This window comes from Curcuma longa, chromosome 1, assembly GCF_044706935.1.
Source record: "Curcuma longa cultivar G26 ecotype Majalengka, Jawa Barat chromosome 1, ITB_CL_G26_1.1, whole genome shotgun sequence".
In the NCBI taxonomy this organism is placed as follows: Eukaryota; Viridiplantae; Streptophyta; class Magnoliopsida; order Zingiberales; family Zingiberaceae; genus Curcuma; species Curcuma longa.
Window position 1 is genome coordinate 10,742,481 of NC_133861.1, and position 115,346 is coordinate 10,857,826.

At 38.6% G+C, this 115,346-nt stretch overlaps 13 protein-coding genes across 13 annotated transcripts; 9 read left to right on the top strand and 4 right to left on the bottom strand.

Annotated features, from left to right (window-relative positions):
- Positions 1 to 12,542: 12,542 nt before the first annotated feature.
- On the top strand, positions 12,543 to 15,910 carry LOC141847300 (uncharacterized). The gene is made up of 4 exons (XM_074735316.1): positions 12,543 to 12,756; positions 12,828 to 13,010; positions 13,092 to 13,151; positions 15,405 to 15,910. Exons 1-4 carry the CDS (start codon positions 12,544 to 12,546, stop codon positions 15,684 to 15,686), a joined length of 738 nt encoding a protein of 245 aa, XP_074591417.1. The 5' UTR covers position 12,543; the 3' UTR covers positions 15,687 to 15,910.
- Positions 15,911 to 17,320: 1,410 nt separating this feature from the next.
- LOC141842617 (2-hydroxyacyl-CoA lyase-like) lies at positions 17,321 to 21,037 on the top strand. Its single transcript, XM_074730668.1, has 2 exons — positions 17,321 to 18,765; positions 20,523 to 21,037. The coding sequence occupies exons 1-2, from the start codon at positions 17,374 to 17,376 to the stop codon at positions 20,835 to 20,837; spliced, it is 1,707 nt and encodes a 568-aa protein (XP_074586769.1). The 5' UTR covers positions 17,321 to 17,373; the 3' UTR covers positions 20,838 to 21,037.
- Positions 21,038 to 24,086: 3,049 nt separating this feature from the next.
- Positions 24,087 to 26,779, top strand: LOC141838098 (alpha-1,3-arabinosyltransferase XAT2-like). Its single transcript, XM_074725501.1, has 3 exons — positions 24,087 to 24,409; positions 24,515 to 24,571; positions 25,325 to 26,779. The coding sequence occupies exons 1-3, from the start codon at positions 24,262 to 24,264 to the stop codon at positions 26,515 to 26,517; spliced, it is 1,398 nt and encodes a 465-aa protein (XP_074581602.1). The 5' UTR covers positions 24,087 to 24,261; the 3' UTR covers positions 26,518 to 26,779.
- A 3,503-nt stretch (positions 26,780 to 30,282) lies between these two features.
- On the top strand, positions 30,283 to 32,540 carry LOC141836887 (beta-1,2-xylosyltransferase XYXT1-like). The gene is made up of 4 exons (XM_074724357.1): positions 30,283 to 30,641; positions 30,757 to 30,834; positions 30,968 to 31,054; positions 31,140 to 32,540. The coding sequence occupies exons 1-4, from the start codon at positions 30,515 to 30,517 to the stop codon at positions 32,345 to 32,347; spliced, it is 1,500 nt and encodes a 499-aa protein (XP_074580458.1). The 5' UTR covers positions 30,283 to 30,514; the 3' UTR covers positions 32,348 to 32,540.
- A 3,655-nt stretch (positions 32,541 to 36,195) lies between these two features.
- Positions 36,196 to 38,535, top strand: LOC141824023 (U-box domain-containing protein 45-like). Its single transcript, XM_074711284.1, has 2 exons — positions 36,196 to 36,461; positions 37,420 to 38,535. Exons 1-2 carry the CDS (start codon positions 36,205 to 36,207, stop codon positions 38,240 to 38,242), a joined length of 1,080 nt encoding a protein of 359 aa, XP_074567385.1. The 5' UTR covers positions 36,196 to 36,204; the 3' UTR covers positions 38,243 to 38,535.
- A 2,733-nt stretch (positions 38,536 to 41,268) lies between these two features.
- LOC141847284 (nicotinamide adenine dinucleotide transporter 1, chloroplastic-like) lies at positions 41,269 to 46,052 on the top strand. The gene is made up of 9 exons (XM_074735293.1): positions 41,269 to 41,565; positions 41,847 to 41,942; positions 43,220 to 43,326; positions 44,059 to 44,107; positions 44,239 to 44,357; positions 44,536 to 44,630; positions 44,738 to 44,826; positions 44,905 to 44,999; positions 45,388 to 46,052. Exons 1-9 carry the CDS (start codon positions 41,496 to 41,498, stop codon positions 45,664 to 45,666), a joined length of 999 nt encoding a protein of 332 aa, XP_074591394.1. The 5' UTR covers positions 41,269 to 41,495; the 3' UTR covers positions 45,667 to 46,052.
- A 781-nt stretch (positions 46,053 to 46,833) lies between these two features.
- On the top strand, positions 46,834 to 49,496 carry LOC141824048 (AP2/ERF and B3 domain-containing transcription repressor RAV2-like). Its single transcript, XM_074711285.1, has 2 exons — positions 46,834 to 46,863; positions 48,651 to 49,496. The coding sequence occupies exons 1-2, from the start codon at positions 46,858 to 46,860 to the stop codon at positions 49,494 to 49,496; spliced, it is 852 nt and encodes a 283-aa protein (XP_074567386.1). The 5' UTR covers positions 46,834 to 46,857.
- Positions 49,497 to 66,059: 16,563 nt separating this feature from the next.
- Positions 66,060 to 67,973, bottom strand: LOC141812272 (cytochrome P450 71A1-like). The gene is made up of 2 exons (XM_074700329.1): positions 67,006 to 67,973; positions 66,060 to 66,905 (listed from the first exon to the last, which is right to left on the bottom strand). The coding sequence occupies exons 1-2, from the start codon at positions 67,933 to 67,935 to the stop codon at positions 66,291 to 66,293; spliced, it is 1,545 nt and encodes a 514-aa protein (XP_074556430.1). The 5' UTR covers positions 67,936 to 67,973; the 3' UTR covers positions 66,060 to 66,290.
- A 7,967-nt stretch (positions 67,974 to 75,940) lies between these two features.
- LOC141845285 (transcription factor bHLH30-like) lies at positions 75,941 to 78,161 on the bottom strand. Its single transcript, XM_074733350.1, has 2 exons — positions 77,316 to 78,161; positions 75,941 to 76,652 (listed from the first exon to the last, which is right to left on the bottom strand). Exons 1-2 carry the CDS (start codon positions 77,898 to 77,900, stop codon positions 76,170 to 76,172), a joined length of 1,068 nt encoding a protein of 355 aa, XP_074589451.1. The 5' UTR covers positions 77,901 to 78,161; the 3' UTR covers positions 75,941 to 76,169.
- Positions 78,162 to 85,553: 7,392 nt separating this feature from the next.
- Positions 85,554 to 88,197, bottom strand: LOC141838904 (DELLA protein RHT-1-like). The gene has a single exon (XM_074726531.1). The coding sequence runs from the start codon at positions 87,716 to 87,718 to the stop codon at positions 85,874 to 85,876; it is 1,845 nt and encodes a 614-aa protein (XP_074582632.1). The 5' UTR covers positions 87,719 to 88,197; the 3' UTR covers positions 85,554 to 85,873.
- A 5,664-nt stretch (positions 88,198 to 93,861) lies between these two features.
- On the top strand, positions 93,862 to 95,406 carry LOC141833972 (protein NODULATION SIGNALING PATHWAY 2-like). The gene has a single exon (XM_074721470.1). The coding sequence runs from the start codon at positions 93,862 to 93,864 to the stop codon at positions 95,404 to 95,406; it is 1,545 nt and encodes a 514-aa protein (XP_074577571.1).
- A 14,434-nt stretch (positions 95,407 to 109,840) lies between these two features.
- Positions 109,841 to 111,255, bottom strand: LOC141812250 (uncharacterized). The gene has a single exon (XM_074700309.1). It carries the CDS (start codon positions 111,192 to 111,194, stop codon positions 110,115 to 110,117), a length of 1,080 nt encoding a protein of 359 aa, XP_074556410.1. The 5' UTR covers positions 111,195 to 111,255; the 3' UTR covers positions 109,841 to 110,114.
- Positions 111,256 to 112,519: 1,264 nt separating this feature from the next.
- On the top strand, positions 112,520 to 115,056 carry LOC141824059 (uncharacterized). Its single transcript, XM_074711294.1, has 5 exons — positions 112,520 to 112,845; positions 114,206 to 114,296; positions 114,449 to 114,624; positions 114,755 to 114,782; positions 114,887 to 115,056. The coding sequence occupies exons 1-5, from the start codon at positions 112,573 to 112,575 to the stop codon at positions 115,054 to 115,056; spliced, it is 738 nt and encodes a 245-aa protein (XP_074567395.1). The 5' UTR covers positions 112,520 to 112,572.
- The last annotated feature ends 290 nt before the right edge of the window (positions 115,057 to 115,346 follow it).

The window sequence follows — 115,346 nt, forward strand, 5'->3', positions numbered from 1 at the left end:
AGAAGTATCTGCCAATAAAAGATGGTTCCCTGATTTCTATTCAACTCGATAAAAGCCCCAGTAAAATGAAAGTTACACCCAAAAGAAACTAGAGTCAAATGTGCATTTCATGTCTAACCATGTATTTGAAACAGACATTGAGGATTTTTTATGCACCATGAAGAAAACCCTGTCTAACCATGTCTAACCATGTATTCAACTCGATAAAAGCCCCAGTAACCATGCATTTCATTACTCTTTTGGTAGCAACATTGATGGTGTTGGTCTCCTATAAATCTATTAATCAAAACCCTAAAGAAAACTCATACTCGTACAAAAACCAATAATACCTATTTAGTTATTTCTCTAACCTAATTTCTTTCCTATAAACATATGCTTTGATTTTTCCTTGACATTGGATTAACCAATTCCTCTCATCCACAAAAATTTTTCTCCATCCAAAGTTTTAATAGAATTATATAATTGTGAATTAGCTTTGTTATGACCTGATGCCTACTAAAAAGAAAAATAATTAATTGATGGATCCATTTTTTTCTGTTATAACCTCTATGATATATTGACTATGCAACAACAATTTTCACAAATAAAAATCTACAATCTATAGAAAATTTATATATTGGATAAATAAACATCTAAGAAAAGGGATTGCAGACCTTCATATGCTTGGAAAAAATATTAGAATGGAAGCAAATGTTTCAGGTAGAGGCATACATGCGCCCATGGTACAAAAATGACCTTTCCAGAGCACATGAATAACTATGAGAAAGAACCTGAAAGAAAATTAATGTCAAAATCATTATATAAGCTTATAAATTATGAGAAAAAAGTGATGTATTTGGAGGATTTCTCATAAAGTAGAAAGACTTGCCTCATCTAGAGGAAGGCTAAATATGGTTTGTAGAGGCCCAGATTTACAGCAAATTTCTGAAGATTTCCTTCTGCGGGCATCTGCTATGATGAAACTACTAAAAGTCCTAAAAAAGAAAAGAAATATCTCAGTAGACTTCAATTGGAGCTTCTACTAACAACAATTTCTGCTTGTTTGACCAGAATAAAAATTATAACAATCAAATGGCAAAGAAAGTAGATATAGAACATTGTCTTTGATGTTTAAGCAAGCAAATTTAGGAGCTTAAGAGATAATTACTTTCTAGAATGTATAAAACTCAAGTAAAATGGATACTGAATGAGATTGTCTACAAGTAAAATATTGCCTAATCTGTAAATATTACACTGAGAAAAAAGAGCAAGGATTAAAATCTCGAACCATGTTGGTCTAACCTAGGTGGTATTTTTCATTCCGTCCACCGATTAGCACACGAGAAGCTACGAAATCCTCAACATGGAAAGCGGAACCTAATGCCTGCCTTTTCAACTTCATTGTGAGATGATTCCTTTGGTAGTGCATTTCGTGAGAAGTTCCTACTTCTTTAAATAGTTTGTTGCATCGAGCTCCTAATTTAAGAACTCATATAAGAAGCTTTGAATTGTTCATTGCAGCAATGCTCTACGCTTGCTCCACCTCCTCTGCGCCAAATGTCACAACACAAGAAGCTTTGCATTGGCTCCCTTATGTCAAACTCTCCTCCTTCGCTGAAATTCTAACTTCCTCCTCTAGCACCAGCTCAAGTGTCATGATTCACCTTTCTCTAGTGCAAAATTGTGTTTTGCAACTTATGTTTATCTGTGTCAGCGACGTCTCTCCACTCCATATAAGCTTCTTTGTTTCCTACTCCTTTTATTCCTCTTTCTCCTCTTTTTCTTCTTTCTCCTCCTCTTCCTCTTCCTACTCTTATTCTTCCTCCTTTCTTCTTCCCCCTCCTCTCCTCACTAGAGTGATCAGTATTTGTTGGCACGAATCAAACCAACACAAACAAAGTGTCAAAGAATAAAATTATTATTTATAAAATATGTTATGGTTCACCCGTTATGTATTGGAGCTTTCAAGAAGAGTGATTTAATCAACACAAAGAATAAGAGACTACCAAATCAACACAAAGTGTCGTTCTAAGAGACTACCAAGAATAAAATTATTATTTATAAAATATGTTATGGTCATCAACCTAATCTCCCTACTAAATCTCAGGATCACCCGTTATGTATTGGAGCTTTCAAGAAGAGTGATTTAATCAATACAAAATTGATGGTTGACTCTATTATTTGATCAATTTGCTTCGCATTAGCGGAAATTAGTTTAGGATAAATCCTTAGGTTGGGGTTATATCGGGACAATTAAATTTGGAGATTTGGGGGCTCGGATTGGGTGGAATTAGAGAGAATTTGAGGCATTGGGATTTAGGTTTGTTTTGTTTAGGATCAAATTTGAGCATAAATAGGTCTAATTCAGGCTGAACAGAGTTGAATCAGAATGAACAATATATTATAATTTATAGTCTTCACCAAATCTGCACACTAAACTAGAGATGCATACATTATCTATTAGAGCTTTCAAGAAGAGCAACTTTGTTAATGCAAACTTATTGGTTGACTATTTTCTTTGATCAATTTTCCTTTTTTGCATTAGAGGATTTTTCAATTTTATTCCTTTGATTGATTCTAGATCCATGTTCTACAAATTTTGTTTTGCATTACTCGAGTTATTAAATTGTGTTGTAGGGTTAGTTCCACATTAGGTATTTCGGTTACAGGGTATTACGTAGAGGTCTTCTATATGTAGAGTTGTCAAACAGGTCAACCCATGACGGGCGGGTCAACCCATCAAAAACTCATCATATGGTGGGGCCGGCCGGACCGGGCCGATCCACCAACTTAACGGGTTGGAAAATCTCCAACCCAACCTAGCCCAAGACGAGTTGCGGATTTGGTAGGCCAACCCAAGAGTCTAACAAAAAATAAAAAAATATTAAAAATTATAAGTTTGGATTGCAGTTTAAACGGATCAAGTTGAAATTTTTAAGTTTGAATTGCGGTTTAGACGGATCAAACTCACTAGTTCATTGAGTTTTCTATTTTAATTTTAAATTTTGAAAAAAAAATTTCCTCAACTCGTGGACCAACCCTACCTTTAATGTTGACATAAAGCCTGATTTTTATTCCCCTTCCACCACTATAACAAATTAATAATTTTATTTCTCATCTCCAAACATCCGTTTCTGTATATATCTTCTAGTTTGTCTATATGGTTGCCATCCATGCCCACAATTTAGAGTATAACCAAGCTTGCCATCTTCAAGTATATATTTCAATATATATTATAATAGTTCCCTTTTAGCAATATTCATTGCTATCGTTGGTCATAGTTGTCCAAAATATTTGGGTCAACTATGTAAATTTTATCTTTTATTATGCTTTATTCATAACTATAAAACTAATAATATTCAAATAAATTATATTAAATTTTTTACATTGACTAATAGTTTCATTCATCTCCCACTACCTATGAAACATTATATTCTAATAGAATTACGTCATCCAGCTATAGGATCTATTAGTTATCTATGGATATTTCTATAATTTTTCAAACTATTTTTATCATGTTATACCCCTTAAGAAAATTACTACTATAATACGTCATTGCTCTCAACTATTATAAAATAACATCACTGTTATTGCAATGTGTTCCCACAATTAGGCTATCACTAAAGATAGAAGATGGATGATATTATTACAGATTGAGCTCTTTCATATTAACTTAAAGATGCAGAATCTTTCAATGTAATTTTCCTTGTTGATTCAAAAAAACCCATTGAAATAGCCTAGGATGTAGTCCACTGGAGTTTTTTTCCTAACATCTCCTAGTGTTTTTCTCCTTGAACATCATGTTTGTTCTTTAACAACCACATGAGATAACTGGAGCTCATGGCTTTTAACATCCTACAATAATATACAACAACTTCATACATGTTCATAAAGGTCTCAGCTAGAAGAAATTGCACGAGCATGAAAATAATGCCTACAATACAAGGAATTATGACATAAGGAAAATGAGGAGAATGCAAGACTGTAACAGTGACAAATATAAGCACATCTAAGGTCTCTAGATCCATTTGAGTTTTGATGAAAAGTCATTGATCTACTTGGAAGCCTCAGATTGAGAGATTATGACACGGTGAATGTTAGGAGGGTGCAAGGAATGCAAAGGTGATTGAAATGCGTCATTTTACAACCTAGAGGTCCATCAAACACTTTTCACCAAAAGTCATTGACAGACTTGAAGCCCACAGAATGTGGGACTTTGAGCATGTGGAGAGTGAGGAGAATGCAACAGTGGCAACTATAAGCAAATCTAAGGACTTTAGGTTCATCGATAAGTTTTGTCCAAAAGTCGTTGATGGATTGGAAGTCTCAAATTGAGGGAATTATGGCGTGGGGAGAGTGAGGAGGGTGCAAGGAATACAAAGGTGGTCTAACTGAGCCAATCTGAGGGTTTATGGTTGATCAATAATTTCTAACCAAAAATCACTGATGGGTCTAGAGGACTTAGAATGGCAGAATAGACATGGGAAGATACAAGGGTGTCTGTAGTCAAGTAATACATGGGAGGAATGAGCTAATTTAAGACCTAATCCATCAATGATTTTTGACCAAAAGTCATTCATAAGTGACTTTTGGCCAAAGGTCAATCATAAAAACCTAAAAGTCTCAGTTGGAGGAAGTTTAGTCATTGATACAGCAAGAGAACATAATGCAACAATGGCCAGTAGAAGTCAATCTCAGATTTATTAGTCTATCAATGAGTTTTGGCAACAAGCAATTGATAAACATGGATGCCAAAGATTGAGGGAATTAGAATAGGGGGAGAGTGTGAAGGGTGCAAGGATTATAATAGTGCACAATAGGATTCAAACCATTAATGACTTCTGAGCAGAAAATGAGTGATGGGTAAATAGAGGCCTAATAAGTTGGTATTTAGGGTTTCTAGAGATGACTGCAAAGCAATGGAGGAAAAGGAGTTGATAACTATGTTGCCATTACATCTCTAAACACTAAACAACTTACCTAGGAGACAATAGTGAGCTGAAAACAATATCTTGTGACATTGTGTAATAGGAATCGAGTTGAAAATCCTAGCTTTGCTTGAAGTTGGATGAAAGTCATCTATTAAAGGAGAGCAAGAAATGAAACAGTATAGAGCCACAATTAGGTCGTTGAACTTTGGGAGCTAGTGTTAGGATTTTCAAGTTTTGAAGGAGAGTAAAGTAGATGATAGATGCAATCAGAGCTAGTGTTTTTGAGGACTAGAACTTCGAGAACTGGCAATCAAGTGGAAGAGTAATAATCAAGTGGAAGAGATATAAAACATGACTTCGACGTGTGTGGTTGAACCCGTGAAGTATGGAAAAGTGAAAAGACAATTGACACTAAAAAATTATATTGCATGAGAGACAACAATCCTATTATCATGAGACTCAATGCAGCAAGTAAGGTGGACCAATTAGATAAAACTCTTTTGCATTTCTCACTTAAGGCTTTTTCTTTAGCATTTGTATCAATGATGTAATAATAATATCAAACTTAATTTCCTTATAATTGTTACTTGTTGAGAAGCTCTCATGTCATTGTATCTCAATGGTCATCCTCATTGCCCACTACATTTCAAGGCAAGTCAACAACCCATGGAAGAAGTAGATTTCCCCCATCCATCTTCCATCTCTAGATGTATTCAAGGACTACCAGATTTGGTTGAATTACACCCAGGTTAATCCATAATGGTTAAACTAGGAGGAACTAATCCCATAAGGATCAGCTCTAGCCATTTGTCTAAAAAAAATTTTAAATCCATAAAATTAAATCGAGGATCAGTTTCTTCCATTTAGGAGAGTAATTGATACCTTTCAAAAGTGAGAGTGAGAGACATCATGATTTCCTTGCCAAGTGAGAGAAAGAGAGAGATTAATTTCTTTCCAAATTAAGAGTGGGAGAGAGAATTTATCTTCTTTCCGAATTGAAAGAGAGGGAGAAAGAAATCACTTTCTTTTCAAATTGAGTAGAGAAAGTGAGAGAACCTAAATTTTAGTATAAAAAATCCATAGCTAAGCATTGGTATATTTCTTTTGTTTGACTTCCACCTCTACTATGAATCCTTTGTACCCTCTATGTATCTTGTCCACTCAATCTTGCATGGTAGTACTGACGTCAATTTTAAGCAACTCAAGTGAAACATGTAGATTTTTCCTATACCAACCTTATTGTAGTGTGTTATAGGGGTGGATAATAAGTATCCTCTTGATGACTGAAATGAAATGATATTTTACTCTTTAGTCTTGGTTTCAAGGGACTTGTCTACTTTGTATTCCTTTTTTTACATTATGTAGTGAATCTTAGATTATATGAGATATTTAGATCATTCATAAGAACAAAATCTCCATTGACATGCATTGCCAAGATAGTTATGGGTAAGCTATAAAAGAAGAGAAATGCCCAGCGAAATTTAGATTATATGAGATATTCAGATCATTCATAAGAACAAAATCTCTATTGACATGCATTGCCCAAATAGTTATGGGTAAGCTATAAAAGAAGAGAAATGCCTAGATTTGGTTAGCATATCAAAATTAACCAAAAAAAGGTAGAATATAAAAGAGAGTGGCCAAAAATTGTATTTCTTTGTACAAGCAATAGATAGTAGGCATTTTAGGAGGATAGGTACATCCCTAATTGTATACCTTCATGTGATACTAGTTGTTGTAAATCATAACAGATCATAAACATAGATTTGCCACAAATCTCAGGTAAGTTAACAAAAAATTGCAGAGAATAAGATTCAGACTATTTTATCATAAAATTTTCAAGAATAGCAAAATGTGCAGAGCTAAGATTAAAATGCTTAACAAAATTGACGACACTTGCCTATATTTTGTTTGACTACCACAAGTAATGATCACATACGCGTCTGATGTGCCATCAAGGTTTGATCCAGATAGGTTCTTGCCAGCAAATAATTCCAACTAAATTACAAGCATATATTAATTAGTATTTGAAGATAAAATGTTTGTCAATCCCTATCAGTATTAAAAGGTCAAAATGAGATTTTTGGCAATTTTTAAAAATGTTTTGAAGTAACAGTATGAAACTAGTATCACCTTAACCAAGTATGCAGAATACGGTGAATCCTCTTCTGACAGAACCTTCTACAAAACAAGTGAACTTACATCAGAAACAAAGGTAGTTTTTTTACTTTTACATTTAAACAAACTCATTAGGCGCATGAAAAAACAACAATAACCAAATAATTCAGTCATGAAACCCTCTAAAAGAGCATCTGTTCTATCTAGATAGACGCTAGAGGGGTGGTGAACAGGATAATCAAAAATATTTTTAATTTAAACTTTTTTATCAGAGATTTTAAACAGAGTGGAAAGATAGTTTAAAATATGCAGCGAAGACAAATGTTTTTATAAAGAACTATTGTGCAAGAGAATCGTGATGAAATAATCTAGTGTATGAAAGATATGGTTTTCTGAAAAGTAATTTGTGCAAGAATAAATAAATCTCAAAGCAGACCGTAAAATAAGCTAAACACAAATATTTTCTGGGTTCATAACTTTTAGTTCCTACTCCATATCTTATGTACTCATAAGGTGAGTTATCCCCTAAAACCACTATATTTCTCTTTTTAAAAATCTTTTACGAAACTGGTTTATAGTCGCAATAAGATGAGGGTAATGAAATTGAAAAGAGAAAGCAATAAAATTATAGAAAAACTAGGGAAAAGAAAGAATAGAACAACAAACTCAAAAGCCATTTAACAGAGTAATGTGATGACAAGAACATGACCTCCTTGTAGTCCTCGCATTCAAGAACAATCTCTGTGTTCTCAGCCATCGTTGTTGCATTTCCACGGCGAGGCCGAGGGTGATCGCTCCTTCGACTGAGGGCTGCGTGCGCGTAACTCTTAAAGATATGGTTTTCTGAAAAGTAACTTGTGCAAGAATAAATAAATCTTAAAGCAGAACGTAAAATAAGCTAAACACAAATATTTTCTGGGTTCAGAACTTTTAGTTCCTACTCCATATCTTATGTACTCATAAGGTGAGTTATCCCCTAAAACCAGTATATTTCTCTTTTTAAAAATCTTTTACGAAACTGGTTTATAGTTGCAATAAGATGAGGGTAATGAAATTGAAAAGAGAAAGCAATAAAATTATAGAAAAACTAGGGAAAAGAAAGAATAGAACAACAAACTCAAAAGCCATTTAACAGAGTAATGTGATGACAAGAACATGACCTCCTTGTAGTCCTCGCATTCAAGAACAATCTCTGTGTTCTCGGCCATCGTTGTTGCATTTCCACGGCGAGGCCGAGGGTGATCGCTCCTTCGACTAGGGCTGCGTGCGCGTAACTCTTCCCCCAGGTTAAGAAGGCAGCGATCACGAGGAGGGCAGAGAGCGCCACCTTGACCTCCCAACACGACGGGAAGAGGAAATCGAGCAGCATTCGCACCTCAAATCGCTAGAGAGAGCCGTTGAGAGGAAGAGCGCTGCACTGTCCGATGGGGGGATTGGGAATAAAATGACCGTTTTAGAAAGGAGAAAAAAGTTTTTTTTTTTTTTTTTACTGCCGCTCCTCCGAAAAAAGGAACGTTGCCCTTTACTTTGAAAAATGCCCAGAAAACACCTCCTATTTTAAAATTTTCAAACATCCTCTTTTTTCATATATTTCTGAAATTCTCAAATCGCACCCAATTTATAATTTTTTTTCCTTGTGAACCTAAATATTTTTATCTCAACTGGTTTCTTTCCAATTTGCTGAGACTTTGTGATGGTGAAATTTATACAAGTTTTTAACTTAAATAAATTATTTTAACCAAAAGTATTTGATGACCATATATATATATATATATAACATGACAAGATTTGGCTCTTGGGGTCTCTTAAAGGGCATTCACACCTAGAGATTAGGTATTGAAGTAACATTTACTCCTTAAATACTAGAGCAACCTTCCTTATTTACAGTGGTAAGTACATTTTAGAATTTCTCATGTATTCAAAGTTCAAAATCTAAGGATCATAAAAAAAATTCATCTCCCACGCTCGAATCATTAGGATTGTTGGATCATTATATGGATTGTCATTTGTCAACAGAAAATCTTTCTAGGACCAGATCGACCTTTTTAAAATTAATTGAAGGGTAAAATCTGAATATCTAAATTAATAATAATAATAATAATAAAAGTATTCTTGATCTGCATTTTAAAACTTAAGGATTATTTTCCCAATTTAAAATTCTCAAAGCATATTTTCAAAAGTATTGAAAATGCTAGCTACAGCGTGCAAGTGCAACGTTCTATCATATTGTTTTTCTTTGGCTGGCTATATGATACTGTTTCTGTTGCTCGAGCAATATTCAAAATCATTGCATCTTGAAATCGAGAATAAAATTTAGTTACTCTTTCTGAAAAATATTCAGATGTAATCCTCAAATATTAGATGCATCATCTTTCAAATGTTTTAATTTTCACAGAAAAAATAATTTCAAAAAAAAAGATGAATTGCACTAGAGTTGAATCAACATTTCCCTTTAAACAGAGCATTAAACATTTAACTGCGCGTGGTGCCCTGCCGTCATGTGCGTCATGCACCAATCCGTCAGCTAACTCCCCATGTCATCCTTCTCACATACTTGTATCTTCTATTCTAGGTGCATCTGCCTTTGATACTCTGCATTCTTTCAATCTCTTAGATGTTTCATATCATCCTTTTCCATACTACAATGAACTATGAGTCATCGAGTGTTCTTGTGTATTTTCGTAGTTGTTGCACACTTAGACACACGTATCATACAATAAGACAAGGCCTAACTTAAAATTGTTTTGCCTAAACATCAAAAAGCATAATCAAACCACTCGACCACTCAAGTATCAATGATCTCCCCTTAACGGTTCAGGATGTTAACACAATTAACTATAAATATTATTGTTTGAGCTAATGCTCATTTTTGTATGCTCATTTTTTAGACTAACTTAATTGATAAGGGCTTTTAGTGGAACAATTCTAATAATCTTTTTTCTAAGTGGGTATTTAAGTCATTAGCATAAAATCTTTTGGAGAATTTTTCGGCACTTGGAGTGCCCAATGTTATAACTTTTTGCTTCTGCTCATATTGATCAAGTGCCCAAAGTAATATGAGAGTTTGGACAAAGTTGAGGCCTTATCTTCGTTAAGTTTAGTAATTTTTTTCTCTCATTCCAATAAAAATATGGAAGATATTTTTATTGGAATGAGACATTTTGGATTAAGTCAAAAAATAAAACTACGAGAGTTTGGTTTAAAATTGACAATATCATGCTACTACGTAAGTGCTCATGTGTCAAAAAGTATTATAATAGAATAAGCTATACCACTGTGTAAGTGTAGTTTCTATATGAAACAAATGTTAGCTGAAAGAAATGCATTTAATTCTACAAGTAACTTGCTCGATCAAGAACTATGGAAGAAGGTACTCTAGAGCCAGCTAATAGGGGAAGAGATTGAATTATAGTGTATTTCATCTAACCAATTAATTAATCGTAAAACAGCTGGGCACCTAACTCACATTAGTTTTTGTTATTAGTATTGCTATATTTATTTACGTTTATTCTAATTCCCGGCCTAATCAATCGTTCTATCCTCTAAGAACAACGTAACTTAAATAGAGGAGCGGCCACATATAATTATTTATTTAATATAGTAAGTTTTATTTTATAGAGATTACAATATTAGATAAAAACATATGATATTTAAGGTGCAAATATATCATTATATTTAAGAAAAATACGAAGGTAGAACAGAATTAATTTGATAGTAATCAAAATAATATAATATAGATGTAAATTAATAAGAGATTATCATTTTTTTAGTTGTCTCCGTATTAAATGCTAAGTGTACATATACACTATTACACCTAAGTATTATTGGAATTAATTAATGCACAATACTAAAAAGATTAGTTTATTGTCAAGAATTAATGTAGCAGTACTTATACTTAAGAACGTTGGTACCATCCAAATTAATAAGTCTCAAGAACATGGATAACCTTCGGAACGATTAAAGTAGTCAAAGTTGTCTACTTTTAAAAACATTTAAAACTTATAATAAAATTAAAGTAGTTAAAATTAGCTTCCATGATATTCATTTTCAATATATATATATATATATATATATATATATATATATTTTATATATATATATATATATATATATATAAAATTGTAAGTCTTAAATCATCATCAATCACTCACCTCCTCGTTATTCTTCAATAACTCCAACAATTAACATCAGACATTGTCAAGTTAATTTGAGAATCTTCACCTTAACTTGAAATTGAGAGTCTTCACCTTAAAACTTGAAATTGAGAGTCTTCACCTTAAAACTTTTTTGACAATCATTAAGAGAACATTTGGCTCTTCTATTTCACATTCATCATTCGAACTACAAATATTACTAATCCAAGACAATTTACCAACATGTGATTGTTCTCCTACAAGACGGAGCTAGCGCTGGTGATTGTTTAACATATTCTGTCTTTTAAAACAGAGTCATTCCTCATGCTGAGAGACGATCATTTTCTTTAGCAATTGTTGAGCATACGAATTCACATTTTCATTAGCATGAGCAAAGAAATTTACATTTTCATTAGCATCAAACCCTTTCTGCTTAACCAACCTTCAATATAGGTTAAAAGTAACAATGACAAATCTTTGGTTTTTTTTCATAACTTTTTCAGCCTGGGCTCTTTCTCCCTGAAACAGCAGCTAGAAGAACATGCATTTTCTAGTATGTTTCAGTATTCCTCTAGATCACATTTCACGTTCTAATCATTCCTCTAGATCTCTTTCTTCTCCAATGGACATAACTACCCGTGCCCCCCGTTTAACCTCTCGTAGAGTTGCCGCATTCGGATGGAACTATAGTGGGAGGCTCGTCGATGAGAACATGATTGTTCTGCGCAAGAGGATCCACGAGATGAAGATGGTGGAGACAAACTACGAGGCGCCGGTCGATTGGGCGGACTGGGAGAAGCGCTACTACAACACGAGCTATACCACGCCGACGTCTGCGAGCTCCTCTGGCTGCTGCAGACCATTTTGTTGAGTATGAACTCAGTCATTCGTCAACGCGTCAATACGCATATTTTGGATGATCAATGGTGGACATTGTCGATGACGAGGGCACTTCGCTTTGATGGTGACTTGATATCCTTCTCGATTAAGAATATTGATAGGAAAAAAGCTACGTAAGAACAATAATAACTACAGGTTCAAATAAATATTTGAGATGGAAGAGGTAAATGAAATGAATGAAAGAAAGATAAATAAATAATTAAAGTAGAGGTAAATAACGTGCTTTTAAAGTAGTATTTTTCCCCTCTCTACGAATAAGATGACAGAAATGGTTGTGAAAAAATAATATAGTTTTTTTCCACTTATTTAAATATTTGCTTTCTAGGGGAAATTTTCACCTTAAAAAATACAAACAATTTGTACAAGCAGTAAGGTAGCGGCGTAGCGATTGGCGACTCGCCACGTAAGCAAAGGTCGTCTGTTATTTTCAAAACCACAAACTTTTTATCTCCCTCCACAAATTTCTGAACCCAGCAAAAAAGATGGCATTTTTCTCAAGCCCTCGCCCAATTTCTCCGTCTCCTCCTCTTCTTCTTACCAAGTGCCGTCCCTTCTTCAAATCCCAAATCACCCGTGTTCCCGCATCCCCAACTCTCCTCTGCCACAGGATACCTCCTCCGCCGGCGGCGGCGCAGGAGCTTGGAGCCGTCGAGGAGGATGAGAAGTTTCCGACGCCCTTACTGGAGGAGGAATCGGTCGGTGATATATATCTGCGATCCTTGGGTTTGTTGTTTCAGGGCTCTTCTTGACTTTGGGGTATTTGTAGGACGTGGCGGCGAGCGTGGAGGTGCTGAAGGCGGCGGCGAAGACCAGGAAGGTCCCGCCGGCCCAAGTCCTCGCTGCCCTCGCTTCGATCAAGAAGGGAAAGGCGGAACCATCCTCGTTTCTTGAGACCCTCGGTGGTACGGAGTCGCCGGGGAGGACTTGGATGCTTATATTCACGGCCCAGGTGAACTCAATTTGCTCGTGTAGACGTTGATTTGTCTATGTTTTCACCGACACATTCGTAAGTGGATTGTATTTTCTTCAGGGTAAGTTGGACGAGGGACGATACTTTCCCATCACTGCAGTTCAACGATTTGATGCTGCGGTGAGTTTCTCACAGGCACGCCGTGTTTCGGATTTCGATTTTTTTCTCTACTATTCATTTTTCTCTGATGCATTCATTTGCCTGATAATTATGGATCACAAGCATTCATCTTATGCAATAATTTTAGAATGGATGGGTTCGAATGGCTACCATTCTGTTCCAAGTCCAAGGGTTTGATGCACAGAGAGAAAGGCATTCCGTGTAAGGTTGATGCTTTTGAAGCAACCCCGAACTCCTCTTCTCCCTATGCCGGAACCACAGAGGAAGGGGCTTGATGCTCCTTCGTCAGAATCATTCTTGGCCCAATATGGCGAGGCACAAAGCACCAACGATCGAGGTAGGCTGGAGGAGTGCATTGGCACTGACGAGGTGATACAGGAGGGAGTTGATAGTGATGAGGAGATGCGGAAGAGAGGGAATCGACAAGGTTGACAAGTTGCAAGAGGGAGAAGTCACAATTCCTCAACTCAACCATGGTGAGGGGAGGGATGAAGCTGGAAAGGTTGACGAGATGTGAGAGGGGGAAGTCACAATTCCTCAACCTCAACCATGGTGAGGGGTGGGAGAAAGTTGGCAAGAATGACCAGATGTAAGAGGGAGAAGTTGAAATTCCTCAGTCTCAGTCGTGGTAAAGGACTTCAATTTTCAATATCAAGAATAAAATGTTCAAGGACCATTCTATGTTCAATTTTCATCTGAATTGTCTATAACTGAAAGGTAGAGGGTGGGAGATCAAGAAGGAAGGCGGAAACAACTGATTGTGGGAGAGGCAAAGGACGGTGCAATACTATGCAGGAGGGCAAGGGCTTAGTAGACAAGAAAAAGACAATGAGGGTATCCCGATTATATCATTTCTTCTCATCCCTTTTCCTTTTTTTTCCTTCTCCTTACCCAAATAAATAATTTATCACCTCTTCTCCCTTCCATTTTCCTTCCTCTACTTTCCATCCTGCTTTCTTCCTCCATGGTAAATATAACCTAAAGGTGAGAAGGTGCCAGCTAGTTCAGTTGGTAAGGGTTTTGAAAGTGATTGTGCGTGGTATTGAGTTTGAAATCCACCTTGCGCGCGCGCACACACACATATATAGATTGTTTCAATCAGCACCCAACCTTTTCAACTTACTATGAGCTATCCATGTTCCATCTTTTGCAATAATCAAGATCCATATAGTTCTACTTCTAGTATACTTATCTCATTTTAGGCATGAGATTGGAATGAGGCTGCATTTATGTTGTTGCCTTCCTCTTTGTTATTCAATCTTGAATACCAATCCTTGAAGCAAATGCATAACTGCATGCTCTACTAATTTATTTGACTCTTTTCAACCAACACTCAATTACCTATGTTGGAATAATACTTCGATACTATAGATACGAGAACAATTAGTGTTGTCAAAGTTTAAGAGTGACCTTAATCAAACCTAAAATGGAAAGCTCAATTCAACCTTAATTGTCAAGGCTTTCAGATTGCTACCTCAGTCTTCATTTGGGCAAATTCCTACTCACGCCTTTAATTAAGCAGCCCCCTGCTAGCGTTTCAGTTGAGTGACTACATGCTCACATCTCCAGTTGAGTAAGTTTTATTGTGCTCCCTACCGAACAATTGTCGAGGCCTTCTTTGCTATTTGTTGTTGGCATCAACTGGATCCTTGCCTTATCATCTCAGTTATCATTTTCAATATGGCCTCCTTTTTTGTGAGGATTTTCTATTTTATATAAAAACCTACATAGACAATGCTGTTAGTGTCAATAAGAGTTAATAGTTAGTGTTCATAGTTTAGTCCAAATGGATTATTTTAATATAATATATTATATATTGTTGTAGGACATGTTGTGTCATTAAGAGTTATTTTATATATTACACTATAATAGTCCTCTTAAGAAGGATCATATACAGGAGCAGTAGAATAAACCTTGAAAAGCTTTCTCATCGCCTTTCATTATTCTAGTTGCTAAAAGTTTTTCTGAGTAGTGGAAAAAATGACATGTATTCAAACCATTTCCAACCTTGCAATAAACATTTTGGTGGCATAAATAAGGAATTTGAAAATCTTTCCTAACATTGATTATCAAAGGATGTATACTAAGTGATATCTGTTAGTAAGCTAGTAAGTTAGCCAATATATGTGGTGTTAATCCTTTTGGTTAATGGAACATCTTCATATCATATTATTTTTGACTCACATTAGTGGAGTGGTCTAGATTAATTATCGTTGAAAGATGTATTATTCATTAACACATTGATTTCATCAGGCAAAAAGGATAGAGAATGGTGTATTTTTCGGTCCTGTTGGGTCTCTAACTTTTGAGGGCAAATTTTCATGGAAGAATAGAATATTGGCATTCATTTTTCAGACCATCCGTATAAAGCTTGGACCATTTGGTCCGTTGCAAATTGATCTTGGACAAACAGAGAGGGAGCCCACCAGCAAAGATCCCTTCTTCATTTGGTTCTACATTGACGAGGAAATTGCAGTTGCTCAAGGTAGAGGTGGTGGAATTGCATATTGGTGTAGATGTCGCCGTGTCACATAGTTAATTGTTCATAGATACTTGTTTTCCAAATCTCCAAAGATCATGTAACTTTTCAATTATACTTTATGATTCTTAACAATTGTGAAATTTAAGTTTCTATATAGTTGGAAACCTTCTCATTTGTTTTTTACTGCAAGGTTACAAAGTACTGTCTGTTTCTGTAGTGATGGAGCTTGCTCTCGTGTACTGCAGAGCTCTCATAAAGTGCTGCTGTGAATTGAACTCCACCTATAATTGCATATATTTTTTAAATATTATGCTGTTTATTTATGTATATTTATTTTTGTATCGATGCATGTAATCCTTGCGCTGATGTGCGTCGTTATGAATATGATTCAAGTATTTATTTTTTTTGTTTGCTAAAAAGTACTTGACTTTTGCGTTGTTTCTTATGTACAAAAGCAGTTGTTCTATGTTATATTGGCAGCTGCTACAAGAAGTAGATTTACAATTTCCTCTATTTCATATTTGCACTCCTCGTCTAGATGTTAAATGCACAATGGAAGGTGATTTCAAGTACCTAAAGTGCTGTTTCAGATTTGATGAGCTCTGCCGAGCAGATACAGATATGCGAAGTGGTTGCTGTCTGTTGATTCACCAAAAAAGGGCCTTCCTCTTTGATAATGCCGGTCATATTCTAGTAAGAAAATTTCCATTTGCTTTTTCATCGAGCAACGCAGCCACGAAATTAAAGGGAAGGGCATAATTGAAGTTAAAACGATATTGGGGCAAATAGTACTTGTTTTGCTTTCATCTGCCAGACACGTAGAAGCCACTTCAACCACCGGCACCACCTTCCTCCCTCTCAAATTCAAGTCTGTCTTGAACCAAAGAAGACAAAAAATAAAAGCTTATTTCGGCATAACAAAAGAATCAAATTTCTTTTCCTCATCTAGTATTTAAATTTATTTATTTATCTTCTTCAGTTTATTTTTAATTTATTGATTAAAATTTTTATCAAGCTAGTAGAACTCAAACTTATTATGAGTTCCACTAGAAATATCAATGTACTTAAATTTAAGTAAAATAATAATAATATAAAATGTATTGAGCTTGTCTGATATCATGCTACAGAAAACAAAATAATAATAATAATGATAAAGAACACCGCAGCACTCGATTAACTTCTCATCCCATCTAGAAAAAAAAAAGGAAATCACAAGATAATAATTAATAATTGCAGACTAAATTTATTTACAAACATTTTTCACATTTGTGAATTATTTTTATGTAGCAATATCATACGTCAATCATGCGATCTATTTATATTGTTATTTAAAATTTTATTTTTTTATTAATCATATTTAGTTATGAAACTCAATTAATAGTGCCGCAGGAGTCGCAAGAGCAAATCCCAAACTTGTTCTTACCTTTTCTCGATTGCCCACCCCGACCCTTTTGACTGTCGAAAAGCCGCGAAGCCCGCGCATCTATCGTGACAAGCAGTCACGAAACGGGTAGCTGAAAGGGTACTGATCACTAGTTCCAGACCAAATTGAACACGCGTCGTCTCAATAGCAAAGCAATCGCGCTTCGCTACGTCTTCCACGATTGAATTGGCGAAAGGCTGAATCCTGTCCGTCCACGGCCTATAAAGGCAAGCCTCACTCCTCGTCTTGTCAAGTCGCCCCAATCGTTTCTCTCCTGGCCCAATAGTTCAAACTTTCGGCATTCCGGCCAATTGAGCATGGCGAACGCTTCCCAGATCCAGATCGATGGGAGCACCCTGGTGGCCCTTTCCTTGGCCCGCGCCGGCGTTCAGGTCATGTTCGGGGTCGTGGGGATCCCCGTTACCTCCGTCGCCACTCGCGCCGTCGCTGCCGGCGTCCGCTTCATCGCCTTCCACAACGAACAGTCAGCCGGGTATGCTGCCTCCGCCTATGGCTACCTCACAGGTCGCCCAGGCGTGTTCCTCACTGTCTCTGGCCCCGGATGCGTCCACGGCCTCGCTGGGCTCTCCAACGCCGGCGCCAACACCTGGCCGGCTGTCATGATCTCCGGATCTTGCGACCAAGCCGACGCCGGCCGGGGAGACTTCCAGGAACTCGATCAGATGGAGGCCGTCAAGCCCTTCGTTAAGTTCTCTGCTAAGGCCACCGACATCTCGCTGATCCCTCGCTTGGTTCACCAGGTGCTGAGCCACGCGGTCGCCGGTAGACCGGGTGGGTGCTATTTGGACCTTCCATCTGACGTCCTCCATCAGACGATCTCTGACAGCGAAGCTGAGAAGATCTTATCCGAGGCCGAAAACCCTAGAATTGAGGAAATTAGGACCGAAGAATCCCTAGATATAGAGGAGGCAGTGTCTTTGTTGAGGAACGCCGAGAGACCGTTGATAGTGTTTGGGAAAGGCGCCGCCTTTGCACGAGCAGAGGAGCCACTGAGTAAGCTAATTGAGACTACTGGGATCCCCTTCCTCCCCACCCCGATGGGAAAGGGATTGGTGCCGGATACTCATGAACTCGCAGCCACTGCTGCACGATCTCTTGCTCTAGGGCGCTGTGATGTTGCCCTCATCGTGGGTGCGCGCCTCAACTGGTTGCTCCACTTCGGTGAGCCACCGAGATGGTCGCAAGATGTCAAATTCATTCTTGTGGACGTCTCCAAGGAAGAAATTGAGCTCCGAAACCCTCATCTTGGTTTAGTTGGTGATGCTAAGAAGGTTCTAGAATTGATCAATAAAGAGATTAAGGAACAACCTTTCAGTTTGGGTAAATCTCATCCCTGGGTCGAGGCAATTTCCAAGAAGGCAAAAGATAATGTGGCAAAGATGGAAACTCAGCTGGCGAAGGATGTTGTACCTTTCAACTTCTTTACACCAATGAGAATAATAAGGGATGTGATTCTCGAGCAGGGTAGCCCTGCACCGATATTGGTGTCAGAGGGTGCTAATACTATGGATGTTGGAAGATCAGTGTTGATTCAGAATGAGCCTCGAACGAGGTTGGATGCAGGAACCTGGGGAACAATGGGAGTAGGGCTAGGCTACTGCATAGCAGCCGCAGTGGCCTCTCCTGAAAGATTGGTGGTCGCTGTTGAAGGGGATTCCGGATTTGGATTCAGTGCCATGGAAGTTGAGGTAAGTTGCTATTCATGTGCTATGTTAATGCGTGTGTGTGTTAATCACTTTAATTTCATTCTGCAGAAGCCCTTACACACACATATCTATACAAGTCGTGGTAGAGAAATTATATTTGTTTGGCACCAAAGAAATACCTTTTTTGCTCTAAGACAAGTGATGTTAGTGTTCATAACCATATTGTAGTATTTAGTTTTGACTGTGTCTCTCAATTCTTCATACCAGTTCCTTGCCAACTTCAATTTTGTTGAAGAATAGACATATTATTTCATGCTTACATAAAATCAGATTGAATATTATCAGTTCTGCTAGGAGTAAGAGTGATCTGGTCATGCTAATACAATCAGTAAGTTTATATGGTCTTCAACATTATGTCTCAATAAGTAAATGTTTTAATTTGGTAGAAATACTATCCTTAGTTAACTTAATATTTATATAGGAAGTAATTTCTCTATGCAATGGTTTATGGAGACTTTATAATTATGTCAAAGTCATAACAGAACATACTTTGCAACATAGAATTCTCTTTTGTCAATTCTATTTGACAAGACCGTTGAGTTTGGAAAATTATAAACTATTTAGTTGCTTCTATGGTTCCTTATATCCCAAATGGTTAGCATTCTTTTTATCCATTTTGATATTGATTGTTTCAGGTGTTGGCCCTGTATTAAATTTTTTCATTACATACATTTTTTTGTATTTGGTTACTCCACACATCCAGATGAATTACTTTCTCCACTGATGAAACTACACTATTCTTAACAGCTCAATCATATGTCAAAAGAGATAATATTAATTAAATGGTGTATGCAATTGGCATATAGATGTTAAACAAATGCTTCCCAGGATTGATAAAGGGCCAAGTCATATTGTCAAACAAACAGTATTAGTTTAGGGATCATATAGTGAAAAATAAAGTATTAGGCATCAAATTGATAGGATCGAGGTTTTAGAATGCATATGTATGTATTATGGATTAAACCACTCCATTATGCGTATGCAATATGTAGATGAGTATTGGTGCATATATGATTCAATTTTTTTAAAGAAAAATATGTTAGTTATTGATAATAATGTACGAAATCATGTCAAAAATAATAAGTTGGCAAGTGCTATATAATAATTAATCAACTTAAGTAATCAAATGGATGAGATTTATATCTATATCTATCACTCAATAGTTACATTAATCATCCTAATCAATCCATGTGCTTATATAGATATTTCATTATTGAATTTAAACAATTCATATAACACAAAACACATAATATATAACACTGCAACATAATCCATATAGTAAGAAATAAACATAACTTGTTCTTATTTGTCTATGGCAAACTCATTTTAATTAATTAGCGATTTATTTTGTCATGTCCCACTAAAATGAAAGAATAGGCTTATTAACATTTCAGGCCCGACCACTGACTCAAATTGTTTACCTTCAAGTTAGTAGTAGCTAACTTATCATTTGTGTGGCGTGTGACAATCTTTCCCACTTAATGCTTCAAGCTCTCAACTCAAAAGCGAGAAGCATCCCTAATCATTGACATGTGAGATGCAATGGTGGTCTACCATCACACTGGCTGTCATTTATATTGCCTCATCATGCTTTGGATTAGGTTCACTCTTATAGATGTATGACTCCTAAGGATTTTAAATAACTTATTACTGTCTTTTAAATGTATTTTCATTTGGGGTTTTTGTTTGGTTGTGTTAATTACTCTTATAGTCACTAACTCATTTGCTAACTTTTACAGACATTAGTGAGATATCAATTGCCTGTTATCGTAATTGTGTTCAACAATGGCGGTGTATATGGTGGAGACCGAAGATCTCCCGATGAAATTACTGGACCATACAAAGATGACCCTGCCCCTACTTCGTTTGTTCCAGATTCAGCATATCATACTCTTGCTGCAGCTTTTGGTGGGAAAGGTTATAAAGTTGGAACTCCCGAGGAACTGAAGGCCGCACTTTCTGAATCTTTCTCTGCTCGAAAACCAGCTGTTATTAATGTCATTATAGACCCATATGCTGGTTCTGAAAGTGGGAGGTTGCAGCATAAAAACTGAAGTAGAGCGAAGATTGCAGCATATCAATTCTCGTCGGAGTGCTGCACCATGAAATACTTCTGTTGCATGGAAGATTTTTGTTTATAAAGCACAATAAATTTGTTAGCATAGGGTGTTGTATATGCTTGCATTATATTTTAAATGCGTGGGACTTGTGAGCTGAGCGATATTTCATATCATGTCTTATATCTTTGTGCCAACTTCTTGTATCTAGATGTCTCCAAATGGATGGTGTCAGAGTGCAGATATTTTAAAAAGTTAAATAAATATTTCACATAAAACAGTATGTTACATAATTCAAACCGTAATATATTTAGATTGGGCGCTAAAAATATATTTTATGCATATACTTTGGTAAGGATTATTATTTCTTCTTCTTTCTATTGTTATATGTATATTTATCTTTGCTCGATTCTTTGCATTTTTGTCGAAGTTGGAGAGAGCATTTTTTTGGGCAAAGAAATTTTTTTCAGGAATAAATTCTGAATATGTGATGGTACTTTTTTTAATCGTTCAAATATATCCTCAGATGAAAAATAAGAGTATTTTTTCCAATAACACAAAAAATATAAACTTTTTGAAAAAAAAAATATATGAAGAAATTAGAAATGGCCAATATCAGTGGAAAAGTATTGCAAAGGAAATTGTTGCATGAAACTCGATGCATTCGTTGAGAGTTGAGTGCTCCTCCCTAAGATCGAGACATTGCAACTGCTCTAAAAACTAAATTTGTCTCAACCAAATTTTGTTTTTTTTTAAATATAAAAAAGAAAAAACTAATCAAGTTTTATTAAGCAGCTTTCAAAGTCTTTTCTACAAGCCAAGATTGTGCCCCGTGATTTGACTCTCAGTTCATAAATTAACCGTCGTTGATGTATTAGATGGAATAGGTAAAAAATAAACAGAGTAAACGAGTAATAAATATTTATTAGTTTAGTTCATTAAATATAACAGAAATGTGGTGCCTATTTTTATATATGATCGGTAAAAAATATTATAAAAAATATTTAAAATCTATAATAAAAGAGTTACTATATAAATAACTTATTAATCAATATATCTAACTTGATAATTAAGCTGCCTATCTTAAGTAGATTACCTAAATTACTTCTAGTGACTCATCATTTTATTATCTAGACCAACAGTAGCCCAAGAGAATTAACTAGCGACCAATCATATAACTCACTTTCCAAGCTCAATTACATCAATTTGTTTAACTTGATTTAGTTAATTAAGATGACAAATTTATTAGCTAATTAGCTAACAAGTCAACTTATATCTACTTCTACCACCCTCAACTACTTTGATGGCCCCATTTGATTCATCTAATTAACCCAACAATTTTAATGAATCATTTCATTCAACATGACTAATTCACTCATCTGACCACCACTTGTTCTATTCAATTGACCTAGCCAACTAATTAAATATTTTATTTTAAAGACAAAATAAATAAGAATTTTTTTATGCCTAAAGTAATAATTATAAAACTATTCCATATAAATTTGAATAATGTAAAATATGCAATTATATATATTTTACAATTAAAAATAGAATTAATTAATTATATTGAAAAAATGTATTTCCTTACGAATGGAACGCACTATAATTCATTTATAATATTTCAAAATTAACTTTTTAAAGCTGCAGTACTATTAGTTAAGAGACGAGGCGAGAATCTTGTTATGGACATTTTATAAAAAGCACCTCTATTCAACCAAAAAGAAACCACACTATGCTTTTAAAATATAAGACAAAGGGGAAAAAAGCGATTTTTTTTCCTTAAAAAAAAGTTAACAGTTGGCTCCCATAATGTGCGGCGTCTCTTTCTCGTTTTCTTTTTAAACAAGCATCATGCAAAGAGACATGGAGAGGCGTTCCCTTAAATTAATACCAAACCAACCTATTACGTCCATTATATGCTGTCACTTGTCACGACACATGGTCCCACTCTTAATCTAACCCCTATCGGCTTTTGCTTTCAATTATTTGGGCTTTGCTTTCTATTACTATCTCTTCTGAAAAAAAAAAAGTTAAAATTTGTCACCTTAGTGATTTTACATGATCGACCTTACGACCATCTGTGAAGAGATAAATCTTCTATTACTATCTCAATAACAATGCGAGGATACTTTCGACACTCTTTAATAGTGATCAATTATAATTTTTTGATTTATTTTTTTATATATAATCGTAGAATTAATTATGTGGAACTACTAGGATGAATAATTTCATCTTTTTTACTGAAAAAGAAGGTGCTCCCTACACTAGAAAAAAAATGGTAGATTATTCATATATCCAGGTTTCAATGCATACTAGCCAACCAAGAATACTTTCCCCTTTTATTAATATAAAGGTGGAAGAAGAGTCCCGGCCCCACAAGTGCTATGAAAATTCTTGCAAATACGCTGTAGCTGGGGATCGAACCGCGGGTCCTTAGGTCACAACTCAGATGTCCCGGCCCCACACTAGAGAGATAAGAGATATGGTAGATTATTCATATATCCAGAGATTCATTTCGATGCATGCTTAATCAGCCAACCAAGATATAAGCATTTTCCCCTTCCTAGAAAAATAGGGATGACAACTTGTATCATATTTTAGCAATTTCTATCATTTAAGCTAATAAAAATTAATTAAATACATTTAAAATAATTGTATATATTTTAAAAGTAATTCTATGAGTAAAATCAATTAAACAGTATAAATAATTAAATTATATGATATATAAATAATTAATTAATTTAAAAATATCTTTATTATTTGATCATGTTATAATTGTTCCGCATGAGATATAACATTTGTTACGATCTTATTGTGTCAGTTTAGATCATACGCACATATTAATCACAAATTATGGAGGCCCAAATTAAAAACTAAAAGTTACAATTATACATTTTTAAAAAGAATTACCAGCGACAACGGGAGATAAAAGTAAATTACAATATCAAATTGAGACGGAACTGGAATTTTACGTTGGATTTAATTCAAAACTGAACACGTCATGAAAGGACTGGGCATCCATCCAAGCAAGAACAATTCAAATACGACAGCCAAATCTGAGAACCAACCATCATTTATTAATTCTCCAGTCAACTCTCGGAACTCTTCGATCTAACCACCGCCACCTACTCAATAGCAAAATATTCAAATAAATAAACAAATAAATAAATATACAAATCATAAATCTGTTCTCCAATGATAATATCAAAAACGTACATGGAAAATCATGTTCTCAACCAAGCCATTGTCGATGGAACACTGAAAAGAATTACTATTAGAAGAAGAAAAAAAAAGCCTTCTTTCAAGCATGCCTACCACGCTATGAGCTTCGCCTGCTGTGCCGTGGCGATGTTCCAGCCCTAATTACTTGCTTTTCTCCTCAGCAAGTAGCAACCAGACGAGCTCAGGAGAAAGGTCGTCAATGATGATGGGAAGCCAAGCCAAGTTCTTGAGGTGCTTCAGCAGGGTTGAGCCCCAGACTCTGAGTTTTGCCATCTTCACTGGATGCTTCCTCATCTCCATGGCCCTCCTTGTGTTGTCCGCAGGCTATTTTGTCTCTTTTCCTTCGTGTGAGTTTTTGCTCTTCCCCAAAACGTTTTTATTTTTTTTTGGTGTATGTGCGTTATTTGGTCAGAACTGGTTAAAGCTTGAATCTTTCTTCTTCTTCTTAATAGTGGGTTCCTGGTTGTCGCCTCATGCAGCTCCTCCTCTTCCCAGCGCGCAAGTAAATGGTAAGCCCTAAAGTTGATAAATTTTCCATGAATCTACTAGTTGAAGGAGGAAGTGGTTGCGTGGTAAATCTAGGCACCATGAATCTAGTAACTTATTGCACATTAGGGGAAATTTTCCAACCATATGTTGCTAGCTTGATGATTGTGTTGAGTTTTGGATGGTTATAGTCAATCTTTCTGATCTTTGGTTCCCAACTTTTTCCATGAAAATGTCAAAGATGAACACTTTGTTGTTTTTTTTCACTTGCCTTGAGAAACATAAATGATTAAGGCTATGAAAATGTGAACCATGGAATTAGGTGCAATATTTTCAAAGATCATGGCGAATTATATTGGGGCAATTCTTCGAACAGAGCCAAATGAATTAGGTGAATCAGCACATGGATTTAGAAGTTTTGTGCTTTAGCTGGTGTAGCTACTAGTTACAGTGACGAGAAATCGAGAATCATCATAGCTGTTATAAACTTGAGACAATGTATTTGTTTCTGTGAAAACAGATAAAGAAAACACAAATATCATAACATAATCAGGATCGCTTCTTTTACTGTACTTTTGAATCTTGGCTTAATGCAAAATTTTAACTCACTATAAGAACAATTTAGATACATATCTCTTCAATTCTCTTTGTTTCCCTTAAATTGAAGGATCTTCCCTCTGTCCTTACACTACACATTGCAGAGAACAAAGGAAGGAAATGTATCTGAAACAGAGTAAACCTAATCACTTCATTTGAGTACTTCATTTTGGTTGCAGATACAAACAACCAAAATGTGGACCTCAGCAGAAAGCCCTTGTGTGATACTTCCGACAGAAGAGCAGACATATGTGACATGGAGGGTGATATCAGAATCCAAGCAAGCTCTTCCTCCATCTTCTTCGTCACTTCCTCAATTCAGAACACCACAGAACTACAGGACTCATGGAAAATCAAACCTCATCCTCGGAAGGGAGATCATGCTGCATTGTCTCGTGTCACTGAAATGTCAGTAGGTTACTTGAGTACCGAGGAAGATCTTCCAAAATGTGACATCAATAGCACAGTTCCAGCAGTCATCTTCGCAACTGGTGGCTATATGGGGAACTTCTTCCATGAAGTCACAGATCTAATAATTCCCCTCTACATATCATCCCACAAGTTCAACGGAGAAGTTCAGTTCTTGATTAGTGAAATGCTGCCTTGGTGGATGACAAAGTATGAAATATTACTAAAGAAGCTATCTCATTACGAAATTATCAATTTCAACAACGATACTATGGTTCGGTGCTATCCTCGTGTCATAGTGGGCATTGCATTTCACAAGGATATGGGCATTGATCCTGCAAGATCTGGTGGTGTGACAATGTTCGACTTCGGACAGTTCATAAGGAGCAGTTACTCATTGGAGAGGGACACTGCAATTCAGCTAGGGGCTGACCGCGATAAGCGACCTAGACTCCTAATTATTGCAAGAAGCAGGACAAGAAGATTCACTAATGTCAATGAAATTGCAGGAATGGTAGAATGGGAGGGTTTCGAACCTGTTGTAGCAGAGATCAAGAAAAACCAAAGCTTGGCAGAATTCGCACGCATAGTGAACTCATGTGATGCGATTCTAGGAGTGCATGGTGCAGGGCTTACTAATCTCATATTCCTTCCGACGAATGCAGTAGTGATCCAAGTTGTTCCATTGGGAGGGCTGGAAATGTTTTGCTACTCTGACTATGGAGTGCCTACGTTAGACATGAAGATGAAGTACTTGCAATATAGCATAAGCATCATGGAGAGCTCACTGGTCGACCGCTATGGCATTACAGATCCTGTGGTCACAAATCCAAAATCAGTTCTGGCTCAGAAGGAAGGTTGGAGGAACTGGACTTCAATATACTTCTTCAATCAAGATGTGAAGCTTGACGGGGGGAGATTCAGCAGTTTTCTCATACATGCTCGCGAGCTTCTTCGTCGATAGGCAAGAGTTAGATTCGGTTTGGAGGTTATATATCTTCTATATTGCCAGTTGTTTTACTGCTGGGCCTCATCTTTTTGCCAACAAGGTTGTCCGGACAAATGGAACTTGCAGATGCATAAAAAAGGGACTGTATGTTGTTTAATTCTTTTGGTTCATTCATGGAGGCATTATATAACATGTCGATGGACCTCATCAGGGAATCAGGTCATGATTTTTGGAGATGTAGCTTTGAATTGATAAAATCTCATCGAAAAGAAATTCAAATGTGAGGTAGCTATTTAGTAGTTTCTACGTGACAAAAGGTGATAGCTCACTATAAGCATCTTTCAATCGACTGAAGAAAGATGCATTGTTAAATTAAATAAAATTAAACTGTTTGCTAGAATTCAATACAGACACTTATAACTTGATTTGATAGTCGATCACTAGCTCGAATAAAATGAAACCACATAATTAAATAAAATAAAGGCATTGGTTGAAATTAAATGGTGATGCATATAGATTAATATAAATTGCTTCAAAATATGTGTATAATAGGCGCTATACGTTAAAAAAAACCTTCATAATTTTGTCCATACACACTCACGTGTACACATGACAAGGTGCAAGTTGATTTGCAACCTAGGGATAATGGCGCTATCAACACAAGCGACAGCACAACAACTCGATTTATTTAATTTTGGAGCCCAAGCGCGTCAAGGAAAGTGGTCCCATAGGGCCTAATATCTTTTAAGCACAATAATACCTATTAAATTAGTGTTTTTTTTTTTACTATTTTGTGGATGTATATGTGCATTCCATTCATGTGCTAAAATTATAAGGGTGCTCAGGACTAAAAAGAATGTGCATTTAAATAAAGTGGAATGAAAATAATAATATTTCAAACAAACACAATTTGGCCCTTCTCTTGTCATTTGGCAACCTCAATCATTCCTCTGTTTTGATTACCTACGACCTTGAAAATCAGAACCATGCATCCCTTGTCCCCCAGAGCACACACTACTCAAGACGAACTCAGTTAATAAAAAGTTACAATTTGGCCCTGGCAATGCAGCCTAGCTACAATTTAACCTTAATTAATGAGCTTGCAACTTACCCTACAAGAGTTGGTTTACCAAGCAAAGGCTAGCTCTACCAGCCCTGGTCCAGCGTCAAACATTCAATGCTCTGAAATCTATGGAAAACAACAAATCTGCCGTCTGAGGAGTTGGTGGTGGGAGAGCATGAACGTGACAAAACACATTGTACACGGCCTTATTTCAAGTAGCTAGGTATATCGTTTCGATGCACAGAGAAGACAAACTGTTCTGACAGCTCCATGTTTTTATACACAGGAAAACAAATTAAGTAGACTATCAACTGCGTAGTTGCCACTTCAATATTTCCGAGGAAAAAAAATGAACACCTCATCATGTCATGCGGATTGCATATGCATTAATTGAGCCACTTGTGCCCACGTTCGCTTGAAGCATTCATTGATTGACTGTAGTTTTATGATATTGTGCAGTGCCAAATCTACTATGATTTTAAACATTTAATCACAAGGCTCTGTATTAATTAAATTGTCAGAAGATGCATGAATTTTACTAGCAATTATTTATCTCTTTAATTGTCATTTCTTTTCTGCTAAAAGTCAATGAAGGCTTGCGTCTAGAAGTGGGCCAGTAAATTTGTTGATCTAGAGATGCTCGTTCATATATGATCTATATGATTACAGGGTCATTATGACTAGCTCAACCTATCGTAGTTTAATTATTTTCAAAGGAGTTGTTGGAACAATTGATTGAGAGCAGAACTGGTGGTGGTGAATCTTCCTTCCAAGTTCCATCAACTAATCAATTCCATAAGGCTTTATAAATAAGCTTCAAGTACTGATGCGATATATAGTTTAATTGGATGACTGGTTCAACTATTTTGGTCAATCGTCTCAACTCGTGCTGGTTCCACAAAACTGAGAGTCAATGATGGCATAATTAAGCGATGAACTATTCTATGAACCCACATTTCTTCCTTTCATATCAGATATGAAATTTCGGAGGTCAATGAGTATCCAAGTTGCATTAAAATAAAAAATAATAATAATAATAATAAAAAGATGGATCGGATCAGATTGGTTTCAGTACATGCACAAAAGACATGTGGTTAGATCCAAATCCTGACATATTACGGCGTCATCTTCATGAAACTTTATTCTTCTTTATTGTTTTCTGTTTTTTTTGCTAATTAACAAAGTTTATTCTACCACGCAACTGCAGATGGAAGACCCATTCCATAAAACGTGTGATGAAGCCTGGAACTTCCCATTTCAATTCTGCAACTAATTAATAATAGTTACATCTTCCTCACCGACTCCATTAAAACTATGCCATTAGTTTCAGAGAATAAGAAAATTAAACTAGACTTGAAGGCAAATTAAATTTATTATTCGAATTTTTTAATAAAATATATAAAGTTTAACATTGTGTTGTGCTGAACCGGAATGTGTGCCGAGCGGTCTGTCCGGTTTGACACCACTAGGATGCAGACATACCCAATACTGCTTAATGCTATGTTTGAATGGGTGAGAGAAAATTCATGAAAGATGAAGGGGAAGAGAAGGGAAGGAAGGAAAAAAAATAAGAAGTAAAATATTTATATTTTTTTTGTTTGGAAGGATGGAAAGTTTATTAACGTAATATGTGTTGTTTTATTTAAGAGAAAAAAATGAAGATTAAATATATAAAATTATAAAAATATTTTGATTTCTTAAAAAAGATAATGTAGGTAGAGGATGGATAGTAACTATAAAATTCTATAAATATTATATGTAAAAATTAGGATATAGAAGGTTCTAAAATAGACAACACTTATTCTTTGGATAAGTTCCTGTTATTAGAGGAGAAGAAGATTAAGACTATGTGTCTATGTCTTTTTGAATCTTGTTCTCAAAAAGATTTACAGCGAAGATCAACACCAACGCCGATCATGTCGATGTTGTGGAGTGTGAGCAATTGGATACTGGATGGTGACGATTGTATTGTGGGAAGAATGACAACACAAAGATAAGATATCTAAATAGATGAATTAATTTAAAATTTAATATTTTAAAATAGAGATAAAATTAAATTAAAATATTTTTAAGTTTTCTTTTTATTTTTTTATATTTCAAATCAAAGTGTAAGAAATCCTAAGGATTTATTAGTATAGAAGGATAAGTTTTACTCTTCTCTCTCCTTTCTCTTCTTAACTCATTCTATCCTAAACAAGAATCAAAATTCCTTTTTTTTTTTTTTATTTACTCTCTTCTCTCCTTTCCTCCTCCCTCCCAAATAAAACGTAATATGAAAGGATGAATTTCAAGACATCAGTTTGGAAAAGAAGACAAACGGGTAAAATAATTTTTATATATATGTTATTTTATTTAGATTTACTTCCATTGTTGTGATTCTTCCATGGTAACAACAAATTCAGAAAAAGTAGCTATTGTAGAAATAATTTGCTTTTTCACTTTTGATTTGGAAGTTGGTATGTGTTTGATGAGGGCTGGTACATTTCTGGTAGCCCACTGGAACGGAATCCGTGATTCCTGAAGCAGACTAGTCAAACTTTATCCCAGTACATATTACAAACCAATGTCTTTTTCACATCATTACGATTCTTTGGATAAATTTCTTTTTTTTTTTTAGATTTTTTCTATGAAAACGAAACAAATTTGAGAAAGTAAGAGAGAAGAGTATATTTATGGACACTGGACAAACCATGCTTAAATCTAACCTCTTCCATTTGGCTTCTGTCAAAACACAGGAAGAAGAAGGTGGCAGAAGAGAGAGAAGGAGAGAACCCATAAATCAAGCCTACTTTAGTCTTTAGCCTTCAGGCTCTTGTGAAGGAAGGACGGGCTCGCTCCTTTCGCTCTCCCTTGGGGCAACGCATCAGCCAGCCTCCTCTCTTATCTTTTTCAGCTATCTGTAGCTGAAACTTGCAGCTTTAGCTTGGCCTGGTCTTCCCCACTTCCAAGATGGGGTATGAGAAGGCCGTAGTCAAGAACATGGGTAGGATTGAAGCAAGGAAGCTTGGCTTGGCCTTGCTTGTGGGATGCTGCTTAGTGATCTTGAGCTATTTCATCACCATGTCAGAAACCCCTGGTGAGCTGCTCGTTTGCATCCTTCTTCAAGCTACTACTTAATTCCTCTTTTTCTTCTCTCTGTTTTAAGAAGTTTTGAGGTTTAATTAATGCGTTGCAACTCCCCTGTTTTCCAGTTGACGGGCAGGCATCGTTGACCTTCACGGTCGGCGCTAATGAAGAGGCGGAAGGCAAAATTAGTCAAGTACAGCCTGGTAAAATTTTTATTAGTTCTGAGCTTGTTTAGATTTTGCAACATTGCGAGAATTAAACACATATAGCTTTTCTTTGGCCAAAGAATTCTATCTTGTGTTATCTTCAGTTTCATTGAGTTCTTTTATCATCCAGAAAAGGAAAAGAAAGCAGTGGAGGAGAGCTTTTCTACTGTTTCCCATATAATTCTGAAGGACAATAGCAGTGAATCGAGAAAACAAGGTAATTGAGCATTGAATTCGATGCAAAAGCTGTCAAAATTGAGCAAATCTTGAGCATTACGTGACTAAATTTATGTCGATTGAAGATGAAACGGTTCTCCCTCCGAAGAAAGAAGAGCCCCAAGTGATTGAGATGCCGAGGCCGCCGTTGACGGAGTCGATCTGCGACTTCTCCAACTTCAGAACAGAGTTTTGCGACCTGAAGGGTGACGTCAGAGTTCACGGCAAGAAGAAGGCCGCCTCCGCGGCCGTGGTGCTCTTGTCTCCCCAACGCAAAGCCGAGGAGTACATGGTCGTCCCGTACGTCCGTAAACACATGGACAACATCGAGAAGGTCGCGGTGCGAACCGCTCAGGCGCCCCATGCCGCGCCGGCGTGCACCGCCACCAGCACCGTCCCCGCCATCGTCTTCGCCCTTGGCGGCTTCACCGGGAACTACTACCACGACTTCACCGACGTGCTCCTCCCCCTGTTCCTGACCGCGCACGAGTTCCACGGCGAGGTCCAATTCCTGATTACCAACATCCAGTTGTGGTGGCTCGGCAAGTACCGACCAATCTTCGAGAAGCTCACTCGGTACGAATTCGTCGACCTCGACAAGAGCGACGACGTGCACTGCCGTTCGCACGTCCTGGTTGACCTACGCTTCCACAACGACCTCATCATCGACCGCGCGCGTGCGCCAAACGGCATCTCCATGCTCGATTTCTCCAGGTTCCTGCGCGAGGTGTACTCGCTCCCGCGCGAGCGCGCAGTCAGCCTGCGGGCGCACCCAGAGCGGCGCCCGCGGCTCCTGCTGGTGGCTCGGAACGGCACGCGGCGGTTCACCAACATGCCGGAGATCGTGCAGGCGGCCGAGGCGGTGGGCTTCGAGGTGGTGCGCGCGGACGCAGAGTACGGGAATGTGGCCGGGTTCGTGGAGGTGGTGAACTCGTGCGATGTGATCATGGGCGTGCACGGAGCAGGTCTCACCAACTTCGTGTTCCTGCCGGCGAACGCAGTGGTGATACAGATCGTGCCGTGCTGCGATTTGGAGGGGATGGCGGAGCACACGTTCGGAGCACCGTCGAAGGAGGCGGGGCTGCTCTACTTGCAGTATAGTATCAGCGTGGAGGAGAGCACGCTGCTGGAGTCGTATCCGAGGGAGCACCCGGTGTTCTCTGACCCGCAGTCGATCCACCGGCAGGGATGGTTCAAGATGGGGAAGATCTACTTGGGGCGACAGAACGTGAAGCTCGACGTCGACAGGTTCAGGCCGGTCTTGATCCAAGCCATGGACCATTTCCGGCAATAGAACTGTGTCCGGGAAAGATCGACGCATGCATGTTTACTTGTGAAGAATTTGTTGATTCATAATATTACTGCTACAGCTGGTGCCATGCATGTTTTCATCACTCGAGAATTTGTTTATTGGATGGAAGAATAAGGAAAGGTAAAACCTCACAAAGTCCAACGAAATCGCAAGTAATTTAACTCTGTTTTCCCAAGGCTTTGGTTTGGGCTCTTTCTATTAATGCCATTTAAAACTGTATTTAACTTTTGTAATTATATAAACTCATCAGTTTTTACAAAAACGTTTCTTAACCATTTCACTCGTTATTTTGCAGAAATCATTGTCCAAATTAAGCCCGACTACTGCAATGATTCGTATCTCATCTCTCTTTTACCAATGTTTTTAAATTTGTATCTATCGATGGAACATTTGGTTCAATTGATTCATAAGCATTGAGTTACCTGCAAGCGCCTCTTTATTTCTTCAAGCCCCAAAATCTTGCTCATTCTTTAACGCCCTGGGGCTTCATTTTACTTTACTGTTTGCGAGGTCACATCCAAAGATGGCTTTTTTCTTTTCTTTTTTTTTCTTTATTAAAGAACAATGATCTCTGGAACTAATCTAATGCCAAATTGGTGCATGGAAAGTGACGATTTGATGCCCGCATCGCTATGTACGTGGCATTGTTAGTGTTGTTTAATCAAACAACTATAAGATTAGTTGCTTTCATTCGTCACACGTAAGAATAGAAGCGAATTTGGCTTTAGCTACCTCTGTAGACCCATTCTAATTTCTAGTGCGAGATTTTTTTTAGTTATTCTTGAAATTTTCGACATTACCTAACTTTGCATGACCCATTGATCACCGTAAATGAGCCACTCTCCATTTTTTAAATTCAAGAATGTTATCACGATGACGGTCGAGTAGCAGTTAGAGAAATGTTTGAGAGTACATAAAGATAGAGGAGGAAGAGGAGAGGGAATAAAGGACAAAGCATGCATGGCTAAAACCAAAGTGACTGCTTTATTCTCTTTTTCTAAAGTACATGTTGGCCACTCCGAGCAGAGCCTCCTTCATGTGCCATAGCAGTAAAACTTGATGCCAGCCGATTTAACATATAATTAATCGACTAGAATGCCTCCATCTACGATTGTCACCTTTGCTTCTACAGAACTATTTTTTCTCTCTCTGAGGCGATTTGCAAAGGCAAATTTTATTGGCCTAATTTGATTAAGGGCATGGTTTCTCTTCTGCTGAATGGACCGAGTCGTCATCACCTATAACACGTTGACTTTTCCATGGTCAACTTGAGCTGCTTGCGTCAGCTCAATTTAAGCAATCAACGGTTACTGGCTGCCTCCTTGTTTCGACGTGCACGCCACTTCGGACCGCTGGAAAACCCCCTAAAATTTGGCGTGTGAAGTCGAGCGCAGACCTTCGTTTCCCCTTTTTCATTTGAGAAAATGAAGTAGAGGAAAGCGATATACGGCCAGAACTGAAAGATCTGTTTATGAGATTATATATTATAAAAGGGGTTTATCTTTCACATGAATACTTGATTTATTATAATAGTTTTGAGATATTTTCAAATTACCATAACTATTCCAATAATTGATTAAAAAAAAGTATACTCTTTGACCTAGCAAGAGGGAAGATGCCTGTTCGTATGGACCATCTCGATTGAAACACTGAAAATTTGGACGTTGTCGATAAGATTCTTGCTATGTTGCTACGACGTGTCCCCAGCTATATCTCACATGCTAAGAGATGTTCAACTTAATTATAAAGTAAAATACAAGATGGGAACTTGCAAGATACCTTCAAGTAATTAATTAATATATTCAGTATATGGCATTGTCCACAGAGAGCAAATTAAAGAATGGTGGAAGTGAACCAGTTGGTTATCAGCGAAATAATGTTTCCAGCTAGCTAAAAAATATATATAGTCCGACGACCTACAAAAATGATGTGGTATTTTGAAAAATACGTAGAATGTTTATAAGAAAAAGGCAGTCAAATTTATGTCCTATCCAATTTGTTTATTTTCTGTGTTTGTCAATTTCATACAACATAATAACTAGAAGGTGGCAAAAAAGTGATAGTCAAACCTTGTTGATCAACAAATTAACAATTTTCGGATAATTAAAGTATGAAAATATTAGATATATTTAATTGATTGAAATAAAGTTTTATATATATATATATTCTTGGTGAAAATAATAACTTTGATCTATTTGAGAGTAGCGAATTAATTTGTCGACATTGATCTTTGATGAGTTTTATCATAATACTTAGCAATATCTCCAGCCAGTTTGGAATTATTACAATGGATTCAAGAGATGTTCACCATTCTGAGACTAATCTGAAATAGAATGTTTGTCTATCTGAAAATAATATTTTGAAAGAAAAAAAATATACTAAAAGGTTGGAGATCTGAAAAAATTCAGATTACAAATCCAATGTAAACTTCAGCTGGGTTGGCTAGCAGATCGATTTTGTTCGTGGGTTGGGCTGGATTTGTAAAAGAACCTGATGGGAAGGTTTGCTTGACAGGGCCTCCTGTTACGTTGGAGATGGCGGAGTAAACCCAGTTCTCCCTCCCAACACCTTTTTCGTAGAGTTTAATTATAACTTAATTTGTCCTCTCTGCATGCAAAAATTAATTAGCACTGTAATCTTTCCTTTTTTACTTTAAAGCCTCTTCATAATTGGGCTATCGATCGAGGTGCACATATATATATCACCGCTGTAATGACAATCTGCCATGTCAAAAAAAAGATAGAAATCTGCTCTTTATCATAACTGATATAGCCAAACATTAAACAATCCGGATCATAGAACAAATACGCAGTCAAGAAATAAGCAGAAGATAAAAAGGAATAAATAGTATAAGAATATATAAAATTCATACAACATAGACACACTGCTTTATTCATTGTGCTTGCTGATCTCGGAAGATAGAGATTGGTGGCAGCCTTCGCCGGTAAGCAAATAAACAGCCATCGAGATCTATCCTTTGCTTTACTCCACAGACATCCTTACCCTACGTCTCATGCCACGAACGCAAAAATTATTATTATTGTTGAATTATTAAAAGAAAAGCCATAAAGTGGTAAAAAAGTACTAAAACAAAATAAAAGACAAAACGACAAGCGACGTTACGTCGGGAAACCGTAACAATAATATTACAAAATAATACTTATCTAATTACTTTATTAGTTTTTCTCTTTCGCTTTTACGCAAAAACATAATAATTAATAAATATAACCTCTTCCACTTGGATTCGCTCGCCCTCGCAGATAAATCACGTGTAACAAACTAATTCGCCAGTTTCTTTTTTAGTTGGAACACATGCATCTATAGGATCCATTATTTTGACTACGTGGCAACTTGAATTTTTGTTTAAAGATATTTTTTTGAGCAAAAATTTATTGATAATTTAAGTGGGTACGAATTTAAAAACAGAAAGATATTAAAGGTTACGTAAATAATCAAAATTAGAGGTAATTATCCTGAAGCGAACGACGGAGGCTAAGAATCGTCAAGCGGTTCTTTGCGTTTCAACCTTTTCCAAGGGGCATCCGATGTCCCCCGGCAATCCACGTGTCACGATCATGACTCTCCGTGTATTCTTAACATGATCATCGAAATCGATCGAGGATTTTCGTCCGTCAGATTCCAATCGTATGGAGTGAAATTAGTCAGCGGACCCTGGAGTGGAGGATCTCAGTATTGGCATTGCTAGCCGACACCATACATGGGATGCCAGCACGTTTGACGGATAGCTAACGGAACGTCGGCGCCGTCTTCTCCTGCCGTTATATGCTATATAAGGTGAGCTACCCCCTTCGCCGGTAAACCGAGAGAGAGGCGACGGCATGGCTTCACCGGAGGCTGGACTTGCCGACGATCTGGATGAGGTCGCGAAGATCATGGATCAGATCATGTCGGAGGACGAGGCGTGCAGGATCGCCGCGGCCAGGGAGATCAGGCGGCTGACGAAGACGTCGTCGAGGCACCGGAGGCAGCTCGCCGGCGCCATCGTTCCCCTCGTGTCGATGCTTCGGTCTCTGAGCTCGGACTCTGGTGAAGCCGCCATCCTAGCCCTTGTGAATCTCGCCGTCAAGGACGAAAGGTGCGAGCTTTAATGCTTTGAGGCAGGAAAGATGATTCCTTTATATGTAAAAATTATGCTTCTCTAATGATTTTTCTTTGTGGTTGCTTCCTTTCGCTAAATAGCGAGGAAGATTTCAGTTCTTGTTTTCCCTCTCTTTCTCTTTTCACTGTACGATTATGTGCCCGAGTTGTCGAATGACTGAACTTCTCTGTTACTCTGTTTAATATTCATAACCAAATTAAAGTTTATTGGTTGGGGACTAATTGCTCTGGTGACCGACTCGAACTTCCACAGATTATTTGTTTTAAATCTTTTCTATAGAATAAATTGATTATGGTAATCTTAACCTAACACAGAAAAGTTGTGACGAGACTGAATACTTGGGTGTAGTTTCTTTTGCTGGATTTTTATTCAGGGCTATAGGAAAATGGGAAGAGCTTAGTTACGCAGTCTTAGAAATTCGTTAATGCCTTGTTAATTAATGTCGTAGACATGTTACTATTTTGATCATCTAGTGTTCAATTACAAGCTGGAATTTATTATGCAACTTTAAGGATTGTTCTTGGCTTGTTACCCAATTTTTCTAACCTTCAATTTCTTCAAAAGAAAATGGCAACATAACTAAGCCTGCAAGTGGTATATTGTTACAAAATTTACTTTTTCCTTGACAATTTTCCTTTATACTAATTAATACTCTACCATTATCTTGAGTGCTATGCGCTTCTAAATCAAGACAGAAGCAAAACACCAGAATGATTTTAGCTTATCATCTTCCCATATTTGCTCACTTGCTTGAATAAGTTTGCTTACGTTTTTGCCTTCAAACTTTACTGAAGCGTAACCGGAGTATGGGATACTTTTTTTTTCTTCTTCTGTTTTTGAAGTAAATAAGCAGCATTTAATTACGACAATCAATGGCTGTGAATTTGTTCCTCATTTGACTTGTTTTGCTGGTAAATTTGAATTCTGGTTGCAGAAACAAAACGAAGATTGTGGAAGTTGGAGCTCTGGAGCCACTTCTTCATTTCTTGCAATCGACAAATTCTAGCTTACAAGAATATGCCACTGCAGCACTCCTCACCCTCTCGGCTTCCTTCCCCAATAGACCTAGTATCAGTACCTCCGGTGCCCTTCCTCTCCTGATCAAAATCCTTGTGGATGGCAATCCACAAGCCAAGATTGATGCTCTCATGGCAGTCTACAATCTTTCGACAATATCTGAAAACCTCAGCATCATTCTCCCGCTGCACCCTATTCCTCCTTTGTTATGTTTGCTAAATAGCTGCAGAAAGTCGTCCAAGATCGCTGAAAAGTGCAGCGCACTCTTGGAATTGTTGGTGAGTTTCGAGGAAGGAAGGGCTGCTTTAACAGCCGCAGAAGGCGGTGTGCTCACCATTGTCGAGGTGCTAGAAGAAGGCTCACTTCGGAGTCGAGAACATGCAGTAGGAATGCTCCTCACACTATGCGAGAGCGATCAGTGCAGATACAGAGACATCATACTCAAAGAAGGTGCAATTCCTGGCCTTCTTGAGCTCACCGTTCAGGGGACCCCAAAGTCTCAGGTGAAGTCTCACTTGCTGCTTCAGCTGCTGCGAAGCTCGCGATCAAAAAGATCAGAATTGCAAGCCAGCACTTTCGATAGCATTGTTTGCAACATAGTGTCCAAGATGGATGGCGGCGAGCAGATGGGAAAGGCGAAGAAGATGTTGGCAGATATGATAAAAGTGAGCATGGAGCAAAGCTTGAGGCATTTGCAGCAGAGGGCCTTTGTGGGCAATAGTCCAAATAAACCGCCCTAATGGTAACTCTCTTGCGAGTGTTTCCTGGTTTGTTTTCCTCAAAGCTAGGAGTGGAACTATGGTGGTAATAAAAATGAGACTGATTTGCCATGCCAGTCCAGGCCAATGGTGGTATCAGGTGACTGGTGAATAGTTGATATTGTAGTTTCATGGATGTCTTTTTCAGTGCTTGTGTCATCTAAAAAAAAGTGTGTGTCATCCCTCTCAGGAAGAAAAGAAAATTGTATGTGTCGTCTCTGTCAATGTCGATAGAAGAAACTACTACAATCAATTTAATGTTCTATATTTATGCCTCATCTCTATCAATGTGGGTGAAAATTACTCTGTCATATACGAGATGTTAAATCTGAGTATGCTTTGTTAACTCTGATCTGTTAAATGTGAGTGATTTTTGCCATTTTCTTGTTTGTTTGGCGAAAAATCTACCATCAAGGATATGACTGGTAAATCCCTGTTGCGAGAACAATTGTGAAAGGGTGACATATATGATAGCGTTAAGTCGAATTAGCAAAAAATAATAATTGATATTTGTTTCCAGCACGGTAAAAAAAAAAACATACTATTGTAGTCGTGTCCAATGCCGAGAGAAGTGTAGAGCATTGATCATTAGAACATGTGAATTATCAGGTTCAATGAATACAAAAGTTCAATAACGAGGGAGTTGCTTGGTTCACGGAGTTGGTTTGTGCTGTCCATGCTTTTTAAATGGTCGTTTTTTGTTACTTTGTTTAAATGGTCGTTCTTGCGATGCTTTCGTATATGCATCAGCTGTGAGCTGACCTAACTGGAAGTAAAGAACTGTCAGATTCTGACACGGGTACGGCGGAGCCAACGAGCAACAAGAAAACACCAGGATAAGACATGACGAGACGATCGTAAAGTTGGGGTTTTTTTTAATTTTTAAATGTCGTTTATTCCAGACAAGTTGAATTGAGAATCGTTGGTTTACCTCTTCATTTTCAATGCTTTGCGTGTAGATGTGCATTACGGTATTATTTCTGCTTTTTTTAACTAACAAGAATTTAATGAAGAAAAAAAGCCGAAACTTCATTTCCACGCAGACTATTCTCAATCGGACGACCGAGCAAATTATTCTCTCATTTCTTTTCGCCACGTGATCATAAACTAAAGGTATACATTCGATAAATTAAATTTAAATAATTGTTTATTTTATGAAAATATAATTTTTGTTATTCAGCATCTTACATCACATGATAATAGTTTATAATTATTATATATTTATATTCTTCTATTATTAAAGATATGTAAAATGTAATAAAAAAATACACATCGAACGAGCATAATTAGAAGGCAAGCAGCGAGCATAATACAGAGCGATCGCTCGTCGTTCGTCCGTCAACTCTAATACACACACCTCGAAACATGATTATCATATACGGCGCTTAATTATTTGTAGCTACCGGTTATGGAGGGGATCCGGGCAGCTTGACGATCGCCGCTTACTCTCGCCGAACGTCACCGCCATTTCTCCGGCCACCGCATCCTCCTGCAGCACCACCCCAACAAGTCTTCTCCCGAACGTTACAGGAGGCGGAACCACCGCCGCTGTTCTTCCCTGGAGCAGGAAGAACACCCACGAGGCGCAGCAGAGGAAGAAGGCAACGGAAATCAGCACAAATCTTGGCCTCCGCAAGCTGATCCCCTTTGTGGCAGCCGCTACGAATGTGTACATCAGTTAACTTCCTAATCTCTGATTCAGCAGGAACATGCTCAAGAGGAGAAAGCAAAAGATAGAGCAGAGTCGATGTCAGTTTATTAATTGTTGCACAGTGGTTTGAAGGTTTATATGCATATATATATCTCAAGGTGCGGATGTGAAGGATCAATCGGCACGGGATTATATAAGCGAGGAAGGCGATGGATGCATACACTGGCTGGGGATTTGGCGTATTGGAAGACTGTCTGTGCCTGCTCATGTGAGTCCATCCACACAACATCATGCTGAGTGTGAGTATGTCTACACTTGTAGGTTCACATGTCTAGCTACTGTACACCTTCAATTCCGAGCTGCTGAGCAGCAAGTTGGTTAGTACTCATTGATTTTCTATTTGGTGTGCTCACATCATGATCGTACGCGAACCTGACATTTCTAGTCGTGACATGGTTAGTGTTAATCAAGAATGTAAAACTAGCATCTTAACAGTAGCAAGCGAAAAACTTGACATTAACAAACCAATTTTGTGCTTGATATATAACAAGTATATGAGACATTCAATTAGTTGGTCAATTTTGAGTTGGATTGTAATTCAATAGGTTGAGTCATGTGATAATCACGATTCTAAATCTAATTTGTATTGGGGCCGGCCGAATAGCTACAGCCCAACAGCATACGCGGAACGCGATTGAGCTTGTAGTACTAAAGCTTGCACAGGCAAATATCCAATTTGTTGCATTTGAAATGGTGTATACATGTGATTGGCCTCTTTTTAAATACAACTTTACCCAGTTAATTAGTCACGTTGAATCAGGAGAACCACGGAAGCCCAAGCCAGCTCAGCCATCGATCAATAATTGCAGATCAATAAACTAATAGATGTTCATGTGTTAAAGCTCTGCGTCCTGAATCAGTGACCTGGAAACAAGCTCAATCTTGGTTATTATTCGGTGTAGATTTTACACATTCATCCACTGTTCTCCGAGATTTCATGTTTTTTTAAATATAATCTTATTCTCAATGAAATTTCTAATTAATGATCTGGTCAATTACGCAATCGTTCGTTCTTCCTCATTCAAAAAGGTCGATTGAATCCAAAAGATCTTTCAAACTTAGTGTAAAGACAGTGTTGGTTCGAGTGGGCTTTTCATTCAACATGCATATTCTGGTCTCTGAACGTGAACCATGCTCAACGTTGAGCCTATGTTTTATAAAATTTATATATTTAACAAAATAGATTTTGAGATTTTTAAGTTTTACTAATTTTCTGATTAGAGATTTATGACGGCAAATTTAGGGGATTAGTCCTCCAAAAATAATGCGTCGTTATTTTTACCGGATCAAACAACTCATGCCGGTCTACAGAACTTCGTTGCGCCTTCTCCGCGTCGCGTACGTTTTCCCAAATCTTGGCTGATTTAAAGCCCTCTCCGTTTCAGCTCCGCCGCAGGGAGAGCAAAGCTGTTCCCTTTCGCTTCGTGAGTTGGTTAGATCTTGTCTTCCAGAGCAGAATCTTCGTTATTGTGCGGAGAACTGAAAAAATCTCGCGCCGCCCTCTAAGTCGCGGAATCGACCACCATGCCTGGTGAATTCCACCAGCCGACGCATCGTGAACTCCTCTGCAATGCCTTCGCCGGGGCCTCCGCTGGTTCGTCTCTTGTGATCTTTTTATCCCCTTTTCTTTGTCCCCAATTTTAGGTTTAGTTTTTGTGCTTTTTGGAGTTAATTCACCGAATTGCGATGGTATAGTTTTATTCTTTGAATGTGCAAATGGGTTCTTGCGTACCAAAGCAATTATATTTCCCTTCTTCCTCTTTGTTAATCTAGGGTTTGATTTCGGATTGTCTAGTTAGGGTTTTCAATTTAGTTTTTGTAGTGGTTTTATTTTCGTTTCTTGCTCTTTTTGATTAAGAGGAAGAATGGTTGCAGGGATAATTGCCGCTACGTTTGTTTGCCCGCTGGATGTTATCAAGACGAGGCTTCAGGTGCATGGATTTGCCACCCTTGCAGAGTCTTCCCGCCGGGGTACACGCTTCCGTTTTTCTGTTTCGTTACATCTAGTATTCTTCCTTCTTTTTGAAAGTGATTGCCTTTCATGTCTAAATTTATGCTTTTTACGAGATGAAACTGAGTAGTTAGCAGTTTAATCGCTTTAACTTGTCGCTATATAAATGAGTATTGGCACTGAGGCCGTTTTGTTATCACCTACTAGGATAGGATATTAGGATATTTCCTATGTTATCTTTGTCGCGTAGGAAGAATGTTTCAACCATCGCCTAAAGTCTCCCTAGGTTGAATCATAGATCTTACATAGTAAGCCTAGAATACTCAACTTTCCTTGAAGCTACATGGAAAAAAATCATTGTACCCTAGGAAAATATAATCTGTTGCACGCCAATTATGCATTTGAGATAGACATCCTCAAATGAAGTTAAAAACCAACAAAGAACCTGCAGAAGCAAGAAGAAAACAAATTTAAGAGGTTCATCTTTCACCCTAATCCACAGTCAAAAACAAATGTTTTGTAATTGTAGCAATTAATACATAACAATCAAATAAAAATATGTACAGAATTACAGATACGTAGATCTACTTATTCCTCAAGGCTCTCCTATTAAAACTAATGTAGCTAACTTGCTTCAAAAACTGTGAATAAGCATCCTGTCTATGCCTTCCGGAACATGTCTCAAATCCCTATGGTTTGAACGGAACCCATCTGAAGGATAGGCGCAACAAAGTGTTTTATGTTTTTTGGCAATATTTGGCGGAAGACAGTTATATCATGAAATTGATGCAGGTTTTTTTATAGATTATGAACAAGTGTTTGTGAGTTATATGATAGAACGGATGAGATCTATGTAGTTCTCAAATAGTTGAGACAAAGGCTTGTTGATACTTGTCACTTGATAGGATTTCAACCCATGATATTAGTATATACAAGGAATATATATTCTGAGATCCAGTGTACTTTTCCCTAATAAGTTGTTTGGCCTCTTTTAAGGATACAAAGCTTCGCTCAAGTCAGTTTCTAAATCTCACAAGATTATGTTACTGCATGGATCTCTTGTATGCCCCTTCGATGCTTTCATAACAATTTTCTGTTTATCATGTTAGTTTCTGATTTTTGAATTAGTCATATTGCTGCTCCATTTGATAATTTATCGTCTAATTTCTATTTTCTTAATCGGGATGATCAATAGGAAACCAATTACTCATATTTGAATTACATTATCATTTGCTTTTTATTCAGCCAGTGCATTACTCAAGATTCTCACATGATCGATTTCTTTTGCTCAAATTAGGAAGCATTATCATTGCAAGCCTAGAACAGATAATTAAAAAAGAAGGAGTTAGAGGAATGTATCATGGACTTTCTCCTACAATCATCGCATTACTTCCAAATTGGGCAGTAAGTATCTAAGGTTGTTCACATTCCTTCTTCCTTCATTTATACCTACTGGGCCTGCATAAAAAAGATCAATAGTAGTTGCCTGGATTAGCATTGCTAAAAATACACATTATTGCTAGTGGATTGTGATCCTGAATGATAATTCATTTACTCTTTCACTTGATTAATGTTCCTTAGTGATTGTTATTCATGCTATGCAACTTGCATTAAAGATGATACACCAAAGATGGTGGAACAACTTTACATTTAAATAATGCTTCTCTTTCAAAACTACCAACAAACACATGCATTCATTTGGGTCTGAAATCATTGCACAAATTTTTTTGTTTAGCAGATGGAGCAAAAGCAGCTGCAAATCTTTTGTTTAGTTTTGTTCCTCCTTTTCTTGCATGTGATCATGTGGTTTTCATAGGCACTAATAGTTGTTTGACTTAATAATGTGTTCAATGTGGGAAAATTATGATTTCTTTTCTACTAATAAAGTAAAACATTCCATTGTTGCCATTAATCTTTTTCTTGATTTCAAGGTAGCAAAAATCACCAACATAGAATATGAAGATTCTGGTGCATCATGTATGCAAGTTTCTACACAAGTGAAATATGTGAAAATGTTTATGCAAAGCATGTATTTTGTTTTGGTTATTCATTATAAAATTCTGTTTTGGTTTTCATTGACTTGCTATACTTTTTAAAGATCTGACATCCTTACAATCAATTTAACTTGATCTTCAGGTATATTTTACAGTTTATAATAAGCTCAAAGGCTTACTTCATTCACAAGGTTGGTACAGGAGTTCCTTCTCTAGTTTCCTGCTTATGATTTTAGATCTTTGTTACTATCTTATTGTTTCTTTAGTACAGATACTTAAATTGGCAAAAACAGAAAAATCAGTGTGATGTCTGTAATTTCAGATGCAGCTGATGTTGACAAGCCACTTTCAGTTGGAGCAAACATTGTTGCTGCCTCTGGTGCAGGAGTTGCAACCACAGTCGTTACAAATCCACTGTGGGTTGTTAAGACCAGACTACAAGTATGTTTTGATATTAAGCACCATATCTCTGGTTTTTTGTACACTTTTGGCAAAAAGTTAAATTTTCACATTGTTGACAACATTTTCTATGCCCAACATTTACCAATGTTGGTTAAACTTCAGGAAGTAGTTTCTGATTATGATGTTTTTTTTATGTTCGATATTTTTCTGCCATTAGACCCAGAGGATGAGCTCTGGGGTAGTTCCTTACAGAGGAATAATCTCTGCACTTGGAAGAATTTCCCGAGAAGAAGGTATACGAGGGCTCTACAGGTGAGAACCGTTATCTTATGTAACTAATTCATGTCTTTTCTTTGGGATTACAATTAACATGATTATGGGATCTTTCTCTCTCTCTCTTTTTTTTTTTTTTTTTGTAGTGGTCTGCTTCCAGCTTTAGCTGGTATTAGCCATGTAGCCATACAGTTTCCACTATATGAAAATATCAAGTCATACTTGGGAAATAGGGGTACATTTTATCTTCATCTATTCATTTGTTTTTTATTTTATTTTATTTTATTGTTCTGATCTAATTGATCAACCCCAGGCAATACATCTGTGGACAAGCTCAGTGCCGGAAATGTGGCTATTGCTTCTTCACTATCTAAAGTTCTTGCCTCCACTATGACTTATCCTCATGAGGTACTTCTTTCAGAATATTCCTGAAATGTATTAGATTCAAACATCAGCTTCATTGTGCTGATGGTTTAAATGAAAAGTTGAAACAAATACTTGATTACTAGAGGAAATTCTTGTTACCTTTCCTTTTGATCAGTAATATCCCCAATATTTACGGTACTGGAAATAAGAGTTTTCCTCATCTGGACTAATTGTTGACTAGTTGCAGATTAGCCCACAGTCTACCAACTTTCTGCCTTGTTGAAGTCTAATAAAGCATGCCTTGATAAAGTCAATCATTAATTATTATTTTTTCATATAGTTGAAGCTGCATTGTGGCAAGTAATGACTGAATTTTTGGTGCTGCATCTTCCTGTATGTTAAAAAGTTTATGGACATGTTCTATCCACAGGTTGTGCGATCCAAGCTCCAAGGACAAGGGCATTCTAGGAACTCTCCAGCGCAATATGCTGGTGCTGTGGATTGCGTTAAGAAAATCTTCCAAAAGGATGGCATGTCTGGGTTTTACCGTGGTTATGGAACAAATTTGTTAAGAACCACTCCAGCTGCTGTCATCACATTCACCAGCTATGAGATGATTCAAAGATTTATGCACCAAGTCAAGTTTGTTTCATCTGACGAGAGACAACCAGATTTACTTCCAATTTCTAATAGTCATATGAAATCATAGACCCGTGGCAGTAAGATTTTGAGAAGAGGAAGGCCAGACAATTAACAAGCAGCAGAGATCCTGTTGACAAATAGCATTCCCAGCAGTTAACTGAATTCTTTTGCACCTGGAGCATTGATTATAATTTTCCGGGTCAATGATTGTCAATACAGTTGAAGTGCAATAGTTAATAAAGATGGCCTGAGTTAGCAATATGTAAAAGTAGCATTTTCTAAAGATTAAAAATTTAAGGTAAAAAGCAGCTAAATCTGTATACTTTGCTATCATCACGGATGCTGTTAGCAACCTAGTTTATACTTTGTAAACATATTCTTTGAACGAATTGATAGCTCATGTTGGGCCCTAATTGTGCTAAACATTATCATACACCTCTAGCTTTCCGCCTATGTAATCGATGTAACTTGTTCTCGTTGTTTATGTTTAAAATTCAGTTGCAACCTTTATAAACTTCAATTGAAATGTGGCATTCAAGCTTTATTGAGAACTATGCAAACACCCTGAACCTAATATGCATATAAAGAACGTAATATAACCACCATAAGATTGAAACAGAATCAATGAGAAATACTAACATTCGGAACAATAGATCTATGTTATGTAATCGCCATGCATGCAACACTGTTTTTACCCACTGGAAGTTCTGGTAACGGATGTCAATGTATACCATTTACGAAAGCAATCTTAATTTACAAAACCTTATAGTGACACCTAACAGATGGTAAATAAATTTTTTTTTAGTAATTTAGAAATATTTTTTTAATATATTCAATTCTTCGAATCAACGTAGTTTTCTTAAAGCTCAACTTTTTCAGTCTCCGCGCCTCATCACCAAGAACTTGTTGGTGGTGTTTCTTGTACACTGTTTTACAATAGCTAACAGATTTTAGAGTCAGTTTAGACAAAATACAAGGAACATGTGCTCAATCACGAAAGACACGGTCACGACTCCCTCAATCCTCGGGCATTTCTGAAACCAATCCTGAAGTGCCATTGTCGGTGACGGCGAGATCCGAGATCATAACTGAAACATCTCTTCCCTGTCCTCTACTTCACGATATTGTTCTGGAACTCAGAACTGCTCCACTCCGATTGATCCCCGGCCGGGAAGCCTCCATCCAAACATCACCACTTCCACTTTGACAGTCAACAATAGCGTCGATACCGGAGGTTCATTCGCCGGTGAGAGAACCGATGATGGCTAGTTGAAGTGGCTTGTTGTCGGTGCCCTCTTTGTTGCCCGTGAATATGGGGGAAAGATAGCTGGTTTTTGAACACAAAGCTTCAAGCTTGCTAATTCTCATGCCTGAGGGGGTAAACGTTAAGGTCGATGAAGGTTGGAACTTAAGAATCAGAAGCCCGTATACTTATTTCTCTTACCTCTACCTCTAGAAGAATAAGCTCATGCTTTGAGTTGTCTCTTAATTGAGAAGCTACTTTCAATTAAGAGACAACTACTTGTGGAGCAAATAATGTGCACAAATTTCAATCGGGTTGTGCCTGTGCAGGCCAGAGTCCGAATCAAGTCTAGTTCGAGCTTGGACTAAGCAGCAAGTTAGGATGCCAACACAGATTAATCAACCTATTTGTAAGAACCTTTCAAACGTGTTTATGCATTAGCAAATATCTAGTTTCTCCGGTAATTATTGATTGGAGAATATATGTAGATGATGCGTGAGACCGTGAAGTGGTAGGGTAGGGTTTACAATTAATTCTGTGTGTACATACAAGCACTGTAGTCTTCTCTCCACACAACATTAATTCACACCTAATCCCATAAATGTTTAATTTTTTATGAAAATATTGACGAACTCACATAAATGTATATTAGCCACACACACACACCAAAAACAAAGGCATCGGCTCGTGCAACAGTCTGGCTAAAATTATCAACAAGAGTAAGATCAACTTAACCAAGAAGACACGGATTTTGATTTATTCCCGGATCCAAAATATAAACCGTAAAAAAAAAACCTATTAATTAAACCGATTATAAGAATACTAATTACAGTACCTACCAACCAAAAAGGAATCCTTCTAGTAGTATTGGCCATTTTTCATACTTTTCTCTATAATTTTTCAAATGATCATCATGCTATAGTAATAACAATAGATAATTATGAGGATGTTATCTTTCGGAATTATGAGAATTCCTACTATTCTCTTTTTGTCAATTGAAAAAATAATTTAAAAAAATAGCAAGTACAAAGATGAATAATAATCCCCTTTATATATTGGTAATTTCAATTCAACATATATTGATTTCAAAAAATAAACAGTACATACAATTAACAATAATAAATCATCGTACAATAAAAATGAGATAGGCTTCTATAGCCAGGGGACCCCTAAAAGATTTACTAAATTTACCTGGCTATCGATTCCCCCAAATGGGGCAATCTGCTGATTTGTCAGGGGCATTATACAACATTATTGTCCACCAACTCTTTGGCAACGTCTAATTTAACCCAACTATGGACCACCGGGCCCCATTCTCATTTTGTCACTCCCCCCTCCCAACCGCATCATCTCAATCACCAGGGCTCTCAATTAATCAGTCAGAAACTCTACGATAGGGACACAGAAACTAGGGAAAAGGTTGTCATGTCCTTCACACGTGATCACGTGAAGATTGCTCCTTCCTAAAGAATGTATTATATTTGTATTAAAAAAATTAAATATTTTTTAATAAAAAATTTAATACATTAAATGATTGTATGATCATGTGATGGATTCCATCCTTACCAGAATATAGAAATTTTAAATATCATATTTACTAAATTATATTTATATATATCGACTACATTTCTATAGAATTTGTCTCAGTTTTTCGTTCCGCTTTATTCCAACCATTTTTTTGATCTGCAGCTTATTTGTTAGACCAACCATGGATAACGGGAGCTGCACCAGTAACTAGTTTTCCAAGAATCGAACAGGCACGTGAGGACGTCGATCTTTCCTTTGTTTTTTTTTTTCTTTTCCTACAGAGGATGGAGAGCGGCGCTGCCATGGTGGCGTTCGATTCCAGTCTGGAGGCCGGCGTGGAGGCGAAGTACTCTGCAGCCGGGATGACTTATTCGAAGTTGCCTTCGTCTCGATACAGGGGCGTAGTACCGCAGCCAAATGGCAGGTGGGGCGCGCAGATCTACCAGCGCCAGAAGCGCGTCTGGCTAGGGACCTTCGTCGACGAGGCCGAAGCCGCGCGCGCCTACGATGTGGCGGCGCAGCGCTTCCGCGGCCCCGGCGCCGCCACCAACTTCGTGCCGCTGTCGGCGGAGGACGAGGAGGGAGCGCTGGCGCTGGCCTTTCTCGCCGAGCACTCCAAGGCGGAGATCGTCGACATGCTGCGTAAGCACACGTACGACGACGAGCTTCGGCAGAGCAAGCACCCCGGGGCCGGCACCTTTGGGGGCTCGCGTCGTCGGGCGCAGAGCTACCACGAGACAGCGCGCGTGATGCTGTTCGAGAAGGCGGTGACGCCGAGCGACGTGGGGAGACTAAACCGGCTGGTGATCCCGAAGCAACACGCGGAAATACACTTCCAGTTTTGGAGCGGAGCAGCAGAGGCGTCCAAGGGCGTGCTGCTCAACTTTGAGGACGCCGCCGGCAAGGTGTGGCGATTCCGGTACTCGTACTGGAACAGCAGCCAGAGCTACGTGCTGACCAAGGGATGGATTAGGTTCGTGAAGGAGAAGAAACTAAAGCCAGGCGACGTGATCAGATTCTGGCGGTCCACTGGGCCGGAGAAGCAGTTGTACATCGAACGCCGCGACGCAGAGTCGCCGGTGAGGCTGTTTGGGGTGAACATATGGGATGGGCGGGCAGTGCGGTGACTGCCGGTGAGACTGTTCTATAGGCGCCATTGTTGCTGATCAATAAGCGTTTTGTATGTACGTACGGATCCCTGATCAATATGCGTTGGTGCCGAAGCTAGCATATTATATTGTAGTCGAAATGATATAAGACATACCTATTTTAATTTGTAGCCAAACCCTAGGGTCGACCTGGTCGGCTCTATTATGAGCAGTCTCTCTATCGAGATTGACCTGCTTTATTGTCGATATTTTAGCATTGGATATATCACATGATTACTCCAGACCGATAAACTGCATCGTCGACTCTTATCCTATCCTGAGATTTCCTAGTAGTACATGTGTTTGAACTTGGTATATATTTTGTATTTGATTGATTTGTAAGTAAGATTCTCCTCATTAATTCTGTACGAAACCATATCGGATCATAAACAATTAGCATGACACCACTTTTTTTTAATTGACGCCAGTTAGGATAACTTACGTCGATTAATCTTGACGCCCTACAACTGCATCATTGCCCCATGACTGTAACACCACCTATGTTTTATAGTACGTAGATGAAGGGTAAATTGTTTGGATTTGGAACACACTGTCGGAAGGGTGAGAAGATGCCTTTTTATCATCATTATTTAGAGAAGCAGGGGCACTAACAGAATACTTTTTTTGCAGATTCAAATGTACACATCTAACAAGATTCTCCCTGTTTTTTTTTTTCATTTTTTTTCTACGTGGGGTTAGATCCCTTGAAATGGGAGGTTTCATCCAGGTACCTATAACTGCTTCTTGGGATAAGCTAAGCCAGTGGTCAGCCAGTGGTCAAACATATCCTGCACTTGCAATTTGAGGCTGGAAGTTCATTAATATGCGAGACCAAGCAATTCGTGTGCAGATCTAAATTTAAAAAAACACAAAATCTAATGAGCAATTTCAGTTTGCAAGATAAATATAAGCAAGTTGCGCAAGCAACCTGATCTCGTAACTTGATCCTTTCCTTCTTCGGAAAGTAAAAGAAGTGAGCAGGGATAAGACCAAAGAAAATGAAACGGCAGAGGCAGATGTGGATGTGTCCACAGCAAGGCTACTTAAATTTTCCCCAAGTAACTGGCATACTGCCCTCTGCAGTGTCCTTGTGATTCAGATAGATAGTGTTGCTTTTTTACCACGACCTTTTATAGAACGGCTATGAACCCTTGAGTGAGGGCGCGGAAGCAGATCAAACACCTGATGGGCGATGCTGAACTCAACCCAACTCCTCCTTGGCAATGGCTGGGTGAACTGGATCCAGCACTCATGAACATCGAATCCTGTCAATGATTACTGTGGCCTGTGGGGGCATCAGCTAGCGTGTTGAGAGAACCAGATTATGTTGAACACCGTGACGTATTGTGCTTCTAGAGCATGTCGGTGGCGCTGCCTCACACGAGCTGACGAGCAGACACCTCGCACGGCCGCGCGAGGCTGCTGTGCCGCCGATTGCGACCATGCGAGGAGGCCGCAACCAGCCGAGCGAGGCGTCTGCTCGCGCGGCCTTCACACAGCGCGTCCGCACAACCGCCTCGGGTGGCTCACAGCCGCTTGCGGCTGCACCATCTTTGTGCATCGATAGACGAAGAAGAACGAGAAATAGGGAGAAGAAGGAAGATATATCTAGATTAATAGGAGTCAGAGAAGAAGTATTAAAAAATTAAATTGATGAGATTTAAAAAATAATATAAATTTAGAAAGAGAATAATTAATTGTGATATTTATAAAATTTATTATGATAATTCTAATTCTAATTCTTTGATATTTTATTTATAAAATTAATAATTTTTAATTAATAATATTAAAAATATTTGTAATCATATTTAAAAATAAATCGTTAAGATTCTAGTAATGGATTATCTCCGTCATATATGGAGAGACGAGTGAAGTTGTGAATGTATAATAAATCTAACAAACAAACTGTATCTAAAACAAGTTTCAATTGTAAATAATAATAATAATAATAATAATAATAATAAAAACATGGACTCAATTGTGGGGTTCAATTGTAAATAGTTAAACGAAGGTGTCGATAAAAAGGTTTATAATAAAAAATATTTATGCTTATGAGGACTAATATTTATTGATGAAAGGGAGGAAAATTGATCTCTTTGAATAACCTCAATGCAAGATATCATGAGTTTATCCATAAAGATGGAGTACTTCTAATTATAATTTTTCCTTGTGAACCAACTTTTGTTCTGAGGAAGCTGAGGCATCAAATGATCTACAATAATAATGTTATTTTGTATTAACTAAACTATGATATCACATATTTTACTATATAATATTACTAGATTAATTGTATTTTTATATGATGTATTTACATTGTATCATACTTGTCATCGTGTATTTATACAATACTATTAAATAATAATAAAAATAAAAATAATAATAACCAAATAATAATTAACAATAATTATTAATATAATAAAAATAATGCAATAGTAGAAGTTTTATTTTGATAAATTTGTCATTTTTCATTTGACTCTTTAAAAACCAAAAATGGAGATGAGATTAATTAAAATTCTTTTAACAGTTTGCTATTTTTCAAATTCCACCTTTTAATCTTCGTACATTTTAAATTTAATTTCAAAAGAAATAATTTGCCAAACACATTTATAAACTTTTTTTGAAAAAAATAAGAATTTAAAAAACAAAACAGTGAAAGCGATCCAGCAAAACGGTTTTAACTTTCATAAATCTTTAAACATTGTAACAAAAAAAAATGCAAATCGAATATGCATATAGTATTGTAATCGAATATGCATAGATATGTTTGGCACATGCTACAATCAATTTGTATTGTTTATTTGTAGGATTAAATACAATTTTCATTAATTTATTGTGTTTACATTTATTTTATAAATAACTCGACCATTAATATTGTAAAGTTTTTAAAATTTTGAGTCATATAGAAGCACCTACTGAATGATTAATATTGTAAATTTTTTAATTTTTTATTATTTTTTAAAATAATAAGTTTAAGCTATCGCTAATTAAATCATAACTCATGATTTCAAGCCGTAAATTGTAATGCTTTAAAATTAAGGATATTTTTAAAATCATTGAATTAATAAATTCGAACCGTCTAATGATCAAATCATTGAATCATAAGGGTATCCGTATTAATTTGAATGTTAATATACATCACCTCTTTTAAAAAAATATATAATATTAACATGCTACATATATACCCATGATATTAATCCTTTTTTTATTAACAATCACCCTTATTGATTTAAATTAACACACATTCACATTTATTTTAACATTAACGCTTCATTTATATTTATTTTTATTTTTTAAAATTTTTTATAAAATATACTCATTAATTATGTTCAAAGAATTAAATATCTTTAATATATAAGTATTATAATATCCACTCATATTGATTATAAATATTAATTTGATATTATAATACTTCTATATTAACACTAACGTGGGTAGATGTTATTATGGGATTACGGTGCATGGCTCGAATAACTCATGATTTCGAATCGTAAATTATAATCATTTAAAATTACGGATATTTTTAAAATCATTGAATCAATTAATTCGTACTGTCCAATGAACCGTCGAATCATAATGCGATCTAAGCCAAAGTTATGACCAATTTTGTATTAGTGTACGGTGCATGCAATGCATTTTCTGCAGTTACTGCAGCTATTGCAGCTAGCCATGTCTGCCTTTCTTTTCTGGTCTAATAGAATTTATCATCTTAGTGGTTTTGATTAATCTTACTGCAATATTAAAAGCTGTCCTCTTCTATAACTCTGCCATCGACGAACTCCTATGTCCTGAGGGCCATGTCTTTCGATGCACCTCCAGCTGGTTTTGAAGCCATGGACTTGCCTGATACTTAATTCGAAGTTACTTCCAATCAGCGACGGAGTCAGACATTTTATAACACTCGAATTAATCTCGAGCTGATCATCGAAAACTACCGAGCTAATCCCGAGCTGATCAAATTTATTATTATTTAAAAAAAACAACAAGATAGTCCCTCACTTAATGTTTTTCTTTTCTTTTATTTCTTTTCGCAATTAAATTCAAACCTTTTCATATGGAGTACATTTTCATGTATGGCTCCAGTGTTGATAGATTTATAGAACTTTCCAATTGCCTTTTTTTCTTTTCGTCGAAATGTATTTTTATTTTAAACAATTATTTAAAAAATGAATTTATATATTTTTTCATTTAAATTTTATATGTAATTTTGTAATCTAAAACATACATCTTAATTAAAATACTTACGTTCATTAATTCTAATGAATACAAATCCTTAAAGACTTTTTTATAAAACTTATACAGAGGGAATATATGTATTAGGAAAAGTGAAACAAACTAGATTGAATCTATCAAGATTTGAGGTGTATTAGGTACGGTTATATTTTCGTAAATATATCAAACTGCATGCTCTGCATAAAAGTAAGTACTTATTCTATGGTAAAATAAAAACAGCTAGTTTATAACAACTCTAAAATTTCTTTCAATGCTCAAGTTATCCCAAGTGTCCATCTATAATCAATTATTTATAATTAGGTTCGACCCCAAATTAAACTCAAGTCTAAATCTTAATTAGGTCTACTTAAAGAACTAACTTAAATATGAGGTTATTTTCTATAGAGGGAAAGCACTAAAATTAAATTCTTTGTGATAATATTATTGTACGATTCTAACCTCTACACAATCAAGCAATTATTAGTAAAAAAAAATAAGACGGGGCCATCCGTCAAAATTATTTCTACTTCTCGATTTATCTTGGTGTCCAATGAAAATTAGATATATGAATTACCTAAAAATAATTATTAGTAAAAAATAATTTTTATTATAACAAAATAGAATATATACACACGCCAAGTTAATTTGATGTAATCAACTTAATTTATTTTGTATGATGTGATCAACTATTTTTCATATTAGAAAAAAAATCAAAATTTAAATTTTATAAAATAATATTCTAAAAATTAACATTATATTTCAATTTTATTCAATAGAAATATCATTTATCTTCGGAATATTGATCATCCGAAACCTCGGGCGCCAACTTGTGAACAAGGTGCACTGTATCTAAATCAATTCCTTTGCGCGTGCCCCATCGCACCAATCGCATCGCCCTCATGTGGACCAAACGAATGCAATTTACCTCTACGCACGGCAATTTACCTCTCGTACGTCATTAATTGCAATAGAAGATGAAATTTACCATCCAACGGTTTCACTCAATTTCAATTATATATAATTGACCAGTACCTCTGCCATTAACAATTTCATTATTAGACGTTCACAATGTTCAGCAAAAGTGAAAAAAAAAAAGTAAGAAATTTTGTTTAACTATATTAAATTAAATGATGAAATAGCCTGCCGTCTGGCGTCTGCTAAAAGCAGTAGTATGTTTTGTCCTACTTCCGGAAGAAATACGGCCATGTGCAAGCAGTTAGATAGTGGAGGGAAGAAGTAGGTGGGTGAAGGACGATAATTTTATTGCAGTCTTTGTTGTCCTACTTCCGGAAGAAATACGGCCCTGTGCGAGCTGTTAGAAAGTGGAGGGAAGAAGTAGACGGGTGAAGGAAGAGATTTTATTGCGAATGAGATTTTAAATTTATATTTATGATTATATGATTGATTTATATTATTATATAAATATTTATGTTGTGAATAAATATATAGGAAGAGTTTGTCTTCGCGTGTGAATAAGTAGGAGTATGTTCCAGGTATAATCCCAGGGGCCCGTGGCTAGACTCGAATCTAAGCCTGGGCCCAACACTCGTGTCTAGCCCGACGTGTCTTCTAGTTTGATTGATCGAGTCGAATGCGAATGAAGCATATCCATTCGGCGGAAGCCTCGCCGAATCCTTCCATTCGGCAGGAGCCTGACCGAGTCCTTCCATTCGGCAGGAGCCTGGCCGAGTCCTTCCATTCGGCGGGAGCCTGGCCGAGTCCTTCCATTCGACAGGAGCCTGACCGAGTCTTTCCATTCAGCAGTCACCTCGCCGAATGCGTCCGTCCGGCCGTGTACTGGTTAACTCTCTTCACGGCTACTCACTGGCCAAATCCCCCCTCTACCATGCACTTGCCGCATCACTACCTCACGTGGCTTACACTTGTGTTCGTCATCAGTCCGGATTGACCACACTCCTCACAGTGTCCTGGCCCACCTCATCATGATTTTCTGACAAGCCCACGCCCCCTATATTTAATGATATCTCTCTGCGGCATGCCCCGCTGCATTTTTTCAGATGGTGACAACATGACGCTTTACCGGCGATGGGACAAGGAACTCGATTATTTCTGCCACTTCATTAATCATGATGAGACATTCCTTAAATGATGACGTGACAGGTATGCACGCTCATCTCCTCTTAAAAAGACCATTCCCGACAACAGGTATCTCTCTCGAATTCTCACTATCTCTACTTCTTTACGCTCAAGCTCTACTGTTCATCTTCTTCCTCCCCTTGCCCTAACTTGATCGTCGGAGTGGTCGCGCCAGGGCACCCCCTGGCCTTCCTACTGACGATCTCTGTGATCGCAGGCTGTCCGTAGAGCGGTTGCTATCCTCCACTCCGGCGGAGTCTCCGGCGATCGTGAAGCTCTTATCATCTCTCTCATCCGCCACTGTTCCACGCCAATAACGAGGAGGTCCGGTGACGTGTCCTGAAGTAGATCTCAACCGGAACAGAGTACAAATTCAGAATTCGAATTATATTGAATTAAATTAATTTATATGTGAGTACGATTTATGTGTATCGAATGCTAAATAATTAGATAAAATTTATTAAGTGAATGAATTAATATTTTATAATCTAAATTATTTTTTTCTCAAATATAATGATGCGTTAATGTGATTAATGTAGAATCCATAATCGTCCGACGGGTATAACAGCCACTCGAAAACTCATTTGGCACTCGGATGATACTTTCCTAAGCACTTGACTCTACGCCCGAACATTTGACACTCTGGTGATACTCGATAGTTAGGTGACTTCTTTATCGACTCAGCGTTCTACTCGGCAATCGGGTGACTTCTCCCGACTCGGTGTTCCACTCGAGCAATAACAGAAGTTGGGCGAAGTTCTCTCCCGACTTGACTCGATAGTTGGGCAACACTCCACTCGACTGACTCAGCGTTTGGGTGACTCAACGCTCAATAGCTTAACGGACTCTACTATTAGCAACTCAGATCTCTACTGACTCAGGCGACAACACACAGCAATATCCCTCTCGGGAAGCATCAGCTCGCCAGACCTTGCGACACTTGGAGAGCGACATCTCACTCAGATTCAACCGCTCACCTGGATAACCAAGCAACACATAGCTTGGTAGCCTAAGATTATCAGCTCAGGTCATCTCACAGATAAGTTTGAAATTAAGTTGTAATTCAGATTATTACCCTCGTTCTCCAAGAATAAGATTGTCGAACAATCTTAAAATGGATTCAGTTCTGTTGAGATGAACACGGAAAGTGTTGAAGTGCAACAGACTCATCACATGTAGTGATCAGCAAAATGATTGACTCTAAGATAGTGATCAACAAGTTTAAGAGCTTTAGGTGATCATGTACGAGATTCCTCAGAAGACATGGTTCTAAGTGAAACCTTCAAAGTGTTTGCTATCATTGAGAAACTGCCTCTTGGCAAGAAGGACTTCAAGAATTACCTGAAGCATAAGCGAAAGGAGATGAACGTGGAGGAACTCATTGTTAGACTTTGAATTGAAAAAGGCAATAAGAATTCAGAGAAAAAAAATTCTCTCAGGCTATTGTGAAAGTCAACGTGGTCGAGCACAGTCAAAGCTCGAAACATAAGAATCTCAAGTCTTCCAAGATGGAACCCAGAAGATCGGTGGTGTAAGCAAAAATAAATTTTCTGGAAAGTGCTTCAACTATGACCAAGTCAATCACACACTTTCAGAGTGTAGAAAGTAAAAAAAAAATGCAAGAGGTCAACTTGAACGAGAGACCATAAATAAATGACCTTTGTGTCGTGGTGTCCGAACTAAACATGGTCGGTTCAAATCCATGACAATGGTGGATTGATATCGGTGCCACCAGATATATGTGCTGCAACAAGGAGCTACTCCACAAAGAAGTCAAAGATAGGGACAAACTGTTCATGGGAACTCAACAACCTCGAACATCATGGACCAAGAAAGGGTGGTGTTGAAGATAATCTCGGACAAGGAGTTTACTCTGAATAATGTGTTATATATTCTAGAGATTCGGAAAAATCTAGCATTTGGATCGCTATTGAGTAACATAGCTTCCACATTGTTTTTGAGTCAGACAGAATTATTCTGTCTAAAAATGAAATGTTAATAGGAAAAAATTATGTAATCGATGAGTTATTCAAGCTTAGTGTAATGACTATTAATATTAGGCCTAAGGTTAATAAAATTGAAAGTTCTTCCACTTATATGCTTGAGTACTCTTCGTGTTTGTGGCATGCTAGACTAGGACATGTTAACTATGATGTGTTGTATAGATTAATTAACATGCAAAGTATATCTGTATTCCACCTTGACTTGAAACTCAAGTGTGAGACTTGTATTGAAGCAAAACCGATAAGGTTATCCTTTCAACACATTGAAAGAAGTAATGAGTCATTCGGCCTAATCCACACCGACGTGTGAGACCTTTAGGGTACACCGACATGTGATGAGAATAAGTACTTCATCATGTTAGTTGATGATAATATAAAATTTTATTTTGTGTATCTTCTTCAAAGTAAAGAATGAAGCTATAAAGAAATTTGTTTCTATAAGAATGAGGTTGAAATAATAAAAAGAATAAGGTAGTTCAAAGTGATCGAAGTGGTAAATATGTATCATTGTTCACTAAGTTGTGTGTTGAACATGGTATCAGACATGAAACAACCACTTCCTATACTCCTCAGCAAAATGATGTTGTTGAGCGAAAGAATCGTATGTTATAGAAAGGAAGATAATCATCCTATAAATACTTGCGAGTGCGACGGTGTCTATCCAAACTTTTTTGTGTCTGATCTGAAAAGGATCAAGATAGGACCAAAAAAAATATTGATTATATATTTATTAGATATACACATAATAGCAATGCTTATAGGTTCCTTGTGTATATGAACCTCAAATATTAGAGATATACAAGAACTCAATTATTAAATTGAGAAATGTCTCATTCTTCAAACATGTGTTTTCGTATAAGACTCGAGAGAATGCGAGCTCCTCAAAACGGGTATATGAAACACAAGAGGAAGAAGAAAATAATAAACCCGTTGAGGTTGAGCTCATACAAAGAATTAAAAGTGCTCAGGTGAAAAATTTCTTTGGAATGGATTTTATTATTTTAATGTTGGAAAGTGATCCTTAGAGTTACTGTGAGCTTTTCTGAGAAACCTCAATAGAAAGAGATAATTGCATCTAAGATTTACTCTATTTTACAAAATCACACTTGGAAACTTATGGATTTTCATCAGAGAAATAAACTACTAAGGTGCAAGTGGAATTTTTCAAGAAGAACAAAATCAGATGGCAAGACTGATAAGAATAAGGCCAGATTGGTAATTAAGGATTACCGATAACGAGAATGTCTTGATTACTTTGATATGTATTCTCTGGTATCAAAAATAACTTTCATTAGAAGGTTGTTGGCGATTGCTACTCTACGAAATTTGAAAATATATCAGATGGATGTAAAGACAATCTTTATAAACGGGGATTTAGAAGAGAAAATTTACATAGAGCTTGCAACCTAAAGGGTTTTTTGTGCTAAGCTAAAAAATAAGGTTTGTACATTGGTGAAGTGTTATACAACTTGAAACAAGTACCAAAGTAGTGGCATGAGAAATTTGATAATATAAAGGAAAGTAGATTTAAAATTAATAAATGTGATAAATGTGTCTATATAAAAGTTATAGAGAATGACTATATCATCTTGTGCATATATGTAGATGACATATTTATCATTGGGAGTAATGATAAGATAATCAAATTTACTAAAGATATGTTTATAAACTCAAGATTAGATATTAAATGAGTCTGGTTGATGTAATTCTAAGAATTAAAATTCTTAGAACATCGAAAGCAATTATTTTGAGTCAGTCTCATTATGTGGACAAGATTTTTGAGATATTCATCAAGAATGATACTGCATTGGCACAGACTCCGATAGATACGAGTCAACATCTATCTATCAAAAAATTAAGAAAAGAGTAGTCCTAGGTGATTGAAAGTTTGATGTATCTAATGAGTTATACACGATCAAATTTAGCCTACGCAATGAACAAACTGAGTAGATACATTCTGGGGTTGAGCACTAGCAAGGTATAACAAGAGTACTAAGTGTTGGATTAAGGCACAAAGACACCAAGATTTACTTGGTTCGGAGCCGTGAGCGACTCCTACTCCAAGGCCCACGCTCCTTGAGCGTTTACGACGGGCAACACTTATAAGTTCGTAAAAAGGTTACACAAATATTACAAATGAAACTATAAGAGAGAAATAATACCGACAACACACAAAGAAAAATCAGAGCTCCGTTGGCAGCACGTTGACAGTACTTTGAAGAAGAACGACTTGGAAAATTCCTCGGCTCTTGTTGCCAACACGTTGAAGAGGAAAGCCTTGAGAATTAGCTTTGTTGGCAGCACTTTTTAGAGAAATAGCTTAGGCTTCGTTGGCAGTACACGGAAGAGCACAACAAAAAGGACAATGTTCTGTTCGAACCTCTATTTGCAACAGCACCTTAAGACCCCTTTTATAGTTTTTGCAACTTCAAATTAGATCCTTGAAGTTCGTGATTAAACTTTGACCAGAAATGGTCCAATCTTCTTCACCAATCAAAGCTCCTCCACTTTATCTGATCCGTTTAATCCTCTTATTGGATTAGCTTTGTTTAATCCTTTTATTGGATTAACTTCGTTTAATCCTTTTATTGGATTAACTTCGTTTAATCCTCTTATTTATTTAATCCTCTTATTGGATTAACTTCGTTTAATCCTCTTATTTGATTAGCTTGGCACTCCACCTTGGTTCGGTGAACCAGATCAATTTGATTAGCTTGGCACTCCACCTTGGTTCGGTCTGAACCAGATCAATTTGCTGGAGTTCTGATTTGCTGATCTAGAGGTTCGATTGATCGATCCAGATGTTTGGTTGACCGATCCTGGCCAATTCCAACCCTGCACAAACATATTAGTTTCCTGCAAAACAGATTTAAAACACAATATATAAGAAAAATAGGTTTGACAGTCTTTGAACTGTCCGATTCTGACTTCGAATTTCCAACCGGAAATCCTAGGTCGAACCGACGCCTACTGTTCCCTCTTCCGGGGAACGCGTCCTCACCTACTCCCCTCAGGAGAGATTACCTTATGCCAGTACGATCCTCCAGATCGACTGGACTTTTGCTCGGCGCTCGATGCTCCCGGACTTTTTGCTGGACTTCCGCTTCCCGGCTGGTCCAGTCTTCCACCTGGTTCGCGACACCAGGACTTTTCACCTAGGGTTACCACCCCCTAGGACTTTTGCCTGAAGCACTCGATCCACCAAGACTTTCCACATAGGGTTACCACCCCCTATGACCTAGGGTTACCACCCCCTAGGGTTTTCCCTTTGCCTAACCGCAGCTAGGACTTTTGCCTAAGTACACTTAGGACTTTCCTGCAAACTCATTCAAACCGTTAGATCACAAATGGACTTAACTTTGAATCCCTTTGCCATAATCAAAACTTAGGTTCGATCGTCGGATGCTTTCCGCACCAACACTAAGATATTTAAAGTATACTCGTGTTTATGGATAACACTATATGAGATATTCTGTTGTAATCGAATGATACAATGATGCAAGTTGGATATCTAACATGAAAGACTCTAAGTTAACGAGTGAATATATATTCACTTTGAGAGGTGCAGTCATTTCATGAAAATCTTCTGAGCAAATTGTAATAAACAGATCCACAATGAAATTTGAGTTTATAGCTCTTGATAAATATGATGAAGAAGTTGAATGACTACGATAATTCTTAGAAGATGTGCCTAGATGGTCGAAACCTATACCGGTAATTTACATTTATTGCGATAGTCAATTAACAATTGATCAGGCACAGAGTCATCAATGTAATGCTAAGTCTATACATATACACAATCTCATTAGACAACTACTCTCAACGGGAGTTATTACTGTTGACTATGTGAAGTCAAAGGATAACCTAATAGATCCGCTAGCAAATAGGTTAAATAGAGAGTTAGTTGCAAGTTCATTACGAGGGATGGACTCAATGTCGAGGGAAAATATTAATACAAAGGAAATCTAACCTATGCAGATCGGAGTTCACAAGAACTAGGTTCAATAGGATAACCTAATTGTACCGACTAAATAGAAAAACTACCCCAATGAAAAGATGGAGGTTAAACATATGACTTTTAATCATCGAGTAGAGTAACATGAAATACTCTTAAGGGATCACCTATATGAAAAAGAAATGGGGTCGTTTCAAGAAGTGGGGTCATTTCAAAGAGAATTGAAAACATAATTATTCTTAAAACTTCTCATAAAACCTGGTGTGTTCATGGCTAAGAACAAACACATCCATGAGAATTGAGTTGTATCAGGGAAAGTCTTGGATGAGATATGTTAATGTTTACACACACGATAGAACAATTCAAAAATATCATGTCTATTGTCAATCAGTAAACAAATATATCTTCACAAAGGAAGATTCAAACTACTTGTCTTATCCTTAACTCAACTACTGAATGCTATCAGATAGCTTGTTTCCATTCATGTGGGGAGATTGTTGAAAAGTGAATAGAAGAAGGAGGTGGGTGAAGGAAGAGACTACATTGTGAATGCGATTTTAGTCTCACATTGAGAGTTTTATAGCTAGATGGTTGATTTATATTGTTGCACAAGCATATATGTTGTAAATAAATGCATGGGACGAGGCTCTCTCTCATGTACGGAATGCGCAGGGGATGTAAATACAGAGCCTGGATTGCACTAAACCAAATTAATTCGCATGCGAGCACGACTTGTGCACGTGTCGAATGTTGAACCGGTTGGAGCAAAATTTGCCAACAAATAAACTAACATTTTGCCACCTGAATTATTCGGCATTAGCATTTTAATCCCGGCATTAAAGGTAATAAATAGCCTTTACTCGGCCGTTCAACGCAGCCAAAGGAGAGACTGCTCTTATATAAGGAGGCTAAAAAAAATGAGCAAGGTATTATTACCACGTTGCTATCCAAAATAGATCAAAACTTGATAATATAAGTGAGAATTTCATGTTCATCAACTGATCCAAGCTCCAAAAGTGATGAACTTTTCAAACCACGCACGACGAAGATGATGAACAAGAATATGGGGAAGAAGAATTCACAGAAACCGCGCTACGATCAGCAAACCAACTATCTAAACTAATAGATAACGTTAATTACCTTAATTTATGATTAATGTGAAATGTTTTGGTCTCGAAGAAGTTGTTAAAAAGAAGTACAAAAGAAGACTATATATATCACACTAAATTGAAGGCAAAAAATCAATTGGAGCCGCTTGAGTATAAACAAAAGCAAGCTCTTAATCGTTAAGATTTTTACCTCATTACTCGACTTGAGATGATTGCATTGCTTGCTGCACTTGCAGTTCACAACATGATGAAGATCATAAACCCCGATGTCCAGTCTACTAGCTGCTATGGCTGTGGAAAAAGTTTATATGAACAGTCACATGGATACAGAGTATCAAAGGTAATTAAAGGAGCAATTAATGTAACACTTAAGACGACCCTAGAGAAATTTTTTTAACAAAAATCTTGGGCGTGGAAATAGAGAATTGGCAAATAATGTTTTTTTAAAAAAAAACTGATTAAAGTGCTTGCATATATATGCACCTTAATTATTTGAGGAAATAAATATAAATGATCGTTCTTAATAGTAACAACTTATCAACAACAATGATCAACGTTACTTTCAGCCATGCATTCTCTACAATTATCTCTTAGATCTCCTTCAATAGCCAATTAATACAGAGTTTCCTGAAACAAATTCCAGGAGTCTTGTTTGTTTCAGGAAACACTTGTAAAAATTAACAAGCTTCAGATATCTCAAAATTTGTCGATATCTAAATTAAACTGTCGGATGACTAGACCATCTCCTTCACAGACAAAACAAATTCATAGCTCACAGGCCATGCTATTGATCTGAGAGTTAGAGAGTCTTCTTCAAGCACCGCACCCGGCACCGCAAACCGCACCGCATTCTGCTGCCGAGCAACCTTGGGCACTGCCGGTGTATACTCGTGTATTTTCCACACCCACCCCCGGATCTTTGTCCTTTGGCAAACCATCAGCACATGAAAATATGACAATTGAAACAACACAGAGAGTTGCAAGAACAACAGCAAGTAGCAGCACCACACCGCCATCACCTACTCCTCCTCCTTCCATCCCTTGCTACTTGCTTTCTGAAGTAAAATTAAACAACTAGATGATGTATAGCTGCGCCCACATGATATTATTTGAGAATTAACCAGAAAATTATAATGTATCGAGCGCACCATGTATGGTCAAGCACAATCTAAGAATTGTCCATAATCCATTAACGAAGGCTTTACGCCTACGCCTTTATTAGTGCAGGTCATATCCACTTGGATGGGCACTAGCACAGCCTCTACAAGACGCAGCTCACAATCCACAATGTATTGGATTAGGTAGGAAGGTCAAATTAAGCAAAAGAAAGATGAATTATAAAGAAATAGGCAAGCAGAATCGGTTGAAAAGGAATTGGTCTGATAAAAATTCCTGGCTATCTTGTTGCTTAATTTAGCTACTAAATTAAGCATATTCTTAACGTGCGTGGTTGTGCAAAATCCTTCGCATGTAATTCTGGAAAGAATCTATTCACACGAATCTAACAAGAACTTCCTTTATTTGAAGATATTTTGAGGGAGCAGACCTCTGTACTATTACTCAGACTTTCCTTTATGGGACTGAAATATTTGTTTTACCCTTTTAAATTATCATCTAATAACTTACTATCCATTCATGAAGTGAGCATTTAACAGCAAAATAAAAATGTAAAGTTATTTCAATATTAATATAAATTTTGAAGATTATTTTTAAAAAGCTATTAAATCTTAGGTGCATTTTAAAAATTATCCTTTTTCTTAATTTTCCAAGAACAACAAAAATTTGTCCAACCTCTTCAAGGACAGTTTTTATTTCGGAGCAGAGAAGCTGAGCAAACCATGTGTTTGACAGTAAAGGAAAGACCCATATACAGTGAGATCAGAGGTGAGCTATTGACCCAACAAAATTTTGAAAACATCTGAGAAGGCACCCAGAATGTTTTCCTGATCAGTTTCCAAATAATCACCAATTTCCAAACAATGAGTGCCCTCCTTTTCCTCCGAGAGCTGATTTTGTGGAAATAGTTTATGTTTTCATCTCATCTCAAGTCCATTTAATTAAGTAGCGTTAGCTCGTTTAATACTTTCAAACTTTCTTCAAGACATTTTTTAGTCTGCTTGTTCAGAAACAGCCAGAAGTGTAGTACTTCAGCTTGAATCCGCTGCTTCCAAATAACCAAGATTGTCTCAATTGCTGGCTCCAGCCTTTTAAGAACTTGTCAAATTGCCTTAGCTTGAGTACCCGCTTGCCTCAACAAAAGAATTATATGGCTTCGGGTGTCATAAAAAATGATCCTTCAAATTTGATAGAATGTAGGATGATTGCAGAAAAAGTGAAGTTTTAAAATAGAATTGCCTTTGTTCTATATTCAGTGTTAGAACAGTTTCAAATTTTGTAGTTGGACCTGATTGCAAGACCTCCCGACTCAATTATAATCCACTTATAAGTGCCTAACTTGAACAAACAACCAGAATCAGTGTGACTGCTCATGATGTAGTTTACTGAATCTACAGGCAACCACAATGTGCAAAATCAAGTAGCAGGTAGGCATAAGAAATTCTCAACAAACACCCTCCAGCCAGAAGAACCACAGGTCAGTGGGACTAGCTCTTTGATTTCTGCTAACTTGTTCTCAACAGAAGCTGAGTCAAAGCTCACTGCAGACTTCACTTGAAGTATAGCATCAACTAAGGAGGCATCGTTGTCTTTGAGAGGGAGCATGAGTCATCTACGTTTTTTCCATTGAATTTCGGTTGAGTCAAATCTTGGGCTTCTCTACAGGGCATGCCACACCACAAGATTGTAAAATTCAGCTGTTAACGGAACTAAGATCCAGCTGATTACTGCGGTTGTAAAGAAGCCAAGAGTAGACATGCAAATCTTCATTTGACATGTATAAAAAGCTTTTCATGATATATAGTATGGTGATTGCTCACCTCTACCTAACACTTAATTGATAACCATTAATGTCTCCTTGTGCTCTCTCTACTAACCAAGTCTGTCGTTTCCAATTCCTTATACGCTAATACTACGAACTATGGGACTTGAGCTAATGCATACTTTGGATCTGGCACACAACACATATATAGGAGGGATACATGGATAATGACCCAGGACAGAACATACCTTGGGTGATCTGGCACAGAACACGACATTAATTCAGTTGCTATAGGCTCCAATTATATCTGAATCAATGTGCAGACTCAGAGATACATGACTTGCATAGAGATTCTTATAATATATATGATGGTACAGCATGACCCATGATACTGAGCTCGACACAAACCGGTGGAAGCGTGTGTATATATGTATAGCAAGACTCCCCCCCACGAAAGGTGGAATAGATCAAGGGATGACGTACGGTGGAAAATACAAATACTGCTTATACAATATAAGATAATCAGTGATCGACAGGTTTCCCCACGAGAATCAACTTGGATTTTCTCTTTAGCGAAAACCCTGGCGACTCACTCATGTCCATTTCCTCCTTTTTCACTCCCTCGGGCAACTCCCAATCGAAATGGTAGAGCAGAGTGGCGAGAGCAAGTCCGGCGGCGGCGATAGCAAAATCTACTCCAGGACAACCTCTTCGGCCCGATCCAAACGGTATAAACTCGAAATCCAGCCCTCTGAAATCGAAATTCTTGCTGTTCAAGAATCTCTCGGGACGAAACTCCTCGGCGTTCTCCCACGAAGCAGGGTCCCTACCGATTGCCCAAGCGTTGACGATGATCCTTGTACCTTTGGGGATGTGATATCCCAACACTTGGCCGTCCTCCGTTGACTCTCTTGGGAAAAGGATGGGAGCAGGAGGATGCAGCCTGAGCGTCTCCTTGATCACTGCTTTCAAGTACGGCATTCTCTCCACCATCTCCTCTCCAATCTCCTCTTTTGATCCAACTATTTCTCTGATCTCTTCTTGAGCCTTAGCCATGGTTTTTGGGTGCCTGATGATTTCCGCCATCGCCCAATCGATCGTCGTGTTGGTTGTTTCCATCCCAGCGGCGAACATATCCTGCACAATTATTTTAATTAATTGGATCCAACAAACTGACACTGTTTTTTTTTAATGCAATTCCTATACATGTTTTTAATGGAGGAGGAAGGTCATGTACCAAAAGGACGGCCTTTATACTTTCCCGGCTGAGTGCCGTGCCGTCTGTGGCATCGCTGCCGTCGGCGCTCAGAGAGAGCAATTCATCGACCATGTCAGTTCTCCGACCAGCGTGATCATCTTCACCGATGATCCTATTGCTCTCGTGCTCCTTGAGTATCTTCTCGACGAAGGCATCGTAGTCCATCGACGCTTTCCTTACCTTCGCGTCCAATCCACTTAACCAGTCGACCCACGCGAGCCACGGCGAGAAATCACGCATCGGAAAGGAGCCCCCCACCGCCTCGGCCACGTCGGTGTGCAGAGAGAGTTCTTTTCTTCCGCCGCCCTCCCCCTGCTTTCCGAACAACACCCGGCAAAGCACGTCGCACATGAAGGCGTCGATCAGCTCGGTGACGTTCACCGGGCGGCTGGAGGCGGAGCGGATGGCAGCGACGAGGCGAGCCGCCTCCTCTGCTCTGACTGAGTGGAAAGAGCGGACGCGCTTGGCGTTGAGCAAGTGGATAACGCAGATGCGGCGCACCCGCCGCCAGTACTCACCGTACTTGGACAGGGCGACGTCGCGCGCGCCGTAGAAGATGCGGTTGGCCAAGGTGGTCTGAGGGCGGCCGGAGAAGGCGTAATCGTTGGTCGTAAACACCTCTGCGGCGGCGGCGGCGGAGGATACTACGACGTTGGGGATGGGTCCGAAGTAAAGGAGCATGACGGGGCCGTGTTGGGTAGCGAGCGTCCGCATGGAGCTATGGGCGAGGTGGCCGAGCTGGTGGAGGTTTCCAATGAGAGGAAGTCTCGGCGGCGAGGGGATCCGGATGCTGCTCTTAGTCGGACGCCGGAGGAAGAAGAATGCAGAGAGGAGGAGGAGCAAGGCCGCGAGTATCCATGAAGGAGAGAATTGGGGAAGAAAAGTAGCAGCGTGGAAGCTTAGAGACATGGCGATCGAACGATAATTATGTTTGCCTCCCGGCAGTGAATTATATAGATTTCACTTTAGCAAAAAGATATTAATAATAATAAATTCAGAAAACCACTTAATTACATGGTCCCTTATAGAGCTTAGCCACCCGCCGAATCTGATGTGAAACTCAGTTCCAACAACCACCTTAATTTATTTTTCTTTTTCGATAAAAGAAGGAACGCTAGCTCTTTAATTTCCTCCTCCTCAAAAACCTACCTGTAGCAACCTAATCTTCATCACCCTTACGTCACCCTGACTTGAGAGTTTGTATCGCGTCTTCGCAATGTAATTAAGCTTCATTTTAGGTGATCGATCCCCACCCAAATCAATAATTAGACGTCTCTCACTATCTAACTAAAGAACACAGAACTCCGATAAAAGGGTCCACCTTCGTATATACATACTAGTTTTGTTTTGTGTCCTTGTCTTCCATTTCTCCTCTGCCGCTGGATTAAAATATATTTTAATACTTTTTTTAAATAATAAAAATAAAGTTGAAATTTGACATCTTACAAGTAAATATATCATCTCATTTCTAGCAACGAAAAAAAAAACAAATTTAAGACCACACCATATTAAATAATTAAGAGCAGCAAATTGAACAGGAATAAAAAAAAACTCAAGAGATGACAATAACCTAGCTAGATACTTAACTAAATGCATAAATCAGTATATCAAGATAAATAAATATTTAAAAAGAGCCTCGCAATTTTCGATTGATGCATCAGGTATATATTTTTTTAATGTTTATATATATCAAAGATGTAGGTCGAGTTGCTCTCGAGTTTGTATGGTGCCGCCATGACACACCAAAAACAAACTGAATCGTGCTGCAGTGTCTTGTGTGTTGGTTGGGTGGCTTGTATGTTAGATTTCTGTGTGGTAAGCCTAGGCTGGATCCGAGATGGGTCAATTGAGCCCGAGCTCGATCGAAAGCCATAGGTTGTGCCAAACACAATCGCTTACGAATTGTTGCGTGCACCTAGCTAGCTAGCCTAAAACTTCGTCTTCTAAATGAGTTTAATTATTAAGTTAAAGTCTGTGCCATGCATGCTCCGTCCCCGTCTGCCCATTTATGCTATGTTTACTTCATATAGCGGATGAAGAAAAGAAAGGAATCCCTAAGGAAAATAAATCCCTAAGGAAGAGAAAGGAAATCTCTCGCCGCAGTGAGAGTAAACAACGGAAAAGCATTCCGCAGCAGGGGGAGAGGAAGAAGCTGTGAAGGAGAAGCTGGAAGCTTCCTGTTGCGCCGACCTCTGTGAAGGAGAAGCTGGAAGCTTCCTGCAAGGGAGGGAGATGTCTCCTGCGCCGACCTCTGTGAAGGAGAAGCTGGAAGCTTCCTGCGGCGCGCTGCTACGGGAGAAGCTGTTCAGAAGGAGAAGCTGTGAAGGAGAAGCTGGAAGCTTCCTGCTGCGCCGACCTCTATGAAGGAGAAGCTGGAAGCTTCCCGCAAGGGAGGGAGATGTCTCCTGCGCCGACCTCTGTGAAGGAGAAGCTGGAAGCTTCCTGCGGCGCGCTGCTACGGGAGAAGATGTGCGGAAGGAGAAGCTGTGAAGGAGAAGCTGGAAGCTTCCTGCTGCGTCGACCTGTGTGAAGGAGAAGTCGCCGCACCGCCTCATGCTAGCCAACGCAGCCCCTTCACCTCCGACGACACCCTACTGTCCGCGCGAAGCACGACGACGCAGGTGAGCAACTCACTCGTCCGTCCGTCTGTCCTCGTTCCGCCCGATTTCGGGGTGGCAGATATTTAGGAAAAAATGATCCGCTGATGGAAAAAATTTTCATCCTTTCTTAAAAATTTGTAAAAGTAAACAATGGATGGATACATCCGGAGGAAAGTTTTCCTCTGATTTGCTTTCCGCCCTTCCAAGTAAACAGGGCGTTAATATCCCTACTTTGTGTACGCATTATTCTCATATATTTTGCATAAGAGTACTAATCTTTATTAACATATATAATAAAGGATTTATCTTGTTCCTAAAAGTCAAAACATACTAATAATTGGAAATGGTGTTTAACTCTCTTGTTGTGCAAAATGTGAAAATGGACGCATTGGAGCATCTTCTGGAACAACCAAGAAAAGAAGCTAGTTAATTACGACATGAATTAAGCTAATCTGGTCATTACAAATTCTTGCTAAAGTCTCGATATGAGAAAAATAGTAGAGTCATAAACACAATAGTCATACGAAGTGAATTGATGTAAAGATATTTTAAACAGAAAGACTATGAGTCATTATATATAATATTAAACACAAATATATAATATATGGAAGTTTTCTTCATATTCAATCTTACAAAAAGGAGAGAGGATTTTCTTCCAACACAAGTTCAAAACCCTCTATTACATTTGATTTAAAGTTATTCATATAAGTACCTTAAATTATATATAAAATTACAATACATAAATATATAAAATAGTACCACATAATTGTATAAACCTCTGTACATATCATGTATATCACTTACTATAGTTTTATATGCTTACATGTTACAATTCTAAATTAAAGTTCAGAGAATCATATGAATTTATATTAGAAAAGATGTTTAAATCTATATTTTTGTGTGAATCCAGTCTTCTGGCACTCTGAAGAATTTGTTAACACTTTGTAGGATTCTCTCTCAATTTAGTAGCTAGCTAGGCTCTATCAAAAGTTTAATTTTCTGGATGATTTGACGTGAAGCCCTAGCTCTTTTGTAAGAGTCTCTCTCACTTTAGTAGCTAGTCTCTATCAAAAGTTTTCTAGATGATTTAACGTGAAGCCCTAGCTAGCTCTTACGATGCACTTTCATATGCCATTACTAACCTGCCATATAGACTCATGTAGGTTGTCTATTATTTTTTAAATAATGACTAGTAAAAATTTAAAATACCTTTCTTTTTAAACTATTCTTAAGGTTCGTACGTGTATTATCATAATATGATCTCTTTGGACAGGTAAACAGAGCCCACTAATTAATCCAGTGACTCATCACAGGCCTCTGGACACGACGAAGTTAGAAATTATAATCTACACAAACTCATCTGATCGACAAAAATATTAAGATTTTATAGTCTATATGATTATGCGTTTCTCCATTCCAGTAATACATTAATATTTATCGTTATCATCTATCTTCATTTCTCTCTATTTTGTTCATCAGATCTATTGACGGAGTCAGTCCGAATGATTTACCCAAGCTAATTCGAACTTTTGGATTACGCTGACAGTGTATCACGGATTAGTTCTTAAAAATTTTTTCTATTCTTCCTAAATCCTTTTTTTTTTTGTCACTGTCAGATCCCTGAGCTAAAATCCGGATAATTTTAAGCGTGGCTTCGCCCTTGGTCAGACCCACCAAGGTTAAAGCCCAGACTAACGTCACACAGGGTGACTTTTTCGAACTTTCTTGAAAAAAAAGTTACGCCTCGTTGAAAGTGATTGAACACCTTCCGCTTCCAATTCCACAAGTAGCAGAAGTGTTCATAATTTCCTTTTGTTTTTTTCCCTTCTGTATGATGAATGAAACCGAAATCGTGCACGAAATGCATACACAAATAAATGCATATTAATATCCTCCACTCATAGAGGAAGATGTCAGGGAGATGTCATTGTATTGCTAGGAAAAAGTAGCTGACATGCATAACTAAATGATTTGTCGACTAACTGGCCGTCTGTTTCACAGTTGCTACAGGTCGCCTATCAAAGAGCTGAAAATTCCACGATGCCAGTGCCGGCTCAAGGCATAGGCCACTATGGCCTATGACTAAGGTCCCAATTTTATTGGGTTCATTATTATTTAAAAAAATTAATTTAATAAAAAAGTTTTATATTAATCGAACAATGCGTTCGTTTCGCAAGATCGCTCATGGTATTTCGATTTCTTCAGGGTCACATTACGCTTGCATGACTACGTATGAGAATTTTATATCGCTTCGTGCATTTGATGCACTGCTCATGCCTCCACGCCTATATGCATAAGAAGTTGTTGCATGCGTGAAAATTAATGCAATTAATGCATCATTTTAAAAATAATATATTAATAAAATCTTATTTACGTTCAACAATATCTCAAGAAAGATTAAATAATCTAACAATTTTATCAATTAAAAAAAATTATTAACAAAACTTGAATATAAAATTTTAATTAATAATTTTATATCTTAAAAAATTAGAAAATTAAATTTTATATAAAAATATATTTTTAAATTAATATTTTATTTTAAAATTTTTTAAATCTTAAATCTAAATCCGAATGAACAAATTTTTTATATTTAAAAAAATATATTAAAGTCTAAAAAAAATTTTAATCTTAAATCTTGAGACGACGATGGTGAGATGACTTAATATTAATTTAATTGTTCAAATGGGATGCATGTGCATATGTTTGATAAATTTTCAATTGTTCCTAATTATTTCAACCCTAAATTTGAAAAAAAAAATTCGTCTCTTACCATCACACACCATGTCTAAGAGCCGCCATCTTACATATATGAAGTATTTGAATATGGATCTTATTTTTATAAACATAAAATCCAATGACTTCATCCAATTTATTAAAACAATATTGGTTTGGAACCGAACCGTCGGATGGCACATGGAGTTACTGGACTGGACATGACTGGCCTTTAGGCCCGTTTAAGACCTCTTTTGAGCCATTCTTGCTTGGTGATGACTGATGATTAGATCTCAGTTGCTGTTGTGGCAATTTTGCGGTGTTCAGGGCCCAATTTCATAAGCTAAATTAATGATTAACTACATTTTTCGTACATGAAGGTTTAGTCCAGAGAAACATTTATCATTATCATAAATCTACAAGGATCATAATCAACCCACTTCCTCGACGATTTTCCTCTCCAGTTTTTCTCAAGGTACGCCTATAACTTTTGCAAGTTAATATATATTTCGATCTTCTTCCAGCTTTGGTAAAAATGATAATCCCAGTTAATCGCATTGACTCAATCCCTGGGAGTGACCGGTCCGATCCCATGAAAGTTTCCCATCGGTCACCAGGGTAAATCGGGAAGCACACGCAGCGGCCAACCCAGATGTCCAGCATCCTTTGATTGTGATCCCCATTTAGAAGAAAATTCCTATAAATACACCGTAGTTGGAATCGAACCGCGGGTGTCTGGATGACAACCTGAATGTCCTACGGCGGCACCATGGCCCAGGGACCTTCTTCTAGCTTTGGTGAATGGGGTGGAAGGAGCTAGCCAGCTAGTAATTAGCGAGAAAATTAATTGTCACCAATGAATTATTTAATTAACACCAATCTAGTATTACGGGTCTTTAATTATCATATTGCTACTATTGGATTAGCAGATGAGACTCCTCGTGATGTAGTCCTTGGTGGAATTTTATGTGTACTGTTCTTTTAAGAACACCAAAGCAGAATGTTAAGAGGTTTCCTTTTGTTTTCCACCAGCAGGGGACAAGATTTCTGATTAGTAGCTGTTCTTGGTGGAAAAAGATCAGTATCTCATAATAGCCGAATAGCCAGATATATAATCGAAGCAAAATCATGAACAGTTTTGTGCCGACAAGGATATGATCACGGTGGAGATTTTAAGTGAAATACGTTAGTGCTCGAAGTGATTGTGCAATTTTCTCAAATATTAATTATTTCCTTAGAATTCCCACTCAGTATTTCCTTACCATGCATTATATATATATATATATATTCCCAAGCTTTTCTTGAGCAGGTTACAATTTGCAGCGGGGTGCACTCATTCCTCTCGGTCGAAGAGTAGTAACTAGCTAGTAATTCATTGGCCTTTGGCGTTAACTTGTAGTTCGATATGTTTGACTGTTTGTGATTGCTTGAAGCATGACAAGTTATATGATTGCCTTTTGGATGCCATTGCTATTGCTTAAGCCTCAACTACCGTCCATGGCCGTCATTTGGATGCTATTGCACGCCTGTTGGCGGAATGCATGGTACGTACGTAGTGCTGAATTATGCAAGAAGTGGGATAGATCATATCTGATGTCCCTCAGCCATCGCACGTCAATAAGTATCATGACTTAACCAACCGACAACCATGCATGTCGGTCCAACCATTATCCTTTGGGATCACGTATAGTATATATATATATATATATATATATATATATATATATATCACTAATGTGTCAAAAAGATTTATAAGTCATCAGCTGATAAAAGTTCTAGGTTACACGTTCTCAATACTATTGTTTGATGTATTTGTTTGTAGAATATTATAATTATTTGATCTGGCATGCAATTGATTTTATCACCAACTCCGGTCTAGCAGGGCCGTTATACGATCGATCGATCAATAGAATTAATCGAGCATTGATTTGAAACATGTAAGATATATAAATAGAAATAAAAAACCATCCCAAGATAATTAAACCATGACAACTATATGAAAATAATTATACAAGATTGAGCACAATCATATACAATGGAAGTTAATTAAGCATACATGCATGCATCCTCCTAAATCATACAGGCTGCTTATTTGGTTAAGAAATTGTCGATTATTTCCTATTTCTATATATTTCTCGTTTTTAAAATATATTTTTCATTATTTTCCTGATATATTTTTTTCTGGTTTTGGGGGCAAATCAGGATTTTCAATCAGAAAGTAAATTTTATTACACATTACTTCAAAAAGACAATCAAGACAATCTATAAAATCTAGAAGTCTTTCTAGCACAAAACTATCACAAAAGTCTAATTGTCAACCAGATATCAACGATCTTAATTAGTCATCGATGATCTGAACTGTCATAATATACTTCTGAAGTCATACAAACCCTCACTTGTTTATATTCTTAAAGCCATATAAACTCCAATTAGGGATAGGGATCGATGTCACCTAATCATCATCTCCATCATCAATGTTCTAGCTAGTATACTTCATAACTAACGGGCTAAAATTTTCTCACAGGATTTCAAAATGGGTGTAGTCCTCCATCAGAGAGCTCGACGTGTGTTTTCGATCACACGGATGGTGATCGCGCAGGAGGAAGATGGTGTTGGCTTCAGTGGTATAACACAGTACTGAATCCAGTTCATTCAGTCAACTGATCTTATTCGACGCCAAATTGCACCCGAAATCATTTTATAGAATATAGAATCATAAGCAAGTTGGCTAAGATCGATGTCGATTCTGAGGGTTCAATCGGTAACAGATGCTGCAACTAAACAATCACTTCAAGCAATGCCAATTTTGTTGGATTAAACTGATTCAAGTTTTTTGGCCATGAATATTATCTATGCCTGACAGAAATGGTAGAATGCAAAATCTATCAGTGAAAATTAAACTACAAATTAATTTAGATTATATGTAGGCCATAATCCTAAGATAATTAATTCAAACAGATGCTTACTGATCCATCTCCATGCGCAGAGAAGAAAAGGTATATGGTGAAGTATATAAATTGAAAAAACTTCTGTAATGGTCAATGGTCCAGTTAGTATGCAGAACAAAAACTAGTACACGCATGCATATATTCCCTATAGCCGTTAGTTTGAGAAGTCAGAAGGACTTCTCTTGGCTTTATATTATTGTCATTGAACTAACCCATGAAGAATCTTGTGGACCTTCAAACTAGTTTCTAAACTATAGTTTCACTAGCTTTTAGGTCTTCTAGACTTTGAGCTATATATAAATCTTTCTCTATATTCCAAAAAATAATGAGCTCCAGTAGCTTGTACTTTCCAACACCCCTTCAGCTTCTGTGTTTGTCTTTCTCTAGCTCCACTTCCACTCTGTCACTGTCTCTCCCCTTCTATCCTCCCTGAATTTGATTTAATATGTACAGTTTGTGCAGTTCATTTTATATGACAATCTAAGAATGAGAAAATTAGAAGAAAAAAAAAGAGAAGTACTGAAGACACACGTAGAATTAATTACCGCGAGCATGAATTTGCATGGTATATGTTTTCTTAATTACAGGCACAAGATATAATTGAAGTCGAACTAAAAGCAAAGGAAAAAAGAATAATCCAACTATAGTATTAATAAAAAAAATATTATAGCCATTATTCCTTAGTTTATGATTACACAATCTCAAAATCAAGGACCTTAACTGCAAATCATGAGATTAATAATTGTCCAATCCGCTCGTCGTGGAAATTAAACTGCATATGTAATCTGTGTCTGATTTGATTGATATTATAAAACTAGCAGACTCGAGATATATATAACACTAGTTCCTGTGCATATGCTTATTTAAAATAGTCTCAACCGAGTTAAATCGACCTGTGTTCGAGTATGCTGGGCAGGTTGGTAGGCGCCGTCCGCTGCCGTTTGGTCCCGCCCGCAGCAGCTGACGGGGGTTCGTCGACCGGCGTACGCTCCATGACAGCTTTCAATGCTTCTTGGATCGCCCCTATGGAGTAATGCGGCAGCTGGCCGGCGTCGTCCTCGCTGTCCTCGCCGGTGACGACGAGAACGTGCTTGATGCGGCAGCCGAGGGTGGTGATCTCCGCCTTGAGCGCCCGCAGCCGCAGCGCCTTGAGCGCCTTGATGAGGTCAGGGAGGAGGTCGGAGCGGTCGTCGCAGCACAAGGACGCCCGCACCACGAATCGCCCCTCGGCGTCGTCGGCCGCGTCCACCGTCAGTTCATCGGTCTCCGTCGGGAGTGGGCTTGTCTCCTCGGCGATTTCCGACGTCTGCCGCTTCAGTTCTTTGACGTGTTGTACTACCTCCGCCAGCAACGATGCTTTATCCGTCTGCGCCACAGCTCATGAGTTAAAATCTTCTTAAAGTGTTTTTGAAATAGAATAAATCGGATAATACATAAAAATATATAAAATGGTGAACTGGGGAATTGTGAGTGCTTGAACGCACGCTTCCGCAAGTGAGAATTGAATTAGGGTTGGTGATGGTGGGGAGAATTAATTATTTAATAATATGTTCTTTTATCTGACATGAGTGCGCATGTTTGTCTCCTCTAGGCTTCGCCGTTCTCGGCAGTAGCAATATCCACGAAAGCTTTTTGCTACTCTGAACACACTGCCGGTTTCTCTTTATCATGTCAATCACTCCTCTCTCCCACAGTACTTGTCTTCTTTGATCGAGTACGATTTACTAGGTTTCCCCCAGCACAAAAATGATCCCAATTTCATTGTATCAGAATCCGAGAAAAAATCTTTAATTAAGAATATCGATTATTTAATTCAATAACGATAAGAAAATTTTGTTAGGATATATAGAATCAATAGGAAAATTTGCAATATATAAGAAGCAGAATTGAATTATTAATTAATCAATACCATTGCCGTCGACGTTGTATGAAGAAGATGAGCCGTGGCAAGTTTTCATTGATATGTATCGGTCGCTAAGTAATTGATTTTGTCAATGGAGTATATGCTAGGCGTAGATTGGATCCTTACTTTAGTGGTGCTGGGGAGCAAGCTGCGTAGGCGCGCGAGATGGGCGTTGATGCGCTCGCGGCGGCGGCGCTCGGCCTCGCTGTGGCTTTTGGAGGCGGCTATCGCCTTGGCGTCCATGATTTCCTGGTGCGTCATCCTCGCGCCGGCCGCGGCCAGCTCGGCGTGGAGACCGCTGCCGAAGGGGAACGTCGACGAAGAAGGCGAGCACGCGCTCAACATCATCCCGCGCCCGCGAACCAACGCATCGGTGTAATTGATTCCCGCCCCCGCGGTCATGAACCCCACTAGGGGGTCCGGCTGCTCCGGCTGTCCCATGTACAGGTCGTGGTAGAACGCCGGCGGCGGGGGGAGTGGCGGAAGCGAATTGGGAAACAAGAAGCTGCGTTCTTGGACGTGATCGCGAATCAGGAAGGGCGGCTCCGGGGCGTTTAGAAGCGGTGGCCATGGGAGATTAGCAGTGGAAGGAGAAGCATCAGAGGAATTTGCTGCGCAAGCATCAGTTGCCATGGTCATGACTGCTCCGATTTGGTCTTCCGGTGGATAGACTGGGAGATCATGGGCGTGATGGAGGCCGGTGTCGTCCATTTGTTGGAATGATATAGATTCCCCAGATGGGCCGGTGACCTGCGCTATATATAATTAGCTCTTGTGGCATGCTACAATGATGGATTTGGAAGGGATGATGAGCTTTTTGTCTTCCGGGCTTTTGGTCCTTGAGAAAGCAAGGATTTTTACTTTGCTCTTACGCGATTGTTGCCATGTTCTAAGCGGCTCCGCCCCATGCGCTACGTATCATTGCGCTGCCATCAGTAGAGAGAGGGAGAGATAAGGGAAAGCAGGAGGAGGAAGAGAGATGGAAAAGAGTGGAATGGAGAGGAGAGGAAAAGGTGAGAGAAAGCAAGAAGTAAAGAACGGGGGAAGGGCCCACATCGGTCAAGGCCCACGTTCTGCTCCTTCGCTTTCTCATTCCACGCCTGAGCTTGCTGCCTCCTCGAAACGATTTAATCATTGTGTCTTGGAATGCATTCCATCTCCGTTTTTTATGATACCAACAGTTTGCAAGAGGATTCTACCAAGCTCCTAATCTTTTAATTAAATCGATATCAACGATTAAACATAAACGTTTTTCGTGTTATTTACATGAGTTTTGTCTTCCATCAATATTAATTGAAGCCTTTTGTTTAATTTTGTGGCGATCTCGAGTACTTAAATTTAAACAATTATTCAATATATAGTCCGTTAGGACTTAGGCATGCATTTACTTTTCATGTCGATCGACTTGTGTTTCTATGACGTTACACCTTGTTCGAGGCCAATCTGAATAGCAATATATTATCAGTACTCAACATGCATAATGCTATCAACCACCACATAATGATGCTAGTGTCGAAGTAGTAAATATATATGTACTAAAATAAATCAATACTTCACCTGCAATCACCAATCAAGACATAATGCAACGAGATGTTTTCATATTTTAGTGTTTTGTGTTTCTTTGAGTTGGTGCAATCACCAAGGTCGTTCAAGACACGATGCATTATGAGATGTTTCCATTTGGTATTTTAGTGTTTTGTGTCGCTTTAAGTTGTATTATGTTAGTTCTTTAATTTGTTGTTTGATCGTTTATATCCCACTTTCCTTATCTTAGTTTAAGGAAAGATTGATATTTAGCACAACAGATAGCATTGAATAATTCATATTTTCTCTTATTGTAAAACTTAAAGCAATATCTACACAAATAATACCAATCCCAGATATTAATGCAATGAGTTTAAATGCAAACCTTACCAGCATTGAACCTATATGAGCATTTCTCTACCTGTGTATTAAAGTCAAGAAGGTATCAATATTTTAAATTAAATTCTTGCCACCACCAACATGGAAAGGAACAACTACTTCAACCCTAATTTAATGATGTTTTTCAAAAATGAACGTCCAACAAATAGAAAATACATCACTACGGTCTCATAAATTACCTCAATATATATCATAAATGAAGGTTTACTGAACTTGATATCATGTAATCCATGCTAGTATTTACAATGCATTGTTATATATAGGCTAATATCTAACAAGTAAAGTAGATGGAACTATCGAAAAGGCAAATGAAATCCATCTCATGCATGGGAAGGATATGGTTGTCATGAAATAGGAACAACACCTAATTTCTGGCACGTCAGGTAGATCTAAAAAGGCAAGAACTATTCAAATGAAAATGACAAGGCATGAGAACTTAACATTTGATCTTTCTTTGCAGATTGTTGGATATAATTTAACCTTCACATAAGTTGTTAATACTACTTATGTGAAGTATATAGGCCTTCGTCGTTCATTTCTTTCCAACCGATCAAACTTCAAATATAAACACTGAATGCATCGATATCCAGTCTAGTTTTTCTTTAAAAAAATGCACCACTACATTACATATTAACATGTGAAATATTTGTTATTACATGAAACACTATTTCAAAAAATAATATTAACAACCCTGTTTATGTTATATCAATGCATCCATGCACCAGCACCACTTACAACTTTTCAACAAGCAGTTTTAGAGTTCTGCAACAACTGATCCTTTGCTCTCGAAATGGAGACAACACAAGTTACCATAATAATCTCAATAGATCGAACCCATACTTTTTCAGCTCGATGATGTATTCTGTAACCTGGAATTTCTAAATCTCTCTCTTTTTTTTTGTGTGTGTGTGTGCTGAACCTTTTTCAGACTTACCTCATGAATGCAAGGCCTTGAAAGACAATATCAAAAGGTATATATGCATTTCTATCTCTTTTCATTTGCATTATGCTCTCCGTCTCAGAGATCTTGCCTACAAATTACCTTTGCTCCTGCCCCTACACCTTCCTTTGTCACTCTACTGAGAGGATCCTCTGATCCCCTGACCACTCGGCCCTACTGCAAGTTGTTCTAAATTCTAAGAACCCACTTTCTCTCTTATCTGTCTTTTCCTTTTCACCTCGCACAACGAAGAATTTGGATAGGGTTTGTGGACTTGTTTTTATTTGTAAAAAGTTGTGGGACTGGCCTGGAGCAGTGTTTGCGTGCAGTGCGAGTTGCCACTACAACATGCGCTTGAGTTGGTCCCCTGAGACGGCCCTTGCCATCACCTTTTCCTCGCCCCATTCAAGGATCCAAATGATGCCACCACCACAATCCACAGCACAAGCACAAGGTGCGAAAGAGAGAGAGAGAGATGATGATGATGACGACGAAGATGATGTCAGTAACACCATGGCCTTACGTGGGTAAATGACCGAATGAATACTCCTAATGGTAGCCATTATGGGCTTCTCCTTTTTAGGGTCGAATTAGTGCATTCAAATGCAGTGACTCTTTGTGGGAAGAGCAACATTTGCTGATATTATGCTCAAACATCCACCAAGATCTCCAAGATAATATCCTGTTATCATTGTTCTCTCTCAATGCATTCTGAGATTTGCCTCCACCAAAACAAGTCCAAAGAGTAGCTCAGAGTTCAGACGGTTCCTGCACTGATGTAGCCTGATGAAAGCACATATCTTGCTATAATTGATTTGCCCTGCAGGATTCTTATGTGCTCCGACAAATATATCTGAGATCTTCTAAAAAGGAGAGATCTAGAGTCACTAGAACACAAATTTGTTCTTCTTTATTGATTTATGCAAGCCAAGAAAAGAAAAGTTGCAATTCTTTCTTCCCACAGAGGACATGATGCATCCTTTTGGGCATGCAGAGAAAAAGAAGGTAAAGCTAAGTACAAGAAGTCAAAGACATCCATTGCAAATTAAAGCCAAAACTCCATTAGTGCAGACCAAAAGCTAGAAATATATAGTGTTCCAAATGAATTTGCTACCTGGAGAAGAGCAGAGGATGATAATATGCAGCTATATATTCTAACATTGAGACTTGTAGAAAATGCAAATGAATATACGAGAGAAGGAAGGGAAAAAAAACAGAAAAAGGCATGTAAGTATAAATATCTGTCTTTGATGTCAATATTCTTCTTCTGAAAATTAAACAGCTGTGACGGCTCACAGTGCATGTCCCCCTCAGGTAAAGATCTTGTGGATCTTGCTGCGTTGAGGTTGGCAGCTCAGGTTGGAAGTTGGATGTGCCATTGATGATACGGGAAAGATAACGTTAAACCTACATAATCCGCACTAATCATGTTTATTACTAGGCAAAATGTAAGATATCGCCTCGTATTTTGGTTAATTAATTAACATTTCCAAAATTTTCAAAACCACATTTCTTAAAATCTTTATTTAAAATCTAAAATAAGTAATCAAAATTTTCAATTTTAGCTACTAGCTCATAAAAGCATAATTTTGAATTTATTTGGAAATATTTATAACTTCATGTTTAATTCAATAAAATATAAAATTAGTAAAATAAAATCAATATGAAAACCAGGTTTAATTATATAGTTTTAAAGTAATATTTATAAATTAAAAATTTTATTTCTCGATTTTATAGATGGCAATTAAAACCAAATCCAAACCTTGATTTTACAAAATTTAAATTTATAAAGAAGTTTTAGAAATACTTAATCTAATATAATTTTTTTAGAAAGTTTATTATAAAAATCACGTCTTATAAAATAAATACAGATTGAAATTTTCTATCATCTGAATTTAGAAGTTTGTGAAAATAATTAAGTTATGAAGAGAAGGATAAAATAAAGATTTTAGGTGACATTTTTGCAGCTTCGTTATTATCAAAAAAAAAATGATAATCCCAGTAGCCACATCTCTGGGGGTGGTCGGTCCGGTCCCACGAAAATTTCCCACCGACCACCAGGGTAAATCGGGAAGCGCATACGGCGGCCAATCCAGATGCCCAGCATCCTTTGATTGCGTTTCCCATTTGAAGGAAAATTCCTGCAAATACGCCGTAGCTAGGGATCGAACCGCGGGTCCCTGAGTTACAACCCGGATGTCCTACCGTTGCACCATTGCCCCGGGGACAAATGATAATCCCAGTAGCCACATTCTCTGGGGGTGGTCGGCCCGGTCCCACGGAAGTTCCCACCGACCACCCGGATAAAATCGGGAAACGCATACGGCGGCCAATCCAGATGCCCAGCTTCGTTATTATCAATCTAGTGGGACAAAGCCATTATTCAGATGGACCACATAATCTGTTCCTTCTTATTGCGAAAATTTTATCATATTTTATACATATCAATTAATAGTTTTTCTGTGACAATGAAGGTTCATGCTTAGGATATTTTTTAATTCAAAATAAAAAAAATATAAGACTAGACCTTTTCAATGAGGACATATAATATACCATTGGCTAAAATAAGACTCCTTCTTAATTCACTATCGATTGTGAGCCATTATATCAGTGAAAAATAAATGCAGATAAAAAAAAGTGAAACGTAAACCATAATTAGGGTTTTTAACAATCTCTCACATGTTCTCTGTTTAGCTTTTTTTTATGAAATTGGGCTGCCTTTCCAAATTTGGGCTATTCCAAACCCAAGAGTGTGGAACAGCGGAAATTCCATGAAAAAATTGAGCCAAAAATAGATACTTAGGGTAAAAACCTACTGGGGTTAATTTTGCTAAATATGAAAGGAATTTGATTAGATTAATACTTTTACGGATAATGTTTGTCTATTATTTTAGTAGTGTTTTTATTTAATTTCAGCCTATGTCTTTATTTTCAGTCTATATATATATATATATATATATATATATATATATGAGAACTGATCTCCCGCGCGACACCCGTGCGCGACACCCGTGCGCACCACCCGACCCACGCCCACTGCCGGCGCTCCCGTTTCGCCGTCCGGCCACCTCCGGTCGTCGGACCGGCCCCGATCGACGCGCCACTCGCCGGCGCGTCGACTGGCGTAGGTCCGGCGGCTGACGGTGACCGGACGACGGCGAAATCGGCCGGAAACCGCCGCTCTCCCACCCACACCCACTGTGGTCTCGGATTCCGGCAAATTCATCGCCGTCCGGCCATCTCCGGCCGCCGAACCGGACCCAATCGACGCGCCACTGGCCGGCGCGTCGACCGGCGTCGGTCCGGCGGCCGGAGACGGCCGGACGGCGGCGAATTTGGCCGGAAACCGAGACCACAGTGACTGGCGCCGTTTCCGGCCAAATCGCGGCCGGAATCCGGCCAAATTCCGGCCGGAGACCGGCCGGGGAAGGACCGCCGGCGCCGGGCGGTCCTTCCCCGGCCGGTCTCCGGCCGGAATTTGGCCGGATTCCGGCCGGAAACGGCGGCGCCAGTCACTGTGGTCTCGGTTTCCGGCCAAATTCGCCGCCGTCCGGCCATCTCCGGCCGCCGGACCAGGCCCGATCGACGCGCCGACGAGTGGCGCGTCGATCGGGCCTGGTCCGGCGGCCGGAGATGGCCGGACGGCGATGAAATCGCGGCGGCAGTGGGCGTGGGTAGGAGAAGGTGCGGACGGGATCGCGTAGGGAAGGTGCGCGGCTGATCAATTTCGTATATATATATATATATATATATATATATATATATATATATATATATATATTTTTAAGATTTAAAAGTTAAGTTATAATATCAAGTATCAAAAAACTTTTAAAACGAGCTGTTATCTCATATTCCTTAACTCGGCACACCCCGTGAAGATCTAAATTTTTTTTTTACTTAATAGTGTAATCCAATTACCCCTCAATCTTACTTAAGTAAAAAAATATCATACGTTCTTGACCATGTAGTGATGCAGAAACGTAGGGTACGTTTACTTCAACCTTCCTGTGGTTTGGCTCAGGAATTAACATACCAACATCTTCTGTTCAAGGAGCTTTGCCCTTTTGCCGCTTTTTTGTTATTTTTCTTCTTTCGGCCAAATTCAGCCGAAAGCCATCGACGTTCAAGAAAGGAGAAATGGTCGAGATGGCACTAGACGGCATTTCCGTGTTCTCTAGGGATTGTTAGAAAGTCAGTGATGTGCGGCAGTTAGGCAGAGGTAGCACCAGGTGGAGGTCGAGCTATAGTGGTTTGTTAGCACTCCCTTATGGTCTGACTATGAATCATGATCCTCTGCGCATTAATCGATCACCAACTGGATTACCATATCATTCTCCACCGGTTGTTCAGAGATTGCCAATAATTACATCTCCAGCCGCCTGCTTGGTGCCCGCCGCATTAATCATCTACCAACTGGATCACCATGTCATTCTTTCTTGTTCAGGAATCCATCTGCGCTTGCTTGTTTGGCGATGCCTTCATTTCGGCAGCTAAAAGCGGCCGGAACACTGCTACTGATAGCGGCGACAATCCCACGTACACAACGACAAACATCTGCTCGCCTACTTGGACTTTAAGGAAGGATTTTCAAATGGGAAAAGATGTTGCTTTCATGGAAATCGGAAGGACGTCGACGTATATGCATAGCCCTCGTAGGAATAAGATGACTTTTTTTTATGCTCAAGTCCACACAAGGCGCGGGCTGATCTGATCGTTTGGTATGTTCTATATTCTTGAGAATTAGATACGATGGGCAAAGTTTGAAAGGGATACGCATCCCCTTCCTCCTCTGTTCTGATCTGATCGTGTGGTACATTCTTGAGAATTAGATACGATGTGCAAAGTTTGAATGGGATACGCATCCCCCTTCCTCGTCTGTTCGCACATGGATCCATCAGAAATTATACCAGGAGACTAGTTTCGTCAATGATGGGGCTGTGATGATCTTTCCTATCTTTCGGCGATTTGTTTGTGGATGTAGCCATGACTTGGAAGGCCGAGTGACCTGCTGATTTCGACAGTGTGGAATACTGCTCTTTCAGCTTATCTGTCATCTTCATCCTCTATTTTCAATGTGCATATTGTTCCGGGGGCTACATCTAAAACAGCAATAGATAGAGTACCTATCCAGTCTATCGAACATCCTCTTAACAACATATAACTGAGGTGCTGTGCGATTTATGTGTTAGCTCGGCTAAAGTGCTGTTTCGGCAGTAGCTCACACGCTGTAGGATGAAAGATTGACGGTGGGGCACTATAAAAAATTTACCCACTACAATTTTAGTCTTGTTGAGCCGTTTTGTTCGACGAATACTTTTAAATTTATTCGATAAAAAGATTGAGCCTAAAAAAATCAAGTTGTTAAGCCGTTGTGTTCGACGAATACTTTTAAATTTATTTATTCGATGATCGATAAAAACTTCCATGAGATCAAAGATGTATATGTTTTCCAGATTGATCGATGGAACTGAAAAGCCATGAGTAGGTTTGGGTCCTCCAGAATTCCAATGCTTTTTATAGTTTTAAATGAAATGCTCAAAAATTTGAGAGGTGCCACAGTGCCCATCTTATTGGTACCTGACTTACCACGAATTACGCGATCACGATTTCATATTGAGATCTACAAGCACTCTAACAGCAAAACCATCTTATATTGTTTTATTTGGGGGAAACAAAGGCACGGGAGTCGGAACAGACACGCCACCAAACCCTGCCATTCCCCGTCAACAACTAGGAGGACGTCTTGACGCGTTGGGCCCACCCAATACGGTGGCGCCGCACGAAGATGACCGGAGATGCTTGCGCGACAGCGACGTTTCGGTCAACGGATGGCGGCGGTCGCACCGACGCACCAGGCGGAGGTTGCGATTAGTGGGCGGGTGTGCCAGCCGAGGGTGAGGCAGCCCTCCGCCTCCTCCACCTGGAATCCGTCGCCGCCGGCGTAGAGCGCGAGAAGCATATTTGCTTGCTTGAAGGCGTTCGATCCCAAGTGCACGGGCTCGAACCCGGCCTGCGCCATTCGCTCTCGCCATCGCCCGAGCGTCTCGTGTCGCTCCGTCCGATCGATACCCTCTCTCGCCACCACGTTGCAGATCTGCCGCCCCAAGTAGGCATCCGCCATCGCCCGGTGCCGCTGCTGCTCCTCTATCTCCTCCTCCGCCCCGCCATTGGCTCCGTTCTCAAGTGAGTCGAACATGCTCGAGTAGTAGTGCAACGACTCTGTGAAGCGCTCCAGGAACGTTCTCCCGTTGTGATTCGCCTCCTCCTCCACCACCGTCATGATGCGCGGTCGCAGAGCCCTCGCCATCCCTAATACTTTCTCCACCGCCCCCGGTCGTGCCAGAAGCTGATGAAGCTCCATCACTGAGTTCACGGCCACCGCCTCGTCCCCTCCATCGCGTTCGCCCTTCTTGCCCTCCGGCTCGAGCAGCATCTGGGGCTCGACATCCGCGAGGCTCGAGGCTAAAAAGCCGCGGAAGTGGAAATCGATGCCGATATTCTCTGATAGCATAGTCAGCTTCCAGCCCACCTCCTGTAGCTCGTCGGAGTTGTCCGGCTGCGGCGGACCAATTCCAGTGAGGCGGAACGACGGCGGTCCGCCTGGTCGAAGGGCGAGTGCCTGGAGCAGAGCCGGCCACTGCATCCCCTGCTTCAGCCCGAAGTCGACGACGTGCACACGGTGGCAGCCGGTGAAAGCCTCGAGGATGGCCTGGTTGGCTGCAAAATGGGCGAACTTGAGGTAGGGCGCGCTCTCGTAGAAGTGCGAGTGGAGGAAGTCGAGGGCGACGCGATCGGACTGGGGAAGGGGATTATGTCGGTAGATCCGGCGCGCGAGGGCTTCCGCAAAGTAACCTGCCACCTTCCTCATCGGGCCACTTTGGGAGGCAGCAAGCTCCGAGATCTGCTTTACCAGGGCGTCCGCCGCATTCAAGTTCTCCTGCTGCACCGCCTCTCCGCACGCAAGCAGGGCATGCACCAAACGGATCCCTGTCTCTTGTGCGTCCACCACCACCACTGGAAGCGCCGCTGTTGCTTGTTTCAGAAACGAAGCCACCTCCTTCGTTGACCCCGTCGCTCCACCCGAAGAAGACGTAGACGAGCAAGTCCTCATCCGCTTCGGATCTCTGGGAGACAAGATCTTCTCAGATTGGTGCTCCCTTTCATAAACAACCCGCCCAACGGAGGCGGCAGCCGGTGAAGGGACGGGCTCAAAGTCGTATACGCCAGATGCGAGCGGGGGAGCAGCAGTGGAGCCCTTCGCAACGGTAGAGTCGGCGGAGACACTCAAGCTATGACCGCTACTACAGTGGGCTGCGGCGGTTGGGGAAGGGAGGAGAGTGGGAGGCGGCGAGTTGACCCCGCAGAGCATGCTGTCGAGCCACGTGAAGAGATCAGAAGGATCATAGTGGACGGTATCTGAAGCGAACTGGGGGAAATGAGAGGCGTCGTCGGTGGACACGGCGACGTCGAGCTGCTCCAGCTTCTGGGCGACATCCGCCATGTCCGACGCCCGCACCTTGTAGCCGAGCGCCGCAAGCAACTCGTCCACGCCGCACTCCCCGTCACCCATGGTCATCATCGGGACCATCTTCCCCTTCCCTGTCTCCCGCCCCATCGCCGCCGGATAATCACCTTCCCTTCCGGCGTCTTCATGCTCTCGTTTCATCCTTTATCGATCGCTTCCGTTACGGGTTCACTTCACTGCTCTTCTGATCTGGTGATAAACTAGCAATATTTCACAAGCAGAAGGCGAGATCGATTCAGCGTCTATTTATCTGAAAATCAAAAAGAGAAAAAGAAAGAGGGAGAAGAAAACAGCGATAAGCATCTCTGTTGAGCCACACGATTGAAAACATCTGCCCACTTCACAAAATTGATCGTCAATAATGTCTATCGTAGCCCTTTGAAGGAATTGCGACGTTGAACTCCTAAAGCCCGACCAGATTGAGGATAAATTATACAAGAGTGGCAGATTTTTCTTCATTTCCTTAGACAGAACTTTAAAAAAAACAAAACAAAGATAGATGAGATAGAATGAACTTTTCTTCCTCTGATCCCAGTTTCTTCTCCTATAACACAGACGACCAATCGAGTCGTGGCGACAGTGAAAACTGGCAACTTGCAGTGGCCAGGGCACATTGTTCCCTCACCGAGACCAAGCCTAGCCAGCCAAGAACTCATAACAATTTTGCAGCAGCTAAGTCCAATGGCCTCACAATTGTGAAGCCTCGCTGTGATCTTGCAACGGCTAGCCAAGCTGTGACCGCTGGTTATGCACTATTGATTTTTTTTTTCCTTTTCCTCCTTTATCTGCGCTTTAGATAAATAGAGCATTAATCTGTCCCACATCAAAAGTTACAGAACCAAGCATTTGAATAAAATAATTCATACCAGATACTTCTAAAGTCAATTAATTCATATTGGATTTTTTTCGATCCCCAGCTACGACGTATTTGAACAAAATAATTCATACCTTAATCGACCGGACCCGACCACTTGGCTACTGGGATTATCTATCTACCCGTTATGTTTCTTTCTAATGGTCGTGTGCTGTTCATTGAAATTTTGCAAGGCTGAGCCCGATACACACCTTAATAACTAAGGTTAGGTTACATATTTGGTATGTATATATGAATAGAATATAAAATAAAATAATATACTTTAAATTATATTTAGTTGATCAATTTGTTAGTTGAGATGAAGTGATCGTTATGCAAGCATCAGATCATCCCATTGATGAGTGAAATCTAGTCTCTGGACGAAACAATGACGATACGGATATAGTGGTTATGCTAATTAAAGAAAAGCTCACGAATCTATCATTATCACCTCTCAATCGCCCCTTTTATCTAATTTTCATCCTTAATTAAAGGAATCTGGATATTCCATAAAAATATTTTTTATAAAATAAATCATAATAAAGATATTCTATGATCATTATCAGTTGACCATCAAATTGTTTCTTCTTTTTTTTTTTTTACTTTTTGCTAAAATGCTCCTTCCTTATCCTCGACACGTGTAGGCATCTTTCTTGCCAAAAGGCCTAGGTGTTCTGATTCGCTTGGACGACTGTGAAAGCTGTCCTAGTCTTTTGCCACCACGTGTCATCGACGCTGTTTATCTATTCCTTTCCCGTTCCGATTGTAAAGGGCAGGAAAGCTATGTCAACTCTGTATTAGAACTGATACCCACAGTTTACCACGTCTTGTACCTACTATATGATTGGGTATGAGCAAGCTCCCACCAAAACCATACGTACATTTTGCCTAGTACACATATGAAACGCGTAACTTAACGACGTGAACTCGATAGGAACGGACGAGAGCGCCGTAAACATGCCACGTGGGTATATCTACATATCGACACGGCCGTAACCAGCTGTGGGACCCGGCAGCGAACCCATGGGTTGGTGGGCCAAATGATGAAATCCAACACTAGATTAGAGAGCGACCGAATGACATGGAAGCATAGCCATGGCTGTCGTTAACGGGCTGCCGTTTTCGCATCTAGATTGATGACGTCATAGATTGGGTAAATGTAAAAGAAAAACTAATTTTTATGTTTGTCAAAAAGTCTCTTTATTAAAAAAATTGCTGAATCTGACCTTAAAATTATAAAATTTTAAGAATATTTTACAAAAATTTATGGTCGGCTGACTGCATAAAATACTCATATTCAATTAGATCATAATTTTATTCTAAGCTTCCTTTTGAACTATACAGATATTTATTATTTTTTCCTTTGTCTACATTGACATAACTACACCTTAATAATCACATTTATAGTTTTAATATTTTCCTTACGTTGAGCCGACATCACTCTCGCTCGATGACCGACCTCCGATGAGCCTTTCACAAAAAAGAACGGTGGCGACATCAAGCAGGCACCGCCTTCGCTCGACGACTGATCCTTGGTGAGCCTTCTGCACGAAGGAAGGAACGACGACGATGTCGAACCATCACCGCCCTTCCTGCTTGCTCTCGACGATCGTCCCCCGACGAGCCTTCTGCACGAAAGAACAACTGCGAGCTGATACCACCCTCGCTGCTCGATGTTCGTGCTTAACAATTGACCGCGATTGGATTCTCGTTAATACAGGAATCAAGAAAAACCTAGCTACCTCTTATGACTCATAATTGTATTATGAATTTATAACCTTCTTTTGTTGATATTTATTGATGTGGCAGACCTTCCTTGCTTAGGAATAGCTCGTTATCTAAATCAAATCAGGTTAAATAATATAACCTGATAGATAAGATAACCAAGGTTGTGGAACCAAACGCACCCGATCTCCTGGCGATGATGACGCCTAACAACAATCTCAACGGCTTCTATCATCAGCGGCCGTACCCTTCCACCGACTCAGAAAGCAATTGCTCACCTACAAGCAGTGTGGTGGTGACGGATTTAATTTCTAAATTCGAAACAGAGAAATCACACTAGTTCATTTAGCTTGAAGGCGAAGTAAAGTGGCAGTGGGAGCAGTAGAAGACAAGCTACCAATACTGGCGCAGTCCAGGGAAGTATTTTCTCCCTTGTTTTCCTGGGAAGCATTCAGAAAGGGGTAAGACAGCAGCCTTTTCCATCCCCAATTTGTTCTCTGCTTTTGCTGACCGTTTGAATTCGGCAGTTTCCAATCCAGAAGATGTGCATTGAGGACACCCACTGTTCCTCCTGATCCTCGCTCGCAGTTTTCCTCTGGGGTCTTTTTCATCACGATCCACCCTTACCCATTTTACTTCCGCTGCTATGTTTTTGTTTGTTTATTTGTCTTTTCTTCTTCTCTTGGTTTATCACACTAGCTGTGCCGTCCAATCCTTGGATTGTTTTGCTGAACTGAATTTGTAACTAACGATTCAGTGCTTCGATTGAGGTGCAGAGCCCCCGCGACTGCTGAGTTTCGATAACGTTAGGAGTCATCATGGTTTCGTTTTCCTTCTACTACATATCGAGTCATAACTGCGGTATTTTGTTAAACTAATGTGTGAGGCAAACTTTGGACTGTTAATATTGCGATACTGTAAACATCAAAGGATTAATGATTAAAAGTTAAAACAATGCAGCCATTTTGTCTTTATTTACTTTGAGACAGTAGCATGTACGTGAAAGTTTCTGTTTATTTCTTTTTCTCAATAGGAAAAATAATTATTCGAAAAAGTTTAGCACACATTCTCAAATTTTTTCAGAAACACGAAAAGGCTGTGTTTTTTTTTTCTGTAATTGAAAATCGATGTTATACGAGTTACACACATATCACGTTCTACTTGGACTGTCATAAATTATGTTCGATCAAACTGTCGGCCCAACCCAAGCCTACGATTAGGGATGCTCTAACGGCTCTATTTTTTTTAAGAAATAAATTTTAAATATTTTTACAAACTTTAAAAAGTTATATAATAGAGAGAAAAAACGATATTATCAATTATTAGAAATCTAGAATAAATACCGTTAAGAATGTTATTTTTAATAAATATTATCAAAATAGATGCAATGTTAATAATTAATAAGCTTATATTTTATATAAAAAATTTTGTTTGAACGGTAGGCCAAACAGGATCTATTTCAAACTTTGGCTCGAGGACCCACGTACGTCCACGTTCCATGAGGTGGGTCAACCCGCTCTCACTAGTTGACTCAGTTGATTTCTACATGAGAGTTGCACAATAAAATTTAGGAGTTAATTCCCAATGAAAATATCTCGTTGATTATCTCACACCCCTCATATCGTGGGCTACTGGGTTAGGATAAAATTATTCATAATTTACTTCCTTTACAGATAGTTTGAGATAGTATGGGAGGAAGCCAGATAATACCCTCTTGCGTCGTGATCAACTGTAGTTTCCCGATTTACTTTCTCATAAATGGTCATGGAGTCGATCGTGTGGGGCCGCTGATTGATTCCACCTTTTGCAGAAGAGATAGTATGGGAGGAGCCTCCGGATTGAGAGTATCAACTTTTACACAATGAGTTGGGTCAAACCATAACTCTTTTCAAATTCAACCTCTCAATATTATAAAATAGCCTTTTGTAAAAAAGGGAAAAAAAAGAATGGCTCGAGTAAAAAAGTTATAAGTTTGGCTTGCACTCGATTTTTTTTTTAATTTGAACTAATTCAGTCATAAAACAATCAAATAAATTTCAGCATAGGTACAATAACCCTACTGGTACATATCCCACAATAGCGTCCAAAAACATGTACTGATACTAAACAAACTTGTAATTAATATTATTACATAGACCTAACGACATTTAAAAAAAAAATAATAATAATAACAAATTTTATACTCGAGTATACATAACAAAACTAAATTGATGACGTGCACACAAACAGCCAATTAAGCATATGCTAACGAGCATATGCCGTGCAACCGCTAAAATAAATTATTAGTTGGATTGCAATTAATTATCATTAGTTTACTTCCTAATCAAGTCGCTAGTGATGAATGTACAAATATTTTTGTGCCAAAATCGACCAAATACGTACACTACTCCAATTTAGAGTGGAGCGTTATGTTGTATTAAGATAATAATATATGATCAATGATAAATAATTCAAAACTAATTAAGCTTTGTCATTACACATTGAAGACTGCCTGGCCGATAGGAATCACGTAAGAACTAACTTCATTTGGTGACTGTAGAATCTCCTTACTTTAACGCTGCAAGCAAAGCAAACATGCTTGTCCAACGAAGCATGCCCTTTATTTATTATTACTTCTTGGTTCAAAATTAAATGCCATTCCATTTATTCAACTCTGCGAGAGAATCGATGAGTATATGTTCTGGTGTATGGGACCAGTCCATCTGCATGTGTGTTTCCTCACAAGAGTCTTGGAGATGGAGATATCAGATCAATTGTAAGATATCCCTTTAGGTGTCACAGTAGGTACGGACGTAGTTTTTATAGATAGATGTGAATCATTATGTATATGTATATATTAGCAACTGTAATTCCTTGTCCACTTGAAATGAAGGAAAGGAGAAGAAAGGGAAGCTTGGGAAGAAAGAGTGGACTTTGTGTCTCTATTTCTTGACTTCCTTTTGCTTTTATTTCACCATATGTACGTAGCTTTTTAGTGGCCCTCAAGATCAATCAATGTTTTCGTCATCAAAAAAGTTTGTAGTGTGTATTATAGAATGGTTGAATGATTCACTTTGTGATGTGATGCATTCCTAACGATGACAATGAGATGACATGCTATAATGTATATGAACAAGTTGTTAGTTTGTTAGAGTCAGCAAAGTTGTTATTGGTCTGCGTCTCTATTGCCGTTGAAGAAGAGATTTTTTAGATGAGCTATATATATATTCCCTTGCTTCTCCAATTAGTTTCCGAGGCCAGATTCAATTTTTAAGGTGCTCCAATCGTCTTATATCGACTCTAATTTTCTGACATTTGTTTTGTTTTCTGAAAACAATTAACTTCCATGAGAAATAATCATTAAACAAATCTAAATTAGTCTTTTGCTAAATGGTAATTGAGCTAGTTGGAATAAAATAAAAGCCGACCAATTACCCAAACAAGGTCGATCCGAGTATGTTGGGAGTGACACTGTACATGTTTTGCAAATTCCAAATAGTAAGACAAAAAGAAAGCTGTCATTGGAATCAAGTGCAACTTAAGCTTAATTAGTGTGATGTAATCTCCTCTAACCCTCAAATTAATTACCAATTAAAACTTTAAAAATATACTGTTCCCATCATTTGTTCATTGTCTCTGTTCCTCTTTTCTCCAACTTTTGTTTTCTATATATATAACAGATTATGAGAGTGAGCTCATAAAGAGGAACAAAAAGCAAGCAAAAGCCATGGAGGTGGCCATGGAGGAAGCTAATGACTTTTCCCGCTGCACCTTCTCCACTACCGCAACTATGGACGACTATTTTGCCTGCGCCTTGAACAACTGGGAACAATCAGTCGCCGACGTGGGCCCCTTCTCTTCCTCCGCCGACGCCGACGATTTCCACGACCTCGTAGAGTCCATCATGTTCGCCGATGATGTGGACTATGACCCCTCCATCGGCCACTTCTCGCTGCCCCAGTCCCCTTCTTACAATTCCAACACCAGCACTTGCACGCCTGTGGCAGAAGAGGATGAGCACACCGGAACAGCCACCGCCTATAACGATGCCAAAGGCTTACGGCTTGTCCACCTGCTGGAGGCGGCGGCGGAGGCCCTCGGCGGTGTGCACAAGTGCCCGGACTTGGCCCGCGTGATATTGATTCGGCTCAGGGAGTTGCTGGGGCGCGGCGACGAGGGGACGAGCATCGAACGCCTGGCGGGTCACTTCACCGACGCCTTACAAGGTCTCCTCGATGGCGGACGTATGTCGCTCCACGATGGCGCCCGGCACCACCACTACAATAAGATGGAGGTGCTGACAGCGTTCCAGCTGCTTCAGGACATGTCCCCCATCACAAAGTTCGGCCACTTCACAGCCAACCAGGCCATCCTCGAGGCCACCGCCGGCGATCGGCGCATCCACGTCGTCGACTTCGAAATTGCCGAAGGTGTGCAGTGGGCGTCTCTGATTCAGGCCCTCGCGTCGCGACCCGGCATGTCGCCGCCGCACCTGCGCATTACCGCCATGATCCGGAGCGGCGGGAGCCGCTCTACCCAGGAGACCGGCCGGCGTCTGGCCGCATTCGCTGCGTCACTGGGGCAGCCTTTCTCGTTCTCGCAGTGCCGGATCGACGCCAACAGCGAGCGGTTCCGCGCGGCGGGCGTGAAGGTGGTGCAGGGCGAGGCGTTGGTGATGAACTGCGCGCTGCACCCGACGACGGCAGCCGCGAGGCGACGGACAATAGGGTCGGTGGCGTCATTCCTCTCGGGGTCTGTGGATCTGGGAGCGAGGGTGGTAACTCTGGTGGAGGAGGAGGATGGGGAGGGGGAGGAAACAGAGGAGGAGCAGGGGAAGGGGTTCGTTGGGCGCTTCATGGCGGAGTTGGGCCGGTACTCGGCGGTCTGGGATTCACTGGAAGCCGAGTTTCCAACGCAGGGCCAGGCGAGGGCGGTGGTGGAGCGGGTCATCCTCCGGCCGAGGATCGCCGGAGCAATTGGTCACGCATACAGGGCCGAGGAAGAGGAAGGCGGCCAGGTAGAAAGTTGGGGAGAGTGGATGGTTGCCATGGGATTCGGCAGAGTAAGCATCAGCTGCTTCAACCATTGCCAGGCCAAACTGCTCCTGGGACTCTTCAAAGGAGGCTACAAGGTGGAGGAGACGGCCATGAACAAGCTGGTGTTGGGGTGGAAGACAAGAAGGCTGCTCTCCGCTTCTGTTTGGAAGCCTCCATTGCCTGTTCATCTTCCTGTAATGGATAGCTTTGAGGATTCAGATTTCTTGTTTGATTGAATGATTCCTGCTGGTTTCGATATGTAGAGTGTTGCTGCAGTCTAGCTCGATCCTTCCTTTCTAAAGTTTGTCCGAATCTTTGGCTTCGTTTACATTATTTCCGAGTTAGAATCCAATTTAGCAGCTTGTACCATGCGCTGGATATTTTCCAAGATTTAGAATTATCATTCGAATCTAATTTGGATGCTTGTGTTTGATGATTAATTCTTGGAGTCACATGAAATGCAACAAGGACTATCGTTAGAAGAGAATCAACTTTTCGCTTCAAACAAATAAGGCAACTTGATGAACAAATTGTTTTTTTTTGTTAAATAAATGTTCAAGAAAATGTCAATAGTACATTTGCACTTTGGCTGCCGTCCGCCATTATATAAAATTAATTGTGAGAAAAATAAAGACAAATGCAGCCTTTTTGCCGTTGCCTGATATCAATTCAGGGTAGGGTAAAGACGAGCAGTAACGATGGTGTACGATGATGGACTGTGGAATCAACTACCACTTGACATTTCTAAAGCACCATGCATTCACTATCATTATATTGTGTATTTTTCTTTCTGTATTATTCATGGTTGAACTTCAAGGAGAGCACTGAAGTCCCTGTCAACGAATGGAAAATTAATTAATTAAATTAATCTAAACAGATGCACCTGTTAACTTGTTGAGAATGTGATTTTCTGTGCTATTAAATAAATGGTCAAGGAGCAGAGATGTGGATCAAGATCTCGTCTAAGGGGACAGACTTCTTTGACTGAGAATTTAGAGGACTCAAGAGAACAAGTGCATGAAATTTACAGCATAAAGATAAAAGAAAATATAGGAAGTGATGTGAACTAGATAGTTGATTTTATGTTTAATTGGCAAGAACAAACTGTAGGTAAATTAGTGAGGAGATTGAGCAGTGAATTAGTGATTGTTAATTACTGATGAAATGTTAAGATTTCATATACCAATTTGTCACTGAAAATGAGAGTGATAAAGAATTGGAATAATGACCTGTATTTGCTAAACATAATATAATTATGATTGAGCATACGTGAATCATGAATTTGTATTTGATCTAGCACATTTTAAATATTTTTTTTGTCAGATTCTCTTCTCCACTCAGTCGTAATCCACCAAATCATTATAATATTTTCTTAATTTACGGCAAAGAATTTAGTGATAATTTTCTCACAAGGTTAGTGTCACAGGCCACGTGGTTAGAGATTTTAAAACTATGATCATAACTTCAATTTGATCTGTCACTAAAATATAATATTGTTGATAATTTTTTGATGCCGTTATACATGTAGTTATTATCTACAACTTTTTAGTAAGAAGTATCTAATCAACTCTAGTTTTTGTTAGATCAATAGATAATCATCAAACTAACCTCATCACGGGCATATTCGAAGCATAAGCTTCGATGAGTTATTGTAAGTATATATATATGTGCATAATTAGTTACATATAAATCAAAACTAATTATATATGCACATATACTTGCAAGAAGATTATATATGACAAAATGGATGACGTTAGGTTTCTTGAAAGATTCGTTAACTCGTAAGAAAATGAATGACAAAATGCCTAACGTACGGCTTGGAAGACAAAAGAAGCAACTTGATGAATATTAAAAAGAAGATTCACCTCTGTTCAACTAATACACAAATGGTTAATGCAAGTGATTGCGACTCCAAATCAAGTGAAGTACATTTTTCTTCCTTTGTTTCAATTTTCTAAATATCTCAATTAATTAATAGAATGAGCAAATTAAACATGACGACACTTGATTTTACTATGTTGTTCCAAACTAACTGTTTAATTTGCCCTTGCTTCCTTAAACTAATTGCACCTTTCTTCCAAGACACTTCATTAGGATTATATTGTCTAAGTTAACATGCAGTCAACATTTCAATACACCAATATTACAATAAATAAATATCTACAATAATACGTAGTTTGTTAGGCAATATGAATTGATTTCTGTACCTCCGCATGAATGCTTGGCTCATAATCTAGCACAAACGATGTGTTCAAGCTAACGCAGAAAGAAAGAATTTGAAATTTAAATCCTCCATACAATCCCACATACATGTTTTAATTTCCAACAGCAAATGAAAATATTTTATTAATCAAGCTCAAATCAGAGTCACAGAAATAATATGAAATTATATATTAACAATTGTTGGCCTATAAAAATGCTCTCTGAAATGTATAAAGAAACTACGACCACATACATGTGTTTTCTCGCACTTTCTTAGAATGTGAGGAAGATTCAGTATGAAGTCAGATTTAGTTGGTGCCGATTTCTTTCACTGTAAAAGGTTTCATCGAAATTAATGGAAGATGTTAGCGTAGATAATGGATTTCAACGTTGAAACCCTTTTTGTTTTTGAATTTCTTATTCTCTGTTCATTCAGCTGAATCTATGAGCCTATGAAACTATTTAGGAATGATGTTGATTTTCTTTTATTTATCTGGCCGAGAAGCATTAATTTGGTTAATGTTGTTATCTAATTTGAGCTTCTTAAATAAGCATAAATTAAAGTCGTTGCTTAATTGTTCAAGTTAGTGCCTCCTTCTATATAATCTGATTATAGAGATTTTTGTAATTTGGAATTGCAAAATTAATCGCTTGTCTGAGATAGTTTGTCCTGTTTTGATGTGTAGTATAGATATTAACAAACATGTAACCTTTTACAAAAGTCAACTTCGAGCATCATCTAGTTGTTAATGGAAATTCATTTGGCAAGATTCAACTTAATTTTAGCATGATCTATAAGTTGTTAGCATGAAACATTTAATGCCCATCAAAACGATTTATACAGCGTGATCTGGACATATTGCATTGTAGGTCCGGACTGTATCAGCTGAATATGACACATCACAATTAGAATTTATTCACAATTTTTGTTGTATTTGTAATTTAAGATTGTAGATATCAAGCTGTCATTTTGTAATTAACACGAATTAAATCTTGCATATTTGCTTGTTCACTTAAGATGTAGAATCAGCAGCGAGGTTGGACAGAATCAATTTGTGGATGGAAGAAACAAGGATCAACAACACAAATCTCAATGAGAACTTACATTTGACCATATGTCATCCAGTTTCTTCAGCATCTCAAACTTCCCCAATTTTTAAAGAAGTTGACACTGATTACTTGCAGAGGAAGGTTATTGAAGAAAAGGCTGAGCAAAACATTTCTGTACCTTTATCATCGGACACTAATGCACCTCCAAGTGATCATTTTAACCACAATACTCAAGCTGTGGAGGGTTCTGACTCATCGTCGCAGGAACACCTTCCAGAAGTCATTTGTCAGCGCATACCTATCGGTCACCACCAACTAATTAATGTTCATGAACCTGAATCAGTGGTTGAGCCTGCAGGAATTCCGGAGCATGAAAATGGAAATGGAAATTCTGTTGAAGTCAGTGTTGAGATAAGTATTGATTCTTCCGCCTCCACCAACTCAAGTATTGCTAAAGGGAGATCCACGATGCAACCTTTCGAACTCAATCTCCAGAAGGATTTCAGACATGCAAAAAAGAACTTGTTGGAGTCTACTAAATCATTTAAACGTGGAGAAGCTGTCAATTCAAACAGAGGAGTAATTGATACTGCAGTACCTTTCGAATCTGTTAAGGAGGTTGTGACCAAGATAGGAGGAATCCTTGATTGGAAAGCTCACAAGGCAGATACTTTGAAGGTAATGTTTTCTCATTGGTCGCTGTTAAATTCAGGAGATGTTAGATAGAATTTTGTTCATGTCACTGCAAGTATAATATTTTTACCCCTACCGTTTCAGTCACAGTAGATGCATTTCTGATGATGACAAATTATTGTACTTGTCGACAAAACACAATTACATCGAATTTAGAATGCCAAGGTCTTTACATTTCAGGAATTTGACAAGATCCTGGAGTTCGGCTCTGTGCAGAAACAAAATCATGCTATTTCTGAACTCAAGAGAATTCGTGTAGAAATTTCTGAGTGCAAAGGGCAATTCGAAGCTGCACACATTGAGGGAGCTAGTAGTCACTAAGAGTATCATAGAAGAACTACAGTTGAAGTTTGAGAAAGCCCCTAAAGAAGAATCCCAAGCAAAACAAGACTCTGAGCTGACCCAACTGAGGGTGAAACAAGTGGAGCAAGGTATTACAAGTGAAGCCAGCCTTGCCACTAAAGCACAACTTGAGGTAGCCAAAGAAAGACATGAAGCGGTCTGTTGTCGAACTGGCGTCAGTAAAGGAGGAAATAGAAGCCTTACAAGGGGAGAAGTATTTATAATTGATCAATGAAAGAGATGTAGCAATGAGTAAAAATCAGGAGGTTGTTTCTTTAGCAAATGAAATTGATGAAGAAGAACATAGAATTGGTGAATCCTTGTCAAGAAATGAAGATCACTTGAGATGGAAAAAGGAACATGATAGTGACTCAAGTGGAAATGCATGAGCTTGATCAACAACTTGCTTTGACAAAGGATCTTAGACTAAAACTAGATACGTCAACTAAATTACTACAGTCACTCACGGATGATCTAAGTACATGAGCGAAAAGTTGAAACAAGATTCTGAGAACAATGACAAAGAGAAATCAGATGATGAAACATACAAAAGTGCGTACCAAAATCAGGCATTAGATACAACAAGAAAATCACTTGAGGAAGTGAGGATTAGCATGGTGAAAGTGAAAGATAAAGTGGACTGTCTTAGAGTTGAAGTTGCATCACTCAAGTCTGTACTTGATGCTGAGAAAGCAGCAATTTCCACGTTAAAGCAGAGGGGAGGTGTGAAGATAATGGAAAGGGAAGCCAAAGACAAAATGATGGGGATGCCAATGTTTTCGTATCAAAGACGGAGGAAGTAGATCAAGCTAAGGCAGCTGCTCTGATGGCAAGAAAACAGCTGCGAAAAGCCAAGGAGGAAGCGGAGCTGGCAGAAGCCTCCACGAGCACGACAAGGAGCAAATTGCTGGTAGCTCTGATGGAAAAAGAAGCAGCTCGAGAATCCGAGAGGGTTGCAGTAGCAGCAGCTAAAGTGTTGCAGGACAGTGAGCAGGCTGCACCAATGGTGGGCAAGGACTCTCCGCCACAAGTATCCTTCCACCAGATGAATATTTGACTCTCAGCAAAAGAGTCCATGAAGCTGAGGAACTAGCACACAATAAATTGGCAGCTGCCGTCGCACAAATTGATGAGGCTAAGATATCACAAAACAATAGTTTAGAGAGATTAAAAGAAGCATATAGAGAGTTGGAAGAATGTAAAGAAGCCTTTAAAGGCGCGAATGACAAGGCAAAGAAGGGCCAGGAAGAAAAATTGGTAGCAGAACAGGAACTGAAGAAATGGAGAACCGAACTTGAACATCGAAGAAATGGGAGTCCACCTATTGTGCAAAATGATGAACTCAAAAGCATGAGAAAGGAAGAAAATGATGATGTAGTTCATCCTGAGCCAGGAGAGATTGAGCCTGATGTGGTAGCTAAGAAGAAAAAATCATTCTTTTCAGGATTAGCTCATCTCTTGCCCAAGAAAAGACCCAGCAAGTGAACTCACAGTCACGGGGATCATTTGCATGCTTGCATGCCTACTATTTCGATGCTTGACCTTGTTTGCACATGTTCATGAAGTTCATTCTTCAACATGCGTGATAATTTGATCAGTAAACCACGAAATTTATCCTTTTGGTGGAGAAATTTGCGTTATCAGCAAACTGTGGGATTGCCGTGCAGCAAGGTTAAAAAATGTTATCTGATGAAAAAAAAGAGGCGATAGTTTGAATATTTATTAACAGATCCTTTGCTTTCTAATTCACTGAATTGTATAATAGTGGTCTTCGGGCCATATAATTTCAGGATACATACATACTCGATGGCAAATATAAAAACAGATACATTTTCATTGCTAATTAAACTTGATCAGAAACAAGATATTTGAAATAATATATATCATCATGAAACAACAAATGACCGAAAAATCAAGCTTGCATATATAAGCGACCACACGTTACTAACTACGACAGACAAATCAAAACTCAATTAAATCTAAATTATTAACCTACAACTAATTAAGGTAGCTAGTTACTTCCAATACAAAGCAGATAACATAAACTAGTCAATCATCGCATAGATTGAGTTATAGATCTACAAAGATCGAGCATCAAATAATAATCTAGAAACAGCAATAACTTTCGTTCCCAAGCATGAATGAAATAGTCGAACGGATTACATATTTTATTAATGACCCACGCCGGGACTGTGTCCTGGGTTCGTTGGCCGTACATCTTCACTGCCCGCTACGAGCCCACTACTGCCGTCTTGCTTCTCTCCCGGTGCAATGCTGCCTTGCAGCAAAGCCGTTGCTTTACTACTAGTAAACTTCTCTATCTGTATCATCAATCGTCGGCCGTTACTCGTTAATCTGGTGTCTTCTCCCTCCGTCTTCAGAAATATTCTTGCTTCGACAGGGGAAAGAGTTAACACTGAAATTATCATAATCACTACAACATACTCAAGCTTAAAAGCCATGGAGGAAGAGAAATAATCGATCTCAGAGAGAGAGAGAGATGAAAGACAGAGGTTATATATATGTGTTTGGTACTTAATCCTCTCTTAGTGCAGCAATGAAGTTGTAACCCGACCTTATATATAGAAACTCTTAACATATATAGTATATATGAAGACAGTGTACTCAGTTAGCATGCACGTACGGACTCATAATTTTCTTTTAAAAATTAAATTAATAAAGATTTATAAATAGAATACTTTTTGATGGTTCATCTAAGTTTCACTTTCTAAAGAAAATTAGTAAGAACAGATCTTTCTTTAATGATATACTGTCTAATCCGGCTTCATTTAATCTCACCAGTCCATCAATGAACAATCAAGATAGGTGCCTCTAGTTTTTTTTGTTACTTAATCCTATAAATATCATTTGTGGAATTTATTTTTTGCAGAACACCAATATATATGGCACACTATTTCTATAGCACCTATTACAAGGAATGAGGTAATCTAGGTATCTTACGATCTGATTAATTTTAAAAGTGAATGGTTTAACCCCACAAATAGATCATTAGGTAAATCCGAGAAGCGCAAATAACTTCTGGTCCAACAACCTAGTGTAACTAGTAGTTTGAGTACCACGGGCATTCAAAAATTAAATATCTTGCATGATTGAACCTTTGTTGCATGCATACATGGTTATCCTGCCTTGTCATTTGCCATTGCACCGTGCTCCGAGGGACATACCTACTATCTATTTTGATACTCAAGGAAAGGAGAATTTGCTAGCAATTATCATCGCTAGTTGCCTCAGTGTCACTTTTTTTTTTTCAATTGCCTTAGAGTAATCCGTCGTAGGTGAACCAATCCATATACTAATAATTGAATATATATCTAAAAATTTAATATAAAAATACATCAACTAATATATTGAATTTGATTATGCATAAAATATATATATATATATATATATATATATATATATATATATATATGCAAGTTTATATATGTACTTATATCCTTTATTTATTTCTCTTTTCAAAATTTTGAATTTGAAATTTACATTGATGAAAATTCTTTGAACTTAATTAATTGTTGGTCATAAATTTTATCAAGGAAGCAGGCGTGACCTTTTTTTTTTTTTACTACTAATTCGATCTCCACGTCACATGAAATTATATATTCTTCCAACTAGAGTGGCAATGTTAATGTTTTTTAAATGCGATTATACAAATTAGATCATCAAGCAACTCTTGTAACATTATTTCTATTTTTTTCAAGTGTAATATTATATAATCACAGCCAAAGGAAGGATCAAAGTTCATGCATGGCGACGAGTGATACAGTCAAACAAAACGAGCCAAAAAAGGAAGAAAAAAGAAATAAAAATACCAAAGATCTTATTTCCTAAAAAAACATGTTATTCAAAATATAATAAAAATAGTGATTCAAAATAAAAATATAATTTAAAATAAAAGGTACAGTGAATTTTTCTTTCGAAATAAATAAAAAATTATTGTTTTTTTAAATCTCTAATCATTTTTTCTCCAACTTAAAAAAATTATCATCTTATTTCCTTTCTAATTTTTTCCTCGTACTAAATTAAAAATAATAATGCTAGGAGGACCAATTGTTTATGCATGTAACTGAGTTAGCTCAGTATAATACTTCTGATCTCAATTTCCACTTCGGATGTCTACCTATAATTTCACTTAATTCGTAATGCCAATTATATATATCGCGTAATAATAATGTATTTTCTGGACATTTGTATTAGCTAAATACAATATTTTCCATCTGGCCAATCGAAGAGCTGACAAATAAATTCTTGACTAACCGGCAAAGTCTGGAGATCCGGCAAAGTAACAAGAAGACAAAAAGATTTGTAGAGGGCTCGCTGGCCTTCTGAATGCACCATTAGGCTATTAGAAACCATTTTTTTATTTTTATTTTAGTAATTTTTTTAAATCAATTAATTTTGAAGATGATTAACTCATTCAACAAATTTACACATAGGCTATTAAAAGCACTTCTGCACCTCCACGTGCATGCAAATCAAGAAAATTAATTAATTAAATAAATAACAAAGAAGAAAATGAATGGGGGCGCGTGCCACGGTGCCGGTTTGGCGATCTTCTGCTGTCATCAAACAACGAGATATGAGTCCAACTCCTCGGACAACGGAGGCGTAGTTGGAATATTCCCTTGAATTGGCTGCTGTGACCCGTGATGCCGCCTAATCCAATGACTGAACGACATAGATTGTCGCGACAGATTCCCCTTTAGATTCCTTAATCAATGAAGATTGCTATCCGCCAACTGATTATCAAAATCCAAAGACCACGTGATGCCGACTTCAAAGATTCGAATCCTGTTGGCGGGTTTCTTGTTTTCGTCCGCCGACGGAATCTTGAATTTTTAATGGACTTGGAAGTTGGAATTAACTCAAGGCGGCGGCTGTATCGTTGGTAGATTCTTGTTTTCGTCCGCCGACGGAATCTTGAATTTTTAATGGACATGGAACACAAGCCGGCGGCTGTATCGTTGGTAGATTCTCCTGCGGGATCCAGATTCCATTTTGGTAGTTCAGTTTGGTTTGCGGGGGGCGCGTGGCCTCACGTGCATTGTGAACGTCGAGTGGCGCGCGCATGGGATTCTGTTATTTTACGCGTGTAATCAATCCAAAGGCTGAGAGAAAAGTATACTTAATTAATGGATTAACGGCTGCGCACTTCCTGTACGTATTTTGTTATAATATAATTAGTTTAGCGGAGAGTTGTTAATTAATTAGTTAATCAATCAGAGGGGAGTTGATATTCCAATGCAGTCCAGCTAGCACGTTGGATGGATGTCCTCGAGGTGAGAGAACCCGTTGTTCAATTGAAGTTGTCTAAGAACATTGACCCTTGCAGTATTGAAGGGTCATCGATCGCTAGGTAACATATATAATAATGAAAAATATATCAATTAGAATATTAAAATTGTTGGTATATGATATATATATACATATAGTGAGTTGTGATTGCTGCAATACTGAGTTAACCATATATATCAATTGTAAGAATTATAGTCAATTTTAAATTAATTCGACCTGCACACGATATATACGTGAGGGCGTGAGGGGAAAGTGCTACTGTATACTTCAACAGATCATATTGGCACTGTCGTCGTGCATGCATCTCTCTCTTGTTCAAAGATTTTGAATATTGGTTGACGATTAGAATATGCATGCATGGTGGCCTTATTAATGCTTTTTTTGTTTCACTAAGATCTAATAAATTTTCTCTACGATAAACATGAGATCCTATGCTCTTCTACGACCTGCAGTACTGACGAAGACAAGCTCACAATATCCACCTGATGATCTGAATCGAAGTCATGGAATCTATATATCTACAAAAGTGGACGGTCCAATATCTAGATCTTTTGCAGGAGGAACAAATTAAGGTTGCTATCACTACAGGGAGAGAAGATGTGTTGACTTTAAATTCTATTCAATTTAAAGTGATATTAGTCTAGCTCACTCTACTCCTTCAGTACTCCTTTCCTTGCTGTAGTTTGCTGGGTTATATATATCCAATCAGGCTTAATCTAGCTAGAATTAACATCACAAAAATGATAGTGCACCCAAATGTACTTTCATATATAATTTCAATCATTGTTTTATTTTTCTCAACGCGGTGCATGACTAGCTGTTGCAGATGAGGTATACATAGAGTAATTTGAGTTACACGTAACATATATATAATTACGCTTTGTTGCTGTAATTTAGTTTTAATCCACAATTTGCCCCTAAACTGTTTGGCTAGCTATTCAAAAGAAAGTAAAGTCGAAACAAACAAAACCCAGTGACTGATCGAATTAAGGATGCATGTCGACCACGGTGCAATATACGTTTGTATAACATAATATATACGTTCTACTTTAAAAAAACAAATTAAAAGCAGAGGATGTGCGTCGATTGGTTCCTCAACTCTAGGAGAACTCAACACACTGGCATTAGGGAAAAAAATATATGGCATTACCAGTATGGTACTTTTATTTATGATGATTAGTCAAAGGAAGTGCAATTGATTATAATTAATTATGTGACATGGAAATTTCGATTTTAAAAGATTATTTGTCAAAAAGCACCTTGATTAAACTACGTTAGTTAACGATCAAGTCACGATCAATCCCTTGGTGTGGTTTTCTTCGTTTATGACGATCGATATACACATTAACTGTGTTGCATGGCCTGAGTCAACTAAGTTGGCGTTTGGAGATATACCTTAATACAAATAAATAATGCGAGTTAAACTTTAAGGACTTTTCGTCAAATATCATACACTATCAATTAAAAGAGTTTTAATATTGTCTTTCGATCTCCAATATATATAAAACATGCTTGAATCTTTAAATTTGAACTGTTCATGCGGACAAGAAGTTATATCTATATCTATATATATATATATATATATATATATATATAGAGAGAGAGAGAGAGAGAGAGAGAGAGAGAGAGAGAGAGAGAGGAGCTAGAAAACCAAACAACCTAAATTAAGTTAAACTGATCTGATGAATACAACAATAAGAATAGCTCATGGAAGAAGAACCAAATGAAGGAGCTATCACATTAATATATACAGAGAGCTGGATGCTAATATCATCGATCGACCGATCACAGGGATCTGCCGGAAGTGGAACCGTAGCAACTAACGTTCAATTGCCCACGCCGGGGCTGTGACCGGGGTTTGTTGGCCGGACATCTTCCGTGCCCACCAGCTTCCCAGGATGCTCCTCCGAGCTGCTGGGTGTAATGCTGCCTTCTACCATTGTTGCCTCGCTTTGCCTCACGTTATTACTAGTGCTGGTGCCATTCGTTGCCTGGAGAGGCCTGGCTTTAGCAGTCAGAGAGAGATTGGGGGCCAGCAAAATCAAGATCATGAGGCTAATTATAGCAAGTGACGCCGTCTTCGAAGTCATGGAGAAATCTATAAAGCACAAGCTAATGAGAGAGTGAATAACAGGGAAGGTTGATTTGAGTTTATTCTTGCAGCGAAGTAGTTCCCAGTCGAGGCTATTTATAGCCGATGAAGGGAAGCATTGAGCACGAAATATAAGCAATAATTAATAAATGTTTACCTGCGGTGCAGGCGCATGTGGTGGTTCTGCGATCTGAACCTAGCTAGAAAAATATACTTGATTCTGGGAACTATATATATATACGTGTATAATAACGTTTCTTTTTAATTATTATACATGAACTTACGCACATTCATGCAAGGAAGAACCACGAGCTCGTGCTTAGCATCCAATATATATATATATATTGTCCGTACTTGGACAGTTGGTTTCCATGGCTTTTCTGTGAGGCGTTTCCTATAGATCTGTGCTATATATATTCTTCTTCTTTTTTTAAAAAACGATCCAATTAGATTTTACTCTAATAAGCCTAAAAAATTAAGGGCTTCATCGAATCGAGCTGGGCTAAATTTAACTGCGTTCAGATTGTTCATTTAATTTGTTTATCGAGTTTGTCAGATCTTATTTATTAAAAATTTTATTGAGAAAATTATAATGAATTCAATCTCCAAGCCGAATTGGGGAGTAACAGAATATGCTGAGACAGATGGAGGTGGCGGGCGGGCCTGGCGGCGGCAGATTGCAGATTCAGATTCTACTTCGAAGGGTACTGCGATATTTAATTTGTTAGATCACATGCATGCAGATGCATGTGAAGTGGCGGGCAAATCTGCGCACGCAAGAATAGTATGTCATTACTGGCTGCATAGTTGTTGATGCAATCATGCAAATATTAACACAAGAGGCCTTTCCTCATCCGAGCTTAATTACTTTGTCATGTTTTTACCATGTCATTCTTCTTTTAGATGATTTCTTCTTTTTCTATCGTTTGGAATTTTAAGCTCGAATTCAGGTTTCTTTTATTATTGAGTCAAATTGAGTAAGTTCAGATTGGACCAGATCCCCTCTTTGCTCGCCTCTAATCACTGATCAGGCAAATGGGTTTGGGCTTTTTCAAAGCGTAGAAGGATTTAGCCCGTTAAAGTTTTTTTTTTGTTTTTTGTTTTTTGTCTTTTGTAGGTGTTTCCTACTTTCGGTGAGGGCCAAACATTTCCTTTGCCTAAAATAAATGTTAATATATGAAAAACTCACAAAATTAATAAATATTTTTGTCTGAAAAATGAAAATATAAAAAGAATGTCTTTAGAAATCAAATACATGCATGCCCATTGCATTATATGAGCACGTGTGGTCGTGTATATTTTGACATATACGGGCGTTATATGAGCATGCTCGTTGCATTAAAGGCGGAATATCATTTTTCAAAACGATATTTCTATAACATTTATCAATTGATTTCTAGCCCACCTAAGTTATACGATATAAAAATATTGGTTAAAGAGTTTGTCTAATATTGAATATTGTTGTGTATAAATAATTATATAATTTTTTAAAATAAAAATAGTGAATTGATTGAATATAGAATATATAATCACACTCATTATAGGCAACATAGTTGCATATTAAGGAAGCAAAAAAAATTTAGCATGGAAGATTATTATTATTTTTTATTAACGGTTAGACTTCAACGTTTATATGTATCTACCATAACAACAAGCTATATTAAATAGCATCATAAGCATGTATACGAATAAGATATAATATGTAATTCTCCTGACTCTCATACATAGAAATATTTTAATATATCATTTTACTCTTTGCAATGGAATCATTAAATGTAATGTAAGATGGAGATTTTCAGCCGATGATTTCAACTATTTGGTTAATTTGGATAATAATATTTATCTTGCATCATATAATTTATTGGCATGGATGTACATGAAAGATAAATATATATTTTTTATTGTACTTATTATACGTCTAAAGAATTCAAAAGAGGGATAATTTTTTTTCCATACAGTCTTATTTTCATGGTCATAGTATATCTACTACATCACTAAAAAATTTAAAGAATATCAATGGATTTTTTATTCTACATGGAAGTACGTAGACTAAGACCTTAAAGATTTTTATTATCATAAATTTTTAATACTTGATTTGAATATTATTGATATTGTATAATAGTTGTTGATATTAATTTTCTCCATATTGTTATAAAAAATATATTTGAGAGGTAGGACAAGAGGTAGAATTTTAAAAAATATGGAACAATTATTATAAAAAATTATACAAAGACTTGTTATACAAGTAGAGAAAGAAGGGAATACATGTATGTACTAGTTGAGATTTGGGATACATAAAAGAACATTTAGGCTAAAAACAACAGTAAAATTCTTTAACTGTTGAAAATAATAAAAATATTAAGGTTACCGACTCAAGTAAAATTCATCCATCGTTAATTCCATCAGTGATAAAAAAATTGTGATAGTTTATTTCTGTCGTTAATAGATGTATTTCTTATAGTAGTTAGATGATCGTTTTTTTAAGATCGAATTCAGGTTTCTTTTATTGCGGAGTCAATCTTAGTAAGTTGGAATCCCAACTCCGGAGGCATAGCTGAGTTGATTATGATGGAATAGACTTGAAGAAGAGGATAAAGGTTCAAATCTTGACGAAGCCGAAAAATACCCTCTTCCGTTGTGACCAATTGTAATTTTTTAATTTATTGATCAATTGTAATTTCTCGATTACCTCCTTATAGGTGATCATAACAGATTGAAATCCCAACTTTGTTCACGTCTAATCACTGATCACGCAAATGGGTTTGGGCTTTTCCAAAGAGTAGAAGCATTTGGCCCATTAAAGTTCCTTTTTTTTTGGGTGTCTCTATTAGGTTTTTCTTACTTTCGGTGAGTATCAAGCATTTCCTTTGGCTAAAATAAATTTTAATATATGAAAACTCACAAAATTAATAATTATTTTTATCTGAAAAGTGAAAATAAAAAACGAATGTCTTTGAAAATCAAATACATGCCCATTGCATTATATAAGCATGTGCGTGCAATATATTTTTTACATGTCACATAAACGAAAAAACATACATGAACAACGAAATGCCACTATCTCCCTTCGAGCTTTTCCACCAAAATTGAACAAGTATTGGAGTCCCAAACCGCTCCATTTATTTAATCAGTTGCATGCATTTTGTACTAGAAAATCCACCCCAATCCTACTTTTCCTTTCCTCTCATCCTTCCCTCCTCTTTCTTTCTTTCTTTCTTTATTATTTTTTACCCTTTTTCTCTCTTGCATCGATTAGAAGCTCCACCACTGGTGAACCGCCACGCCAGCGTCGCGCAGCTTGCCGTAGAGCGCCAGGCACTCCCAGTACGGGCGGCGGCGGCCCTTCTTCGCTTCGTCCTCCTCCGTCTCTCCCGTCTGGTGGTCGCATTCGAGGAACAGCTCGTCCACCAACCCGATCGATCCCTCCCCTACTACCTCCTCCACCGCCGTAGCGTCCGCCTTCACCACCACGTACTCCTCCTCCTTCACGTTCCGCTCCAGCCACTCCGCCAGCGATGGGGTTCCCGCCTCTGGCTCCGCTTCCGCCGTCGCTTCCTCCTCCTTCACCTCCACGTGGATGAACTCGAAGGCGCGCCCCATCGTCGGGTAGTTGCGCTCGAACCACGCCGCGCCGTTTCCGGATGCGCCGGCTGGGGCCACCTCCACGAAAACCCGACGAGGGTAACCGTCCAGCGCGTCCCCTGTCAGCTCCGGTAGGTACCTCGCTTTCCGCCGCCACCCCCGCCGCCCCGGACCCGGCGGCTCCAGAAGTACTTCTTCTAGCCCGCTCAGCGCCTCTTTCTTTGCCACCGGAACAGACAGAAGCCGTCGAAGTCTCAGCCCCCCGTCGATCGTGGTCTTCTTCAGCATCGCCGCCATGGCAGCGGAACCGGTCTGTCCGATATAATCCACGGCGTAGTTCGCCGGTGTCTGGAAGGATCCCGATGGGTCGCGTCCCGATCGGACGGCCGCGAGGTGGGCACGCTCGGAATCACCGGCCGAGGCGGATATTACGAAGTCAGAGGGCAACGCCTGTGCACCTCCCTTGCTTGCGTCGTGGAGGAAGAAGTCGTGGTCCTGGAATCGGAGCAGGCCGCGCCGGCCAAGGAAGCTGAGGCGGTTCGGCAGGAAGCTAGCGCCTGCATCGCCGGATCGATCGCCGTCACCGTACTGGAGGACGGCGGCAAAGAAGAAAACGGTAGCGGCAAAGAGGACCGACCGCGCGATGAGCCGGATGAGGTTGAGGTCCGGCAGGCGGATGACGAGGCGGTCGTTCCCAAGATGCACGGCGCCGCCGAGGCTGAGGTGATGATGGACGCCACTCGGAGACATTCTTTTCTGTCAGCGGAGCGTTTGGCGAGGAAACTAAACCGCGAGAAACTAGGTGCAATTGTCAGAGAAGGCAAAGAGAGAGAGAGAGAGAGAGAGAGAGAGAGGAAGAGGGAGGATTAATGAGGATGATCTAGCGGGTGCAAAAGCGTGCAGCGGTGTGGTTAACACCCACCAGAGCAACCCGAGTGCTTTGCGATCGGAGGCAGAGCAGCATCAGGTTCTTCAAACGCTGCGATTCCATGGCGCTCATGCGGCGATGGACGGCTGTAAACGGAAGTTAGCGCATCATATCTCTGCCCTCCGCAGCGTACCGCACCAGGTAATTATTCTTCTCCCAAAGCACTATTTCTTGAGTCGGTCAAATTTAATCGTAGAGTTCCGACTTGCCTTGGGAGTGCGTGGGTGGGTGGAGAACCTAATTTGAAGGGAATAAGAGATTTTTTAAAAAGGAAAAAAAAGAAATGTAAGTGAGTCGATGGGAAGGAGAGAATCAATGGGCTCTTTTAAACCCATGAAATGCAATAACTGACGTGGATAATTATAGGATTAAGCTAATTTAAGGGAGGCAAAATTAAATTTAGAAGAGAGGATTTGGAGGAAGGGCGACAGTTATGGGAAGCCTTTTAAATGCAAAAGCAAAAAAATAACAACAACAAGGACAATGAATTTACGTCTAATTTGAGAAGGGTGAGAGGTCATGGTAGATACTAGAGTGGGCAAGAAAATGGGCCCATCAACAAGCCCATCTAAAAAAGGTGATGAAAATTTTGCTTTATTTAAAATTAAAATTATTAGAGCATTTTACTTTAAAAAATGCAGCTTTCATAATTAATCCTACCAAAAATGCATTTTTATATATTTTTTGTTTTCCTATATTATCTCTGGCTTTGGTTTATAAATATTTATATATATATATATAGTGATGTTGTAACAAACAAAAAAAAAATGTTGCATCCATGGTTGGTGGGTTGGTATTATAATAAAAAAATTCGAGCCGGCAAAAGAAATGCCCCCAGAATCTTATTATAGCCTTACTGATGAATAAAACGATGCCACGTATCCAATGCGGTGGACCCGTTGTTAGGTAAAAAATGAACGGGTGCTGAAACGAGATGACGTAATATTTTTGGCCCAGTCCTTCCGAGCGTGATAAGGTCCTTCCCACACTCTTTACTTTGCACCCATCTCAAACCCCCCACGTCTGTTGGTGAGTTGTGTGGGGTATAGTGGCTTCTGTGTAAGAAGGAGTGTATGTGAAAAAAGGAACTAGTAAACCACGACCACCGCGAACGCGATCGCCTATCATACTCAAATTGCAGCGAACAAGCAACGTGTTAAAACTGGTCGATTCGCCGGACGCAAACTCTGCTAGGGGACGATGGAGGCGACCGAGGTGGTGGAAGGTGGACGCAACGTCTCCCTCGCACCAGAGCTCAGCCCCAGCTTGGCCGCTGCAGATGACCATTTCCGCGTGAAGCGGCGCGCCCTCGAGGCGGTCCTGGAGAATTGTAAGAGGGCCCTCGAATTGCTGGAGAAACCCTACATCGACCTGGACTCTGCGGGCAACGAGGCGGCAGAGGCACAGCCTATGGGAGAAGTCGAGGGATCCCTGCCGCGGTCTGAATCTGGCGGCGACTCCGAGGCCGATGAGGTATGGGTCGGATTGGATCCCAATTTGTAGTTTGTACCTTTGGTAATGATCGCATGGGGAATTTTAGATGATTCGCAGCCAATTGATTCCTTTTTATGATCGTGCTAGAAGCATGTAACCCTAGGCTTCTGTGCTGAGTTATTTCTTGTTCTTTGAACTATTGCGATGCGCTTGATCGGTGCAGATTATTCCTGTTTTTTTTTTCTTTTTCAAATATAGTTTCTGGTGAGGAATGAGATACAATTTAGTTGTTGAAATTTACTGCTGGAGGTCGTCGCACAGAGCCACATGCATAGAACACAAGCGGATCTGTAATTCATTCTGACCCATTCTATATCCAGAGAGTTAATCTATGTTAAGTGTGCAAAGTGTTTTTGGTAAGTGTTGGTTTCTTTTCATTACATTATCATGCTAAATGTTTATGCAAATCATGTTTTGAAGCTGTACTTGCTCTAGTTATTCTAATTCTTGTATTGAAATATTTTACTTGTCAATAGCATTCTTCTTTTGAATATCATGAATCTTGAGACAAATCTATGTTGCTACATGTTGTGTGCATAAAAATTGTTGATCTGTTTCCTGAATGACTATGCTTGATTTGGCCTTTAGCTTACCCATGCAGTCTAATGCCAATTACAATAGATAGCATTGATATATTGAAATTGAGAAGTACAACTGTTGATTATTTTGATTTGGATATTTGATGATCACTACTCTAAGTTTATTGCTCTAGAAATAAGGATACATGGAACTCACTTGAAGCAAAATGGGGAGAAAAACAATCTAATCTAATTTCCTCTTACCTTGTTTAAAACAACTTGCTTGCCACCATTAGTTGGAACTTGGAAGTTAATGTGGCAGGATGGAATTAGCTTATACTCTACCATTGCCATCGTACATGATATGAACATTTGTCTCACATCATTGCTTTGTTCCCACCTATATTTTTGGAAACTAGAACTTGTGTTTAATTAATTGCTTCCCTATTTCCTTTCTCTCCCACATTTCTATCCAAATAAATAAGAGAAACAAACTTTTTTTTCTTTCCCTCCTATTTTTTTTCTCTACTCCTAGTCAAGTAAAACAGGATACTATGTTGCATGAAAAAGCCTAATCTATGCTTGTAAATTGTATAAGATAAACAGTCGCCCTCAAGTATTGTCGAACAAATTCGATTCAATTGGCTCAATCCAAAGCCAACTCCTTTCTCTTGTTTAGACTACAGGATTTGCAAATATTTCACTTGCTCTCATTCCATATTTATTTTTGTTATTTACCCCAAAAGCTTAAGATGTTAGGAAAGTGTCCAATGTCTATTTTGATATGCTCATATGATGTTAACTGGGATCCTATTGTGCAGCTATGTGCACTTCTGAAATCAAGAGTTGAATCACCAGACTTCCTTGAAAAGCTTGAACACATCCAGACATCCGTTTACCAAAATATTCATGGTAAGCTAACTTGTACTCAGCCCATTTGTTTTCTAACAGATTTATTCTTAAACCTTGTTTTATTCATCAAGTTGAAATGTTTTAGGTCTCTCGACTGAAATGTTCTGCTCTGTGACTGATGTAGTATTTTTGTCAATAACTCCTCTTCGTAGGTGATGATAATGCATCGTGGGATATGGTCACTGCCAAAGATTTGTGGGATGATAAGCATTTTGATGGGCAGGATGACATTGACCAAGATGATTATGTACTTGTTAAGCAAGAGGACATAGTGGATGGCGTGGCATGCTTCATGGCTACTTATCTGCTATCACTAAAGCAAACTAAAGTATCCCTAGATGGAAATCTTATAAAGAATTATTTATTTGTGTTGCTTAGTAATAGTTTTCAATTTTTTAACTATTTGAACAACTTTATTATGGAGTTCGTCTACTCATTGCTTCTATTTGGTATTGCAGGAATTAACTCCAAATCAACTTCAAGCAGGTGAGACTTGTGAATCTGATTTTCATTTTGTATGGAGAGTAACCAATATTTGACAGTAATTCTTATGTGCTGACAATTAGTTGTCACTTTTTGTGGATTGACAGCCCTATGCAAAACGTTTTCTGTTAAGAAGAAGAAAAGCAGGCTCAGAAAGGCATGGGATGGAAGCAAGGTTATTTACAATGTTGCTTCATGGAGTGCTACTACTACTGAGGATATGTCTTTTCTTTGCAAGAAATCGAGGGGCTATTGCCTCACACTATCATTTACTTGATGCTGATAAGTGAAGTTTCTTAGTTACCTTATTGGAAATGGGCCTATTGGGCTTGGCCCTGTAGGTTCATTTTGACCACTTTATGACACCTTAATTGACGCTAGCCCTAGATAAATGTGGCCTGTCAACACCAAAGATCACCTTTCGGCCATGCTCTCTTAATGGTGAATGATGGTCAGATCAAGTTGGTTCTAAACCAAAATTTGACTCAACCCAAGTTTTTTGAATTAAGATAAATCATCCAAAAACAATATCCAAAAATCAATGGTATATATTGACCAATCCAAGTT

What these genes read in the sequence shown, in the direction of transcription:
- LOC141833972 (XM_074721470.1), top strand. Translation starts at nt 93,862, where the DNA reads ATGGAGGTGGCCATGGAGGAAGCTAATGACTTTTCCCGCTGCACCTTC.
- LOC141842617 (XM_074730668.1), top strand. Translation starts at nt 17,374, where the DNA reads ATGGCGAACGCTTCCCAGATCCAGATCGATGGGAGCACCCTGGTGGCC. An exon ending in TCAGTGCCATGGAAGTTGAG is followed by an intron (nt 18,766 to 20,522) that starts GTAAGTTGCTAT and finishes TAACTTTTACAG; the next exon opens with ACATTAGTGAGATATCAATT.
- LOC141845285 (XM_074733350.1), bottom strand. Translation starts at nt 77,900, where the DNA reads ATGGACGACACCGGCCTCCATCACGCCCATGATCTCCCAGTCTATCCA. An exon ending in TGCTCCCCAGCACCACTAAA is followed by an intron (nt 76,653 to 77,315) that starts GTAAGGATCCAA and finishes GCTGTGGCGCAG; the next exon opens with ACGGATAAAGCATCGTTGCT.
- LOC141838098 (XM_074725501.1), top strand. Translation starts at nt 24,262, where the DNA reads ATGATGATGGGAAGCCAAGCCAAGTTCTTGAGGTGCTTCAGCAGGGTT. An exon ending in TTTTGTCTCTTTTCCTTCGT is followed by an intron (nt 24,410 to 24,514) that starts GTGAGTTTTTGC and finishes TCTTCTTAATAG; the next exon opens with TGGGTTCCTGGTTGTCGCCT. An exon ending in TCCCAGCGCGCAAGTAAATG is followed by an intron (nt 24,572 to 25,324) that starts GTAAGCCCTAAA and finishes TTTTGGTTGCAG; the next exon opens with ATACAAACAACCAAAATGTG.
- LOC141812250 (XM_074700309.1), bottom strand. Translation starts at nt 111,194, where the DNA reads ATGTCTCCGAGTGGCGTCCATCATCACCTCAGCCTCGGCGGCGCCGTG.
- LOC141836887 (XM_074724357.1), top strand. Translation starts at nt 30,515, where the DNA reads ATGGGGTATGAGAAGGCCGTAGTCAAGAACATGGGTAGGATTGAAGCA. An exon ending in CACCATGTCAGAAACCCCTG is followed by an intron (nt 30,642 to 30,756) that starts GTGAGCTGCTCG and finishes CCTGTTTTCCAG; the next exon opens with TTGACGGGCAGGCATCGTTG. An exon ending in AATTAGTCAAGTACAGCCTG is followed by an intron (nt 30,835 to 30,967) that starts GTAAAATTTTTA and finishes TTTATCATCCAG; the next exon opens with AAAAGGAAAAGAAAGCAGTG.
- LOC141824023 (XM_074711284.1), top strand. Translation starts at nt 36,205, where the DNA reads ATGGCTTCACCGGAGGCTGGACTTGCCGACGATCTGGATGAGGTCGCG. An exon ending in CTCGCCGTCAAGGACGAAAG is followed by an intron (nt 36,462 to 37,419) that starts GTGCGAGCTTTA and finishes TTCTGGTTGCAG; the next exon opens with AAACAAAACGAAGATTGTGG.
- LOC141824059 (XM_074711294.1), top strand. Translation starts at nt 112,573, where the DNA reads ATGGAGGCGACCGAGGTGGTGGAAGGTGGACGCAACGTCTCCCTCGCA. An exon ending in GCGACTCCGAGGCCGATGAG is followed by an intron (nt 112,846 to 114,205) that starts GTATGGGTCGGA and finishes CCTATTGTGCAG; the next exon opens with CTATGTGCACTTCTGAAATC. An exon ending in TATCACTAAAGCAAACTAAA is followed by an intron (nt 114,625 to 114,754) that starts GTATCCCTAGAT and finishes TTGGTATTGCAG; the next exon opens with GAATTAACTCCAAATCAACT.
- LOC141847300 (XM_074735316.1), top strand. Translation starts at nt 12,544, where the DNA reads ATGGCATTTTTCTCAAGCCCTCGCCCAATTTCTCCGTCTCCTCCTCTT. An exon ending in CCTTACTGGAGGAGGAATCG is followed by an intron (nt 12,757 to 12,827) that starts GTCGGTGATATA and finishes GGGTATTTGTAG; the next exon opens with GACGTGGCGGCGAGCGTGGA. An exon ending in TTCAACGATTTGATGCTGCG is followed by an intron (nt 13,152 to 15,404) that starts GTGAGTTTCTCA and finishes TGATTTCATCAG; the next exon opens with GCAAAAAGGATAGAGAATGG.
- LOC141812272 (XM_074700329.1), bottom strand. Translation starts at nt 67,935, where the DNA reads ATGTCTCTAAGCTTCCACGCTGCTACTTTTCTTCCCCAATTCTCTCCT. An exon ending in GTATAAAGGCCGTCCTTTTG is followed by an intron (nt 66,906 to 67,005) that starts GTACATGACCTT and finishes ATAATTGTGCAG; the next exon opens with GATATGTTCGCCGCTGGGAT.
- LOC141838904 (XM_074726531.1), bottom strand. Translation starts at nt 87,718, where the DNA reads ATGAAACGAGAGCATGAAGACGCCGGAAGGGAAGGTGATTATCCGGCG.
- LOC141847284 (XM_074735293.1), top strand. Translation starts at nt 41,496, where the DNA reads ATGCCTGGTGAATTCCACCAGCCGACGCATCGTGAACTCCTCTGCAAT. An exon ending in AGGCTTACTTCATTCACAAG is followed by an intron (nt 44,108 to 44,238) that starts GTTGGTACAGGA and finishes CTGTAATTTCAG; the next exon opens with ATGCAGCTGATGTTGACAAG. An exon ending in CTATGACTTATCCTCATGAG is followed by an intron (nt 45,000 to 45,387) that starts GTACTTCTTTCA and finishes TTCTATCCACAG; the next exon opens with GTTGTGCGATCCAAGCTCCA.